The sequence below is a fragment of the Rhinolophus sinicus genome, linkage group LG05 (genome assembly GCF_036562045.2).
Source record: "Rhinolophus sinicus isolate RSC01 linkage group LG05, ASM3656204v1, whole genome shotgun sequence".
NCBI lineage: Eukaryota > Metazoa > Chordata > Mammalia > Chiroptera > Rhinolophidae > Rhinolophus > Rhinolophus sinicus.
This window is the reverse complement of record NC_133755.1, coordinates 139,442,577-139,578,608: the sequence shown is the minus strand read 5'-3', so window position 1 is coordinate 139,578,608 and position 136,032 is coordinate 139,442,577. Positions and strand designations below refer to the sequence as shown.

At 41.0% G+C, this 136,032-nt stretch overlaps 2 protein-coding genes across 8 annotated transcripts; both read left to right on the top strand.

Moving 5' to 3' along the window:
- Positions 1 to 4,579: 4,579 nt before the first annotated feature.
- DDO (D-aspartate oxidase) lies at positions 4,580 to 31,618 on the top strand. The gene is made up of 5 exons (XM_019734929.2): positions 4,580 to 4,737; positions 6,541 to 6,716; positions 10,592 to 10,700; positions 13,915 to 14,091; positions 29,736 to 31,618. The coding sequence occupies exons 2-5, from the start codon at positions 6,545 to 6,547 to the stop codon at positions 30,301 to 30,303; spliced, it is 1,026 nt and encodes a 341-aa protein (XP_019590488.2). The 5' UTR covers positions 4,580 to 4,737; positions 6,541 to 6,544; the 3' UTR covers positions 30,304 to 31,618.
- A 20,023-nt stretch (positions 31,619 to 51,641) lies between these two features.
- METTL24 (methyltransferase like 24) lies at positions 51,642 to 135,804 on the top strand. 7 transcript variants are annotated; one of them, XM_019735078.2, is made up of 5 exons: positions 51,642 to 52,506; positions 82,667 to 82,765; positions 89,447 to 89,586; positions 92,976 to 93,204; positions 133,809 to 135,804. In XM_019735078.2, the coding sequence occupies exons 1-5, from the start codon at positions 52,423 to 52,425 to the stop codon at positions 134,121 to 134,123; spliced, it is 867 nt and encodes a 288-aa protein (XP_019590637.2). In that variant the 5' UTR covers positions 51,642 to 52,422; the 3' UTR covers positions 134,124 to 135,804. The 7 variants fall into 7 exon arrangements, with proteins under 7 accessions (XP_019590637.2, XP_074189532.1, XP_074189535.1 ...); XM_074333431.1 differs by having other exon boundaries at positions 51,648 to 52,506; positions 82,667 to 82,783; XM_019735077.2 differs by lacking the exon at positions 51,642 to 52,506 and adding an exon at positions 52,664 to 53,112.
- The last annotated feature ends 228 nt before the right edge of the window (positions 135,805 to 136,032 follow it).

Here is a 136,032-nt window from a genome sequence, read left to right as displayed (position 1 = left end):
TTTGGTCCAGTTAAGGGACACATATCTGCAAGGGGCCAGGAGTGCGTTTTCTAGTCTGACATTTTTACTTTTCCTAAATTTACCAAATTCTCTCCATAAGTCTCCTTCAAAGCACAGAGAAGCTGTGGCACTTTAGAGCATTGCAAACTTGTAAAGTTTGCGGATCACCCAGGAAATTGATTTTAAGTATTATGAGGATCTTTTGCCAATGCAAAAAGAAATTTAAACATTCTTGCCTTTTAAAGAAAATAATTTACAGGAAGATTTCACTCTTCTTTTTTTAAGTCCTAAATTTTGTTTCCTCAATTTCACTTAAAACCATAATTTGCAAAAATAGTTGAATATTCTGAACATTTCAACTGCAAAATTACAGTATAAATCTTCTCTGTTAGAGGAGTGCATTTCAGATAAATTTCCCATAGGTTTTTCTTTACTATAGTTTCATCAAAAGTTACTTACTTTTTCTTTGCTTTTAAAATTTAGCTGTTGGATATGTCTTATGTCTAATATATCAGAATTGATGAAATGTTAATGTTATCTGCAGAGGTAAGTAAAATAAGGATTAAGACAATTACATACATGCTGTTATTTAAAATCATTGCTAAGGGAAAAAAAGAGGAATTTGACCTGAATTATGTAGACTTTTTATATTAATTAAGTTCTCTGGATAGTTGCTCAGTTCTTCACTTGGTCTTTCCACTAATAAAATAAAATGTAAAACCAAAAACCTTTTCCCTTTTGTAAAACAAAACGAAACAAATAGGATATGAGAAGAGGAAGATATTTGTTTATCCTTCCTCTCGTCTCTGATTTTGTCTTTTTCTTTTTTTCTTCATTCTTAGCCTGTTTTCCTACTGTCATTTAGATTTCCCCTCTTAGTTAATATTTGATGTTTTTGACTTTTAAAACTGTATAATCTTCAGACCCCACGAAAGCTGAATTTGTACCTCTCTTTCCCTGAATCTCTGTTAAGACATATGTTCTTAGGGAAGTTCATATTAAAAATATACTTTGCAGGGCCTGCCCGGTGGCTCAGGCGGTTAGAGCTCCGTGTTCCTAACTCCAAAGGCTGCCGGTTCGATTCCCACATGGGTCAGTGGGCTCTCAACCATAAGGTTGCCAGTTCAATTCCTCGAGTCCCTCAAGGGATGGTGGGCTCTGCCCCCTGCAACTAAGATTGAACACGGCACCTTGAGCTGAGCTGCTGCTGAGCTCCCAGATGGCTCAGTTGGTTGGAGTGCATCCTTTCAACCACAAGGTTGCCAGTTTGACTCCCGCAAGGGATGGTGGGCTGTGCCCCCTGCAACTAGAAAACGGCAACTGGACCTGGAGCTGAGCTGCGCCCTCCACAACTAAGACTGAAATGACAACAACTTGAAGCTGAACGGCACCCTCCACAACTAAGATTGAAAGTTCAACAACTTGACTTGGAAAAAAGGCCTGGAAGTACATACGTCCCCAATAAAGTCCTGTTCCCCTTCGCCAATAAAATCTTTAAAAAAAAAAAAAAAAAAAAAAAAATATATATATATATATATATATATATATATATACTTTGCAAAAGAACAAGACAAACAACTGAAAGAACAAAAATTCATAGACACAGACAATAGTTTAGGGGTTACCAGAGGGTAAGAGGAGAGGGGAGGGCTCTAGAAGAGGGTAAATGGGGTATAATATATGGTGATGGAAAGAGAACTGACTCTGGGTGGTGAACACACAATGTGATATATAGATGACGTAATACAGAATTGTACACCTGAAATCTGTGTAACTTTACTAACAATTGTCACCCCAATAAACTTTAATTTAAAAAGTTCTCATCACAGGAAAAAAGTATTCTGTAATTATGTATAGTGACAGACATTAGCTAGACTTATGATCATTCTACAATATATACAAATATCAAATCATTACGTTGTACACCTGAAACTAATATAATGTTGTACGTCGATTATACTTCAATACAAAAATTAAAAAGAAAAAAATATATATACTTTGAATGTATTCAATCGAATGATCAGTTCTGAGGGGCTTACCTGTCCCCTTGATCTCACCGCTATCAAATATTTGCTGAAAACATACCAAATACAAAGGGTTCATTCTGTAAAACGGCATATGCAAAGGGGTACTTAAATTCTGGTAGGTGGTGAAGAGGACCATTTTCTCGGTTATGATTGTGAAGCTGACTACAGAAGCCAAAGTCTCTGGTAACTGCCTCCAACAGTGTTTGGGAGTTGTGGATAGTCATGTCTTATCCGAATTTACCAGAAGTCAGTAATAGCTGTTTGTTTTATCTCTAAAGTCCACGTGGTACCAGTATTTACTGACAACTGATAGTTCCCTAAGTAAATTCATTTTCCTTGTTCCGTGTCTCTCGGGTCTTACCTACCGTGTCAGAGACCCAGCTTGAGATATTCAGAGGAGAGATGTTCCCATAAGTCTTGAAAGTCCTTTTTTTACAAGGAGGAAAGGGTTCAGTTACAGACTCTGCCCCACTTCTGTGTCCTGACAGGGCTCGCCTATGTATCAGAGATATGAGTGCCCGGAACGCCTTCTCTGCTTCCCTGCGCCAACCTGGAGCTACTCACTGCTGACTGCCTGTCCCCGAGAGCCTGGCTTCTTCAGTAACCTGAAGAATTCAAGTTCCATTGGCTTGAGGCTCCTTATTTACTAGCAGACTAACACACCGGCAAGGTTAACACATCCCGAGCCATTGCCAGCCATGCAGAGCAGAGCAGGAGGGGCTGGGTGGGCAGGGAGCCCCTACCATGCACAGGTGAGGCTGTGGGCACCTCCAGAGCCCAAGGCAAACGTTTCTGAATAATTGTTGGGGAGGAGTATGAGGCTGAGCTCACCTCCAGTCTCAGGGAGACCACTTCAACTCTTTGGACCTCAGCCACTCGTGTAAAATGATAACATAAGGTCTCGCTAGATGGTCCTTGGGGCTCCTTTTAACTCTCACCCTCAATGACACCTGAATCCATTTTCCTCCTCATTCAAGTCATACCACTGCAGTTCTTTGCAGCAGAAAATAACACCTATTAGCTGTATACACACACAACTTTCTTGGTTTCATTTCTAAATGTTTTCCTTCTCATCTTCCTTTTAGACTCACAGGCAGGGAGAAGAAGGAGCCCTCTCAAATGTCTTCCAGGGCTCTCATTACTTTTCAAATACAGTCCTCCATCCTAGCCAGATTTCTGGCACTTTTCACACTCTGCTCTGACACATACCTCTTCATGTCGCCACCCATCATTTCCTCAGCTCTCTTTGAACTTCCTGCCTCTGCGGCTTTGCTCACACCATTCTCCCTCCCAGTATTTCCTCCCCTGCTCTTCATCGTCCATCCAATCTCACTGATTCTTTGGAGCCTTCCTCATTTCCCAGCCTCTCCTCTATTGGCCACTTGGGTCCACCATGCTCCCTCTCTCCTGAGCCCTCTCAGCACCTATGGTTAGAGCTACCTTATTAGAGGACTGTCTTATTCTGCCTTGTTTCCTTTCTCAAGGGAAATAACATCATTTTAGAAATTCTTAAATCTCCTGTAGTCCTTGCAACATGCCCGGGACAGAGTGACTGCTCTGCAAGTGTTTGTTGATTGACTTTATAGTAGGTGCTCAATAAAATATAGATCCCACCTTACGAAGAATTTTACATATCTTAACTCAGCACATGTTCACAACAACTTGTATGAGAAATCTTAGTTTAATCACAATTTTCAAATGGGGAAACTGAAACTTAGAAGTTAGGTGATTTGCTCAAAGTAAAACAGACAGATCTCGTGGCACAAAAGTGTGTACTTTGGTGGAGACCTTCAGCCTTGAAGACTGACATTCAGACTGGGCTTTGCCACTTAAGAAACCTTGGGCCAGTTCTCACTGTCCTGGAGCCTCTATTTACTCATCTATAGAATGGTGATACGAATAGTACCTACTTCATTTAGTGGTTGTGCTATAGTGTGTCATGCATGTGTCTAGTATATGGTTAAGGCGAACTAAATACATATTAGTTACAATGTTATCATCATTATTTTGTGACATCAAATGGCTTCCCTATGAACAAATTTGTGGACTGTAACGTGTCGGCCACACGGTGAACACTCAGCAACTATTTGAATATGTGGGTTAAAGAATCACTTGGTTTTTATCCTAGATTATTTCCTAACTATTTTTTCCAACTGCAAGCAGGTCACCATCTTAGTGATCAACAACATTATTCTGCCCTCCCCACCCCCCACGCCCCCTCCCACCAGCTGACCCAGCAGAGCCAGGCACCAATGGGAGATGGCAGATAATTCTGGGCAGCCAAGTGAAGAAACCAGGGTTGGCTTCTGCTCAGAACTTGCTGGGAGTTGGACAGGTTCACCCGTTATTTACCATGCCTACAAAGCAGCTGGAAAAATCCCAGGCTGGTGGCGAGATGGAGGGTTTGCAAACTAGAAAGCGAAGAGCTGCTAAGAGTGGACCCGCTCCCAGGGCTTGGCAGAGCCCCAACCCCACGGAGCTTACAAGAGGAGGTCAATGTCTCCTTTCTCCAGGAGAATAGTGACAGAGACTCAGGCGTACGGGCCAATGGAGAGTAAGGTTAGAGGCAACGTCCTTAACAACTTCCCCAATGGGAAGCAGTTTTGCTTTCCCTCTGTCTCTCTGGGCACTGGATCAACCACTCACTGGGAAAACAAGTGTTGGTGCCAGAGCCTTCTTTGGGTTCCAGGCTGCGTTTTTCAGAGACCAGGTACTTGAATCCTCTTGCTTGCGGCTCAGGGGTCATTCTACCCATATTTTGGGAGTTTAGGGGAGTGTCTTAATGGGATCTGGTGACAGTGATTCACAGGTCCCTGGGGCGGGACGTACCCACCTTGCTGGCTCACGTTTCTTCACCCGGCAGCTGGTTATTCTCAGCCATGGATTACTTTCCCTCTCAATTTATTAGAGCTATTTTGAGAAAGTTGCTGGGCAGGGAGGCTGGTGTGAAAGAGGAAAGTCAGTAAGGGAGTAGGTGGCTACTTTCTACCTCCAGGGGACACGTGCAAGGCTGTGCTCCTCAAGCTTGTCCCCTGCCTCTTGCCTTGGACCCTTCCCTTCTCTTCCCTCTGCTCTGGCAATCCTGTTCCTTTTTAGCTGCTGGGGAGCAATCAGATTAACTAATGGCTGAGGAAATGCATGTACTACTTAAGAAGTAGAAATAAAACACAGTAAACCTCATTGGAGGACTAAAACATCACAGTGCCAGAGACCTTCAGAGCTGGAAGAGACTGCTGACAGCCGAGCCGTACCAGGTCTGCCCAGCACACAACAGAGGAAACTGCCCACTTCCCCTGAGGAACATGCAGGTGGCCATGATTTGTATCACATGACCTGGCTATTGCTGATGCCACGGGCAGATTTACATGTTGGTGCAGCCCTGATAAGCTGGCCTGGTGCTAGAACTTCGTCTGATAGGGATGGCAATGCTCAACTGGACTAACTGCATTTTCTCTCTGGAGTTTCAACCTGAGACCTACAGACAGAGTTAGACAGAGAGTGGGAACAGAATTGGAAAGACAAGCAAGGAAGCCATGGTGGTCAGAGAAGCTGACTGTAGCCGGGCTCAGGGGTAAGGGGATAGGAGAGTGTGGAGCCCTTATTAACCCTCTAGTTCCCACACTGGGTGCCAGTCTCAGGCTGCCCAGCCCAGGTTCTTGGACGTCTGCCTCTTGCATTTCATACAAATTCTCCAAAAGAGCCGCCTTTATGAGACAACCTCGGTGGGTCTCTCTTATTTACCACCCATAGGCGCTAATGAAGAATTCATCTGGCCTGGTTTACAGATGAGGGAATCGAGGCTAGGAGACCCCAGGTTGCTCCCCAGGGTACAGAATCAGCAGCTGGGTCCACCAAGGAATCCTGTTCCTTACCTGAAAAGCTTGCTCTCAGAGAGTGGGGTTTCAGGCATAGGATAGGGGTGAGCGTGAGAATGTGGGGGTGGGGAAAGCAGTGACAGAGGCGGGGAAGGCGGTGGGCAGAGTTGGTCCCCAGTTAGACAAGGAGCAGGAGAGGAGATGGCAAGGTCAGTCGTTCAAACTTTCTGTCACGTTGTTATAATTACAAACCAGTTTGTAGACAGTAAGGCTGAATTCTAAATTGCCCATGCATCCTGCCCTCTCAGTGACTGTTCCTCAGGAGGTTTTTGCTCCTTGCGTCTACCTTGCTCATCTCACCGACCTTCCCTAGGTTGTGCCCACAGAGAAAGTGGTTTAGGAAAAGGGGCAGAATGAGTAGAAATCTCCCCCTACCTGCAAACCTGCTTACCTGTCATGTGTTCTAGAGGCAGCTCCAGGCTGGTTTTGCCTTGATGTCTAGATCTCCATGGAGACTTTGCTGCCTGTACCCTGACACTTAATGGAAAGAGAGCTTACAGAGACCTCTCTTTATTCTAAGAGAAACGCTGACAGGAAAGGTGTTAGCTTGAGTGGCTGCTGACCGCAGGGCCAGACTTTGCACTGGATAGAATAATCCCTAAAACAAGGCTGACAGCTCGACTCTTCTCTCCTCACAGACCCATGAACACGGTCCGGGTTGCCGTGGTGGGGGCAGGCGTGATGGGGCTCTCCACTGCTCTGTGCATTTCCAAGCTGGTCCCACAATGCTCCATCACCGTCATTTCAGACAAGTTCACTCCTGATACCACGAGTGATGTGGCAGCTGGAATCCTTATTCCCCATGCTAACCCAGGTGAGAGGGATTTTTGCTCCTCTGTCAGACATGCTAGATATTAGGGGAAATGATGTTAGTGGAATTCTGTTGACAAAGACAGCTGGATGTGTGCGTAAGTGTATCGTACACTTTCCACATCTTGGTTTATCTGTCAGGAAAGGCTCAGTTATGCTGTAAGACAAGAATAACCTCCAACCGTAGCAGCTTAAAAGCAAAGGTTTATTTCTTGCTCACCGTATATGTTGATTGATCATTAGGGTTTGCTCCTCACCCAGGGACCTAAGCTGATGAAGCAGCTGCTGTTTTGAATGTCCTTAGCACCTGTGCCTGGGGGGAAAGAGCTGGGGGTGGGGTGGGGTGTATCCCCTCTGCAATTAAAAGATCTGGCCTAGTAGTGACTTTTATCACTTGTGATGACAGCTCATTGGCCAGCAGTCCCAATGCGCCCATCCCTCAGAAAGAGGCGAGGAAGTGCAATTCTGTAAGGGTCCCAGAAGGTGGAGGTGAGCCAGACGTAATTGGTGAACAGCACAAATGACTGCCGCAACTGGTAACTGGAAGTCTTTCTGTTTTCACCAGTAATGACAGTCAAGTCAGAAATTACTTGTACGTAATGGGACTAAAATTATCCTCACTTCTAAGCCAGTATAAAATAATCAATCAATTTGTATTCAGGCCTACAGATGCATTGATTTTTTAAAAACATGTCCATGCATCCTTTCCATTCTGTATTTTCCACCTGAAATTGGAGAACAGAAATAGCATTAAATAGAAACCAAAATCACTTTGCAGCTAATGAGGCCTATGTTCACTATTTTCACCTTCCTTTTTCCCCTTTAAGTTTAGTTTTAATTTTCAGTCAAAGTTATACATGCACCTAGTTTAGACAGTCAAAAGGTTTATTACAAAGAGCAGCAATCTGGACTATGAACATTGCCCTGGGCATTTAATCTGGAAACTCATGTTCTTTAGTTCAGGAAACAGTCTTAAATTACTGTTATTGACTCCTCCCTCCTGATCTCTCTCTCTCTCTCTCTCTCTCTCTCTCTCTCTCTCTCTCTCTCTCTCTCTCTCTCTTTCTGGAATTGCTATTATGCCGGGCCTCCTGGACTGGACCTCCAATTCTTTTAGCTTCCCCACTCCCTCCTATTTCTATTTCTTTCTCTTTCTGTTTTACTTTCGGGGAGATTTTATAAATTTTGTCTTTTACCTTACTGGTGACATTTTGTTTTGACTCTAGCATTTTTAATATTGCAAAGCTCTTGCTTTAATCTCTAAATTTTCCTTTGCGAGAACACCCTATTGGTGTTCTAAGGCTGCAATGTCTTTTCTTATCTTTCTGAAGATACTAATTATAACTTCAAAAGTATCTTCTCCTTGCATAGTTTTTGTTGTCTCCAAGTTGTGTAGTTTTGTTGGATGTTCTCATTTTTCATGTTGCAGGTTTTCCTGGGCCATATGGTCAGTTTTACCTGTCTGCCAACAGTTAAGAGCAGGCTGCTAAATAGCTGATAGCAATTTCTGAGCGCCTGCACAGGGCGTGTTGCCTTGAGTCTCACTGGAGTGCGATGTCAGGGCTGTTTAGTTGGAGAACCTCTGATGTCATTATGTATAAGTCCTTTCTTTCAGGGCAAGTCATGCTTGCCAGAGAAGAGGCTTCCAGTCTCTTGGCTGGGAAGGGTGAAGGCCTGGCTGGCGTCATTCTTGAAGGCAGGGGGAGAAGAGGATTGGAGTCTAAGCATCTGGTTTGCATGTGTTTCCTTAACCCTCACCTTCTCACTATGGCATCCCTGCCTTTGCCTGTACATGGTGTTTCCCAGTCCAGACACCCTCCTGTTTCACCGAACAGAGAATAAACCCATCTTTTGCCAGGATGAGGAGGGAAGTACCTTGGCGTTGCAGGTCCAGGAACGTGGCTTAGTCAGAACCCATAATGCTAGTGTACCTCCCGGGAGCTCCCTGGCAACAAGCACAGGAGGCTGGTGTGTTTGCACAGTGCTGATTTTCCCTGGGTGCCTTTCTTGTGTCCCTCTTTTAGGAGCCCCCTTGCTTGCCCCAGGCCCAGGTGAGTGGCCAGAATTAGCCTGATAGTCATGGAACCATCTTCAAAGGAGGCTCATCTGAGAATTCATCCAGGCCAGTGAGGCCCAAGCTCGTACTCTGGTCAGGTGGCTGGGGCCTGGGTCAGGCTCTTTCTCTCTGGTGCTGCTAGATAAAGACTCTGGTCTGCTCTCCGGGTTTCTTTCAGACCAGCCCCAGTGATAACCGTCTTCAGTGCTCAGGAAGGTCAAGGACCATACTGATCTTATACGGCTGTTGTGAGGATGAAATGAGTTGGTATGTGTAAGGTAATCAGCACCGTGCCTGGGTCACAGAAAGTGCTATGTCACCATCTGCTATTGTAATTACCGTCACTCTGGCTACAATTTTCTTTTACCAGCACTTGGACATGAGTTACGTCACCAGGCTGGCTCTACCCACTATTGAACTGGAATGGTCTGTCCTTTTGGGATGACTTCTTCAGTGTGTGACTCTCCATCACTATTTTGTTTTTAAGGTTTGGGGAGGGAACAGGGGGATGCATTTCAATACAGCCCCATACACTGGCCTAGATGATTGGCGTACAATCCATAGAGGTCTAACTTAGTTTTCTTTGCAGCTCATTCTTTCTTTCTTTTTTATTTCTATACCAGTGGCCCCAGTCTGCAATTTTGGAATACAGTGTTGAGTTCACACAGGCACATGTTTAAAGATGGCAGTACAGATCCACTCCTCCAGAGATATTTGTGGCCTCTTTAAGTTTTAAACACTGCTACTGAAATGCCCTCATTGACCTGGGGGCTTTGTTTGGGGAGCAGGATGACTCTAGGGGCCTGTTCACCTCTATTTTGAGCTCCAGGGAGTCTCTCCAAGCAGAGCTGACGCAGCACCTTCTCTGCCTCAGTTCCCTCGTTTCCTCTGTGGCCGCAGATTACTGTTCCCCAGCCCCTGGCCTGACTCTGGACTCTCCCTCATGACCCTTCCACAGGGATCAGATGACCAAATACTTCACTCACAGTTGGATTCATCTGTGCCTACATTGGACACTCTTTTTGGGGGGCCGGAGCCCTGACTCTTATTTCCTCCCTGACAGATCTGGTACCCTTCTAGAAGCTGTGTCCTGGTCCAATATCTTGAGCTCTGGCAGGGATGCCTGGGAAATAGAGAACACTGGTCCACAGGACTCTGACAGAGAGGTGATACCTGGTGTGGTCCCTGTACGTCTCTGCTGACCCTGGAAATGCTCCTCTATGCTGGTCCATGAGTACATGGAATAGAGTGGGGTGGAGGTAATGGCTGGGGCTGCAAGGAGCCCTTCCCCGGGAGCTAACCTGGGCAATGGAGGCCTTGTTTCCTTGTGTCAGGACGGGGAGTTCCACTCCATGTTCTTCCCACTGATGTGCAGTCTGTTCTCTGCACCCCACAGGTCTCCCCTTGTCACCCACCATGTTTTCAGCCCCCAGGAAAGAGTCCCTGAGTTCTTTCTCCTATTGTTTCTACTGAATGGCCAGCTGGATGCCTCAGCCATAAACTAACTTCTGCTCAGTTTGGTTACGGACACTTCACAGACCCCTAGTCCCTGGAATCTACCTGGGGCACCAAACCACCTGCCAGGGGGCTCGCATATCAGATTTTGCTCTGATTTGTTGGTTTCCCCTCTGTTGATTAACCGTGTGTGTCAACATTCAAAACTTTGGTTGCTGATGTATTGTCGGCCACAGGGTGGTCCATTATCTAAATGTTCCTTCTTGCTTCTTTATTTTTCGCCAGTTTTTAGGAAGGAGCTTATCCAGAGCACAGCCATCACTATCATTTTCCTTTCTGTTCCCCTTTGCTTTTCAACATGGCTGCAGATACACCCATTCACAAACAGAAGCAGTGGTTTAGAGAGACGTTTGACCACCTATTTGCAATCGCCAATTCTGCAGAAGCTGGAGAGACGTGTGTTCACCTGGTATCTGGGTAAGAGAGGAAATCTGAAGTTATTTTAGAATTTAGAATGATCCGAACAGACTGTAGAATTCTACACAAACTATTATTATTTACTATGACCAGAGCTATGACCTAGAGGTGAGAGAATTTAGAAGAACATTTTAGGCTCTACTGCAAAAAACTCAAGAAAGACAAGCTATAGTATTGTATTTTTTTTACCAATAAACAACCATTCCAGTTTCTCATCACAAATACTATTTTGAGTTTCCTCAGGGGTTATGTAGTGATTTGCAAATATGGCTAAAAAAATATGTCAGGTAAGCAAGAGCTTGGGTTATGTGGGGATGATATGGACGATGGGAAGCAAACAGGTGTGACGTTGGAATGGGTGCAGGGATCCAAAATATAGGGACATCTTATATATGTCATGTCCTCGGAGAATTAGATGTTCCAAACCAGTAAATTTTATAGATCACTAAAGTTACCTTTTTAAGTGCCACTTGGGAAAAAATTATTTCTGAAATGGTTGGCACACTTCTATTTGATTCTGATTTCTGATTTCAGGAGCATGTGTAATTAAACAAAATAATTTAAAAATAAATCCTATGTAGCATTTCTCACACAAACTAGCATTTAAATTATGACAATATCTTTCTATATCTTCTTAAACAGAGATCACTAGCCAGTCTCACCTTTACTTTCTGCCTTTTACTTTCTGACATAGCTTGTATGTCGTCTGTGTTATCCTGTGTGAGAACAGTCATGCCTACAGCCTTTTGAAGAGCAGAAAGATGTGTGCCTTTTGTTAAATTCTCAAATCCATTGCATCTTTTGTCTGTTTCTAAAAAAAACAAAGCCAATTGTCCTCTCTCCTCTTTTGAGATCAACAGTCTGTTGACATTTTCTGCTGGTGAACATACCTGCGTCAGGCAGGCTTCTATCCTTTTCCTCTTTTTGCCCTCCCTCACCATCACAAACACACAATGACGGTGACATCATTAATTTCCCAAAGTCCCTGTCCAAAGTAGCAACTTTCACTTCTCTACCTTCTGAAGGTGGATTGATGTTACAACTCTCTCCCAAGTCAGCTGATGAGTCACAGAGAAAAACGGTTTTCACTGATATAGGGCCACACTTTTTTTTTGTCCAAACCCAACATGACCCAGTTTAATTCACAAACCTTGGTTCTAAGTAAGTTTTGGAAACAGCTATGTCCAAAATTCGTATATACTTTCAAGAGTAAAACTTGGCCACCGTTGAGGGTATTATAAAAAATGTACTTTAAGCTATATTCTAAGAGAGAGTTATTTATTTCCTCAGATGAATGACTTTTATCCCACTGGCTTCCAAAAAGGATTTGGACCAGCCAAGCAAAGACAAGGGCCAATGTTGTGTGCATATAGCCTTACTCATCTATCTATTCCCTCAAAACAATTTTTCAACATTCACCAGTATCAAGTACTGTCCTAGGTATTAGGGATATATAAATGAGCAATTTGGTACATACCGCTTGGCATATAGTAGATGCTCACTAAATATGTGTTGAGTGAATTTTCAAGAAAGACACACACGGTTCTGCCCTCACGTAGCTTATGGTCTGTAGGGAATATCCTAAATCTAATGCATTAAAAGTGAGACTTGAGTTACCAAGGGAAGACTACAAGGTGCTAAGGAAGCGTGTATCTGGAGAATAAACTAGCTCTGGGAAGTTGTGAGAAGCCACCAGGAAAAAAAGTCATGTTTCAGCAGAAACCATCTAGATGAGTGTAGGTTAGTCTGGTGATGTTGTAGAGGTGAAGGGGGCAGAGGCAGGGTCCGGAACAGAGGAGGAAGCATTCCAGATAGAGGGACCAGCACATGCATAGACCTGAGTCTAGGGTGACTATGGTGTGTTGAAAAATTCTAGGGTTATGGGAAGCCCCTGAGGGATTTTGCACAGTGAAGTACCTGATCATATTTACATTTTAAAAATATACTGTCTGTAGTGTAGAAGACAGATTTGTAGAAAGAGAGAGGGTGGTGAGATAAATTAGGTGTTGATACCATGGATAGAGTGTAGATGGATTTGAGACGTGTTTAAGAGGAGACGTGATGGGCCTGATAGTTGATGACATGTAAGAGAGGAGAGAGAGTCCAGAATGGTTCTTGGGTTTCTGGAGTTGGCAGCTGGGTGAATGGGGGACCGTTTTTTTAATTGGAAAAGCCTGGGGGAAGGGGTATTGGAAGCATGCGGGGTGGCTAATGTAGGAGACAGGGAGCTAGCCATCCAGTGGGGAGCAGGCAACACGGGTCTGCATCTGGTTTTGGAGCTCAGGAGAGAGGAGCGGGCTGGAGATGTAGGCTTCTGAGTGGCCTATATGTGATGGTGAAGATATGGAAGAGGGCAATCTAGCCCAGGGAGAGTGTGAAGAGTGAGGCAGCAAGAGGGCCCAGAATGAAGTCCTGCAGCAGACAACATTTGTACCTTCCGTGGGGACCACTTTACATGAATTACTCAGAGATACACGTTCTGGCACATTAATGACCATCTCATTAGCAGCCGTGTGCAGCTCTCGAATGATTTTCCTTGCTATTTTAGAGCAGCCGTGATTTACAACATGTACGCCTTTTGATAAAAACATCCCAACACTTCTAAATCCAGATGCCTAGCAGCTATTGGTAGCACTATTACAGCCTTCTTGTTAACGACCAATGTCATTCCATTCTCATCCACCCCCAATTGTGACTTAATTACAGGCTCTTTCTCACAATTCAGCTTCTCCTATCAAGTACTAAACGTGATGACCTACAACTTAACTTACAAGTTGCACCCCTGCCTCCTTCACTCCCACCATTACTATTCCAATTTAGATATTTTGTTCAGAATTGAGGCTGGCCTTTAAACTTTTGATGGTTTGCTTATAATTTATGTAAAGCATTCTGCAAAATAGAAAAATCTTCCCTCAAATATGCATGGTCATAAGTAAATAAAGAGAATCTAGGCAAGAGTTTTTTAGATAAAGAGACTTAAATTGAATCTTTAAAAGACACACTATCTTTTAAATGTCTTATTCCCCAATCATGAACATTTTAAATTTAGCTACTGAGTTATCTGAACCCAAGAGAATGGATGAATAGATCCTTTTCTCTGTATGTGTATAGCAAATGTGATTTTTCAATGCTTTAGAGACTGTCACTTGGGGTTCACTAGAAATGTGTTATTTCACAAAATTTCAGGAATTTTTTTCCACTTAATATGTTTGAGTTGGCAGATATTTGAGAGCATTCCTTCTGAGGAAGTGCCATTCTGGGCTGACGTGGTTCTGGGATTTCGAAAGATGACCGAGGCTGAACTGAAGAAATTCCCTCAACATGTGTTTGGTCAAGCTTTTACGACCCTGAAATGTGAAGGTGCTGCCTACCTCCCATGGTTGGAGAAAAGGTTGGTTGAAATGGCTCTTTGATGTTTCCTTCATCTCTCATAGCCATCAATGACTTCATAGCTATTCATAAAATGTATTCTGGAAATTCTCCGTGGCCCCTCAAAGCTCTTGCATTGAGTCTTGTAGCCCACAAATGGCAAAGACTTTGTAAAACACCGTGAAGATAGTGATTGTGTCACAGGAGGGAGTCAGTCACCATGCTGGCAGTAACACGTCCAGCTCCCACCTCCAGTGCACACCTTGACCCACGATCTGGTCCCCCACCCCACCCTGCAGTGAAACCCACTTATTGAAACAATATCTTTGTTTCCTCACCTGTAAAATGGAGAAGTTTGGAAAATACACTTCCAGCTATAAAATCAGATGGTTTACTCTAGTTCTTTAGATGAGGGAATCTTATGCTTATTATAAATTAGCTTTGAATTTTTTTCTCATTAGTGAAAAGAAAGGAACTTCATTATTTTCTTTTGTTATAAATAAGAACTCTAAAATATGAGGACTTATCTAAATTATGCAATTGCTTTCTCACCCAGGTTAGCCCAAAATACCTTGAACTTGCATTTTGGCTTGGTTTTCAGGACTTCTGTTTCCAGTCCATTAGGAAACACATCAAAAGCATCTTTATTTGAGACACATCAATAAATGTCTCTATAGTTTAGTCTAGAAATTGCAAGCATGCTGGGGGTTGTGATACATTGTCCCTTTCAATATTCAAATCTGCCTATTTGGTAGTTGAATAGGAACAGTGTGAATTATTGTGTAAATATTAGAAAAGCGACTTGAGGTAAGCAGTGACAACAGTGGCCCGGTCCCAGATGTAAGATATAGAATAACTGACTCAGATAATTCATTAATCCCACAATTCTTTGTTGAACACCTACATATACCTGGTACTGTATTAGAAGCTGGTCAAAAAGAAGGATAAACATATGATCATTTTTATAAAGGAATTTATATTATATTGGGGTGATAGTGTGTATGTGTGTATATATGTGTGTGCTTATATTTATACATTAATTAACAATTACAGTAACACATATGGTAAGGGTTAAGGACAGATTTATGAGCATTGAATGGGAGCCTAAGTCCATTAGATACATTTCATGAGCATCATGACATATTTTTATAGCTTTGTAAGTGTTCTTCTCGCTTTTACCTCTCAGCAATTTATATGAGTCCTTTTACTTTTGTAAGTTCCAGTTTCATAAAACACACACGTTTGTGCCTTGTTCACTGGCCCATAAACCCTTGTTTGTAGACTAAATTGGTACCTGAATACACCGGTTGATAAATTAACATTTTGAGCCATCACGTGGTGCAGTTGCCCACCAGCCAACATCTGAGTTTTAGCACCACCTTTCCTGAGTGCCAATCTTGTAGTGTTGCGTTTTGGTCGTTGTAGTATAACAATGACTAGAAAAACTTGGAAGTGCTAATGCGAGGGATGCAAAGTAGAAGCATCATATCTTTATCTTGATTAAATGCAGATAGCGGAAATTATTAAGCATGCCCAAAGTGGCAGAACTTGACTGTCAATGTGGTACATAATATTTTTAATGGTAAAATAACAAAAATGGAAGAACATGTACAAAGCGTTAGGAATAAAAGGTGAGGTGTCATTAGAGAATTTTATAATTTGGGGTATTTTTAGTCCTCTTGGGCTGAAGTTTCATTATTACCTCCAAAGCTATCGTTTGGCTTCCTCATGTTGGATTTCGTCTCAATGTCCTAGAAGGTCTGTAGAAAACCTGGCTGGAGCCCCATGGTCTCTGGCAGATTGGGACGAGGTGGGTGAGGGGAAACCTCACAGAGTGTTTGTTCCCATCACAGAGACTGTCAAGGGCTGGCGAGAGGCTTCTATGTGTGGGGTCAGCCAGGAGGTGATCAGAGATGGTCACGGATGCAGAGCCGAGGGAAGTGGACGAACTCTTGTAAACACTTTATCCACATTCCTTATATTTTGCTTTATCGGCTTCTCTCTCTTTATACATATTTTTTTCACCCGGAAGCATTTAAGGTTAAGTTGCAGACATGATGTCCCATTATTCCTAAATATCGCCATGTGTATTTTCTAGGAACAAGGATTTTCTCTTACATAAACACAGTACTATGATTTAAAAAAACATCAACACAAAACCCAGGTATTTATAATGTGACTATACTATTATCTATGGACCTTACTCATATTTTGCCAATTGTCCCATAAGGAACTTTATACAATAAATATATATATTTCTGCTCCATGATCCAATCCATGAAAACACATCACACATTGCATTTAGTTGTCATGTCTCTGTAGGCTCTGGCCTATCTTTGTCTTTTATGAACTTTACAACTCTGAATAGTACAGACCAGTTGTTCTGTAGAATGTCCCTCAGTGGGATTTCTCTGATGTTTTGTCACGATTAGATTGAAGTTATTGCATTTTTGATGGGACACCATAGAGGTAGGTGTTGAATCCTTGTTGCATCGTATTAGGAGGCGCATGGTGTCAATTTGTCCTCTTCTAGGGACTTCACCTTTGATCACCTGGTCTGCCACCTATCTCCACTGTGAAGTTGCTGCTTTTCCTCTTTGCAAATGATTTGTCAGGATATATTAATACCTTGAGGCTATGTAAATATCCTGTTTTTTTTCACACATTTACCGACTAGTTTTAGCACCTATTGATAATTATTGCCTGAATCATTGCTATGTTTGCCAAGTGATAATTTTCTAATTTCTCCTACATTAATTTGCTTTCTACTATAAGGAAGAGTCTTTTCTTTTCCTGTATTTATTTATTCAAGTATTTATTTGTATCAGTATGGACTCATGGGTTTCTATTTTATTCAATATACTTCAGTCTTTTACTCTCTTTATTTACTTTGATGTTCAAATTGTCCAAGATTTGGCCAGTGGAAACCCCTTCAAGACATGTCTGCCTCTTTTCTGTCTTTCTTTTTTTTTCTTCCCCCCAGTACTGTCTTACTTTTGGGAACAAGATACCATATACCTCAGTTTGGGAAGAAAAACATTTTCTTTTTATAAATATTTTCCTTCATCGTTTCTTTAATGGAAACCTGCAGCAATGCCATTATTTAAAATTATGGACTCAGTGCAGAAATAAACTGCCTTTACTCTTTCTTCCTTCCCTTTCCCTCTGTCCCCTGAAGTTTCCCTCTATCTCACTTTAGGGTAGAGCGAGAGGACACACCCAACACCAGACCCTCCTCTACCTTGTCTGGCCTGGGACAAGAATGAAAACAGTAGCCCACATGCAGATGAATAAATATTTAAAAGTTCTTGGTCAAGCTGACAAACCTTTTAATATGATGTAATTTATCCTTTTACCTTAGCAAATATGCCTTATGACCACCCGAAGGCCAAGTTTACATTTAGAATTCTTGGATTCCCAGGAGGGCTGCACCTTAACATGGCAGCCTTATGTGCTAGGAGGCACCCGAGCCCGTATACCCAAGCTCCATCCATACCCTCCCCCAGAAAAATAGCTCTCCCTTGGCCACCCTTTAGGCTCAGGGGCGCACAGAGTGGCATGGTCTGCCCCTCAGAAGACAATGCAGGCCCTGGAAGTGGGGTGGGAATATGGGGATCCTGGGAATCCCCATGGGGATCCAGCTCATGGACTGGAAGTGAAGGGAAAGGTCTCTGAATTAGCGCATCTCTCGGGCCCACATACTTCTCACTCACAGCTGGAGAAGGGCCAGAACGGGGTCCTCTAGGTGGCCCAGTGGAAGGAAGGTACAGCTCAAATTAGTCAGGGTAAGTTCTGAGTCCTAGGGATAGTAATCAGGGGGTGAGGGTGTGAAGAGTTTCTCCCAATCTTTCACCAAATCATTGGCTATTAAGTTGAGACAGAAAACTTACACAGAATTCTCCCTGGGAGAGAGGGCACATTGCTCTCAGTTTGTTTTAAGGGATGAACAGTAGATAAATCCTTGGAAGATGGGAGTTTTGTTGGGGCAGAGAGGGAGCATGAAGGCCCAGGACCCCTGAAGAGGTGGCAGAAGGGGTGTGTCATGTGGGAGAAGGCAGAGGCAGGGAAGTCAGCGTGAGTCACCCCCACTGTATGTGTCCCTTCTCTTGAGGAGTCCTTGGAAGTCTTCCAGTTTGCCTGGGGCTGCCCTGGGCAGTGACAAGCTTCCCATGGGTGGAGGTGGGTGGGGTTGTCTCCACACTGGACTGTGAGCGAGGGCCAGTCCCCAGCATGGCCACAGTTCCAGCTGTTCTCCCCCTCTGGCTGAGAATGAATGTTTAGGCTCTGGGCCACCCTCAATCATCTTCACACGGAAACAATTACAGCTGACCCATGAACAACACAGATTTGAAGAGTGTGGGGCCACTTATATGCAGATTTATTTTTCAGTAAATATACTCGTATGGTTGGTCCTATATCCTCAGGTTTCGCATCTGTGGATTCAGCCAACCCAGATGCGGAGGGCTGACTGTATGCAGTGTTCTACGACATTTTATATAAGGGACTTGGAGCACCTGTGGATTTTGGTATCTGCTGGGGGTCCTGGAACCAATTCCCCACGTATACCAAGGGACTGTATTTAAGTTTTAGGGAAGTCAACAGTTATGTGGGGATTTACGACTGCGTAGGACTCGACGCCCTGAATCCCCACCTTGTTAAAGGGTCAACTGAATTATCAGGATGATTTGTTCTGCCTGCTTCTAAAGTATCACCTTCTAGAAAACAGGCACCTTATTCCCATAATAGCCTTATTTTCAGGCCTAATCTCTAACTTGGGATAAAGGTCTGGGAAAGATCCTGCTACCCTCTTATTAGTTGGAAACCTGTTGTCAGCATTTTACTTTACTTGAAATAACTCCGAGTGAGTGGTACTTTATGCCAGTGGGAGCCACCTTCTGACTGCCACACCATCAGGCATGATGACCAGCGAGCTGGGGTTTGTGCCTGGAAGCACACTGCTTCCTGTCTGTTTTCAGGTGACAGAGTGAGGGAGAAGAGACCTGAGGGGGGCTGTTCTTGACTCCATAGAGTCCTGGGGGGGCCTTTTCAGTCCATTTGTTTGATGTACATGTCCACCATGACAGTGGGCGGGGACACGAGTGCCTCAGATAGAGAGTACACCCCTGACAGTCTGCTGAAGGGAAGCCACCCCACCCCTTTCCAGCACCCCCTAGGATCCCTGATATCTCATGCTTCCTCCTGCCGCTCAATGTGGGGCCTGCACAAATAGTGCGCAGAGGCCTCCACTCTGAGGTATTAGCTGTCTGCCTTCCCTCAGTGCCTGGCATCTGGCCAGGAGAGAGAGGGTCACACGTCCTCTTTCCTCTTGAGGGAGGTTCCGTAGGGCAAGGACTCCTATAAGACCAAGGCAAGCGTTTCAGGGCAAGGATTTCAGGCCAGAAGGGAGGCAGGGCCACCTCGTGGTGGGGTGTGGGAAGGCCCCAAAACTCACTCTGTGGGCTGCCACCCACTCTCCTGCACCAGAAGCTACACGGGCACTGCTTGTTCCTCACACCCAGGGTCTGTTTTGTTGCCGCCTACACCCCTTCTACCCAATGTGAATGCCAGCACCTAGTCCACCCTTCAAAGCAATTTTAGAACTCTTTCTGGAATGGCCATCAGAGATGTTGTTATATTACCCTTGATGTCCTGAATGTCATCAAAATGTCTTCCTTTCAATATTTCCTTTATCTTTGGATAAAGAAAGAAGTCATTGGGGGCCAGATCAGGTGAGTAGAGAGGGTGTTCCAATACAGTTATTTGTTTACTGGCTAAAACCTCCCTTACAGACAGTGCCGTGTGAACTGGTGCATTGTCGTGATGCAAGAGCCATGAATCGTTGGTGAAAATTTCGGGTCATTTTGTCTAACTTTTTCACTCAGCCTTTTCAGCACTTCCAAATAGTAAACTTGGTTAATTGTTTGTCCAGTTGGTACAAATTCATAATGAATAATCCCTCTGATATCAAAAAAAAGGTTAGCAGCATTGTTGCAACAAGTTCGCAAATTTAATTGTCGGGCCTCATAAAATGCAAGAAATTCCATGTATCATTCACCCAGATTCCTCAAATCTCTTTTATTAAAGATTATTATTAAAAATATAGCTAACATACAATATTATATTAATGTCAGGTGTACACCATAGTTATTCAATATTTATAAACCTAAATAAATGATCACCACGATAATTCCAGCAACCATTTGACACCGTACCACACTATCGCAATGTTATTGACTATTACCTATGCTGTACATTACATCCCCATGACTTATTTGTTTTATACCTGGAAATTTGGACCTCTTATTCCCATTCCCCTTTCCCCCTTTTAAAATTTTTCAATTACAATTGACATTCAATATTAGTTTATATTAATTTCAAGTGTACAGCATAGTGGTTAGACATTTATAAAATTTAAGAAGTGATCCCCCTGACTAGTCTAGTACCCACCTAGCACTATACATAGTTATTACCATATCATTGACTATATTCCCTATGCTTTACTTTATATCCTTATGACTTTTGTAACTACCAATTTGTATTTCTTAATCCCCTCACCTTTTTCACCCTGTCCCTCAACCCCCTCCCATCTATCACCCCAACAAGTGTAATACCCCTTGACACCACACATAGTTATTACAATATTGTTGTCTATATTCCTTATGCTATACTCTACAACCCTATAACTATTTTTTAACAACCAATTTGTTGTTAAATTTAGTGCAAAAGTAGTTGCGGTTTTTGCAATTATTTTTAACTTTTTCAACTGCAATTACTTTTGCACCAACCTAATACTTCTTAATCCCTTCCCCTTTTCACCCACAGCTCCAACTCCCCTCCCATCTAGCAACCTTCAAAATGTTGTCTATATCTATGAGTTTGTTTCTGTTCTTTTTTGTGTATTCTGTTCTTTAGATTTGACATACAAGCGAAATCACATTGCAGCTGTCTTTCTGTCTGCCACTCCACTCAGCACAGTACCTTCCAGGTCCATCCATGCTGTCATAGATGGCAAGAACCCATTCCCTTCCCTGGCCGAGCAATTTTCCATTGTATATATGTACGACCTCCTCTTCCATTGATGGACACCCAGGCTGCCTCCACATCTTGGCCATTGTAAAATGCTGAAATGAACATATGGATGCATAGGTCCTCTCGAAGTAGCATTTTGGGTTTCCTTAGATAAATACCCACAAGTGAGGTTACTGGGTCCATCTTTGTCTCTTGTTATAGTCTTTGTTTTAAAGTGTATTTTGTCTGGTATAAGTATTGTTACCCAAGCTTTTTGTTTGTCTGTTTTTAAATTTTCATTTTCATGAAATAACTTTTTCCATTCCTTTACTTTCCATCTGTGTGTGTCTTTCAATCTGCAGTGAGTCTCTTGATTGCTATTGGTATGCCAGTAGGTGGGATTGACCCTCAGACTGATGGGCTGTGGGTTTGGCCATGTCCACAGCTTACAGGCTGCTGTGGGGGAGCTTACTCCACTTAATGGGATTTGCCCCACCAGGCTCTGGTGCCTGTTGAGACTGCCCTTTGTGTGTGCTGCTTGCAGTGCTAATTGGGTGCTGCTGTGTTGTGGTCTGAAGCCAATCTCCAAGTATGGTGGTTCTGGTGCCTATTGGGAGGGCTCTGGTGCAGGCCCAGGTCATCCACTGTCTGAGACTGGCCAGGAACTACCTGGTAAGAGCTATAAAGCTATCCGCAGTTATTTGCTGCCTGTGCTAAGATTGGAAGCACGGAAGATACCTCGCAAACCAAGGTCAGTTACCATGAGTATCAGGCCTGGGGTAGCTCCACAAAAAGCCAGGACACCTGGAGGCCAGCTGCCACCTACTGGCTACCTCAAGTTTCAGCCCCTGATAAAGGCTCGTGCTGTATTCAAGTTGGGTGAGGTAGGGTCTCAGGGAGTTACTAGAGTGGAAAGAGTTTTGGTTACCAGGTTAATGTAGACTCTGGTTTGGTGCCAGTGCTGAGCCTGGAGAGATTCAGCAAGTCTCAGAGCACACTGAGGTCAGTTGCCACTCACCTGGGGCCCGTTGACTCCGATAGTTTTCCAATAAAGAGTGCAATGTGGGCGGGGTTGGCTGCATGAGAAAGTGTATCCAGCATTGGGGGAGTTGGATAGGGCAGGTTCCCAGTGAGTCAGGAGGATGGAGCTGCAGAGCTCACCAGGCCAATCAGATTCAGATTTCGCCTGTGGGGAAGGGCTCAACACAGCAAAGATGGCACCTGCCTGCCAGCTGCACGAGAGAAGGAACCCACACAGGGAAAATGGTGACTGTCCTCCAGCCCTGCCCTGTAGCCACACACCTCAGTCTGGCCCCCACACACCTCTGAGGCCCCCTGAGCCACCATCCCTCTGCTGGAGCCCAAGGTGAGTGCCTGCGAGTGAGAGAGTCTGTGCGCGGGCTGTTTAAGAGGACATCTGGGTTTCCTGTAGCCTTCCATCCCTCCCAGATGGTCTGAATCCCCAGTTTTTCACAGCCAGATATTGTGGGGGCTCCTCTTTCTTTCACCAGTACTCTGGGGAGGCCGGTGTGGGGCTGGGGCCTCTTGCTGCTCTGGGGGGAACCAATGCGGCTGAGATATCCCTTCGCAGTTCTCAACTGCGGCACGGAGGTTTGGGGTTCACCAGTTCCATGTCTCCACCCCTCCCACCAGTCTTGACGTGGCTTCTTTTTTATATTATAAAACTTTAGCTGGTTCTCCAGGTTGATTGTTCTAAAATTTAGTTGTAATTTTAATGTGTTTACGAAAGGAAGCAGGCAGAGTGTTTATCTACTCCGCCATCTTGGACCTCTCTCCCCAAATCTTAAACTTACCATATTTGCTTTATCCTTTTCCCTCTAAATATACCTCTTTTTTCTGAACCATTTAACTGCAGATATGATGCCACTCTACCCCAAATACTGAATATGGATTTCTTAAACCCAACACATTCCCTTATATAATCAAGGTCAAGTAATCAGGATGAGGGCATTAAATGAACATAGGTACACTTCTGAAATCTACAGACCTTATTCAGATTTTGCCAATTTTCCTGATAACATGCTTTACAACCAAAGAAAATCCAGGATCAAGAGTTGCAATACACATATGTATAATATGTACTGTGTTTTCCTGTGTATAATGTGAACTTTTTTTGTCCAAATTTGTGAGGGAAAAATAAGGATGTGTATTACACGTGGGTAGTGCTAGTCCTGTTTCCCTGAAAGTCTGGGCCAAAAACGTGGGTGCGCATTACACACAGCAAAAATATGATATATTCATTAGGAGCAAGTTACTAGATTTTGCCCATATTCAGAGGGGAATTAGGCTTCAGTGTTGAAGGTCAAAGATTTTGTGGATATATTTTTAAAACACCACCATTCAACCTCTGAGTACAAATCGTTTACATTCCTATCACATGCAAAATGGTATTTATATGTTTAAAATTTTAACTGCCATAAGCTATTTTAGGTAAAGTCACATTAAGTGTCACTATGAAGACACTTTTTTTCTGTGACTCTATATGTGTAGTGCTATTTGCCAACTGAGATTTTAAATTAGTTTTCTTTTTTTCAGACAAATAGACTGAAAATAGTTATTTTCTGATCACTGTTAATAAGGTATCATGTTTCAGGCTTGAAGCAAGGACTAAGTTATTTAATTGGCTACATTTAATAATACATTGATACATAATACCTCAAAGAGCCACCTTTCCTCTCTAGGTCCTTGACCACCATCCTCCCCCAGCTGTCCTTCCATCTTTCCACATCTTTAGCAATGGCTTTCTAGCTCTTCATTGTTTATCTCCTCTCCAAGCTGTCCTTACATAGTGACTCAAAACTCAGGGCTGTTTCCCTCATTCCAACAAACTTGAAGCTATAGATCCTGTGTCAGCACTCACAGGTTCTTTCTGGGTGGGGTTCTATGCAGAGGAAATGTCCTCTGACACCTGGGCTCCTCCACAGCCCTACTCAAGCCCGAGTCTCACCAGTTCTCTTAGAATCGGTCCTCCAGGCTCTGGCCCTCGCCCTCTAATGGAGAAAGTTCTAACCAGTGTGAGGAGCCAGCTGGGGAACAGACACAGCGCCATCCCCTCCTCCCTCCACCCTCCTTGGCCTAGACACAGATTTTCCAAAAGCAATCTGGTCTGCAGAGAAACATCTGGGCCTTCACAGAGATAATCACATCCCTTCTCACCGCAAAGCCCTCTTGAATCCTTAGAAGAGAGTTTATGTTATATCTGCCTAACTTAGAGAACTATTTGGATGATCTTCCCAGAATAAAGGTACAAGCTGTTAAAAGGTTAATAAAGGAGGGCTAAAATGTCTACTTTTGGCAAGACAGAAAGTGCTTAGAAATTTTACATGACAAAAAAGAATTTTTTTCTCTGTTTCTACTCATTAGGTTCCCAAAAGGGTTATGGTCTAAGTTTCAGCCAGCAAATTCCAGGTGTACGTAGGTTCCAGGGTGATATTTTGGTTCTGCTGCACCCCCCCCCATTCTATCCCTGCTGGGCTGCACCCCTTTCCTGCCCTGACCTCTCACTCCAAGGTCTGTGCCTCTTTCCTGCAGCCCCCGCTGCCCAGTGAGGCTGTCATGAGGCCCCATCCTCCGTACCAGAGCTCACCAGGGCCCTGCCTTACCCCTGCACTTCTTCCACTGCAGGTCTCCACGTCAGAATCCCCACCTCCCCATTTAACACTGCCCTGGAGTCCTCTCTTAAAGCTTGGGCAGGGGATGGGAGGTGGGGTGCAGGAATTTCCTCTAGTTCCAAGAGAAGGCAGGGGAAGAGGGGACTCCCCTTTGCTCCTGGGAAGTGGTGTGTATGTAAAGAAGTGCTTAATGGAACTCCTGGTGAGTTAAAGGAAGGGCCCTGAAAAAAACCATCCCCCATGTTTATGGGTCAGGCTGATGTGGTCCAGCAGAGAGTTGGCTTTTAGGCTTGGTGAAAATGGACACTCTTGGGTTTTAGGATAATGACCAGAGGACATTGGGCTGGGGTTATGAGCACAGCTTCTTGAGTCCTCCCGTCCCCCATTTCCTCATGGGTAGTTGGGGCATGGTATTCTCCCTGTCCAGGATGAGGTCTTGCTCAGTTGCAGGAATTCCTAAGGGCAAAGTCACTAAGCTTCTCATACCCCTGACCATGTCACTCAAAACCTCCAGAATAACTACTTTGTATGGTCATAAAAGCAGCCTTGTAGGTTGTTGCCTGGTCATCTAATTGAACATCCAGCTTCTAGGTACAGTTTCCTCCAACACTTTGGTGCCATCCTGATGCATGGCCCATGGGATATACAATAATGACTGGGCATCACCTTGTGGTCACATTACAATAGCACGCGGATGACTGGTCCCAGGGCACATTCAGTAAGTTTCCTCCTGGAGTATGAGGCGTGGGAAAGACCCAGCACAGCAGTCCTGGTGGGGCCTTCCAACAATCCATCTGCTATGATAATCTAAGAAGTTTCCAGGTAAAGCGTGGACTTTCATCACTAGCTCAACCAGCAGGGTACCCTTAAAATGGAAAAGGACATTTACGTTTATTGAATTCTTACATAATCATCATAAAAACGCTGGGCGCTCAGCATTCTTATCCTTAGGTTATAGTTGAGGAAACAAGTTTAGTGAGTTTAAGAAATTTGCTCCAATTCCAAGGATGGTAAATTCCCTTATTTTTCTGAATTAGGAGAAGAATTCTAAGTTCTAATTAGGATGGTAGGAACACAGAACATAATGTTTAAATATTAACACATGGAATCCACAATGTATTATAAAAGCAAAATCAAGATAATGTTCAAATAATGGCCAATTTCAAATGTTTTTTAAAAATTCAAATGTCAGTCTTAGAGGTCATAAAATAAATTGAATGTAAGTGATGTATGGCTTACAATGGCTTTCTAGCTCTTGTGGTGGGCATACTCACATATATGAAACAGCAGGTCTTGCAGTTTACAGTCGCATAACAAACCCCTAACCCCTTTTTTTTCTTATGAAAAACCTCATTGAGCAACTGTACAACGTGTGATGCCCTATAGCAAAGTTTTTGTTGATGTTGTCTCATTTCATTTTCACAGTGAGCCTCTAACGTCAGTATTTTTATGTCCAAATTATGGACGGAGGATTAGTTTAGAGGAGCTGAGTACATTGACCAAGGTGACACGACTGGTAAAGGGCAGAGCCCGCCTCAACTCTTTTTGAAAGTTTTTATTCCCATTCGCAACTTGACAAATGAATGCACTGCAATATGTTGGTCACTACTGCCACAAAATTCCAATTTACTCTTCTTTCTATGAGTGTCCAAACAAGCAAACAACACACACTTTACAGTTATTTCTCTTCTACTAACTTCTATGAACTATTTTACTTCGAAAGCAAACAAGGCAGGAACTCCAGTCTCATTCGCTATCGTTGAATGACCTTTAGCTGCATCAAAAGTAGTCCACTGGCTTTATTGGTTCTCCGTGTGGGTGTTGGCTAGATTCTTTTCTTTGGTTTCCTTGTTTCAGGTAAACCACATACTGTCTTTTGTGATTTTTCAGAATAACAAGCAATGTTAGATAGAGTAAAGGCATCTGCGCTCAGAACTTCTGCTATTTGGAGCACTGCTGCTGGAAGCACCAGCTAGTGTTTAATAGTACGTGCACTACCTACTTGTGTGAACTTAGAGCGAAAGGTAGGCTTTGGGCTTTTGAAGCCTAGCACTGGTTGGCACAGGACAGGCTCCCAGCAAATGTGTGTTGAATAACAAATGCATCTAGTCCAGAGGTATCAAACTGTTCTTGTTTTTTGGAGATACTTCAGAGGCAGAGTGCTGGGGTTGGTGGGGGTGCAGAGACTAAGAAGATGGAGACCTGCTCAGCTCCCCTCACCAGCTTACCCGTCAGCCAGATGAGGGAGAAGTTGGAAAGCCACTGATACAATCCAATGCTGTCATTTTACAGACTAGGAAACTGAGCTGTGGGGTCAGGGTCTGTGATGCCGTAGAGGAGCAAAGGATTGCTTCCATTCTCATCAGCTTGCAGCATTTGCTAGAAATGGGAACCAGAAGACAGCTGACTTTCCGCTGATCCTCATGCAATTTTCAACTAAACTCTAACCAGGGAGCAGGAGGGGAAAATTTGAATCACTTTGAAGAATTCCTCCTTGCTAAGTTAAAATCAACATCAAACCATGCCGTCACTTATTCTCAGACACGTCTTATTTATGCTCTGGAAGTTTCTGCCTTTTCTTATGCTTTCTTTCAGCATTAAACCTCTCTTTATTTTTCCTTAAAGGCAGATGGTGCTCAGAACTGCTGGCATGACTGCTTCCTCTCTCTCTCTCTCTCGGGCAGATAGTGTATAAGCACATTTCTGGTATCAGCCCTTCTCAGATTCTCCTTGGAACAGGCTTGAATTGCAGCAGTTAGAGAGAGAGGATGCTCGTGTGGTGCCATTCTGTGTTTGTCAGGGTTCTCCAGAGAAACAAAACCAATAGGATGTGTATATATCAATATCTCTGTATCTCTATCTCTCTCTATGTATATCTATATATAGAGTATATACTATATATAGACGTATATGAGTAGATATGGTATATAATAAATATATGATATATTTATTATATATGAATATGGATGTAATAAATATGATATATGCTAATATATACACTAATATGTATATTTTAAAATAAGGAATTCACATGATTATGGGTCCTGACAAGTCCCAAGATCTGCAGGGTGAATTAGCAAGGTGGAGACCCGGCAGAGCCAACGGCAGGCTCGTGACCCAGGAAGAACCAGTGTTTCAGTTTGAGTCTAAAGGCAGGAAAAAGTCAGTGTCCTAGTTCAAAGGCAGTCTAGCAGCAGGAGAGTCAATCTTTTTGCTCTATTCAGGCCTTCAGCTATTGGATGCGGCCCACCCACATTTGGGAGAGCGATCTGCTTTACTCAGTCTACCAATTTAAATGCTAATCTCATCCAAACACCCTCACAGAAATAGAATAATATTTGGCCCAAATATCTGGGCACCATGTGGTCCAGTCCAGTCAACACATAAAATTAGCCATCGCACATCCAAACCAGTATTTCATGTTGTCTTCAGTATTGGCTAGGGTTTCCAGGCGGGAATTCCCACCTGTTCTCAGGAATTTTTTCGCTTTCCTGTTCCTGAATCCCAAGAAAAGTTGGTCGGGAAATCGGCTCCTTGAACCCAGGTGGTTGGTAGTATCGGCCGTCACTTTGTGGAAACAATTCATTGTGGAGAACAGAAAACAGTTTTTATCTCGGGATTTGGGAATGGGAAAGTGAAAAAAATTCCTGAGAATGGGTGGGAATTCCCGCCTGGAAATCCTAGTATTAGCCAACACAATGTCAAGTGCACTAGGTATTGGGCAATGAGCTGGGTCATAGAGGTAGTAAGAAGGATAAGACAAAATCTCCCTTGAGAAATTTATGATTTCTTGTTATTAGTCCCCTAGAATGTATTGTGCTTCATATCTTTTGAAGTATATCATGCCCATTATTTTTTTGGAACTTCACAGCCATCCTCTGAGGCAGGCAAGGGAGGTGTCCTCCTCGTGACACCGACGGGGAAACAGGGTCAGAGAAGTGAGGTGAGTTGGCCAATACCTCAAAGCTAACATGAGGCAGAACTGGGACTTCGACCCGTGCTTTCTGATTCTACATTACCTCTCATTTGGGACTGACTTCATTCTGCCAAGTATTTACACTCCCATCTCCCAGATCCTCTGTCAGCCCTAGACGAAGGGCGCCGTGCTTCACACATTTTTGGTCTCTCTTAGCAGTGCCTTGCACCCAGCCATTCGACCTGCACCTGCTGAACAGAGCCGCTGATAGTCTCGTTCTCATAGCACACCTCCTATATTCTCCAAATGACCTATGAGTAAGATTATAGGGCCTGGGAGTAATTGTTTAATGGGTACAGAGGTTCGGTTTTGCCAGATGTAAAAAGTCTGGAGATGGATGGTGGTGTTGCCTGCACAGCAATATGAATGAATTAAATGTAACGGCATTGAACTGCATGCTTTAAAACGGTACATTTTATGTTATGTGTATTTTACTACAATTAGAAAGAAAGATTACAGGACCTGGATAAGCCATCTCTTTTCATTATTGATATACTTTGTCCAAAAAATCCTTACCAATCACAACTGTCATTTAGTCCATCAGCTGCAAATATTTTGTGTCACTCTCATGCTAACTTCCCGTGATAGACAGAAGGGGGAGAAGCACGTGACCCCTGTCCCAACCATCTAGTTGGGAGACCAGACTAATACAAAGGAACATACTAGAGCTAACAAAATGAGGCAAAATTCCAAGGCAGTACATTTATGTGTTAAACAAATGGTGTAAACAAGAAGTGCTTGGAAATTTAAAATACCAGATTAACTTGGTGTTTATTTGGCATCTAAATGACATAGGAACTCTACTAATCATAAAAAGGACAAGGTATATAATTTCCCTTGTTCTGAATTTTTGAAATAGGTTTTTATTTAGGTTCAACTTTAGGAGTCCCCAGTTTCCAAGGATGTGAAGCAGTTGATGGCTAGAATTGGACATGCTTAGGTCCTGGAAGCTCTTAAAGTGTTTGTTTTCATGTTCCTGTCCATCACTTCTTATAAGGGGTTGAACAGGAAGTGGCTAAGGCTCAACTCCCGGTCTCTCATTCTCCTCAGAGTGAAAGAAAGTGGGGGCGTATTACTCACCCGGCGAATAGAAGACCTGTGGGAGCTTCACTCATCGTTCGACATCGTGGTCAACTGTTCAGGCCTTGGAAGCAGGCAACTTGTGGGAGACTTGAAGATTTTCCCCGTGAGGGGCCAACTGCTCAAAGTCCAGGCTCCCTGGGTGAAGCATTTTATCCGAGACGGGAGTGGACTGACATATGTTTACCCTGGTGTATCCAATGTAACCCTGGGTGGAAGTAGGCAAAAAGGAGACTGGAATCTGGTCCCAGATGCAGAAATTAGCAGAGATATTCTTTCCCGATGCTGTGCTCTAGAGCCTTCCCTCTATGGAGCTTGCGACATAAAGGAGATAGTGGGCTTGAGGCCCGTTAGGGCAGGCATTCGGCTGCAAAAGGAGATCCTAGCCCAGGATGGCCGGAGACTGACTGTGGTCCACCACTACGGCCACGGGAGTGGGGGCTTCTCTATGCACTGGGGTACTGCTCTTGAGGCCGCCAGGCTGTTGAGCGAGTGTGTCCAAGACCTGAGGACCCCTATTCCCACGTCAAAGCTATAAGTGACATGACATGACATGACATGACATGACATGACATGACATGACAGCAAATGGCCCTGGAGACTATTGATCGAACTATGATTTCTTTTCAAAATTAGAAATGATCCAAAATGTATTAGTAGACTTAGAACTAGTACTAATCTAATCTAGTACTAACCGGATACTAGGCTTAAGTCTGGTACTAATGACATGGGGCACAAAGCTCTATTGTGGTTAAAAATAAAGATCTCGTTAAGAGAAAAGATTTCTTTTAGATCTGGTATCCAAGGATCTATGCTAATTTACATGGATACTGAAAGCTGTAGGGATTTTGACATTTTGGGCTCATAAATCCACAGGAGGAGGTAATGTATGGAAATCACTGAACTCACTGTCAGTGGCAGAGCTGCCCATGATGCTCGAAGGTTGTGGTCAAGTGAACATTATAATACCTCTGAATAAAATTACGCAGTGATCACACAACACAGGCTTATTCCGTTTAATGGATGATAAAGCATGATTCCTGCTAGGAGAATTCCTGGTAGAAGACTGGGATGAACTTGCCCATTGGATGTGGTATCAACTCAATAGCTGTCTGGAGTCAATCCCCCAAGGGTTGTTCTTTCCATTGCCACAGGTGATTGAGCGCTGGCTTGTGGTACGGCTGACCTTGCCTAAGCGTTTTTGAAGACTGAATAGCGTGTGCAGCCAAAAAGCTAATTTGCTAATTAAGATGGAACAGTCATTCTGAATGAAATACAACCAGAGTTTTATGCAAGTTGTAAAAAAGTACTGGGGAGAAGGGGAATGTGTCTCCTGGTAAAATGAGTTTGGGAATTGCTGAGTTAACTAAATCTAACCTGGTTTCTTGACTTGGGCCTACTCAGAGCCTTGATCCATTCACGTGTCCTGTAAATCCTCTGGGGGGTTTTAGCTTGAGTGCATGGTAAAGGAGGTGCTATTCATTGAGAGGAGGAAGCTCGGGAGAAATAGAAGTCATTTTAATTTTAATTTTTGAGGGAGATGGCTTATGTTTAGTGTTAAGTTCTATTTTGGGTATCCTGGGGGAGATGTGGGATTGGCAATGAGAATGTGGAAAAGAGAAAGCCCCCAGCACAACTTTATTTTTACTGTTTCATTCATTTTGAGCTTTTGAATATGATTTTGTTTGAAGAGAAAATTCTGCTGGGAGGGTGGGGAGAGAGAGAGAGAACATTCAAGTGTGGGTTCTTCTCTATAGATTTCCACCAGGGGGTGGTATTGTATCGAATTCAGATAAATTGGTGAGTTCGAAAATTTAGAAATGACTAGAAATAAAAACTGGATACCAAGTGTACTGAGTGAGTATAAGATTCTTTTGAGGTTTTGGAGTTTATATGCCCCAAATGCCTATTGTTCTGAATTCTGTTTTAAGTACATGAGAAATGCACAAACGTACAAGATAGACTGAAAACACACACATACACACACACACACACACACACTCATCACACGAGTCTGTAAGAAATAATATGTTATAATAAAATAGCATTTTAAAGAGGGAAGTAAATTTCTTAATGGTAAAAAATAAAACTGAAGAACGCTGCTCAGAATAGGTAGGGTTTTAGTCGTTTTTATGGTGGTTTGAAGTGTACTCCTTTGTTGCCCTGGTTTCGATCCTGCAGCATTTTCGTACCATGTTGGCAGGCTCATACTCTATGACCATTGTCTGTTTGCTACTCTAGTTTACTTTCACTCTGCATTTTATATTTCCAGAGCCCAATATTACAAGACAGATTGGAGGCTTCTTGGAAAAGTGGTCATGGCTGCATGCCCTATTTCACTTTCACTAATTGCTAAGTATTTGTTCCCAAAGTCCCTGAAAGGTTTTGGTCAGTATCTGCCAACCCGGGCTGCACATTAGAATTACCTGAGAAATTTTGAAAAAATACTGATGTCCAGCCTGCTGTATTCAATTAGAATCTTTAGGGGTGGGTAGGGCCCTCACATTAGTATTTGTTCAAAATTGCCCACAGGCTTCTAACTGACCGCCCTCTCTCCTCACAGGGCTCCATTATGACCTACCTAGCCTTCCCTTCCCTCCTCACCATCTTAGGGGATCGTCTTGGGATGTACTCACATAAGCAGGTGTTTCTGTAGGCACTTCTGGTCAAGGGGAGCAATAGGAATTAGCTGTCTCCCAAAGGGGCTCTCTAGAAATGCTGAGAATCACCTTGCTGGCTGTAGGTCAGCTGCCTGAAGACAGTGGCCAGACGACATATAAAAATAGAATTCTGACCCAAAGGCTGCAGCAACCTGCTTAGGAAACCAACCCATTTTTATAATAACCAGCCCCGGGAGCCAGCTTTCTATGGGTCATATTTGCAGGAAGCCAGGTTGCTATCTCTAGTAACAATCCAGAAAGCTAAACCATCATTTCTGAAACAATTGGTCCCAAATGGCTAGGACTTGATTAATAACTGACAGCTCCCCTAATTTTTGTCCCATTTCTAACTTAGGACCAACCAGAGAAAGCTAAATATGCCCTGCTAACCAATTACACAGGATGTGGACACCCCACTTCTAGTCAGCCTGCCTACAGCTTTCCCAGGTGGACAGAGTCCTGCACGTACACCTGAAGCCTTCCCTTTTCTCACTGTAAAGCTTCCCACTCCTCTGCTTGTGTTGGAGTGACAGTGGCTGAATCCCTTGCTATAGCAAGCCCTGAATAAACAGCCATTGTGTTTCTTATTTGACTGGTCTTTTTTCTTTTAATTTCCACAAAGATTTCCTGTCAATATAAATTGAGGTCTTTGGTGATCTGTACTAAGGCCTGAGAACCGACTACTTTGCTGTTTGTTTTTCCCCGTTTTCTATTACAGACCATTTACAAGTTTTTTTCTGAACATGGAGAACAATGGATTTCTTTTGAAATCCCTGTGTTTGATACCATGTCTACTGTTTATGGCTGAGCTCAGACCTGCTGCACCCATGACCCAGAGCAATGCAGCAGCTTTGAGGGCACGGTGTTGCAGGCCTGTTGCTTCTTCAGCAGACAGAGGTTATGTACATACTTTTAAGATTTATTCGCTTAGAAAGAAAACAAAAGAACTTAAACAGAAAAGGCCATAGCCCAGGAGGACATGATTAGATAGAAGCTAGGCTATTTTTTAAAATAATATATATTCTTCCTTTTATTGAATAGATGTATTCAAACCAATTGATATTTGAACCAATTTTTCTCAACCCATTGAAAGCTTTTAGAGAAAAGGAGAGAAATGATGGTGGGACCTGTGTCCTCTGGGAGTTGTAGTTCTGGGAAACCTGTTTCAGGACTTTCAAAACATGTCATCTATTTGAAATGAATGTAGCACTTCATTTTTTCTTCATAGCATAGTATTTTTTTCTTGATTCCTCTCATTTTTCTTCTTGGGGGTGTGAACGATGTAGACACCTTCAAAACCTGTTTCCTCTGGGTATCATTCACTCAGGAGAAACCGACAGAGATGTTCACGTGGTGCTTCTTGAAAAATCTTAGCAGTTTGCCACAGGCGCGGGGGCTTTATTATCCTAAGTGACTTTGCTGTCTATAAATCACAGCCCTCAGCAGCCAAAGGAAATGAGTTAACCAGATCCCTGAAAAAATATAACCAATGTTTCTTCAATTATTAGCAGACCAATTGACTTCCATCTGCTCCGGGCACCTGTCCACCTGGTCTGCAGCCACGTTATCTGCAATTCCTCTCCCAGAGTCTGTTTCCCATGAATTGTGATTTTTACACTGGTGCATGTTCTGTGATACCAGCCCACCCCCCCAAATTTCCATGCATTCTGGTATTTCTCCTCCATACAAACCCAAGTGGTCTGGCAGTGGGACTCAGCAAGTGTGCTGAATACTTCAAATAGTTTGCCGACTCTGCAGAGGTGTCCTTTCCTGGGAACTCTGTTCAGACCGGGAGTTTCACTATCTGGTCAGTATTCCTTGTGCCCTGCCTGTCTGTCACAGCTTATTGGATCAGACAAAACTATCAGTTAGGTTTAGGTTCAGTTGCAAATAACAGAAACAGCCCCCAAATAGTTGCTTAAAAAATGGGCCTGTATTTCTCTCACATAAAAGAAGCCTGGATGTAGGTAGTCCAGGGATGATGTGGGGACTTCATCAGTGACCCAGGCTCTTCCTGCTCACATTCTGCTCTCTCAGAGGTGGTGGCTCTCATGCTCCTGGCTCCAAGGTGGCAGTCAGAGCTCCAGCCATCACATCATTACATCCACCCCCAAGGAAACTTCCCAGAAGACTCACACAGCACGTTTGCTTTTATCTCATTGCATAGCATTTAGATTCAGGCTTACACGGACACTCAAGGGAAGCTGGGAATGTAGTCTTTTGGCTTGGTGATGTGGGGGCTCAGGGCAGGCTGCCCCAAGATATTCCATAATGGCATATTGATTATTTTGAACTAAAATCATCTGAGAAGCAGCAAAAGCAGGAAGAGCTCTCTGACTTTCCTTTGTCCCCCTAAAAGCAGGAAATACATCTCCATGATAGGTCCCCTCCCCGCTCCTAAAGGACTGAGGGACAACCTTATCACAAGAGTTATAAAATCCAGAGTCGAAAAAGCCTATATAAACAAACCTTGTAATGCCTTTACTAATTTACTACCCAAGCCCAGACTTTGTTTAGATTCCTCACCAAGGAGTACCCAAACCTGTTTAGATACCTTTCTAACGAGCACTAACTTTCTTTGTGCTGTCAATTTCTCACAAATGTATTGTTTGTCTGAAAAGTATAAAAAGGTACCAAGTTCGATCTCTTTTTTTGAGCCTTGTTTTATGATCTGAGCATGATATTGTGGTTCTCCCGTGTGCACGTATTCAAGTTTTTTTATCCTGCTAATCTAGTCTCCTGTCAATTTTATTATTTTATGACTAGTTCAACCAGAAGAACTAAAAAAGGGTAGAGTGGGGGAATTGTCTCCCACTCCCCAAGAGTGACAATATAAAGGTCAAAGTTTTAGCAGGCTCTGCTAAACGTATCAAATTCTAAATTGGGTTAAGCCAGTCGGATTCTTAAGCATTTATCGTAAGGGATTCTAAGACTGTCTCCTGGTGATGGCAGGCTCTGGAGACATGAACACTTGGGCCACCGGTCTACGTTGTTCAGATTTATACAGAGGAAGCCAGGCAAGAGAGAGGAGGCAGAGAAAAGCAGAGAATCCCAGTCTCACCACCCCCTGAGATTCTGATTTATTAGGCCTGGAATCTGTACATTTGTAAAAGCTCCCCAGGTGATTCGAATGTACAAAATCTAGATCAGTGTGTCTCAATCTTGGATGCACATTAAAATGACCAAGGTAAGAGTAGGGGGAGCTTTTTAAAAATATTGATGCCTGCTATCCCCACCCAAGAGATTCTAACTGACGGTCTGGGATGGGCCCACTTATCAGATTTTTGTTTTGTTTTGTTTTAGTTCTCCAGGTGATTCCCATGCACAGCCAGGGTTGACGACCTCTGGTCCAGATAGTCAAACTTTGTTCAAGAAAGTTAACTCACATTTGAGTGGGTGGGAAAGTAAGGCAAACCATGGAGGACCAGACATATTGAAAGGACTGTCGTTGGGCTAGGTGAACAGCAGCTGCACACAGAGGTCAGTGTGGGAAGGGCCGAGCTGAGATGAGGCGTCAAGCTTACCAGAGGGCTGTCTGACCAGTGCAGTGTCCTGACCCAAAGCAGTTTGCTGACCCTTGGTCTGTGAATAGCTGAAATCTGTTTTCCCATCACAGGGGTCCACTTGTTTTTTGTAAGCTGACTTAAACAAAGGTTTTTGGTTGAAAGGAGACAATATACTTAAATGGGCTCAAGAAGAAAGGAAAATTATGATAAAATATTTCCCAGTGGAATTCAGGGGCAGGAAATCAACTATAAACCTTACTCCTATCACATGTTTTTGCCACATAAATTGGCCAAAACTCAGTTCTATTAATTAAAGAATGGAATCTGTGTTACTAAGGACACCGTTGGTTACAACAAGGTCTTGACTGGGAACTAATGACATATTCAAGAGCTAGCTCTGATTTAAGAAAAAATTGTTGCCTGAGCAACACGATAGCTTTATTTGGGTAGCTTTGACTTTGTTTATCCTAACAATGGGTGATAATGATAAAGGAGATAAGGATATAAGGATATATAAAATGTCCCCTGTTGGTGATAGAAAAAGAAAGAACAAGATTTTACAGTCAAAGCTAGAAGTCATTAAATGTTGAATTTGTTCTGTGATGTTTAGATTATAGCCATAAAAGTATCCTTATTATTGAAATTACTATAGGAAAAATAACTTTTTTGGGGGGTGGGTTGGAAATTCTCCAGCTTCCATCACCTTTCTTTCCTTCATGTAATAATTTTTATTTTTAAAAAAAGTTTTTTAAATTAATTTTTACAAAAATAGTTTAAAAAAAAGTGAGGTTTCTGAGGAATGTAGAATTGACTGTCCAGTCAGACCTCATAAGTGGAACTGGATCAGGGCCTGAGGAATCCACACCATTGGCTCTTAGGCCCATAAATTATGCCGCCAGCCTTACCTTTACTGTCCTATCTCAGGGGTATTTAACTCCCCAGCTTTATGTCACAATTTAGTTTGCAGGGATCTTGATTGCATTTCCCTTCCAGAAGGTATCACGCCGTTCCACTACATTGATGGCACTATGTTGATTAGACCTGGTGATCAAGAAATAGCAAGAACTCTAGATTTATTGGTAAAACATTTGCATGTCAGAGGGTGGGATAAATCTGGCAAAAATCCAGAGGGCTTCTATCTTAGGGAAATTGCTAGGCATCCCGTAGTGCAGAGCATGTTGAGATATCCCTGCTAGCTGAAGGATAAGTGTTGCATCTGGCTCCTCTTATGACCAAAAAAGAGGCACAATACTTGGTGGATCTCTTTGGGTTTTGGAAGCAACGTAGTCCTCGTTTGGGTGCGTTACTCTGGCCTGTTTACTGAGTGATTCAAAAAGCTGCTGGTTATGAGTGGGTCCCAGAACAAGAGAAGGTTCTGCAACAGGTCCAGGCTGCTGTGCAAGCCGCTCTACCACTTGGGCCACATGATCCAGGGGATCCATTGGTACTTGAAGTGGCAGTCACAGATGGGTTGCTGTCTGCAGCCTCTGGCAGGCCCCTATTGGTGAATCATAGTGCAGGCCCTTAGGATTTTGGAATAAAGCCCTGGCATCCTCTGGCATCTGGCGTCTTGTGAAAAACAGTGCATGGCCTACTACTGGGCCTTAGTAAAGACTGAAGGCTTAATCATGGGCCAACTTACCATGCAACCTGAGCTGCTCTACAAGAACTGAGTGTTGTCTGAGCCACCAAGCCACCAAGTGGCGCGTGCACAGCAGCACTCCATCAGCAGAGGGAACTGGGATATAGGTGATCGGGTTCAAGCGGGTCCTGAAGGTACAAGCAAGTTACACGACGTGGCCCAAATGTCTGTGGTTCCCACTCCCACTACACAGCCTTTTCTCTCCCTTGGCCTGCTCCTCCGGCCTCCTGGGATGTTCCCTATGATCAGTGGAAGAGGAGACGTGGGCCTACTTTGCAGATGGTTTTGCATGATATGTAGGCACCACCCAAAAGTGAACAGGTGCGGCCCTACAGCCCCTTCCTGGGACATCCCTGCAGGACAGGGGTGAAGGGAAATCCTGCCAGCGGGCAGAACTTCAAGCAACGTACCCGGTTGTTCTTTTGCCTTGGAAGGAGAATGGCCAGATGGGTGACTAAATACTGGTTCATGGGCTATGGCTAATGGTTTGGCTGGATGGCCAGGGACTTGGAAGGAACATGACTAGGAAATTGGTGACAAAACAATCTTGGGAAGAGGAATATGGATAGAACTCTCTAAATGGACAAAAAAATGTGAAGATATTGTTGTCCCATGTGAATATTCACCACAGGGTGACTTCAGCAGTGGAGGATTCTACTAATCTAGTGGATGTGTTCTGTGGATACCAGTCAGCCTCCTTCCCTAGCCACCCCTGTCATCACCTAATGGGCTCATGAACAAAGTGGCCATGGTGGCAAGGATAGAGGTTATGCATCGGCTCAGCAACATGGACTTTCACTCACCAAGGCTGACCTTGCTTGGACACTGCTGAGAGCCCAATCCACCAGCCGCAGAGACCAACACTGAGTCCCCGATATGGCACCACTGTTGGGGGTGATCCGCCAGCCCACCGGTGGCAGGATGATTACATTGAACCACTTTTATGATGGAAGAGGCACATTTTGGTCTTACTGGAATAGACACTTATTCTGGATATGGATTTACCTTTCCTGCACGTAATGCTTCTGCCAAAACTACCATTTGTGGACTTACAGAATGCTTTATACACTGTCATAGTATTCCGTACAGCATGGCTTCTGATCAAAGAACTCACTTCACAACAAAAGAAGTACGGCAATGGGCCCATGCTCACAGGGCTCACTGTTTTTACCATGTTGTCCTCCCTCCTGAAGCAGTTGGTTGGCTAGGATGGTGGAGTAGCCTTTTGAAGACTCAGTTATACCTTGTAATACCTTGCAGAGCTGGGACAAGGTTCTCTAGAAGTCTCTCTATGCTCTGAGTCAGCATCCATGATATGGCCCTGTTTCTCCAAAAGTCAGGATTCATGGGTCCAGGAAGCAAGGGGTGGAAATGGAAGTGGCACCACTCACATTTGCACCTCATGACCCATTAGCAAAATTTTGAGTCCTATTCCAACAACCTTATTCTTTGCTGGCTTAGAGGTCTTATTTCCAGAAGGAGGAATGCCTCCATTAGGAGACACAACAATGCATCCTTTGAACTGGAAGTAAAGACTGTCACCTGGCCACTTCGGGCTTCTGTTGCCTCTGAATCAACAGGGAATGAAGGGTTCGGGTGTCGGCTGGGGTGATTGATCCTGACTACCAAAGGGAAATTGGACTACTACTCCACGACAGGAGGTAAGAAAGAGTATGTCTGAAATACAGGAGATCTCTTAGGATGTCTCTTACCATTACCGTGTTTTCCCGAAAATAAGACCTAGCTGGAACATCAGCTCTAATGCATCTTTTGGAGCAAAAATTAATATAAGACCCGGTCTTATATTATGTTAGATAAGACCGGGTCTTATATTATAGTAAAATAAGACCAGGTCTTATATTAATTTTTGCTCCAAAGGATGCATTAGAGCTGATGGTCCGGCTAGGTCTTATTTTGGGGGAAACACGGTACAATGCCCTGTGATTAAGGTCCATGAAAAACTACAACAACCCAATCCAGACAAGACTACGAATGACCCAGACCCTTCAGGAATGAAGATTTTGGTCTCTCCACCAGGTATGGACTGGAACCAGCTGAGGTTCTTGCTGAAGGCAAGGGGAATACAGAATGAGTAGTGGAAGGAGGTAGAATATGATGCATATATACTGTGCTTGTGCTGCTATTTGCAGCACAGTAATTAATGTTTATGGTTATGACTTTGGGTCATTGAGAAAAAATAAATTGCATTTAGTCTTCTTTTCTTTTTTTAACAGAGGCTGGGAAAAATGCAAAGCACTTGAAAAAATGTTTCACACAAAATAGTTAAAACAAATATGTTCTGCTGTTTCAAGATTGGTCTTCAGTTTTATCAGAACTTCACACATTAGAACTACAATGTAATGGATTCTGTGACTTGCTCAACACTTATTCTTCCTTATAATGCATCTTTCTGTACTGCAGCATCTTAAAAGAAAAAACTGCATTTCCTAGACTCTCTGACAGCTAGGGTTCCATATGTGATTTAGGTTTCTTTGGACTGATGCATTTGCATGAAACTTGGATTTGGAACTGAGTGTGGAAAGAGGCAGGGCCAGAAACATCCATTCCTGCCGGAGCAGATGGAAAATCAGCCACTTCCTGATTCGTCAGCATCCCATAGCCATGGCAGCTGCTTTCCCAACAATGGTAGAGGGAGTTGGGAGATGTTCTCAGGCAGCACCTATTCCTCTACTTCTCCATTATTTAGGAAGCCACTTAATACTTGGAAATAAGTACTGTTCTGCATCCATTAACTCAGGTGTAGCACCTGCTGTCTGCAACTGAATGCTGCTTTCCCACCATGCCAGGTGCCTGAGAAGCCATCACCACCAGCTCCACCACTCAGTTTCCAGTGCTTGGTACCATGCAGTCCTGTAATCACGGTTAGGTAGCCTGTACATAGACTAGGTAGCACCCAAACTGAGTGACTTCAGGGGATGCCCTGTGTTCCCTGAGTTTGTTACCCTCAGTTCACCTGGAATTCCACTCTTAGAATTTTATTAATTTAAGGCCTTTTTTTCCTCTCCTCCAAAGTGTTCCTATGTGCATTACACCTCTGTTGGACCATCTCTTATTACATATATATATATATATATATATATATATATATATATATATATATAGTGATTACATATATATAGTGATTACATATATATAGTGATTACATATATATAGTGATTACATATATAGTGATTACATATGTATAGTGATTACATATATATAGTGATTACATATATATATAGTGATTACATATATATATGTGTGTGTGTGTGTGTGTATATATATATATATATATATACATACCTACACATATATATATATAAAATGATTTTAACAGTGATTGAATTTCCCCTCTCCTCTGCTCACTGGGGATAGGTTGTGGGGGAGAATATATATGAAAGGTGGGGAGAGAAAGTATATCCGAGTCCGAAGGAGAGGCATGTGAAATAAAAATATTTAGGAAGGCACAGCTTCTTAAGCAGATACTAGTGACCTACAACTTATAGTGAATGTGTTGCAGGTCTCACTTCAAAGTTGATTTTGACAAGGTCGGGTTAGGGGTGGGCAGAGCAGTGTAGTGAGAAATGGAACTCTGTGGGAAATCCACATGTTTTGTGTCTCTGCTGGAGTTCAAACTGTTTGTTGCTGAGGGTTTGGTGGGCAGAGCATAGCGGTATTATGATACGTTTTGCTGAGAGTGGGCTATGCTTTTACTTGTTAGGACTTCAGTGCAAGAATAGAACGTGCTAACGTGTAGAGATGTGTAAACAGTAGCAATGCATTTGCTGCTTCTTGTATTTGGAAAGAGACAAAGGAAAATGTGTTCTGAGAATAGAAAGGGAGGTGGTTATGGGCATATTTCCACTCATAGACAAGGCAGGGCTGCTGAAGTTCTCTTCTGACTAATCCAGGAAGGGTTTGGAGTGGGGTGCAATTCTTTTTTTCTTTTTGTCATTCATTTATGAAATACTTTTGGGCTTGAAGTGAAATGATTTTAAAGAGCTATCTAGAGACGATGGAACTGACTGCTTGGTCAGCAGAATCCTGGGCTTTTAATGGGACAAGGCTATGAGATGGGATCATTATGACTATTTTAAAGTTCCAAAGAACAAGTTTATCCACAAAGCATTTCTCCAGTCTTTCCTAGGAGAATTAGAAACACTTTCACAACTGTCTAATTTTAATCTTTCCAATATCCATGTGAGGTAGGTAAGAAGAAATATTCTTACACTTTTTTTTTTTTTAACAGATCATAACATTTCATGTCAAGTAGTTTCCAAAAAAGCCATGTGGGACGAAAGTGTGAAGGCAGTCGGAACAATCTATCTTCTGAGAGCAAAGCTGTTATTCCTATTGCTGGAGCATTTTGTTTACTGTGTGCTTTCTTCTTTCTCACTTGGTCTTACAGCTATCGATGGCCTTCAGCATAGTAACGCAGGCCTTAGCATTGACCCATAATGATTCAAAGGGTGTTAATTATAAAGGCTCTCCTATGGATCAGAGAGAGGCTGTGCATACAATATGCTTTTTTGCTTCGCACTTAGAGAGGTTTCAGAGTTGAAGAAATTTTCTCTGCTCCATGAAGCTGTTGAACCTTAGAAGCTGCCTTTTGTTCAGCAACTCAAAAAGCCTTTTCTGGAGCAGGCACTGCCAATGAGAGAATTTTTTATTTTATTTTTTTTAGAAAAAGACGTTGCTCATCATTATCTTCCTACCTTCTATTGTCTGAGGAGAGAAATAATTCTATTGATCTGCCCAACTAAGTTTTACCTCTGTCAGTAACACAGACTTAATTTCTAACAATGGCAGATGAATAATAGATGAACAGCCAATTTATCCTGGGAGGTTAAAGCCTGAAAAATAATGGAACTTCTCCCCTTTGTTTAACATGGGATTGGAAACAGGTTACATGCAAGTAGCTGCATTTTATTGAAACGTGGTGGTCAACAAGATAAAAAGCTTTGTGTTAAAGAGTGGTTCTCTGTTTTAAAGAACTCTGATTGTGACAGATTTAGTTTTGATTTTCACTTCTTATCCATGAAACTTTAAGGTATCTCTTTTTCATATTTAATTTCATTGTTTACAAAAGCTTTGGGCTAAAGGAACCTTTTGAAATCAGTACCCTTTTCCTTTTAAACCAGATTTAGTCCAAAGGAAGGATTTGATTGGTTGTACATAGTGCCCAATTTCACCGTTTTCCTCTTATGCTGAAATTGAATGCTGGAATACGATTGTGTGGCTTGCAAACTGTTTTCATTATTGTCCACCGAACTTAGGAAGGCTCTAAACTAATATGCTATACAAAATCAAGATTCCCTTAAGATTTCATCGGTGTAGTTTTTAAAGGTTTCATGATACTTTGGATATATCATAGCAGTGCTATGAGGCTATTCTCAGTGCATTCCCTGAGAGTATTTATTCTGAAACAATTATGGTATACCATTTTCTAATTTTGTGTGAAGAAAATGCATAGATGGGCAATGACCGCCTTATTTTGTTAGATTTCCGTGTTCAAACCTGTAAAATTCCATACATTTCTGGGAGAATGTTCTACAGTAAAGGAAGAGATCCAGTTCAGTCTTGGGTGGTAAGGAGAAGTTGAGAAAGGCCTGGAAAAGGGTATGCTTTTTGCATTCAGAATTTTACATTCAGAAGACGTAGAATCAAGCTTTTTCAATGTCAACATAGCTGATTTTTGTGTTTTACCATATGGTACTGTTTTTACTTTGAAGTATATAAGGTGGGGGTTTGGGAGTGCCATAGTCTGCATTCTTCAGGTCTGTAAAGGTCTTAATCAGACAGAACCTAGAATTTATAGCAGTGTTTTCTGCTCAGAAACGATCAATGGCTCCCCGTTGCCCATTAAATAAAATCCACACTGCTCACCCTGCTCTTTTCAAACCTGCCTAGGACCTTCTCATCTGGAGGACAGGAGATAGTGTTCTTTCAGTCAGGGGAATAGCATGAGCAAAGGTCCAGAGGCAGGAGAGCACAGAGGGTGTCTGGGGTACAGTGATGGGGATGCCTGGCTGGAATGTAGGGTTCCTGAAGGTTGGGCCCATCTATACCAAGTCCAGCATCTCATGGTTCTTGAAATCCTTGGCTGCACACATCTTACTGAGCTCCATGACCTGCCAGAAACTAGTTACCGCAGGGAGGCAAAAATAAATAATCCATCGTTTGTGTCCGCATCCTTGCATGTGCTGTGGGACCTGGGCTGGTCAACAACCACTGCAGAGGCCGTTAAGTATTATGATACCTGATGGGCCTAAGTTATGGCAATAATGGAAATTTGTTTCCTGATTTTTTACATACAATTTCCCCACATTAAAGGCTGAATTAAAAAGCCACAAAGACATTTAAAAAAGAACTGCGGCTATTAAAAACCTATTCCAGTGATCTCATACTTTGCGGTGGAAGCAGCTAATGGCAGCTAAACACCCACAATATTAGCAAGACACCAAAACGCGTCTGTCTCCACTCTTCTCTGTCATCCAGCCTAGAGCAGCTTTTCTCCTGGCTGTCCTTTGTGATGGGGAACTATTTCTCCTGCTTTCTCTCCTAGCAACAGAAACATTCTTTCAAGACAGCACTTGTCTCCCTCTCTGAGCAACCCTCTAAGTCAGAGGAAGGTTGGGGGTAGGGGGGATGGAGAATAGCAGTAGCTCCAGGCCTTTGCCCCGCTCTGGGAGGGTGCTGCTCTCTGGAAAGTCTCATCAGTCTTCTGTACTCGGAACATTCCTGAAGGAAGTGTTGGGGGCAGTGTGTGCTCTGCCATGGGGTTTGTATCTAACACCGATGGTGCAAATTCATAGTCAAGTGATCAGGGCTGTGGCTCTTCTAAGGGGCGAGTGAAAAGGAACCAGAGGTGATGGAGCTGGCACAGTGTGAAGGGCCTGCTGTAAAGAGAAAGTGTCAAAGTGAGCCCAGCAAACAGGATGAGAAAGGTAAAGAGGAGGAAGGTGGTGTGGTTACATGCCTCCCACCCCCCAACTCATAGGAATCAGAACTACAGGGAAGAAAGACATGGTTGAGAATATGTACTGCAGGCCAAAGGGAGAAGGAAAAGACCTGCTGGTTAGTTGGATTGATGTGCTTTCCCCCAAATAATGGAAACCTTAATAAGATGCACCCTGGCATGTGATTGATTCTGAAGGAAAAATGCCATGGGCTTGGCAGTAACACCAAAGGCTGGAATGCCAAACACATTTCCTTTCTTACATCAGTCAAGTGAAGACCCAGTAAGCCCAAGTCCAAGCCCCAAACAAACAATTCAACCTGAAGGTAAGAGGAATATAAAACTAGTACAAAACTAAAACAAATGTCCTTTCTAACAGGAAACAACAATAATAACACGTTACCCATGACAGCACTTATTATGGGCCAGAAAGAACTACACTAAGAACCACACTAAGTTCTTAAAAAACGTTAAATCATTTAATAATCATCACAACAACCCTATGAGACAGTCACTATTATTATCTCTATTTTACAGATGAGGAAACTGAGGCGCAGAGAGGTAAGGGAACTTGAGCAAAGCTACACTGCTAGTGAGTAGTTTAAGAGAAGCCAAGCTTAGACTCAGGTCTTCCGCTGTACCTTATCTTTTGGCTTTGTTTCCTTAATCTGCCTTCCTGAGTCCATGTTTCCTTAACTCTCAGGGGTCCTTCAGTGAGCTGAAGGGCATTGTGTCCCAGCAACGGTGTTATAGAGTTCCAGGTGCTAATGCTTGACTTACAGTAAACAAGGAACAGCTCTGGCCATGTAATATGCCTGTGTGTAACCTCCACTCCTTCCCCTTTTATTCCAGAGCTCTGGGAAGTTCCCAGAGTAAATGAGGAAGGAAAGAAGGACAGAAAGGAGAGAGTGAGGAAGGAAAGAAAGATGAAGAGAGGGAGGCAGGGAGCGAGGGAGGAAGGAAGGAAGGAAGGAAGGAAGGAAGGAAGGAAGGAAGGAAGGAAGCTCTCTTCTTCGTATTCCCTTCCCCTTCTGGTCAGGTGTCATGGGGGAAGAAGAGAATGGGTGCCAAGGGGGCTTCTGAACTTTTGAATATGAGACCCTCTTGCGAATGGCTAAGACTTTGTTAGTAACTGTATTTAGAGGATTGAGGGAGAACATCTGCACCCACGGATACGTGGATACCTTGTGATAACTGCTTCCTACAGTCCATTCCCCACCCCCGACCTCACTGTGGCTGGGGAACCTCTATGCCAAGCCTTAAAAAAGTTGGATCATGGATCACCTGAAATTTATTAAAATAAAGATTTTGGGGACAAACCTCTGACTTAATGCCTGGAGGTGGGACTTCTGGATCTACGTTTACACAACTGCCCAGGTGAATTCTCTTGCATACTTAAGCTTGAGAGCCCCTGCGTTATGATCTGAAAATAATGTAGCTTTTACGCTTTACCTAGGGCTAGAGCAGTGATGTGATGAGAAAGTAAAATGGCTTTTGACCTCAGGATTTTTAATATATTCACAAGCTAAGCTGAAATGACAGCACCCTGAGATTTTGGCCGTCGGGCACGCTGTGCTTCACTTTATCCTGTCAGTTCCCCGGTGATCTTTTCTGACCTTAAAAGGGTTTTTAAGCCCTTGACTTTGGGAAAATCTCAACGAGGAATGTTTTTGACTTCAAAGTGATCTGTAGCTGGGAGATTATTTCTGGCAATGTGTCATAATGGTAAGATGAGCTGAGGCTGAGCAAGGGGAAGTACTCCAGAGGTGGTTCTATGAGATGGGCACTGTTTTGATCATTCTTAACCCAAACTGCTTGATTGTCATAAAATCCAGAAATTTCTCACCATGGGAGTTAATGTCTGAACATAAATATATCTAACAATGCCTCAGATGTGTTTTCAGAATCCAGGAAAGAGTGTGTGTGTGTGTGTGTGTGTGTGTGTGTGTGTGTGATGTGTCTTTTATGAATTCCTGTCCAGGTTTAGGATTTACCTAAGAGGAATTGGCCACCATGGGTTTCACCCTGTCTTTGTACTGCTGTCTCCTTACCCACGTTTTCCACCTTAGTTCTTTTTTCCCAGTGGCTTATGTGAAGCCTTCTCTGATTCTTCCCCGGTTCCGGGAGGGGAAAAAAGGTACCAGGTGGGAGATATTACATGTGAGCCATCTCCTATGGGTCTCAGTGTGATTTTTGGTTAGGATGGATGAACAAGAGGATATACTGGAAGATGTGCTATCTCGGGTCTGATTTCAGCCCAGTTGGGTGGGATGTCTGTTGTTTGTCAATAGTTCCAGAGACATGATTGGGGCCCATTCCATGCAAAGCATTGCAGGGGGTCAGAGGTGAGTAAGACCCCACCCTTTGTTTGAGAAACAGCCTGTGTCGAGGAAGGAGAAAGCAAGTCCACAAATGCTAGAGGGAGATAAACACCAAGAATGGGAGAACACGGTGTTAGGGGATTCAAAAGAGGCAGAAAAGGCTCAAGCTCTCTTTCCCAAGCAAGCCAGGGCATTAAGCCATTGCCCAGGCATTTTCCATGAGACCAGCCCAGAGGCAGCTTTATTAGGTTGTGGACTAGGCAGTGGTGTGATTTTAGGCAGGGCTCCCAGCCGCAAATAGCAGTTCCAGTGTCTGTCATTCTAATACAACTTTGTTCTTCTAGTTCATGAAAGCTTTAATCTTGGTGAGTTCTTCCTTTAACATGGATACTTCTGATGGAGACATAAGTTGAGCTAGTACCGTAATATTCAGCTACATCTTTAGGGTGGAGAGGAGAACTAATTGACAGTTGAGTGAACATAAATCCCATATGGGATGTGGCTTGGGATGGACATTTGAGGTGAGTTCAAATGTGGGTTCAAGTGTAGTGATAGAAGAAGTAGGAGGGAACGAAAAATAAACTGCCTAATTCATCTGTTTGTCAGAGGCTGGCTCAAGCTATCCTTTGAGGTTTCCCACTACTAATAAAGGAATACTTGATGGGCTTTAAATGGAATCAATATAGCTTTTTGGTGGACTGAAAAATTAATAACAGTGCTTCACAGTGAAAGACCTACAATTTTGCTTTAACTTAGCAATTCTACTTTTAGAAATTTAACGCGATGAAATAATTACAAATGCACACAGATTTGATTCATTCTTCACTCTTTAATTCAACAATTATTTATTGAGTACGTTCTGCATGCCAGATACTGTCCTAGGAACTGGAATTACAGCAATCCTCGAAGAAAAGTCCTTGATCTCATAGAATTTATGTTCTAGATGGAAGTGACAGATAATAAACAAGAAATTGTGTTACCAAATCTCAAGGGCAGTTTTCAGCCCACATTTTATTAGACCTCTCAGTCTCGTCCTTCTAGAGATACTTTCTTCACCTGGTCTAAGACACCCCATTTTCTTACTTTACTACTTATCTATCTCAGCACTCTTTGTTGGGTCCTCTGCATCTTCCTGAGTTTAAATTGGTGGACCCAGAGCTAAGTCTTCAAATATTTTTTCCCTCCCTCACTCAACATCAATATGCTGATGATCCAAATTTATACTTCCAGGCTTCACTGCTCCCCTGAATCCCGGTCTTTTAAATTCAACTGCTTACTTGACATCTCCACTGGGATGGGAAGCCAAACTAAAAATGGCCACCAAAATCAAACTCTTGATTTTCCACCCCAACTACTCTTTCCCTTCTCAGTTAATGACAGCTTCATTCTTCCTGTTACTTAGGAAAAACCCTGGAATTATCTTTGACTTCTTTCTGTCTCTCACAGTCTACATCCGAATCCGTCAGGTTTAATTACAGAGATGCCCATCATAGATAGCATTGTTTATAAAATGAAAACTCTAAAATGATCTAATTGTTCAACAATGGAAGACTGGTTAAGTCATACATTAAAAATAATGTTGTAGCAGGCACATGAAAGATGTTCAACATCACTAATTATCAGGGAAACGCAAATCAAAACCATAATGATATATCACCTCACACCTGTTAGAAAGGCTATCATCAAAAAGACAAGAAATAACAAGTGTTGGAGAGGATGCAGAGAAAAGACAACCCTTGTACACTGTTGGTGGGAATGTAAATTGTTGCAGCCTGTATGGAAAACAGTATGGAGATTCCTAAAAAAATTAAGAACAGAACTACCACATGATCCAGTAATTCCACTTCTGGGTATTTATTCAAAGAATATGAAAACGCTAATTTGAAAAGATAGATACACCCACATGTTCATTGCAGTATTAGTTACAGTAGCCAAGATATGGAAACAACCTAAGTGTCCATTAATGAACGGGTAAAGAAGATATGGTATATATATGTACAGTGGAATACTACTCAACCATAAAAAAGATGAAATCTTGCTATTTGCGACAACATGGATCTAGAGGGTATTACGCTAAGTGAAATAAGTCAGACAGAAAAATACAAATACCATAAGATTTCACGTAGAGGGGGGCGGGGTGGATGGAGGGAGGGCAAAATTGGTAAAGAAGGTCAATTGCATTGTAACACATGGAAACTAGACTTCTGGTGGTTAGCATGATGTAGCATACACTGATGTCGAGTTATAAGGTTATACTCCTGAAATTTATGTTATAAATCAATGATACCTCAATAAAACAATAATAATGTTGTAGTTTAAAATTTTCAAATATACTCAATAATAGAGAGCTGTGAACCCAGTCACCAAGCTATAACAATTATAAACTCAGCCGTTCGTTCTTTATTCATATCCTCAGTTATCTTCCACTTCCCCCACTGGGTTGTTTATAAGCAAATTCCAGATATCATATTATTTAATACATAAATTATATAATATGTCACAAATGCAGATTATAAAGAAATATATATATGTATATATACATGATCTCATTTTTATAAACAGTATATATGCACAGAAAAAAGTCTGAGGAGGTAGCTATTTCTGAATTGTGCTTTATGAATGACTGTTGATATCTTTTTTTGCTCATGTATATTTTCCACAATGAACATGTATTACATGGAGAAAACAAGATGGAGGTGTGTGGTGGAGGAAAATGCTGATGCCAGACGTTCTAGTTCTATTCCTTTCTAAATTTGATTACGTCAATTCAGGCTAGGTACTTCACATTGTGAAACAGAAATAGCTACCTCAGGAGGTGAGGATTCTTGACTGTCAGCCTGTTTTCTCTCTGGACAGTCTGTAATTAAAAGTTGCCACATTAAAATCTATGGTGACGGCAGGGTTTCTCATCTTCAGCTCTATTGACATTTTGGGCTGGAGAATTCTTTGTGGAAAGCTTTCTTTTGCATTGGAGGATGTTTTGAAGCATCCCTGTTTTCTACCCATTAGATGCCAGTAGCATCCTCCCCACACTATCTCCTATTGTAATAATCAAAAATGTCTCCAGAAATTTGCCAAATGTCCCCTGACAGGCAAAATTACCTCTGCTTGAGAACTACTGTATTATAGCATGTATACAAATTGAAATACATGGTTTCCAGGAGATTAGCACTGAAAATGTTCTGTTTCACTCATTTTGCTAGTTGAAACCTCAAGGAGGATGTAATTTGTGATCTGATGAAAGTTGCTTTTGTGGTGTACTGACCTGCACGTTTAATTAACCGACGTATGACTCAGTGGTTAATGATTATCTGCATTTTTGAAACATATCCAGAAACGACCCAGACAAGTTCAACTCTGAGAAAAGCAAAGGCCGTGAATGAAAGATTGCTTGTCAGCTACCACAGTAGTCAGAGTTGCCTCTCCAGCCTACCAACTGATCCATTTTACTATTCATTATCATCCATGACATAAGGAAATATTGTGTAGATGTTAAAAATGGTAGATTTCTTCCTAGAAAATTAATGATGCTACATACATATAAACAGTTCCTTTTTATTAGTAGTAAATACATAGAGACAGTTGCAAAAGATAAAGAAAAAGGGCACTTAAATATTGTACTTATTTAGATTCCCCCCCATAATGGAAACATTATTAGAGAACCACAGACATGAGATAAGGGAAAACATGAGGTCATCTTGCCCATTCTCTTCAAGAGCTACTCTGTTCTCTGTGTCGCCCCTCTATATCCCCAGTCCAGAGTCTGATTAAATATCCTCATTTTAATAAGATACTCCTCCTGTTTCCGCTCTGGAGAGTAACTCAACAGATGAGCAGGGGGCATAAGTTAGTGGAATCATAATCTTCAAAAGATTACTTCTTTAGTCAGTGTCACTCTGTTGGCCGCATAGAAAATAAGACTTCTACCCAAGTCTACATCAGACATCAGTGATCCAGGTTTATCAAGCTTAATACAAATTGTGTCTTAAATAGCATTACACAATTATACAACTTAACAGAGTGTACTTGTAGGATCTTGAGTTTTAGTGGTTGTTTCTTGCATTGTCAGTACTCTTAATTCCATAGAAGACTGTATGATATTTACAAATCTCCTTATACCTTCTTTTGTTTATCTACCTTGGAATCAATGCTTAAATTTTGTTTTGCATGATAACATCCAGGATTTTCTTTACTTTAATGGAATATAAATACAATTACTATTAATTGAGTACTTTTTGTGGAACAGGTATTACTGAGGTACTAACCATATAATATTTTATGCAATCTTTGTAATTGTACCAGATATATAGGTCTATTTACACATAAGAAAACTGAAGCACAGAGAGGTTAAGTACTTTGTCCGAAATCTCACAGCTTCTGAGAGGCAGAGTCTTGATTCAACACATAGTTCATGTCTGATACTGCAGCTCATGTTGTTTAAATAGACACAGGATGTGAGGTTTTCTCCTCGAGTTTGTGTCAGAAAAAATGTATTTGCTTGGATTCTTTAAAACAGAGCCCATCTGCCATAGCTGGAGGGCTGCAGCTAAGAAAAAAACAAAACAAAAAAATAAAAATGAAACACTCAGGAGCCTGAGGACCTGGTGTGTCCAGGGAACAGGCTAAATTGGGTTGAGAAGTCTTGTTACACGTAGAGAAATAGCCTAAGTGCTTTGCACAGTGACAGAGAATAAATTGGGTCTTTCTTAAGCCAGGGGGATTTTAGAGAGGAAGGCTCCCTATGGAAAATTCCAGATTTTCAAATAGGGTGTGGGGGAAGGGTTCCATATTTGGTCTCTGATGTCCATTCTGTAGGCTGTTAAGAGGAGAGGATAGGTCAGCAAGGGTAGTCTCACATTGAAACATGAAAAAGGCAAGCGTAAAGCATGAAAAAAGTGTGGCCACATCTAAAGAAAACAAACCCAAATCCAAACCTAAACCTCAAACACAAACGGCAAACGGGTTGCGGAAAAGAATTTTACTAACAATTGAAAATGGAACAGCCAACATTGGAACTTAAGGCTGTGAGCGTTCAGCCTGATTAATTAAGGTCAAGGTGGTGATGAAAATACCAGCTGGGGAGCATTTTGCAGAAAGATAAATTTGTCCCTCTGTATCTTTGCAAGACAGCAGGGAGGGGTATGTGTGGAGCCAAATTAATTTGATTTACATCATGCCATGGTAACTTCTGTTCTCTCTCCCTGCTGTCAGATGTCTTAGCTAGTTTTTCCCCTCTCCTGCTTCACCCCCACACATTTCATAACAAGGAGAGAAGCACGGATTGGCTTCAGGCAGAATTTAGAAATGGAATAACTCTAATTTGATCATTCTGCATTGAGCAAGCGCTTTTCTCTCCTCCCGCAACCCCTCCGTTCTTGAGGGAGAGAAGTTGTAAATGTGAGCATAACCGCGATGTATTTTTATATGGTGCTTAGTGGCACAAACTGCTTGACAATCAGAACTCGTTTCCTGTAGCGAAATCTGGCAGTTCACCTAGCCTCCTCCTGTGTTTTTTCAACAATACTAAGACTAGAAAATGAAGTTACGGCCCAAGATCCCTCCCGTTAGGAATGTGCTTTTTCTGGCCATGTACCTTTCAGCTGCGCCAGGCTCTGGAGGCCGGGGTGAAGGGAGCCTCCTCAGGGACCCCCGAGGTGAGGCTGGGGTCGGGTTCTTGGCCGGCCAAGCCGCATGCACTCCCTGGCCCCCGCCTGGCCCGCCGCCCCTCGCCCCTTCCAGCGGCCGGGCGCTCTCGGCTAGGCAGGATAAGGTTACGCCGAGGTTTCCTTGGACCGGAGGAAGGGAGGCGGGTCCGAGCCCGCGCCCCGGCCCGCGGGGGAGTTCCCATAGTTGGCAGCTCGAGAACGCGGGGCCACATCCTTGCTGCCGGCCGGGCGACGCGTGCGGGCGGCTGAACGCAGCCCCCCGGGTCGGCCCCGGCCATGGCGAGGGAGAGGCCGCCCGGAAGGGGCTGCAGCACCCTGAGCCGGTGTCTGCTTGGCGCTGCGCTGCTGCTCGGCCTGCGGCTCTGCGCGGAGCTGCGGCGCGCTGGGCCTCCGCCCCCAGCCCGCAGCGCCCCGCCGGGCCCGGCCCCCGGGCCTCCCGCACCGCACCTGCCGCCCGCGCCCGGCCCGCAGCGCGGCGCCAGCAGGAGGCAGGTGACCTACGTGCGCAGCGGGCGCCGAGCTCCGCCCGGGGGAGGCGGGAGCGGGACGCCGGAGCCGGGCTGCTGTGCCCCGCGCGGGCGTCCCCGCCAGAAGGTCAGTTGCAAAGGGTGCAGCCTTGGGACGTGGATCCGTATCTCCCATTCTTGCCGCGCTGCGGGGCCCTCCGCTCCCCGTTTAGCCAGCTGCCCCACTAGAACCTTCCAAAAAGTCTTAATGCTGCGCTCTCTTGGGCGACTCCACTGGTGGCATCCTTCAATGCCCACACGTAATGAAGTGGGACTGAGCAGAGTTCATTCAGTATTCAACCACTACTTGCTCAGGGTCCACTGTGTGCCAAGCTCCTGTTCTCACCGGGATTACATTTTAGTGAGGCGAGCGTATGGGTGATGGGCATGGAAAGAAAAAGAAAGAAGTTGTGGTTTTATTTATAGTCTGTGCTTTTCTCAGTTTTTCTCCTCGAGGCCTGGACAAAGCTGGGTGGGTATCCACTGTGGATGGCTTTGCCACCACCCTCATCGCGGTGATGAAGGTCCACTTCCCAGCCGGATTTCCTTTGAGTTCCACCGCAGAGGCAGGGTACCTGGCGCCACTTAATGGGGAGTTAATTGAAACCTGGAAGACTGAAGTAATAACCTGGGTTTGTCTTACAACACTTGACAGTATTGCTCTTCCTACCTCGTTAATTTCTTGGCTCACATCTCACTAAGTAGTCCAGTTTTATCCTCTCATTGTGAAGCCTCTGGCCCTCCAACCATCCTTTCGGAGCTCAGTAATTTACTTGGTACTTGGGAGTGAAAAGATTAAGAACTACAGGTATGAACTTGCCTGGTCCTTACACACCAACCCCAAACACATCCTCTGGGGCAACTTCTTTGTCGCCTGGCTTTTCCTCTTTTTTTTTTTTAAACATCCCTCCCCCCCTTCCCCACCACCCCTCCTCTTGGGGAGAGAGAAGTATGCTTCCTTTGACTCTGCTGCATTCTTTAGCTTCCTAGTGGTAACGTACTTTTCCATATTCCTCTCTCTCCCCCAATTATTTCTTCTACTGCTTTCCTTTCCCCACCTCCTCTTCACACCACTGCTGTCCCCGTCTAGGCCATCAGTGTTGTCTACCTCGATAAACTCAAATACTTTTTTCTATCTCCAGAACCTCACTTCCTATGTAAAGTCTTAATTTGCTCTCATCCAGAAGAACGCAGCCACTTCCTTCTCCGTGCTCCTAATGCACATTCCACGGTACATTGCTATGCATCCAACACACTTTGCCAAGGGCTTACCAGGTCCCAGATGCTGCATCAAGTGCTGGGGGCACAAAATGAGTTCAGAGTCTAATGGGGGAGGCCCTCAGCACAGGTCTCCAGTCATGTGACCAGTGCGATCATTAAGGTCTTGAACGCTGCCCCGGGAGTCAAGAAGGGCTAACGTGAGGGGATATTTGACCTAAGACTTGATATTTCTTAAGAGTTCAGATTTTCTTGTCCCCTTGGATGTCCTCAAATGTCCCATCCTTGATACCCTCAGCCCCATCCTGCACTTTTCCTTTCACCGCTGTTCTCAGCCGCCATTGTTTTTGTTGTCACCTGTCCAAGAATCACTTAGTCGCCATGTCAGACAACAGTGTCTGTCACTAGAGCCTGTCCTGCATATGGAAAAGTTTGGGATGCACAGACTCAGAGGGTCACTGGAGGGCAAGTTCACATCGACCACCTTTGGGAGGTTGCAGTGAATCAGGCTGGAGATGGCGGTAGCTCAGAGCCAGCAGTGGGAGTGGAGTTGTGAGAAGTGGATTCTGAATATATTCTGAAGGTAGATGAGGGCAAGAGTACTTTGTTGTTGTTGTTTTTCAGTTTTTTTGTTTTGGGGGGAATGGATGGAAATCAGAAATTTGGTTTTAAACATGTAGGGTTCAAGATATCCTTTAGACATCCAGGCGAACTTGTCAAAAACAGGCAGTTGGACGTCTGAGCCTGGAATTGCAGGAAATGTCCGGGCTGACGGTGGCGAGGTGGGAGTCATCAGTGTACAGTGGCAATAAAGCCACCAGCTACTAGGGAGTGAGGGTGCCCAGTAGAGACAAGAGGTCTGGGTCTGAGCCCGGGGGCTCAGTTTTATTAAAATTAAATTAGAAAAAACAAAAGGAGATATTTGCATAGAGTCTGGTGTGCTGTAGCTTTAATTTTCACTAATCTGTCCCAAGTCTTTAGCCTCAGCCATTCCCTGATGTAATTTGCTTTAAACTGTTTCCATTGCTTTGGCTTATGCTGATTTTTTCACCTGCAAGGCTCCATCCTCCTTTGATTCATGCTCTTTCCATCCTTGAACATTCAGGTCAAAGATGTTGCCTGGAAACCTTCCCATATCAATCCTACTTCCATGCTGATCTTCCCCCAATTTGTGATGACAACAGAAATGCATTTGGGACTGTGAGTGGCTTGACACATATTGTGACCTGGTAATCCATTTCAAATTGAACGTTTTGTCTCCAGGGTTGTTCTCAATGGAAAGGATTGTGTTTTCCAAAGTGACCCCTAGTCAATGCTTATTCCTGAGACATCAGTATGTAAAAAATAGAAGAATCTAACTATTTCAACCTATTATGTGTAACTAAATGTCTTTGGTTAAAAAAATATAAGAAAGAAGTAAGTGAGTTTACTGCTATTTTTAAAAATATTGTTTAAGTTTTAGCTTCGTAAGGAAAAGTTTCCCCCAGATTTCCTTCTCCCTAGCTATTTAGTTATTTATTTACTTATTTTCAGGATGTACATTCTAACTTGACCAAATTCCTAGATAGTGGGAATCTTGAATTTTTTTCAGTTAAATCAAAATGTTCCTCAAAACTGGAAAGACCAGTTATCTGATCTGTTCTCCCACTTCTGGGAACTGAGCTCAATATCCCTTATCTCCCTGGGGGGGACAAATCTTGTTCCTTTTTAGCCTCCTATCAAGATGTGCTGAAATATAAACTGGATGAACCATTAAATAATTGATATAATTAAAAATTGGAAGTTATGTGTTAAACTCCTTGGATCTTATTTTATTTAACTTTTGTTTGTTGAGAATAATGATAGACAATGTTATTCAGGTTCTTCGTTACCTTGCTATAGGTACCTACCAGATTGGTGTAGGAGCAAAAGTTCCATTCTATTTTGAGGATGGCTTTTTGGATGGATGAAAACCTGCATGAAATAATTGGGTTGCTGTGTGTTTCCTGTCAACATACTTCCTTTGCAGGTGTTAGAGGCACAAAAATTCAGCAATTATATTGCTACTTTAATCATAGCCTATGCTTCTCTTAAAGAAAATAATCTGTTATAAAAAGAGAAGTGAAATTTAGTCCCCATAATTCTTTCCTCTTTCCTCATCCCTTCTTTCACCATATGAGAGCTAGCTCTAAATATCAAATCTTCTTTCACAGTAGGGGTTCTAATCTTAGAGCATTCTGAAATGAGGGCAAATGATACATGATGGACAAATACTACCCCCTTGTATGAAGACTGGCCTGGAACCCATACATATTTGTGTATTACAGAGGCTGTAGGCATTCTGTCAGAGCGCTCAGTCTTCTAATTTTGCATACTGCAGGTGCATCAACATATCACTGTAATTCTTTTCTTCCCTTTCTCTTCTCCCTGTTTTCTGTGTGTGTTACTTTGTTTTTCTATTTCTTAAACAGACATTTACTATGATTACATAGGTCGAGTTCTTTTGGGGGGCATTTACAGTGGACGAAGGTACAGTCTCCATGATTCATTCTCCTTTATGCAGTCTTGGGTAGATGTTTCTCTTACAGGTTGGCAATTCACCTAAAAGACAGCAGCAAAATAGTATATGACTCATTTGCACAGGAGAGGCACTCATGCAGCAGCCCAGCTTCCTGAGGAAATTTCTTCTCTCTTATCGGAGATATTTTCCTTGACATTTAATATGTTGGATAGAAAAGTGACTTCTGAGTCACAGAGCCACAGAACCCAGCAACGTGCTGGCTTGGTTTGTTAGTCACAGATCCTTTGGAACAGTGTGTTAGAAAGAAAAAATAAAAGCTGTTTCCTCTTCTCCTGTAAAACCATATGGCAAAATTTGGTCTTTCTTCATCACTTCTCATCTTCCTCTTAGTTTTCTAATTCTGTGATTATCATCAGGAAGAAAGAGGAAAAATGGCATAGTACGCCCCTTGATACGCATCTATCCAACTGCCTTAAAAGTCCTCATTCTTTGCAAAATACTTGAAGGGAGGTTTGAATTGCTTACAAATAGAGCCCAGCAGTAGTTTATAGTACTTAGGGTTTTGCCATGTACGTGCACTTCTGTCCTTCAGGGGACAACATTAATCAATCCTCTGACACTGTCCTCAGGAGGCAAAGCATTTTCATTTTAAACAAAGTCGTGGAGGGTAATTGAATGCTCTCCAGCAATGTGTGGGTGTGAAATAGCAGTTGCTTAGTTTCACAGAGAAAGGCAGGTTTTGATTAAAACTTTGATGTGCCTTAGATGGGGAACAAGCCTCTGCACTCCTTCCAAAGCCTGCAGTTCCTCAGAGAGCCTTCAGTGGGCCGAGGAACAGCTAATGGAGGCTCCATTGTTTTTCAACAATTGGTGGTGAAGCTTTTAGGTTTTTGAGTGCAATTTGTCCAGTCCATTTTCTCCAAGGAAAAGAAAACCTTATCAGTTTTCTTGAATTGGATTTCCTTTTCAGTCTGTGAAGAGAATCAGAGCCGTGTAGTTAGACTGGAGACTGTCAAGGGTGGTAGGCAGTTGAGTTTTTCCATCTGTGCAATGATACCTTTGGAGTCCTTGTACTTATAAGGAGTTTGGCTCTTAATTCTGTGATTCATAAAAAGTAACAGGAGCCTGCTTCATTCACGAGGCACACACTAAGGCAGGAATCTACCAGCTTTGATAAGCTTTGTTAGCCTAAAAATAAAATCCAAAGTGAGAGGCAACAAGTGTTTACTTGAGATAAAATAAATAGCTATTTGGGAAACAGATTCAGGCAGAAACGCAAACAGTGTTCTGATTATGGGGTGAAGGCAAGGGGTTTTTATGAGAAAAGGAAAGGAAATAATTATAGAAGAAAGGAATTGCTATTGGTATTAGCAAGTTAAGTTACTCTTTAGCTGGTTACTGATTCTAAAGAGTGTCCATAATTATCAGTTCCTGTTAGCTTTACAAACAGTTGTTTGTGAGACAATGTAGGCTCGACCCAGTCGAAAGGTTATTTTGCCCAAGTCAAACATTCCAGAGTTTCAAGGAGCAAGACGTGCAAGGCCTTTCCTCTGGGATGGCGGCTCCAACTCCATTTTAAATGGTTCCATTCATATCAATTTTCTCAGCTTTTTAAAAAGAAGCCCTTGAGTTCTTTAGATACCTAAAATTGGTCTCATAAACAGCCTAAGGAATTTTCTGCTAAAAGAGGATGGGAAAATTTGCTGTCCAAGAAACATTTTTGTCTTGCTCAAATGATAGAAACAAAATTGAGTTTTTATGATCCTTACAGTCGAGGGCCATATGTAATTTAAACTACTAGCAAGCTGGGTTGTTAGTTGATGGCACAGGAGGTAAACTTGGCCTATGAAGAATTTTGTTTGAGCCACACAGTGTTTTAAGTATTTGAACATAAATATCTTCAGCAGGGGCGTATGGTGTCCAGGGGAGCTCAGCTCAGCCCCCTCTCCATTTACATTACGTGTTTGATCTCTGAAGGCATTTGAAGTTGGAACCCCTGAACCAGATGTCAAAATTAGCAATTGTTTTTCCTAAAAAGTGACAAGCAAGGTTAATGCTGCTATGCTCAGTGGCAGCATGACACATAAATACCATATGCATAGAAGCAGAGGGTCCTTTTAAATCATTCCTTGTAAAGAAAGATGAGTTATCTTGGACCTGAGCACCTAGAAAGGGAGTGTAGTTTTTTGTTTTGTTTTTAATAACCCTGGAGCCTAGCCTCTATGCCTCTGTGTGCGTGTGTGTATTGATTGGTTAACTATTTCTCTACCCAGATGTATTCTTATAGATAATCTGCATGGCATTACCAAATGCCCTGGCCGGAAGCCACACACAGCACAACCTGTTCACAATGCCAAGTAGCATTTGGCAATAAGTTGGCGCCTTGTGCATACTTCTGATGTTTTTATTCAGTTGGGTATATGCACACAGGTTTTATGTATATTTTCTTTCTTTCTTTTCTTTCTTTCTTTCTTTCTTTCTTTCTTTCTTTCTTTCTTTCTTTCTTTCTTTCTTTCTTTCTTATTTGCTTAGGAGAAGTTAATTGTGAGTACTTTTTGTAGAGAAAGTAAATATAATCAGTATGCCGCCCATGAGCCCAACTAGAGTTCTCAAACCAAAGTTAGAATCTTACGTGTTTTGATGTTTTCCCCTGTCAATGCAGAGAGTTATTTTGCCCAAAAAGATCTGAAAAATTCTTCAGAGCATCTGAATATTTACAGCCCTGTTTACAGTTGGCTGGTTTGGGATTCTTTAACCTATGGTTACTTCTGTATCAGAACTCACTGGGTTGCAAATGAAAGAACCCAACTGAAACTAGTGAAAACGGATTTTCTGGAAGGGTCCTCGGGTAGAACTGAAGGAAGAGCTATAGCAATGAGGACGGCCCTGGGAACTTGGTTGTGGATAGACATGAGCCTGGACGACCTTCGTTATCTGGAGTGCCCATTACCACAGATGGAGTGGGGATTTATCACACTTTTCGATCACACCTTTGCATTTCCTTCATATGTTTGAGGAATTTTCCACCTTCCTAAGAAAAGCCAAAAACTAATTTTCCAACTTTTTTCTTGCACCTAAAGTTCATTCAATGGAACGTAGGCCTCACTATTCAGAAAAACCTATATGAGCGTTCAGGTTGTACCTTAGAAATTCAAGTGCCGCGCGGATGGTGTGCCTCAGCGCGGTGGCCGAGGTCCTAAGAAGAGGCACTGAGTTGTCCCAGTGGTGACATGAGCTTGGTGTCTGTGCCCAGCGGTCAGGGAGTGCTGTCTACACTGGCGCACTGGGTTCTGTAAACAAATCAATCTTTAATCCATTTATTTTTCTGCTTAAGTAGCCAGAGTGGTGTCTGTTGTTCACAACAAAGAACTTGGACAGATTAATAAGTTAGAACTGACAGTTTGGAAGGTTACCACTGTAACTTTCCCTCCTCAGTTTTGCTTGGTCTATTTAATTCAGATTTTGGAACATGCTGATTGGGAACCGGGTGAACTATGGGCCGAGGGCCCTTTCCCGGACAAGATAATAACATTTAGCACCAGATACTAAATTACACAAATCTGCTAACTTATCACTAGCGACACCAAGTCCCTTTTCATGGCACCATTTGTCTGGGGTATAGGACAGGAGGAGCCAGTTTATGTTGTGATCACAAACAACCCTCAAATCTCAGGACTCATCCTCACAAAGGTTTATTTCTTGCTCATGCTATGTATCCATTGCTCATTGTTGGGGGTGGGGTGCTGCTCTGTGCTGTCGTCCTCCTCTCTCTGGACTCCAGGCTGGTAGTGCAGCCACCATCTGGAATATGCTTGTCACCTTGGCAGGGGCGAGGGCTCTGAGGGATGCTGCATGGCATTACCAAATGCTCTGGCTGGAAGCCACACACAACACTCCTGTTCACAATCCAATGGTGAGAGCTGTTGCTGGGCCTTACCCCATGCAGAACAGAGGTCCTCCATGTGCTCAGAAGTCTGAGAGCTGGGAGTGCTTGGTGAGCAGTACTTACGGACACTGCAGTATCCTTTCATCATCCAGACCTAAATGGCCATCATCTAGGTCATGTTTCATGCCTGCCATTCTGAATGCCTCGCTGAATGTGCATATTCGACAGTATTAAATAAAGCGTAGGAAGCTCTTTGCAGAGGCCTAGATCTAAAATGAAGCAGACATATGACTTGAGCAGAACGGTGAAATAAAACAAGACTCGATTTATATCTTATAAACAGTGCTGTGGCATGACCTGGAGCTTGTTAAATGCAATGATTCTCTCTCGTTGACATTGTTTATGTTAGATTCTTTGCACAGAGCAGTGATGGGATGATGGTGTTTTTTCTTCTCCAGGAGAAAAGTTATTTGAATAAATAAAGCCATGACTGTAAATGAGTTGAAAGCCTCTGGTGAGATGAATCAAACTCCATGTTTAAGTCCATTTTCACGGTGACCATTTACTCATTTTCAGCTGGAGCAAGTTGAAAGACTTCCAGATGTATTTTCTGAATGTGGCCACAAATCAGAGACAACGTTTGTGTTGTGTAGTGTTTGCTATTGTGTACAATATGACAGCAAGTATGTTTAGCTTATTTTTCATCTACTTTGAGTGAAGCACAACAAATCACTTAAAAAGTCTAATTAGTAAAATCCGTGCTCATTGAGTACAGAGTGATTTGATCATATGCAGAAGGAGGCCTCTTCATTCAGTAGTTTTGGGGGTAGAATATGAGAGAAGCCAGGGAAAGTACCATATGAGATCCTTGGAGACCTGTTTACTTGGATTTGCAAATGTCATGAAAATACATCATTTTGATGCAGCGTCAGTTATAAAATGGGCTCATATTTTTACACTTGAGGTCAGAAGTTTAAATTCTGCTTCCCTACTTACGGGGTGTGGATAAGTGAGTGGCATACCCTCTCGGAACTTTAGTTTCCTCCTTTATAAAAAAGTAGTGGCACTTAGCTCACAGGGCTGTTGGGAAGATTAAATGAGAGCATGTAGGTGAAAATACCTGGCCCGTGAGAATAATTTAGTAAATGGGGATCATCTTTGTTCAACCCTGCGTTGCTGGCTGGTACACAGGCTCCTGGGCATCAAAACGTATGGACGTGTGTCTGTGGGGTATAAAGCCCAATATTTATTGGAATTTTTAATATTTCTCTTATTATCTTGAAATTTCTAATATGCTCCACTAGCAGAGGAACTGGAATATATATTTCTAAAAATCTTAAATGAAAGATAGCAGTAACTAGTAAATTTTTGTTAGCGTTTTTATTATGCACTTACTCCCCATGTAACTCATTTGTTATAAAATGGTTGAGGCTTACCTGTTCACATTGGTTTGTGATTTTTTTCCCCTCAAAACTAATTACAAATGTCTTTTACAGCATGCTATTAAATAATTTTGGTCTGTGTCAGGGTTAAGTGTATAAATGTGTTTCTAAGTTTTTGAAATATATCTTTCACTCAAAAGAATATTTACAAATCTCCTATTAACAGTCTACGATTCTGTTACTTCTTTAGTTTAGAGGAGGCCAGTGGAGTAATTGTGGGCTAAGGAGCTAGTTGTGAAACTTTTTCTGGTCCTGTCTTCCCCATTTTAGTCAATTCAGTAGATATTATTATACTTGGTACTTTATATGCATTTTAAAGATAAGCTCAATTTAAGCAACACAATACACAAAATGTAAGTACTGACCCCGCACATGGAATTATGGGGAATATAGAGCTTTCAAGAAGACTGAATGTTAAGAATGAGGTGGGAGGGGGACACTGTGCTAGGGGAGCTGCATATATTCTTTTATTTAATTCTCCCAACAAATCTGTGAGGTAGGAAATTATCTTCATTTTGCAGACAAGGAAGTCAGGGCTCAGAGACATTAATGCATTTGGGCAAGACATAGCTATAAGGAATGGAATGAAGGTTTAAACTCAAAATCCATGATTTTTTCTTTTATAATTTAAGTTTATTGGGGTGACAATTATTAGTAAAGTTACATAGATTTCAGGTGTACAATTCTGTATTACATCATCTATAAATCCCACTGTGTGTTCACCACCCAGAGTCAGTTCTCCTTCCATCACCATATATTTAATCCCCTTTACCCTCATCTCCCAACCCCTACCGCTTACCCTCTGGTAATCACTAAACTAGTGTCTGTGTCTATGAGTTTCTGTTTCTCATTTGTTTGTCTTGTTCGATTTTTTTCAATTTGCCCACCAAGACTGGTAGCTAACAACCAATTCTAACAATTATTTGCCAGCTAAAAGTTAAAATCTTCTTGTAAACTAAAGACACCACAAAATTAAAGTACAAGTCATAGGCTGGGAGAGGATATTTTTTTTTTTTAATTAATTTATTTATTTTTTTATTTTATTAAATTTATTGGGGTGACAATTGTTAGTAAAATTACATAGATTTCAGGTGTACAATTCTGTATTACATCATCTATAAATCCCATTGTGTGTTCATCACCCAGAGTCAGTTCTCCTTCCATCACCATATATTCGATCCCCCTTACCCTCATCTCCACCCCCACCCCTGCCCCCTTACCCTCTGGCAACCACTAAACTATTGTCTGTGTCTATGGGTTTCTGTTTCTCATTTGTTTGTCTTGTTCTTTTGTTGTTTTTGGTTTATATACCACATATCAGTGAAATCACATGGTTCTCTGCTTTTTCTGTCTGACTTGTTTCGCTCAGCATTACTCTCTCAAGATCCATCCATGTTGTCACAAATGTTCCTATATCATCTTTTCTTACTCCCGAATAGTATTCCATTGTGTATATATACCACAACTTCTTTATCCATTCATCTATCGAAGGACATTTTGGTTGTTTCCATGTCTTGGCCACCGTAAACAAAGCTGCAATGAACATTGGAGCACACGTGTCTTTATCTCTAAATGTTTTCAGATTTTTTGGGTAGATACCCAGGAGAGGGATTGCTGGGTCATATGGCAATTCTATTCGTAATTCTTTGAGGAACCTCCACACTGCCTTCCATAACGGCTGCACCAGTCTGCATGGGAGAGGATATTTACAATGCATATCACCAATAAAGGATTAATATCCAAAAATTTAAAAGAACACCAACAAAACAGTAAGAAGAAGACAACCGAACAGAAAATCAAACAGGGAATTAACCAGGAATTAACAGAAGAGGAAACCTGAAGTACTGTCTTTTCCCTTCCTCCCTCCCTCCCTTCCTTCCTTCCTTCCTTCCTTTCTGTTTTTTCTATCTTCTATCTATCCATCATCTATCTATCCATCATCTATCTGTCTATCTATCTATCTATCTATCTATCTATCTATCTATCTATCTATCTATCTATCTATCTATCTATCTATTGCATCTGTCTACTGAAAGAAAGAGCATGAGTTCACAGATGATAAATCCTACAAATAAGCAGAGGAAGCAAATCAAAGCACAGCGGGATTCTATTTCACCCCCCACCCCATCATATTAGAAAAAATACAAAATGTCTGCTAAAACAATGATTAATAAGAATGTTGAGAAGAAAGAACTCCTTACTAAACTACTTCATCCAAAGTAGCTCCCTCTCTAGTTGCTCTATTATCTTCTCTTGTTTTCTCTATGGCATTCCCATTCTGACTTTTTTTATTTCTTTAATTCTTGTTTGCAGTCTCATCCTCTATGAAAGTAGGGAGCTCATCTGTCCTGCTCACCACTATACCCCCAGTGGCTATCACAGGACCGGCATATAGTAGGTGCTTATTAAATATTGGCTGAAAGAATGGTTATTTCAATCAATGCGATACTAGACCGATGTGTTTGAGGTACAGCTGAATCTTTTGAGAGCTATTCCAAAGTCCTCTCCAGGTCTCTAATTTCGGAATCAGGATATTATTACACTACAGACTGTTGGAACAGAGTAGCCAATGTTGTCTTTGCTTCAGACAACAGGGCTACACCACAGAGATCTCAAGCCACATCTGGCCTGTACCTGTTTTTGTGTGGCCCATGATCTGAGAATGGTTTTTACAGATGAACATTTGCAGTTGATTTGATATTAGGAATCACTAACTTTGAACCCCAAGGAAGCAAAATGCTATTAAAAAATTCCATTCTCTTCATTACTAGGTCTATATTACAAAAAATTGTGTGCAATTATTAATGTATTTTGAATTTCATCACTAAACTTGTCTTCTCTCTTATAAAAATACCTACTTAAAATCTTTGATTTTGCCTCTTGGTTTACAAAGTCAAAAATGTTTATTGTGTGGCTTTTGCAGAAAGAGCTAACCCCTGCTCTGGCGTGGCCTCAGGGTCCCCTAACTGTGACTGTTACAGTGGGGTGACCCCTGCCTTGCAGTGGACCAATCAAGTCCATGAGATTCTCATGCTAGAGTTTTCCATCTGCAGCCTGAGAAAGAATGGTCCTAGACTTCCAATGGGGACATGGAGAAAATGTTTTGGTACTTTTTAACCATTCATGGGAATGTCATTATAAAGCTTTCAAGGTCTTTGTGATGAGCCCATTGCCACATAGGGAACATTAACATGGTTTACATGTTGGTGTTTGTTTACTACTGCTGGTTACTCACCGTCTCTAACACAAATGTAGGGTTGTTGGACAGATTATATATGACAGTCAGATGACCCCATCTTTTCCAGCTTCTGGGGTCTCTTTCCTTTAATACTTAAATTAAAATGGCTTGAGCCATGTGCTTTGAAAGATCTAGTACCTTTCTACCCCCTCAATATTCTGATAATTTGGAAGGCTGGTGTTTCTGGTCAGTCTCTGAGTTCCTGCTCCTAGTTCAGCCTCTTAACCTCTGGCCACTGCTTTCTCCTCCCTACTCTGCACGCCCCACTTCTTTCATTCCCCAGCGTGATGCCAACACAGACCTTCCTGAAGATTTCAAGGTAACAGAGGGCAATAGTAACACAGTTCAAAACAGAAATCAACTGAAAATGGATTATTGGAAGTGTTCTTGGCCATTGAGGATTTCTTCTGGCGGTGTTTTTTCCTTACACTCTCGCCCCGTTGAGCTTGCCTTCCCTTATCAACATGCCTATCCCTTTTTTCCACGTTCAAGCCTTCAAACCTCCACAGCCCACGCTACTCTCTTGAGCTTCCAGCAAATAAATTCCACATAACGTGTCATTTTCTTACTCAGGCAATTTAGCATCCTCTGTTTTCTTCTCTCCTTCCAGGCCTGGCTTAGAGAGGAATTATCTCACTTTGGTAGGAAGGTGCAATTAGCTGCAATCAGTGTTTGTTTTCAAAAATCACGTTTCCCCCATCTCTTGGTCGTTAGACCATTCACATACTGTGCCCAGCACAGGATGTAAGAAGCACTCATTACATGTCGATTGTTCTTATTACTAGGAAGCTTGTGCCAGCTTAGGTTCGTGCTAGTCCCCTCATCCCAGCTATGGCTATTGCTGTGTTATGGTACAGGGCAAAGAGATGATTAGTGGCATTTTGGGAGCACCAAAATATTGCTTCATGCGGAACCTTTTTTTTCCTTCATACATGTCTCCTCCTTTGACTTTTGGGGTTCCTGGTGAACTGTATTTCCTTCTGTTTGCCACAGAAGTGAATTCCCACAGAAGGTGCTAACATGAACATTAGGTTCAAGAGTGCCCAGAAATGACCCAGCAATTGTACTTGTAGGTATATACTTAAGAGAATTGAACATATATGTTCACATAAAACTTGTACACAAGTAGTTATAGCAACATTATTCATAATAGCTAGAAATTAGAAGCAACCTCAATGTCTATCAACTGATGAATGGATACACAAAGTATGGTATAACCATATGATGAAATATTATTCAGCCATAAAAAGGAATGAAGTCCTGTACATGCTATAACATGGGTGAACCTTGAAGTTATGCTACATGAAAGAAAACTCGTAAAGCCCACATATTGCATCACTTTCTTTTAATGAAATATTCAGAATAGGTGAATCTATAGAGATAGGAAGCAGATTCGTGGTTGCCAAGGGCTGATGGGAGGGCGGGGATGCGGAATGACTGCTAAAGGGAATGATTTTTTTTTTTTTTTTTGAGATGATGAAAATATTCTGGAAACAGACATCTGTGATAATTGCACAATCTGTGTATGTATTAAAAGCCACTCAGTGGTTTGAAATGGTAAATTTTATGGTATGTGAATTATATCTTGCTTAAAAACATTCTCAGACGTCCATGGAATGAATGGAAGTTGTGAAAATACATGCTTCGCTCTGTTCAGATAGAGACAAATTAACGGTGAGAGAGCCCTGGGCCCCCAGCCTGAGGGTGCTCACTGATGGGCGTGGGCGTGTTGGGCAGAAATGCGGAGGCCACGTGTTTGCTTCTCCCTGAAGCACCTGGCTTGGCCCCTCAGGAATGGTTCACCTGGTGAACTGCATGGTGCTCCCTCTCCCACAGCTTCTCCCCTGGCAGATGCATTGCAGAGTCTGACAGAGGCAGCCATGCATTAGGAACCCAGGAGCCTGGCGTTTGCCAGGTAAGTGAGAACCTTAGGCTGCCATCACGTGAGCTTCCTGGCCTCCTAGTGCATCAGCTTTTTGCAAAATGCACGGGCCCAGAACAGCAGGGGTGTGTCCAAAGAAGTGGCCAAGCACTTGTCATCCGATTGCACCTTTTATATAAGTGAGTTCTTCTGCTTAGGACTTCAGCTGCCTTGGTGTTTCTTTCTTGCCTTCATTCTCACTCACATGACCTTGTCTCCTCATTTGTAAGGACGTGTCCAGGGAGCATCCTGTATATTTTGGAGGGCATTTGTATTAAAACAAACAGTAGTTATACCAATAATTTGCTTTTATACAACTCTTTCCCGCTTACAAAGGCTTGCTCTGTTGTTATCCCAAGTGGGTCTCATAATAGCCTTATGAGTGAGACTGGTGTTTTTTCCATTCCACCCAAAGGGAATCTGTGAAATAACTGGTTCAAAGTAAATAGAGGTTATAACCCGGGTCACCTGAGGTCAGATTTAGTGTTGTTTCTACTCTAGACTCTGGCTGCCTCCATTCTGAAATCTGGATCTCAGCAAAATGTGTTGATTACTCCAAATTTTAGGTTTGATATGAATGCATCTTAGACATTTCCCAAGTCAACTAATATATTTTAAACCTTCATTTTAGCTATTTTGTAAGGTTGGAATTTCAAACATGACTTACACTGCTTAAGCACAAATTTGAACTGATTGTATAATTATGATAGGGAATGTTCTCTTGAATAGTGAATATTCATTTTGTACAGGAATAGTAAAAAAAAAAAGGCTTATTTAACTAATGTGCACTTAGAGGACATTAACCTTGATCAGGAGCAGACAGCTACATCAGTTTTGAAACTGAAGTGCTTGAATTTATTTGGGTACCCTGGATACAGAGACTTGTTTTGGAAAATCGGATTGCCTGAGCCTTACCCCTGGACAAGGCGTGTTGGTATTTATGAAACCAAACCACCAGCACAGATTGGAGCCTGTTTAACACATACAACATTGTATCCTTCGTTATGATGGTGATGTGTTGAGACAAAGAACAGAAAAAAGAAAGTATCTATGCAAAATTTGTTGTTTTAAAAATATAGGCAAGCCAGCATGATGGTATTTAAAATAAAGGCATCTACATTTGGTCAAGTCGTTAACTTAATAGGAAAACCAGATCAAAAGTGCTCTTAAGGGTTTTTCTTTTTACTTTTTCTTTTTTTTTTTTTTTTTAATATTTTAATAACAAAACCATACAGGAATGGGAGAACTGGGGTAAGAGAAATTGGAAATTTAATTTTCAGTGTCTTTTATTCAAGGAGTTCTTCATTATAGTTATTTGGGAACCAAAATTGTTCAATTTAAAAATAGAAGTGAAGAAATAGGAACAGATTGGAGTTTAGGAGGAAAAAAAATTAGAGTGAGAAAGAGAGAAATACAACAGGAAGGCTCTGTACAGGGATTGCTTATGTCCAGCTTCTTCTCAAATTTCCTCTCAGCTGTGTCGACAACCAGGGCAATGAAAACTTGAATTGATTTCAGAACAGTGATTCTTCACACTTTTCATGTCACAAAAATGTGATGAAAACAATTTAATGGAAACCAAGGACAAGCGTTCCAGAACCCTGAACATGTTTGCATATGCATTCATTTGCAGTTGATTTCAGGAAGTTCATGGACCTCATGAAGCCCCAAATTCTTAATCCAAGAGTGGATCAGAATCACTCAGAGGAACTTGCAGAGTGCCGGTGCCTCAGCCTCCCCTATCTCAGGCGTCCTGTGAAGGACCACTCCCTCTCCCAGGGAGGCATGAGTGCGGGGCTAAGACATACCAGTTATGATTGGGATGGTCCATTCCTACATTTGGGGTAGATGCTTCCAACACCAGTGTTCACCTTTCAGGGAGGGCTGCCCCAGTATCATGGGCTTTTCTCTTCTAGAATTACCTTACTGTTAGGCTGGCGGGGCTGAGCCCTCAGGCGGTGGAAACCAAAGTCCTGGCAATGGCTTGTAGAGTCGGGGCCACCCCTGGCCTGGCCCGGTGCTGAGATGTGCAGTTCTGCTGATGGCTGTTTCTGCTCTCCTTGGGCTTCTTACGCTACACCTTCAAGAAGAGCCGTGTTTTGTTTTCAGAATAGAAGCCAATGGTTCCTTCCTGCTGTTGATTTTTATGTTATTTCATTTGTGAAGACGTTCTTTTTCTATGCTATAAAAATGCTGAATGCTAATAATAATAATAATAATAATAAAATAACTTTAAAGGTGGAAAGATTCATAGGTTCTTGAGAAAATAAACATAAAGGAAGTTATGGGTCATCTCTTCCAGCCTTCCCCTTTGGCCACGGTCCTGCTTTATGTTTATATTTCTCCAGCGATGCACTGTCATTAGTCTATCATATAAGCTGATTAATAACGTTGCACTGTCTCTATCTATAAACTTGTGGAATCTTTATAACCACGTAATTAGCAAGTTGAGTAGAAGCATCATATTCAAAGTCACCGATTTACAGTAATTGGTCAGTTATATAAAGGTGGTTAAAGTAGTGAGTCACAAAAAGTATACACACAGTCTTTTTTAACTTAAAATATATACCTGTACATTCATTTCCGAATCTTTTGTTGTGAGTATGGCCCCTGGCTGGAGTTCTGGTCTTTCTAGCAAAAACCCGTCTGAACTGCGTCACCCACCATTTCCAGATTTCGTTCCTTCAAAGTGGAGCAAGAATGTGACACTTGTGAAGCAACACGAGTGCAGAACACCTCTAGATTTTAGCGACTTTGTTATTCTCTTTTACAGTTACTTCATGGATACCTAACACAACAGTATTTAAAAACAGCACCTAGCTTTTAACTGACATGGCTTTTATAGAAAAGAGAACCCGTTTGCTTTCTGTGCACAGATTTCATTGGTTTACCCAAGTTTTAATTAAATTACATAATGTCTATAACTTGTACAACTGATATAAACTGGTTTGGGAACAAACCAAATGACTCCTGGTGAAATACTACTAGTCTTGTAGCAGCAGGAGTGCGCAGGTATAGAAAATGCTGAGGGTCAGTTAATCTGACAATTTGGTTTTATAGAGACAGGTTAAGAGTACTTCTACTGTAATAGATATTGAAGAAAATAAAAATCGTGTACCATGTTTGAAAGTACGTTGGAGTTACTTAATTTTATTCATAAAGTAAATTTCTACAAGGAGGACTGCATCACTTACCTGTAAGAGAATCTGCGCTGTGTTGTACGGATTGGATGACTAGAACTAGATCAGAGCAGTTATGGCCAGAAGGTCTGTGTCTCCAAGACAAGTTGTGGGAGCAACTTCCCTTGGCAAACATAGTTTTCACCTTTACTTGAACAATTAATTTTTCTGCATTTAATAAAATTTATAGTAACAAATATTTATAGTTTCAAAGTTATATGCTAGCAGTCTTTGGAATTATGAAAACAAACTCTCAGTATTACTATAGAAAAGGTCTGTGCTCTTCTTAACAAATGGATTTGAGTAAAGCCTAACTTTACGATTTAGAAGTTGAACAAATTTAGCTTCAATTTTATAACTAGTGTGTAAATATTTATTAACTTTTTAAGCTATCAAATGTTAATTTTTAATGAAATGTGTGAAAGTCTCAATAGTGCTTTCTTACAATTTCTCTCAGGGGTCCTACTAAACTGCTTGTCGTCTCTGGTTTTACATTAAGTTGAACAAAGCTGGGTCAAAGACATTTAGGATGTATAATCATTTATTTCTACCTAAGTAAAGAGTACTTATATTTAGCTAGATTAGGGTATTACCATAAAACCCAGCTAGTGAATTTCTCTCCTTTCTTTCAGGGTAGTAACAAAATTGTCCTCATTCCCAAGAATTATATCATGGTCTTTCCTTCTTGGCATTTAAATCAATGTAAAAATGTCTCTTGGAGTCATTTCTGTGGGGGACTTTAAAAGAAGTAAAGCATATGGTGTCCTTACAAGGCTGACAGTCTGGTTAAAGAACCATGATTGACACATTTGAAACAGATTTTTACCAAACATTTGATTAAGTATAAAATGAGAAATACAAGCAATAATTGCTGAAGCACTTGCTTTGCATAGTTTATTTTGTGCACAGTAGAGGCTTGAGTGATGAGGAAATTTGGGAGACGTACATGGGACTAAAACTGGACTCTTTAACTGACTAGTAAATAAGGGAGAAAATTCTGCATAGGAGGAAAAAGTCCTGGCCAGGTATGTTACGGGCAGGACGCACTTAGGAAGCAGACCTGAGAGTAGGATTTGTTTTGTAATCAGATGTCCTTATGGTCTTTATCTGAGCACTTCCTAACTTCTCTTCTTTTGTCTTGGCAATGAGTTGTCTTTGGTTATACCTCTTTTCTTTTCCTCTCTGAGAATCTCCATAAGACCAATGATTTGTTCTAGCCTGCCATTCAATCTCTGATGGTGTGGCAGGGCGAAGGTTCTGTGGGGATGTGTTCATAATAATGAGAACCATCTTTTCCTCAGTGCCTTTTAGGTGCTTGTATCAGTCAGGAAAAACTAGGTGGCAGTTACAAACATCCTCAAAGTTTCAGTGGATTAAAATAACAGACTTTATTTCTTGCTTATGCTACATGTCCAGTCTGGGTGGGTGTGGGTGAGAGGCAAGATCTCAGCTTCTTGCTGTCATGGGACTCAGGCTGACTCCGCCTCACCTGAGATCTACCATTGCCATTTATCAGACAGGCCTGAATCCTTTCTCTTGACACATTCTAATCCTCCTTCTTTGACTCACTGAGGAGTCATCATCCATGACATTTTCAGAGCCACTCGTGAACTTTTCAGTGTATTCCACCTCTTATATATAAAGACTTTCATAAACGTGTTTGTTACCTGTTACATGGATGCGTGTGTCAATGCAAGACAGCAGTTGTGGTTTTTACCTGGGAATCCCTTTCGAAGTTGCTCTTGGGCATGTAGTGTCTATATTCACAGGAACACTAAGTATGGGGAGGATAAAACTCTGAGCTCTGGGGTGGAGGCGGCCTGAGGTCACAGAGCAAGTGTGGGACCAGCAGCCTACAGCTCAGGGTCTGAGTCACGTCTCTGCCTCCTCCTACCTGTGTGACTTTGGTATGTCATTTCAGCTCTCTGAGCTTCATTTTCTTTCATTATAAAGCAGTCCGTCTAGATTATCCTTGAAGTCTCCTTAAATACAGTGATTCTCTACAACTACCAAACAAGTAACATTTAAAGCTAGAAGTAGTTTGTCTTTTGGATTCTATAACCTGTTTGTTTTTTAAGTTGTTCCACATGGAAGGAAGTTTGTTTTTCTTTAGGGCAAGGAATGTTAGTCCTGCTTTCTCATACAGTTAAGAAATACGGTCAAAATTTTCATCAGCTTAGATCTGCTGTGTTTATTTTCACAATGTATCCCCTTTACTCTTGTTATTTCATGTCGAATATGGGGAAAGGGGACAGGCCACTTGGCCAGCTTCACTTCTAACCTTGGAGACTCTCACTCTCATTGACCAAAACACTCTTGAGTCAAAAGAGTTACACGGCAGCAAACCCAATAATAATTGTCCTTCAAAAAGGTCTGCTTCCTTCAACAATTCTTCATGTTCCTGAAAGGGACCACTTAGTGATAAAGACTGTAGATCTTTCCTTCCATTTAGGTTTGAGGCTTTAAGTGCTTTTGGTTTCAGCCTTGTCCAGCCAGCTCTCTCTGCCTTGTTTCACGCTGCTGGCAGCTTCCCCCAGATGAAAAAGAAACACTTACTGGCTGCTTCTCCTTGTCAGGTACTATAACTTACAGTACATTCAGACAGAAGAGTGTTCTATAAATACAGAATTAGGCGAGGAATGTGCCAGAACCAGTCTTATCTCTAATTGTCAGTAGGATTCAGTCAAACTACCAAATACTCTCACAATCAAAGGGCCCGAGAGTAGCAATATGGATGGTCTGAAACATGAACAATATGAAAATGACAAAAGTTAGTTAATAATGAATGAACGCAAACTTAAAACTAAAACACACACATACACACGTGCGTGCATGCATACATTCTTGTGTGCAAGCGTTTCTGGAACTGAAGTATTTCCCCATAAAACTGCTCCGCAGCACTGAGCTTTACCATGGACACACGTTCTGCTCCACGGAAGCTCTGAGAGACTCTAAGGCTGAGAGCCCCATGCAGGGCCTCTGCATGGATGTGACTGGATCACAGTGAGGGAACCCCTGGGGAGACTTGTGCTGTGGAGACTAATGTGGACTGAGAGCCACCAGAGAGGCCCCGGGTACCTCTTAGGGACAGCCCTGAGGCCCAGGTGAACTTGTGGGGAGGATGTGGATTGCTGTGCAGATATTGGGGAAGCAACCCTCTTTCCTCTCTTCGCCACCCTTTCCCATCTCCATTCCTCTCCCTCCTTCCTGGTGGTTTTTCTGTTCTCCCTGCCCTCTGCTAACTCCAAGACTCCTGTGGCTTTGGCTGCTCTCAGGATCCAAGGATCCTTGAAATGGGTTTCTAGGAGTGCTGCAGACCTTCCATCCTGAGAGGCTAATGTTTTGGGAACTGGGAAATGTTTGAGGGGCTCTTAACTGGCTGGAGTTTTCTGACTGAAGTAAGTGAAGTAAGTCCATGAACTCATAGCAGACAGATGCTGGTTGGGATGATATTAGGATCCTGAGTTGCAGGTAATCTGGGTACTTTATATGAGTCAGGTGTCCAGGTGTGTAGAGGGTGTGTGTGTGTGTGAGAGAGAGAGAGAGAGAGAGAGAGAGAGAGAGAGAGAGAGACCTTAAAAATGTGATGAATGCTGTTTCTAAATTCCTACTTGCTGTCTTAGGCAAACATTCTTACATAATCCTACTTTCGTAAGATGAATGAAACTCCTCCCTCCTTGTCCTGGGTGATGTGTTACCCCAGTGAGATCCCTGATTTGACATTTGAGCCCGTACTATGTACACAGACACTGTATCGTTTCCACATCATGAAAACAAGTGCAAACCTCTGCATTTCACTGGCTCTACTCCAGGAATTGGGATTCTCTTTCTACTGTCTATGATAAAAACCTAAAATACACCATGTTTTATTCTCTTGCACTATTTTGACACACAGAGAAAATAACATGCTGAATTTAAAGATATCAGTTTAAAACAAAACCCAGCTCAAATTTGTTTTGGGCATTTCTTTCCAACTTAACCGGGATAACGTAGAGATAAATCTAGAGCTGAGATAAATCTAGAGCTGAGCGTTTATCCCTCCTTGTCCTTTGTGTTTTTTTCTTTTTTATTCTTTCCCAAAAGTTATCAGGGACTGCTTGACTTATAGTGCATTTTTTCTTGTCAGAGTTGGTTTGATTTCTGGTCCCTTGCCTTCCAGCCTACACTCTAATGATGAAGAGGCGGCAGATTGATGGGGAAAGGAGTCAAAATGCTGCTCTGGATTTGGGTTTCGGTATGCATGCGCTGTCTGCTGCCAGCGACATTTACCAGATGGACTTGGGGATGTGGGACTGGCTCTTACCAGGGAGGGAACTTCGGCGTAAGGGGCCCCCTATGTGATGGGAGGCTCTGTCCTCTCCTGCCTATTCATTTTGACCCTGGTTCACTGTCAGGTCTGTCTCAAGATTAATAGAGACTCAGCTTTTTTGTTGTTGTTGCCTTCAGTTTTCAGCAGTTGGACTGTGATATGGACAGGTGATTTCTTTGAATTTTTGTTTGGGGTTTGCTGAGTTTCTTGAAACTTCAGGTTTATGTCTATTGTCAAATTTGGGAATCTTTCAGCCATTATTTCTTTACGTATTTTTTTTTTTTTTTCTGCACTGAATTCTTTCCCTTCCTCCTCTGGGATTCCAATGCTATGTTAGTTAGACTTCTTGATGTTGTTCCTCAGGTCCCTGAGGCCCTTTTCATTGTTTCTAATAATTTTTTTCTCTCTCTCTGTTGTTCAGATTGGAAACTTTCTATGGATCTCTCATCAAGTTCACTGACTTCTTATGCCATATCCATATTCTGCTATTGAGTCCATCCACTGAGATTTTTATTTTGGTTATTGTATTTTTTTCAGTTCTGAAATTTTCATTTGGCCTTTTGTACCTCCTATGTCTTTGCTGAGGCTTTCTCTCTTTCCCTTGGTTTCAAGAGTATATGCCCTTACTTCTTGGAGTACTTTTCAAATTAGTTGCTTTTAAGTTCTTGTCAAATAATTCCAACATCTCTGTCATACCTGCATTGGCATTTGTTGATTGTATTCTCCCTACACTAATTGGAATTTTCCTGATTCTTCATATGCCAAGTAGTTTTGGATTATATCCTGGACATTTTGAATATTATGAGATTCTGAGTGGTGTTTAAATACTATAGATAATGTTGATGTATTTGTTTTAACAGGAAATTGACCTGGTTGGGTTCAGGCCTCACGTTCTAGCCAGCTTCTGTGGATTGTGATTTCAATATCCATTATGTTTTAAAAGATTTTGCAGTGTTTTTCAAATTTGTCCCACATCCAAGCCACCCAGTGGTTGGTCTGGGACAGGGCAGAGGTCTGTCTGTCAGCTTGGTTCTCAAAGTCTTTGATAACAAGGATCAGATCAATGGGGCGAGCCCAGGGCTTCATAAACCACTTTATGGGGTTGTTTTCCTTCTCCACGACTTCCCAGTATTATCTAGTTCCCTGCATTTGGCCAGAAAGATTGGGCTTTAGTTTCCCCATGCTTTGCTGCATACTCCCCATGACTGTGCCCAAGTCCAAGGCCAACCTTCAGGAGAAGACAGCAAATACTCAGGGGGTTCACCCTGCCCTCTTGGGGCCATAGCCTCAGATTGGAGAGGAAGCTTCCCTTTCCTCAGAGTTTTAGGTGCCTGTGACCCCTGCTGCAGCTTCCATGACCTCAGTGGGAGTTGGAATGCAAGAATTGAGAAAAGGAAAAAGAAAAGGGGGGGAATGGGGCAGTTTTCCCCCTCTCTCAGCATTAGGGGACCACCTCCCTCCTCGAATCTACAAGAGGGCTTCTCCTGGAGCTTTCAGTCAGTGCCAGTGCCTACTCAGTGTGAGTCTGCCTTGCGTGGGGGGGCAGGAGGGGCAATACCAGAAAAAAAAACAAAAAACAATGGTGACCTCATTGCACTTCATTGGTATTTGAATTCTAGTCATTTCCCTCAATCTACCTGCTAGTATTTACTTTTCAGATTCCTCAAATAACTGCTCTATGCATTCCCTCCGTCTAGGTTTTATTGCTGTATTCAGTGGAAGACACGGGGTGGTGGTGATGGTGGTGGTGGTGGGGATGTGCTTACCCATCTTACCCAGAACTGAAACTGAGATTCTTTTAAATAAAATTGATGCATGGGGTACCTGAATGTTAGTCATCACCAAAGTGTGTACTGGTCCCTGGTCTTTTGGAAGCAGGCTGACCCTGAGGAAAAGGCCAACTACATGAGAATGACGAAGGGAAGGCGTGTGAGCGCCCATGCCAGAGACTCTCAGCACCCCAATCACACTCTAGGGAAGGCCTAAAAACCACGATGATCTAAGAGCATTCCGGAAAGGTAGTGGTTAATGATCACAAACTCTCAGCGGTAGCCAGATTCATGTTCTGTTCAGGCACCATTTTGTGCCTCCTCTTGTCCCAACAACTTGCACAATCCCCGTCTTTTTCTAAAAAGGAATAAACAATTCCCTTCAATCACTGTTTCCAGCCCACTAACAGATGCTCTTAATTAGCACAAAATTGCTAAATAAATATATTTTGCTTGTGTGGGGTTTGTTTCTCCCAGAAAGCTTAGCCTTACCCAACATCAACACATCAACACATACTCAGTGTATTGTTTAGTCTGAGTCAAAAACTCACAACCTTTTTCCAGGGGGCACAACCATAATGCAGAATCGATTATTGGCCATTTCTCCCAACAGAAATTGTTGGTTCTCACACCTTTCAGGACCTTACTAGCTGTGGGAATGTGCATTTGGGACTATTGAAACTTCATAAAAATATCCCAAACACTCTACCAATTATCCATCACAGTAAAGAAACTGCTCATTTAAATCATGTATCACACAATTCCATCCCTAAAGAACTGTAGCATTGAAACACAGAGGAATGGACGATTAGAAGCCTCCTTTTAGCTTATTTAATATTTGTTTTATATGCCAAAAAAATGTAAAAAATTACTTATACAAAATTGGCTTGTACAACTGATGGCGGTACTGTTTTTAGTTTGACAATTTTTGTGTGGGTTTCACAAGGTCATTCGAGGGTGTGGGAGAAACTGCTTGTGAAGAGGGAAGTTGTTACTCCAAATTTCAAGACAAAGCAAGCTCTCACACAAGGCAGTATCGATGGCTGGCTCTTTTCTAGGTCATGGGTGGGTCTGCTCTTCTCTATAATTTTTTTTTTTAATGCAACCAGTTTTGTTTGGGGTTTATGGTCTTGAATTAATAAATTTCTATTATGTACATAAGTATAGGCTGATAGGCAAAAGAGTATTTTAAGAGAGTGCTTTATTTTTTGCATTATATTTTAATAGTAAAATCTTGGAATTCAGTGTCTTTGGCTTGAAAGGACCATTTTCTGTTTTTCAAGAAACACATTTAATGGTGAAATCATAAATTATAAAAATATCCGAAAGCCTCGTGGCTGTGCTTGTTGCATTGCTTTTGAGCCAAATCCATTATCTTTGTACACTGGCTTGTACGGTATCAGTGATCACTTTTCACCTAGATGTCTGTAAAATGACCCTTGAACAACATGAATTTGTTATGTAGAGACTCTTGCTGTTCTTAATTTTTGGAAACTTTTTCTATGTAATCAAAACATTTGCTCCTCATTAGAAGAAGCCAGCTCACTTTTCAATGTCCATTTCCTGGAGAAAGTACCAGATAAAGCCTTCACGAACAAAAGGGAGGCTACTTCCTTTCCTCAGAAATCAGGGCTCTGCTTTCCCTGAGATGCTGGGCTGTGCTGGGGGGTGGGGTTGCTTTGTGTGAGTGGCCTGGTGGTTTAGTGGGCAGACCACAGATTGCAAAGGAGTAGAGCCTCCCCCCCCCCCCCCACCCCCAAAGACACCATTCCTGCAGGGGCTTAGGAACACGGCCCCTTCTCTGTGGCAACTCATTGTCTCATTGTGTATACTCCCTTTGACATTTGAGCTCACGCCTGCTGGGCCAGACAAACCAGCCCCAAATGACAGTACCTTCAACCACCTTCTGCTTAAGCTGCTCCTTTACTGCCTGGGGAGGACGTGAGGGCACAGATAGGACTAGGAATCCATGTTTCCACCCCCAGGAGTGAGGGTTAGCATCATTCTGGCCACTTGATATTTGGAGCACATGGATGATAGTGTACCCGGAAGTGAAGGACGTTGTTTGGGATAAAATCATGATAATTTTTTTTTTTTTTAAAGGAAAAGGGTGTTTTGTTTTTTTTGGTTTTTTTTTTTTGCCTTGTTCTATTAAACACCAGCCATTGGTGTTTCAGGGGGCTCAGAGAATTCTGTTTGTGGAATTTTTGGAAGGACAAATATTGATGTATGCACTATAGAATTAAGACAAATGATAATTGAAAGAGATGATAAAAGCTAGTGGCTTCCTTGGGGGAAATGATCACAAATTACTGTCACACTGATTCCAATAAGAAAGAGCACTGCTGTATGTGAAATGTTTTTTAAACAGCTCAACCAAAGCAGTAAGCCAGAACACTTCGGAGGCCATCTCTTTGCGGTATGTTTCTATTATATCCCCACCTGAGCCCCCTCATTTCACATTTTTCACTGTTCCAGGGCAGTGTCATGGTCAACACTCAGTTGGAAATGAGAAATACCAGATTGCAAGAAGGATATACTGTTTGTGGTCCTTGAGACAATCCTATCATTTCACCACATTGATTCACCAGAGGATGCCGTGCAGGAGAACTTCCATTTGCCCCAAGAGAATCACTCCCCGCCCTGCTTCTGCTCTGTGCCCCAGGAGACTGTCCTGTGTAGGCCAACCACACCTCCCTCTTCTCTGCTTCCTGTTGGGGTTGACAGTTAGAGTGGATATGAAATAGGACTGGATGGGACAGGATTGGTTATGTTCCTCTAGTAAAGGCCTTCTGCATGCAGTTTTTCTCTCTGGGTTCCAGAAATTTCTCCCTCTACTTGCTCCTTCAAGCTTACAGTTTATAAGGGCTCTTTGGTGCTACCAGGCACAGGCATTGCATTGTTCCTTATTGGTTTCCTTAAACCCTGCCCACACCTTTGTAAATAGTCTGTTCAGTTCTTCTCAGATTAGCCACTGGGAAGGAGCCCACCATATTCTCCCGGAACCCTGACTGGTATTGCCCAAGTCACCCAGGTGACAAAGTTGGTTATAATGTAGATAGCATAATCTGTCATTTTGCATTATTTTCAGTAAACACTCTCTTCTAGGCTGGTCTACCTTCAATTTAGAATCAAATAGAGCAAAGGTCAGCCAACTATAGCCTTGCAGGCCAAGTTCAGCCAGCTGCCTGTTTTTGTAAATGGAGTTTATTGGAATACGAGTACAGCCATGACCACTTGTTTACTTACTGTCTGTGGCTGCTTTTGAGTTACAACCAGAGGTGAGGAGTTGCAACAGAAACTGTATGGCCTGCAAAGCCTGAAACATTTGCTATTTGACCCATCACATAAAAAGTTTACTGAGCTGTGATTTAGAGGAAAACCATAACAGGTGAACTTTATCATTTTCGTCAAGAGGCCCCTGGCTGGGCCAGATGCTGGGACACTTGTGAGTCGTCCCATAACAATGACAGGAAGCTATGAACACCAGACCTAGACTGGACTGCATGGAGCATCGCATTGCTGTGCTGACAGCAGTGGCAATCTAAGAAAGCACTCGTTGTCATCTGATGCAAAAATAGTGTGACTAAGCAAAACTAGGAGGCATTTGTATTGAAATGCGCTTATCGTTTATGATTTCCTAATTAAATAGTTTCCTGAAAATAAAAGGCTCTCCCTAATGTTTCAGCATTTCCCTAACAAAGTTATTTTGTACATTTTCATCTCCCCCATCAGGCTGAGAGTGCCTCTTGGGAGAGCCCAGGTTTTATCCATATCTGTGTTGGCCAGTGCCTGGCACAGAGTGGCTGGTGCTCCATAAATATTGTTTGGCCAAATGATAATCAATGTCTAATTCAGAGAAGTAAAAAGAAATAGGGGTGTGGAAGACATTAACTGGGAAGATACATAAGCTAATGTCCTCCGATTCTCTTTGACTGTTCAACCTTCATAGAACAAGAAGAGCTATCAGAAAAGGCTGTTTTCCCACAAAAGGTACCCCCCTCAGGGCAGACTGACTACGTAATTTGCAGGGCCCAGTGCAAAATGAAAATGTGAGGCACCTTGTTCAAAATGTATGACGAATTTCAAGACCGTGTCAGCAGAGCATGAAGACAATCACATGCCCTTCTAAGACTGGACTAGTTGCACACTCATGAAACTGGGCCCGCCGGAAGGATTGCTGAGAAAGAGGCAGCCTGTGGAAGATCAGTGAGGGTTCTTTAATATGGAGGGACTGCAGGGCACTCAGCCATGACAAGGAACAGAACTGTCTAGACGCTAATACCAGGGGGACTCTGTGCCGTGAGTTAATAATGCCTACCATGGAACAACTCTGTCACTTACAAAGTGTTTGCATTGATCTCAAATCCTTACTTGGGAGTATATTCTTTTTCCCCAAGCCCACACACCTGGCTTTACACGGACTAACTTGCTTGCTCCCCACCCCACCCCACTCCTCCTTGCTTTCAGTTTAACACCAAGTTACCTAGGCCACTCCATCTAGGAGCAACAAACCACCCTTGTACTAAAGCATCTCAGGGCTAGACTGTTTAGATGTTTCTTTTTTGGGTGACAGTTCCTGCCATAATTCCTGTTTGGGCTGCCATAACAAAATGCCACAGACTGGATGGCTATAAACAACGGACAGACATTTATTGCTCACAGTTCTGGAGGCTGAAAATCCAAGATAAGGGTGCCAGGATGGTAGGGTTCTGGTGAAGGCCCTATGCTGGGTTGTGGATGGCCTACTTTTGGCTGTGTCCTCACTTGGTGGAAGGGGCTAAGGAGCTTTGTGGGGTCTCTTTTATAAGAGGATTAATCCCATTTGTGAGGGATCCCTCATGACCTAAGCACCTCCCAGAGGTCCCACCTCCTAATATCACATTGGGCGTTAGGACTTCAAGACATGAATTTGATTGGACACAATCATTCAGATTGTAATAATACCTACCTGAAGAACAGTGTATACACATGAATGGTCCATTTATTTTGTCCCCAGAACACTGCTCTGTCCCTTTCCTCACCATACAAGGGAGTTTAGGGAACAATCCCAAGCATCCTGCAGAAATCCCTGTGCCACAATACCCAAAGTCTTTCCTGACATTAGACATTTACCCTGCCAGCAGCTGAGCTCTTTCCCACCCTAGGCCATGAGCTGTATTCTCCCCTTAGAATTACATTCAGCCTCCAGGAAGATTCCAGGTGGTAAGAACCATAGGTAGGGAACTCTGGGTTCTAGCAAGAACTTCATGACTACTGCTTCCTTTTGACGGGAAAGGTCCCCATTTTTGTTTCTTCCAGACCACTGCCTTCTCCTAACCCTTCATCCACCCCACCAGGCTTACTTCAAAGGGGCTTTAGGGTTCATTTCTAGCTACTGTGTTCATGGAAGCTCCTCATGCCCTCTGCTGAAAGATAGGGGCTGCCTCACAGTGCTAAAAGGCCACCCTGGCCAGCCCTGATGGTGACAGGGTCCTCGACTACAAGTGCAAAGTCCCAGAAGCCGGGAGATCTGGACCATTGGGTGGTGCCACTGGGCCGCCTTGCTGTCCCACCTGTGTCTGTGCTGGGCAAGGTGCCCATGTGCCCCAAGGATTTTAGGCATTACTGAAACAACAGAACTACCATGTTTCCCCAAAAATAAGCCTGGGTCTTATATTAATTTTTGCTCCAAAACACACATTAGGGGATACCATCCTGAAAAATCATGCTAGGGCTTATTTTCTGGTTAGGTCTTATTTTCAGGGAAACAGCATAGCTCTTAGGGAGGCACATATTTCTGAAGCACGAGGGAAGCTTTGGAAACCACAGTAAATAGGGGAGTATTTCTTCTGAATGGGGAATAGCACTGTGTAATACAAACCTGCAGCTGAGAGAGCCGGATGAGGTCAAGTGGAGTTTGCCTTTGATCAGAAAAGTCAGATGGCCCCTGGGGCCTCTGCAATCTCCTGCTTAACCTGGTAGCTGGGCTTTCTCAGGCCTCGTTTGTCTCTCTGTGACTGATGTGGCATTAATGACAGCCGCTCCAAACCAGCTCCCTGCCTCCTGTGTGCAAATGTGTTTGCTTCGCAGGCAGCTAGAGCAGCTTTGTCGCCTGTCTGATTCTTTATGTGTTTTCCAACCCCCAGCCTCAAACGCCTCATCCCTTACACACCAACCTATGTTTTCTCTGTTGCACAGGGTCGCCGGTGGCACATAGACCTCCAGCCTTGGGCAGGCCCGATGCAGTCCCTGGATGAAGAAGCCTTGAGGTTCCTGAGATATATCAGCACCACCCAGGTTGTGTTCCATGCGCAAGTGGGTTTGGACATAATGTAAAAGATGCTGATTGCCCCTCTTAGAGAAGGGTTCTTCAATGAGGGGGTGGTTCTTAGCAACTGCTGATGGGGACTTGATGAAAACCTGGTTTCTGAGGCGTTGCTGCTTAAATTTATCCACTCACTTAGAGGCAGATAAGATGCCTTCCATTTGCTTCAGCATCCTCTTCATTCCAGGAGTATCGTGATCCTGAAATGTTTTAATGATTCATCCCTATGTGTTTTAAGGATCCACTTTAGAAAATTGCTTTGGAAAGCCATTTGAAGCGACAGATTCATGCCCGTGAGTAGGCAGTCAAGTGTGTCACAAAACAGAACCCTCATCAAGCTCCATTTCGTAGCTGGAGGAATGGGCCTTTTTGCTTTTTCAGCCACGGATGCTTGGCAGATAGGTCTGCACTAGGCTAGAGAGCGGAGGACACTTTGCAGGCAGTCTGAGGAGAAGCTCGTGAATCCAGAGGCTTTCTATTCTTTAGGGCACTTGAAATCATGACTGAGCACTCACCTGTGCTAGGGACTTAACAAACTGTGGCAGCTCCTGCCCAGCTCTGCAGGCTGAGTCAGTGCCCCGAGGAGGCAGAGAGACCATCCATTAAGGAGAGTCTGTGGCTCTTGACACATTAATCAGGAGTTCCATTCTCAAGTAGACTGATCCTGGGGAGAGAGACATAAGAAAAAATCAAGGCCGGAGGGAAACTTCGCCCTGACATGAGAGGTGCCAGTAAATTAGCCACTCAGACTGCCTGTGAGGACCAGACACCCACTCCGGAAAATGCAGTGTGGAGCTGGTGTGGCACTAGGGACCCTTGTTCTTTCGATGTCCCTTCAGGTCACTTGCTCTTGGCATCCCTCTCCTCCTCCCAAACCTTACTGGCTCTTTTTCATCCATGGGAGGGAACATATTTCTAGATCTTTAGTAGGCTAATTTAGAGGTAAAAGAAAGTCCCACTTCTCATGCGATGGAGTCAATCAGGGATTTTAATATTTGTCACCTAGACATGGAAGTAAAACCTTGTTGAATTAATCATGAGTAATGGGATGGTAAATTGGTCTCTGTGCTTTACGTAATTTTTATCTTATTTTGCTGCTGCAAATTAATTTGGTGGACTTCCACAGACTTAATTACGATACTGAAATTGTAATGTTATAGTTTAGTTGTACGTGAAGAATAAGACGCTGGACCTCTTAGCTGTGACTTTAAGAAGCCCCTAAAGGTCTCAGAGAAAAATGAGAGATGTTCAATTTATGAGTTGAATTTGAGAACGACGTGCTCCACCCTCCAAAATAAATTGACCAAATGACAGCATCCAAATTCCATTTTATATGTATTGCGGGTTAGTGTTTTGTAACTTCTAAAACACGTATTTACTTAGAAGAAGCTCCTGAGGCATGAAAGTGTCATTTCAAGCCCCTTTCCCATGAGTTATATGGGTTGAGAGGAGAAACATTATTTAAAAAATAATAAAAATAAATAAATAAGAAATAAGAATAGCATCCTATGATGTGCTCTGACGTTGTGACCCTGGGCAATGTTTATTTTGCCTCTCTGTCTTTCACGGTTCTGATCTTAAAGAGTATTAAATTATTTCCAAGGTCCCTCCCAGTTCTGTGACCTCTTACTGTGCTGAGAGTAGTATAGGATTGTTATTAACCAAGTATTTTTGAGCACCTGCTGTGTTTGAGCACCTACTGAGCACCTGGGGAAATAGTCTGCCCTCAAGAGGCTAATAAACTAGTTGTGAAGGCAGAAAAATGGACATACAATGAGTATTGAGCTTGATGAGTACAATAATAGAGATTTAGTTGATGAAGCTCATTGAGAGGATTTTTGTCCTCCAGAAAGAATGAGATAGAGTTCACGAAGGTTTTTCAATCAGGTGTCATTTTGCCCAGGTTAAGGCCTGTGCTTTTATGTACTTCTGGGTCACTGGAAGGCCAGCAGGTGGGAGCTCATCGGAGATGACACTAACTTGTTCTTAATCAGAATCTTTTACTAACCAGTTCTGCCTCCCTCCTCTATGTAATGCAGAGCTTTTTTTGGCTGCTTTTGGGGCTTATGCTTCATTTAGAACTCATTTTGAAAATGAAGATTTATAAAACTGGCAGAATATTAGAGTCACTGTTACCTAAAATTTTCAGTTAGCAGTAGTGACTCATAATGAGCAAGGAAAAATAAATTAAACCTCTGAAGGTACTAAAGCAAAATCTACCCCTGTCCTCTTATGCTGCTTTTTAAAGTTTATATATATATATATATATATATTTTTTTTTTATATATATTAAAAAATATATGTTTCCCTCAAATCTGTCTTCCAACCTGTACAGCAAGGCCCAGCCTTTGTTCTGTTCATTATTGATTTATTCTTTCCTCGAGTCACCAGGTGCCTGTTCACCTGTTTTGTTGCTGGCACTGTGCTGGACACTGGTTGGGATACCAAACCTGCATGAAATACCCACTCACATGGACACACAGCTAGGGTGCAAGAGCGTTGTGTGTTCTCTAGCAGGGTGGACAGATGGGTGGGGAAGATCCCCCAGGCCAAGGGTGCTCAGGAACAGAAGCACAGAGCATGGGACAGTGTGGCCTTAGGCTGCAATGGGGATGGTGCCCCTGGACTTGTGCACTGTGGTGACCCTGAAGGCATGATTGGGGACCTGCCTTGTTAATGAAACACCCGACAATAAGGGGTTTGGGTAGAGTGTGCAGCAAATCGAGCGCAGTTTAATTAGGTATTGTTTTGTACTGTGAAAGACCCTGATTACATCTCTGAGTCTCGGGGCTGATGATACACTGCTGCTAACTAATGGTTAAATCATAAACACAGTGCTCTGTTCTAAGGGAAGTCTCCAGATCTAGCTTTTTATGGCAACCCCCAAACCATATGCCTCCAGGAAGCGTGCCTTGTGGTGCAAAATTAATCTAAGCAACAGTTGCTGTTTTAAAAAAGAAATTTTAAATATGTTTTAAAATCTATCTATCTATCTATCTATCTATCTATCTATCTATCTATCTATCTATCTAATCATCTACTCATCTGTCTATTTTTGAGAAGAACATAAGAACCTGGGCTTTGGAGATGCAAACTTTAAAACTTTATAATAGTATTTGTTATATTTAATGTTACACACGCACACACACACACAAACTGGGATAAAAGCAGCAAACACAACTCCTTCCTTGAAATTTAACCTTTCAAAATAGTGGTATTATAGAAATATACAGTTGATCATTGAAGTGATTCTTGCCCAGAAGTCCCCAAATTTTAAGGGCTCCCTTTTGCCAGGTTCTATGTATGGGTTGGTAGAAATGCTATTCTGAGATACAAAATGAAATAAAAATAAATTAGATCCCTTTAAGTTAAATAACTAAAAAACATTTTAGAAAGCACTTTTTTCTTGAAGTCTATTTTCCTTTGTCTAGGACTAATTTGCTTTTATATGACTGAAATTACAAGGGGAATTAGAAGAGAGAGACAGAAAAAACAATTACTGGAGTTAAAGCTTAGCTAGGAGTTACTACCCTCACATATTTTGCTTGCAAAAGGGTTTATTGAAGCACTGGCCATAAATCTTAACAAGAAAGTTTGAAAACTCGATATTTAATTAATTTTTAGGAGCTGAATTTTACTGAGTACTCTTAGTTTTGTTTTCAAAAATTAATGTCTATCAACAAGATAGTTAATAAATGGTTAAAATGGAAAACCTGTGTTTTATTTTTGAACTAGAAGAGGAAAGGGGGAATATTAGCAGAAAGATTAAATGGAAAGAATGCCTTTCCAATAAGGATATATCTGTGCAAGATGAAGTCTGTGGAAGAGGAAATGCTTAATGTATCGTTTTTAATAGGATAATACTCTACTCCCCAATGTTGGCAAAGGAGGAGCAACTGAACCTCACAAAGCTCTGAATCTTGACCCTTAATACCTACCTGACTCTTGGAGGCCTCTGGCTAATTATCAGTGCCGCCTCTCTGGCTTTATTAGGTGTGGGGTTGGAGGGGCTGCTGTTTTTAACTTAACGCTCTGTCCCAAAGTAGCCTCTTTCCTTCGTTTGCTAAGGCACAGGGGAGGCCAGGCTGAACATCTCAGTGGAGCTTTACAGGAAGCTCACGGGACCACTGCATAAGAATGGCGTGGGTGAGCTTTTTAAAATGCATGTGCCCAAGTATCAGCTCAAGATTCTGATTTTACAGATCTGGAGTGGGAATCTGCATTTTTAAGTACCTCCCAGGTCCATGAGAATGTAGGTGGACCACACCATGAGAAATATCATGGGAGAGGCCAGAGTTAGGTTTCCATGGTGTTAGGAGGGTATTCTAAATAAGAACCTGTGAACGTCTGGGGGTACAGAGCCAGGAGCGCAGTTTCCAGGCTCTCGGCCTCATGTGGAAAGGTGCTCACTCGGGTAGTAAATGGCCATCAGCTGTGATTGGCTGGCCATCAGCTGTGGCTATTTGGCCGTCAGCTCTAACCAGTGAGCCATTGGGCACTAATATAACTGCTGTGGCTACGCTAGCAGAAAATGGGGGCTGGCAAGAAGATGGTGGCTGCGCTAGCAAGCACAGATTGCAGTTAGCAAGTGGGGTTGGTTGGTTGGCAGAGAAGTAGACAGCAGGTTGCAGATTGTGTAGGTCCTGTTTCCGGTGTCTCCAACGCAGCCGCCAGCGAGAATATAGTGGTATGAACCCCCCATCCATGGCTCTGTTCGTGTTCCTTTTTGGCCTCACCATATTCTGTATTCTTATGCGGGGAGCAGGACCAGAGACTGCACATGACACCCCGCATGACACCTCCCTGTCCTGTTCTGTCATTATGGTGGTTCTTAGGGAGAGGTACACACGAAGAACAATAGCACATGGGTGTCATCATGCCCCTGTAATAAAAATAGCCCAGGAAGCTAGAGCAAATGGCTCCGCTTTGAGCTCCAGGCATGCTTTGGGGGCCCACAGATCTTCCCTGGCCTAAGTGTCTTCAGGAGGCAGGGTATGGAGCCAGCACCAATGCAGGTGCTGGCATTTAGGGCACAGTAACTTGCCCACTTGTAAAAACAGGCCCAAAGAACACACTGAGCACTGACTAATTATATTAGCAGCTTCTCCCTTGGGTGGGTTGATGGGGACTAGGAGGTGGGCAGGCAGAGGTCTAATTTACATTTGTCTGTGGAGAATAATAGGAAAGCATTATACAAATTAATATATTGACACACCTGGTTAATGTATTTTGCACTAGTTGCTTGGGAGAAGATTCAATCCGCTTTATTATTATGATGATTTTTTCCCCCTGTAAACAGTGGTTGTCAGCTGAGTTACTGGGTTGAGAGAAAAGAATATAAATATATAGGGTTTCGCTTTTTAAACTTCCCTCTAAAATGTCCAAATCCTAGCAGAAGACTCTCTCATAGTCACTGATGAGATGCCAGGGTGATTTTGCCGGGCCAGCCCCAGATTACAGCGAGAGGAAGGGAGACGCTGTATTAGTTGAATGGGTGCCACATACATACTCTTTTCAGATTAAAATTTTAGAAAATCAGCACGCTTAGTATTTCTTCTTAAGAAGAAAATTGTTTGCTGTTATGTTTCCAAATGAATTAAAACAATGAACCTCAAAACATGCTTTGCATCTGCAGTGGACTGTTGTCTGTGACGTGACAAGAGCTACTGCATGATTTGCGGAGCATCATGATGCCTATGAGGGTTTTGAGGGATTAGGGGGAAAGACTCTTGCTCAGTAAAGTTAATCCCTCGGCCACAGTCCTGTTTTCTTTGGTTCCAACAGCCTTAGCCGTGCACACTGTGTCAGCCTCAAACACAAGTCAGAAATTCCTTACAAAATAATTTTTGTAATGTGCATTTGAAATTAGAGACTTTCTTCTGCCTGATTTAGGTACACGTTCCCTTTGGCTTTCTTATCTAATTTTGATGGATGAGTTAACAGAAGTGCTTTGGTTAGCTCAGGGAGAGCCTCCTTCCTGGCTGGAGCCCTTTCTCTTCTCCCCCAGGAGGAAGTTCATTGGAGTGCAGTCCTGTTAGCCGGGGAGATGGATTAATTTCACTTGACCCCTGATTGGCTGTTTACCTTGGAGAACACATGCTACCTATCTGGACCACGATGGCCCCACTTTATCTGCCTGAGATAGGGAATCGATAATCTTGCATCCTTTTGAGATCTATGCCCGTGATCATACCTCACAACTTCTAATGGGAAACCTCTGAGTAAACAGACCTCTTTTGGGAGCACTGTTCTCCCTATCTGGAATGCCCTTCTTGGTCTCAGTCTCTTGGTCAACTTCTGTTCATCCTCCAAGGCTAACCCACCTCTGTAAAGCCTTTCCTGACCCCTCCTCCCTGCCATCTTTGTTCCCGACTTGCTCTCCCCTGCGCACTTTGTGTATATGGCTATAGCAGCTCTTAGCTTCCTTTCAAACCTGCCTGTCATCTCCACGAGTTTCCTTATAATCGGTATTTGGAATGCCTCCGAATATTTTATAGCAGGCTTGTGTTTCCCCACGGAGGGACATAGTTAGCAGTGGAGAAGGTCATAACTCTTCTGCTTTGTTTTTCAGAGATGGGGAAGCAGTAAGTCCCCACCTGTCATTTATCATCCAACACTTTAAATTATTCACATCGATTTCCAATCCTTAACAGATCGCATGTGATCACATGAGCACAGATAGCCTCGCTTCTGACTCCAGCCCCTCAAAGAAGCCCTGGTCGGTTTGTCTTGATGACAGGTTTGGTTTAGCTCATCAAATCCGCAACAAGCAGTGTCGTCTCTACTCTTTAGGGTACGTACATTTTACAGCAGAAGAAAATAAAAACGGTTCTGCAGGTGGCCAAGGCCTTTTCAGCAACACAAAGTTATGAATGGGTGCAGTGTATAACTGGTGCTATACTTTGCCTCCTGCCAACATTTCAGACTCATCTGTCTGTCACGTAACGGTCGGTACTTGTGCAGATCACCCTAAGTAGCCAGAGCCACCTTCTCTCCATTCTGCGGGTAGGATGTTGGCAACTTCCATTTTCCACGTGATGATGGTCCTCTTGGTGAAGCCAATGGTTTCCAGCTAGAATTAGAGCATCCTTATCATAGACAGGAGAATATTAAGAATGCACCTAGAAAAAGAAAGAACAGTGAGGATATCAGAAATTTTATACACAGTTATGATGAGGGACCCAAGGCAAATGGATTTTTATGTCTTACGCCAGTGGCAAATCTGTGTATACTTTTACATTAAAGAATGAAAGAAAAGGAAACTCTTATGAAAGCCGTGAGATTTTGTCAAAATGTGGGATAATACTGATATTCAGTTATTCAGCCTGAAAATGACCTAAATGTACAAATGGATTTAAAGAGCTTTTTATAAAAGAGTGAATATGAAGTAATGAAATTATTTCACCAAATACAGCAGTACTCATTAAACAGTCCTGAACTTACAAACGATATATGTCTCAAAAAAGGCAGGAGAGAGTTATTTTTGTTTGGAATATCCTGTTCCATAGACTATTTGTAGCAGCTGTGTGGTTAGGTTCTCAGGCAAGATCCCTGAGGTCCTTTACAAGAGTCCTGGGGACCCCAACAAGTGTTGTATGCTTATCCCTCACCCATAGATTTCATCACCTCTATGATTTACATTCAGGCCCATGAGTGACACCTGCCAACCAGAATCCTACATTAGCGTTAGGGGCAGACAATGGGGTGTTGTGGAGGCTTACCCAAAGGTGCTGATGCATAGAGGGTAACCGTCGCTTGTCACACTTTACCAAACAAGAATTCTTAGCTATAGTCATCATGGATTTTTTTTTTTAAACAACAAAATGTTCAAATAAGGGTTTCAGGATAATGGAAACATTTTTCTATGAAGAGTGATGGTATACGCGTGTATCAGTGGAGCTTGGTAAGCAGTAGGCATTCAGTATACATTTGCTACATAAGGGATTGCTTGAGGTAAGGGGACTAAACTGGTTGTGCTGTGATTTAAATTTAGAGGCTTAGGGATTAGGAAGTAAATTGCTCAGCCAGTTGATTAGAACAGAGCTCTTTTTCTGGGAGCCCACCAGCTAGGCTTTAAGATTGTAGGAAGAATGGAAAGTTGTGACAGTAGAGTTTATTTTATATCATATTAAAAATGGATGAAAGTAGGTCATAAAAATAATTGCATAGTGCCACATACAAATTGGAGATCTCAGCTTGGTCCTATTTTCTTGCTCCAAACTGCCTTCATATTTTGCTTAATATTTTACGCCCTGGAATAATTTCATTTAAAGCATATAACTGAGTAAAGTGAAATGGGGAAAGCTGTTTTTGGAGAAAATTTTTAAATTCCCTTTTGCTTTTCTTATACTTCAGAGCGATTAGATAAGATAGTTCTGCTGTAAGAGTTCAGATTATTACATTCAAAAAGGTAGCTTCTTATTTTCATTTAAATGTTCACTGTTCAAAATTAACATTGTAAAGAGCATATGAGAACAGTTAGATTGCACTGGGAAAAGAAATGAATAGATTATGAGGGCCAACATTTGATTCAAAACATGAAAATGCTTAATTGAAAACTGGAAGCTAAGGAAAATATTTCTTATGCCCTAAAAAAGGATTCTTTGGATTATGGTTGTGTATGTTGATTGATTGCACTGTTACCCAGGACTGAGGGTCCAGACAAGCATCCCCTTTTCTAAGTGAATTGCTTCACTGGGGGGGGCAGGTAAATAGCTGGCTGACAGCATCTCAATTGATACTGAAAGAAGAAAGAAACCCAGGGCAGAAGTGGTGCTCCTGAAATGAGGCACAAGAACAGGAAATGTGGGCCCTGGTTCCTAGCATTTGGGAGTGTTGGGTAGTTGTGAGTTAGGTGGGGAGGCAGGTGGGTCATGTGGCCCCTTCATCCAGGCAGTACGTGCTCCAAACCCCAGGCCTGTGGCAGCAGCAAGACTATGCATACACTGCTGTGCCCGGTCATTTCCATCCTAACCGAGGATGATGGATGCAGCTGCCACGGGCGGTAGCCTTCCTGGAGTGAGAGGAGGGAAGGATCTGAGGACATAAGCATCAGAGGACAAAGGCTGATTGCCCTGCCTTCTGATCTGTTTCTTACCTTCCTTCCACCGCCATGTACTAGAGCAGGTATCACCTTTGCTTTCTCTCTGATGTCTGAAATTTTTTTACTAGGAGTCAAAGCTTTTTATTTCACAGTTAATGTAAAAGACATTTCCCTGGGAAAGTGCATTCTGTGCAAAGTTCAGTTAAAAATTAAAATCAGATACTTTTCAGTTTTGAAATGGGGTAGAATAGACCAATTCAGATAGGAAAGGCACTGAAAAGGAAGGTTATGTTTTGGAGAAAGGGCAAGGGAAGAGAAAGAGGAGGGGCTGTGGATTTAGATGATATTGTTCATAACTTCAGATGGGGCCTGGCCTGCAAGGCTTCTTGTGTGTGTAGTGGAGGGTTGATGGGGAGATAGTGAGGAGGGTGGGGGATGAGGGAGGGAGTTTAAGTGAAGTGGAGAAAAAAATCACTTATTTCATCCTTCATGTGAAAGATTGTGTTTCAGAGGTAGGAGTGAAAGCAGAAGAGAAAACTTGAGAAGGGATAATACATGGGCAAATAGTTTTCATCTCTTAAGTTCTCTGGGGGTGGGGGGGGTTGCACCATTTGGTTTCAAGACATAAATTCTCAGTATAAGACAGAAGAATATTTGATAGTTGACACACGGTTAGGCAATAAGAGCCAACATTTTATACAGAAAATCTGGGACTTCTGGTTGCTGTGAGCATTTCAAGAGGAACGAATAAGCTCCAGATCCAAAAATTGTCATCTAATCGTTTATGTGGCACAGCAGGAGCTCATACTGTACATAAATGAGGAATCAGAAAATCAACAGACCCAAGGACCCTTTGGAGACCGTTTTTTTCCTAATCACCCTGCCTATGAAATTTTAATACCGTAAATATACTGTATGTCTGTTTATATAGCTGTGCTTTATATGTAAAAAGAGTAATTTTTTTTTTCTTTTTGTGAAAGAAGATTTATTGAATGTGTATAGTTAGTTACCCATGTGGTAAAATAGGAGAAGGCTTGATATAACTAAGAAAATTGGCTTTGGAAATGTCATTTTGTCAAGCCAATACTTTTTGCTTTATGCCATGCTTTGTTATTGATTTCCATCCCCCTCCTTTACAGGCTGGGAAGCGATGATACCCATTTTGAGGTTAGCATGGCCAACAATGGGTGTGAAGTGCATCGTTTCGATCCTAGTGTTAAATCGGCTCACATTCTGGAGAGTCAGCGCCTTTGGTATCACCGGTTGTCCATTGACTGGCGGGACCCCCATCCGGCTGTTGCTGCCCAAAAACCACATGGCAACACCAGAAAACTGGGAACCATTTTGAATGAATTTGGGCATCACAAGGTCAGAGTTTTTTCATTTGATTTAATAATTAAATAAAGTGAACAAACTTATGAACTTTTTTTTTTTTTAATGCAAACCAAGGATTGGATAGTTGAAGGTCCAGTTTTAACCTTACTGATCACCCATCGTTAGTTATAGAGTTAGCCCTGTAGACATAAAGTTTTGGCAAGGATAGAGGTATTTAAATGGATGTGAAAATTGTAGTTGCTGTTGAGTGGTGCTAAGTAAGGTTTTGGCTAAGATTGGGCCAGGACACTAAGAAAACTACTTCTGGCATTGACTCCAGAGTACCATTTCCATTTTGCAATTGACTTAAAATTTCCAGACAAAGGAAACTACTTATGTCAGCCTCAAATACCAAAAGTAATCAGGGCCAGGTTCATGTTCGATAATAGATTGCTTGCGTATCATGTTCTTCACTGTTGTAACAACTATTTTGAGTCTCCAGGCTCTTAAAAGTAAAAAAATATTAATATGTGTAATTTTGATTAAAATGTACTTTGTAAAATTGAATGGACATTATGTATGTTGCAACTGGTATAATTATATCAAAGGGCATCAGATCTCTACAAATATTTTATTGTGAATGTGTAGCAAACAAGAAACCGAAACTTTGAACTGTGTTCCTTAAAAACAATTTTTAGTATAGAGCTGTAGGCAGATACTAGAGAAAGTCTCCTGAGTGTAGTTGGCTTATGTTTGATTGCCAGTCCTTCTTGGACTTGGCCTACCCTGGCCTATTATTCCCAGCCAGTGATGGCATGTAATTTAGAACATGCCAGAATGGGTATTTCTAAAAATCAGTATACATGGAACTCAATTTTCAACTTGAGTTTGCTGCTTGATCTTTAATAAAAGGGCTTTTCTTCTGCATTCTTCTTCTTCCTTCTCCTCCGAAAACAAAGCAAAAACAACCCAACTCCCTTTAATTGGACAGCAGGACCTTCTTCAATAACAACTTCAAAGAATTTGCTGTTCTTTTAACATGTGATTATTGATTTGTAGTTTGCTTTGCCACTGAGAGTAACTAGCATTTAATAGTTAGGGACCTTAATGAAAAATATATAGGGTTTTTGGGGTAAAATCTCTGAACAGAGCCCAAAGAAGTAAGATCATTTTCCGTAACTTTGTTTTTGCCTTCATAGACCTGTTTTTTTGCAGCTGAAAATTACAGTCTTGATTCTCTAATATGTCAACTCAAGATTATTCAAAGAGCTAAGTACTGATTCTCTGTGTTCATTTAGATATTTTGCTGCTCCTCCTTAATACTTTTTACATCCTGGCCTTATCACCCTCACTCTTCAAAGAAAAGACTGAATAAAGAGGTGAAACCTAAAGCCATTTTACTTTTTTTGATGATATTTTAGCAAAACATTTGATAAATGTGAGGATAAAATAAGACTTTGAAAAATGATCTGTGAGTGTAATTTATCTAGGCCACGTTGCCTGTGGAAAATGTGTTTTCAGACAACCAGGTTTGTACCTCCGCTGTGCTTGTTCAACTCCATGGAAGCTGAAGTAGGCAAACTTTATGCTGAAGATGAAGCATAAAACTTTTACAAAACTGCTCCTGAGACATAGAAACATTTATTATACTGATACCTAGAAAGGAGAAAGGTTTTAGAAAATGTCTTATATTCCTAAGGCTACTTATGTTTATTAAAAACATTAATAATATCACTTAAAAATAGTTAAGATGATTTTATTTGTATTTTTACCTCAGTAAAGCAATAGGAAAAAAACCCCAGTATTAATGAAAGTGATCTGGCTTAGAACCGCCAGGTAGGTTTTTGCTACCTGGCAAAAAAAATCCCTTGTTGAAGAATTTAAAAGAGACTGATATTCTTTCTTAGAGATTATTTTTGGTGAATGCTTTAAAACAAAACCAAACTAAACCCATCGATGAGTGACTGTTCCCATTAGGAGCATGCTTCTAGGAGCTATGTGGTGCCAAGAAAAGGAAACCTCGTTTCTGGCCTGTGGCAAGCAAGGTCTGTTTTCATTTTTCTGCATGTGCATAGACACTGGTGAATGGTACATGGTTCTGCAGGGAAAGCAAAAAAAAAAAAAAAAAAAAGAAAAAAAAGAAAGAAACCCCTGAAAAATGGCAGGGCTTTTTTGTCTTGCCTTCTTCACTTATTTTTTTCTGAAAGTGACTATAGAAACCAAAGGGGTTTTAGTTGTTTTGTTTTCACTTCATGACTTTAAAACATCTCGCATAGTTTGGTGATGTTTTCCATGGGAAGCTGTTATTTTTCTTCTTATCATTCCTCGATTCCAGCCACTCTGGCAAAAATATAGGCAAAATGGAAGATAGTATTCTGAGATGGTGACAGAAAGAGATGCATATGGCTTTTGTAATGCTTTTAAAACTCTTTGGAATTTTAACTTCAAACTATAAATCAAAAAACCTTTCTAAAGCATCAGGCGAGAGCAGCTGCATCAGCAAAAGCACATGAACCAGAAGCCCAGACTGTCACAGAATAATATCAACTGAATTCAGTGTTATTTGAAATGATTAACTGTTTTTTGCTGAAGTGCTTGTTGCTGTAACTACGTATTAGAATTTTTCTAGAATATGACTAGAAATATTGAATGTGGAATTTCTGCTCATAGTAATCATAATGTGTGCTTTTTTTCTAAGGTCTTTATTACGCAGAGTATCCTAAATGATCCAGGCTGGTTAATGAGAAATTATTGTTCTTTGCAGTCTTAACCATGCTGTTGGTTATCTGAATCACAGGACTGTTTAGAGCTTACCTCTGTAAACTCATTAATCTAGGTTGGAGGCATAGGTCCTCTTGTTCGTTTTTGGCATTGGCAAGCCTTAAATGACTCTGCTCAGTTTGATTGTCAGTGAAATGAGGGCAATGATACTACCTAAGTGGATTGTTTTTGAGAATTAGATCAGTGTTGAAGCCTCCAGCAGAGTGCCTGGCATGAATTAGTCATTCGATTTATTAACAATTTCAGGAAATTTTTACTAAATTTCATAGAAAACCTTTTCTTTCTTTGTTTTCAGGGAAAATATATTAGAGATTTCTCTGGAAATTGCTAACTGTACCTAACTTCAATCAAGACTTGTTAATGAAAGCTTTGTGTGAAACTGAAGGGCAGTGGGTCCTTCAGACATGGTGGTAGAGAACTGTTATTGTTTGCTGCCTCCGGGCACTGAGTAGTGTTGCTGCGATTGTATAGAAAGTAAATACTGTGCTGTATAGAAATTAAATAAGCTGCTGAGAATTACTACAGAGCAGATGTAGATTGAGGAGGGACGACCTGGGTGGAGCCGGACTTTATGCTGCTCCCTGCTTAGCTGCCCCAGGGGCTGAGTGTCCGCGTGGACACTTATAGGAGAGGCGGTTTCTGCTTTGCTGGGTAGAGAGCTTGCCATTGATCAGAAAACATCAGTTCTGTTGTGTGGTCCCTGCTGTGTTTGAGAAAACGTGGGCTTTGAAATTGAGCTACAGAAAGGTTTCTTTTTCTTTTTGTTTACCAAATTGGCAAATATAAACAAGATACGGATACTGCCCTACATTGGAATGCTTTTTGGGACTAATACTCATGCTTTGCTGCTGGAAATGGAAAATGATAGGCTCTTTCAGGGAAAAAATTCCACCATGTGTATATGTGATGTCAGTTTTTATTCCTAGAAATCCTCTTTGCCTAAAATTCTGTTTTGTCTGCTATTAGTTCTGTCATTCCAGCTTGTTTTGTTTTTTTGGATAAGCATTTTTATGACGTGCCATTCTAGATTCCTTTATTTTTATTTTAAAATATAGTTTTAGTTTATGTGTGTAAGAGTGATGTATTCAGTATATGCCTGTATTGTGTTTTTAAATCCAATCTGATAATCTCTGTCTTTAAACAGGCTATGTTCATAATTATTATGAGTACTGGCATATTTGGGCGAATTTTTACTCTTTTTAACTGGGCTTTTTTGGTTTTTCTGTACTTTTTTATTCTCTTCTTGCCAAAGCTTGTTTTTTTTTAATCCTTCATGGCTACCCTTAAATTTTAAATGTATATAATTAACTATAAAATGTTAAAACAACATGTAAAATGATGAGTATTTTTACATTCCTCCTAAATACAATAAGGATCATAGCAAGTTAACTGTCTTTTGAAAATGTGCTCTCACATTGTTATTTTCTGGATTCTTATCTTTTTTTTTTTTTTTTTTAAATTTCAAACACAAAAGTTTCAAGTTGCAAGAATAAGAATAATACAATGAACTCTCTTATATTCCTGACTGAGATTCCCCAGATGTTATTATTTGCCATATTTGTCCTTTCTCTGTTTTATATATCTATATAATTTATGTCTATATATTTATATCTATATATCTGTATCTAGTATATCTATATTCAATTATTGTCTCTGCAAATTAAAAAAAAACTCAATGGAAAGGAATGCATGGGTACTTCCATAATATTTCTATCTATATATGTAAGCTTAATTCATTTGTATCTGTTGTGATTGCTGATATTTTTGGATTAATTGCTTCTTACTTTGGTATATGACAACCCAAGAGCTGGCATCATGATTAATGTAAAAACAATGGAAATACCTTTATTAAACTCAGGGAAAAATAAGGATGTCTGCCATTATTGTTTTAAAAAATTGGATTAGAGCTCTTTTTTAAAATAAACATATTTTATGATAATTATAGATTCACATGCAGTTGTAAGAAATAAGACAGAGATTCCATGTACCCGTTCCCAGCTTCCCCCAACAGCAAACAGTATGACATCACAACCAGCATATTGACATGATACAATTTAGATACAGAACATTTGCAGCACCATAAGGGTCATGTTGTCCTTTTATAGCTATGCCTACTTTCCTCCCCCACCTCTTTCCCTAGCCCCTGGTAATCGCTCATCTGTTTTCCATTTCTATAATTTTGTCATTTCAAGAATGTCATATAAATGGAGTCATGGAGTGTGTAATTACCATTGTTATTTAACACAGTTATCAAGATAATAGCTAACACAATTAGAAAAGAGAAAGAACATTTAGGTAAAATTTAGGAAGAAGGAGGTAAAGCTTTATTATAGGCATATGTATTTTTTTTTATTATTGGAGCACTCATTGGCAGATAATATGATTGCATACTGGAAAACTCAAGAGAATCTAATGAAAACTATCAAGCAATAAGAGAACTTCATGAATTGTCTGAATGTAGTATACACAAATTTAAAACCTGTACTTTATAGATGATGTAATACAGAATTGTACACCTGAAATCTATGTAATTTTACTAACAATTGTCACCCCAATAAATTTAATTAAAAAAAAAATAAAAATAAAACCTGTACTTTTATGAATAACCAGTTCGAATACACAAAGGACGAGAAGGCACCATTTACAAAAGCAACAAAAAGAGATACAAATAAACTTAAGGCATGCAAAATCTACAAGAATAAAATGTTAACTATTCAAGCATTTAAAAGAAGACTGGAACAAATTAAAAAACATAACATGTTCTTGGATAGAAGGACTTATCATCATAATGATTTAATCTTTTTTATGTTACTCTATTCATTTAACATGATCCCAGTAAAATGAGAAGTAGGGCTTTTTTGTTTTTTGTAGAACTAGATAAGCTGATTCTAGAGTTCATATTAAATTAACAAGCAAAAATAGCCAATCAAATTTTGGCAAAGAAGAGTAATTGAGGAAATTGATAGACCTATGAGATATTAACAGTTCTTATAAATCTATAATAATGAAAGAAAATGGGACACTTATGCTAATAGACAAACAGATTAATGGACAGAATAAAAAAATCCAGAAATAGATCCAAATACATGTAGATTTGATATATGATAAAGGCGTCATCTCAAATCAGTGGGAAAGATGGATAGTTCAATAAAAGTTATGTAGACAACTGGGTAGGCATTTGTAAAAATAAAAAATTAATTTTGATTGATTTTTGATGCCTTCTACCAAAAAAAAAATCCAAACCAATCAAATCATAAGTGTTTTTTAAGACTGATGCTATGAAACTATTAGAAAAACTATGAGGAATTAAATAATCCTGGAGTAAGGAAGTCATAAAAGAAGGAATGATTAATTTGATTACATATAAATATAAAATTTCTGCCTAATAAATATACCAAAAGCAAAATTAAAACATGAATGACAAACCGGGAAAATATTTACAACTCATTTCATAAGCAGAGAGCTAATTTCACTGGTATATAAAGGGCTTCAACAAATCAATAAGGGACTGATTAGCAATTTAATAGGAAATTGTATAAAGGTGAAAAAAACAATTCACAGAAAAAGAAATACAGATGGCTCATATAAAAAAGTATTCTAACTTGCACATAGTAAGAGAAATGCAAATGAAACTACACTTAGATACATTTTCACCCTTCAGATTATCAAAGATAAAAAGTGGCATGAATGTAAATTGGTACAATCTTTATGCAAGGCAGTTTGACAATATCTATTACATTGCAAATGAAAATACCCTTTGATCCATCAATTCTACTTCTATGAATTTGGCATATGGCCATAGTCCCATATATGTGAACTGATATGTGAACGAGGTTATTTTTTGCCTCCTTGTTTGTAATAACAAAGGATAAGAAATAATCTACATATTGACCATTGTAAAAGTGTTTAAATACATTATTGTACATCTTTTCATGGATTACTTACAATGTCCCATGTTAAAAAGGAAAAAGCAAATCTTTATATCTGATATGAAACCATTTCGGAGAGATATTTTAAGGAAAGGAACTTATAAAGCAATTGCTAAATAATTTTGAAAAAGAAGAGCAAAGAGGACTTATACTACTTGATTTCAAGACTTAAAATAAGTGATAGCCATCAGGAGAGTGTTGAATTAATATAAATACAGACATATAGCTCAGTGGAACACCAAGAGAATTTGGAAATAGAAACATGTATATGATTAATTGATTTATTTTACAAAGTTGCCAAAATAATTCAAAAGGAGAAATAATAGTCTTTCAACAAATGGTACTGGAGCAACTGGATATATGTATCAAAAAAAATGTATCTTGACTTCTTTCTCACATCATCACGAAAATTAACTTAAAATGCAACTTAGACCTAAACATAAAATCCAAAATTATAAAACTAGAAGAAAACATCAGAGAAAATCTTCAGAAACTTGAGTTAGGCAAAGAGTTCTTAGTTACAAAATCGTAAACCATAAAAATAAAAAGATAAATTGGACTTCAAAATTAAAACTTTCAGTTCATTAAAAGACATTGTTAAGAACATAAAAACTGGGATAAAATATTTACCACAAATGTATCAGACAAAGGACTTGTATCCAGAATGTATAAAGAACTCTTACAACCAAAAACGAGACAAACAATTCAATTAAAAAATGGGCAATAATTTTGAACAAACACTTCACCAAAGAAGATATACAGATGACAAAGCACACATGCAAATATACTCAATATTGTTAATCATTAGGGAAATGAAAATTAAAGCCACAATGCAATACCACTTCACAAATGCCAAAATGGTTAAATTGAAAATATTGATGATACTAAGCAATGAGTATGTGGAGTAACCGGAACTCTCAAACATTTCTGGTGAGAAGGCAATATCTTTGGACAAGAGTTTGGCAACTTCTTAAGTTAAAAGTACATTTACCAAAGATTAATCGAGCAACCTACTCCTAAGTATTTACTGAAGAAATCTAAAAACATATGTCCACATAAAGACTTGTACTTAAATGTTCACAGTGACTTTATTCATAATAGCCCCAAATGAAAACTACCCTAATGTCCAACAACAGGTTAATGGGTAAAGAAGTTATGGTATGAATATACCATATGCAATGTACCATTCCATACATATATGCTAGACTACCACTCAACAATAAAAAGGATACATATGTGAAGGAATCTCACAGACTTTATATTGAATGAAGGAAGCCAGACACAAAAGACTACATAAGAGGTCTGACAATTAAGTTCGCGAACTTGTTGCAATGATGTTGCTAACCTTTTTTGATATCAGAGGGATTATTCATTATGAATTTGTATCAACTGGACAAACAGTTAAACAACTTTACTAGTATTTGGAAATGCTGAAAAGGCCACGTGAAAAAGTTAGACGACCTGAACTTTTCGCCAACAATTCATGGCTCTTGCATCACGACAATGTACCAGCTCACACGGCACTGTCTGTGAGGGAGTTCTTAGCCAGTACACAAATAACTGTGTTGGAACACACTCCCTACTCACCTGATCTGGCCCCCAATTACTTCTTTCTTTGCCCAAAGATAAAGGAAATATTGAAAGGAAGACATTTTCATGACATTCAGGACATCAAGGGTAATACGATGACAGCTCTGATGGCCATTCCAGAAAAAGAGTTCCAAAATTACTTTGAAAGGTGGACTAGGCGTTGGCATGGGTGCCTAGCTTCCCAAGGGGAGTACTTTGAAGGTGACCATAGTGATATTCAGCAATGAGGTATGTAGTACCTTTTCTAGGATGAGTTTGGGAACTTAATTGTCATACCTTGTGTTATATGATTCTCTACTTATGTGAAGAGGTAAAACTATTCTACAATGATAGAAATCAGATCAGTGGGGTTAAAGCATGTGGTGGGGGAATGGAGTAGAAGATTTACTGAAGTGGTCACAAGGGAAATTTTGGGGGTGTTGGTGGTTATATGGGTGTATACATATGTCAAAAGTCATAAACCTGTATACTCAAAATGTATAAAGTTTATTGTACATAAATTATACCTCAATAAAAGTGAATTGCAGAAGAATGTGTTTAGATTTCTACCATTCTACAATTCACATAATTGTTTTTATATGTGTAGAATCTCTCTGAAAGTATCCACAAGAAAATGGTGATACCAGTTGACTATAGGGAGAACTGGATGGCTGTGTCTTTTGAATTTTATACTTTGTTAATATTTTAAAAATTAAAATATTTTCAGTAGCTTCTCTTCCATTGCCTTTATTCTCTACTCCCAGAGTTCATTTCAGATGTATTTTGGAACCACTCACTTTATCTTCCTTGTCTCTTTCTTGCTTTTTCATATTTTAAAATGTCAATCACTGTCCTACTTTTGAGTGAATTCCTCAGTATTAGCTTCTGATTCTTTAATTTCCTTTTTAATTATTTCCAGTCTAGAGTTAATATTTAAAAACATTACAATGATTATATTTTTCACTTCCAAGATTTTGAATTGGTATTTTTTTCTTGTTCATCTGTTGTTCTTTTTCAGTTTTACATATTTTTATTCCAAAATGTATTGCCACTGCTTGCATGTTTGTGAAAGTAGATATTATTCTTATTGATTGCTTTGAGCATCTGAAACATACTTATTTTAAACTAATCTCAGAATGAAGTAATGTTCCAATTATTGCTTTGGTTGGATGTTTCTCATCAGTTGTTTTCTGTGTGTATTTTGGAATTTCTGTTTGCTGGCTCATTTTCAGCGGGGGGTTTTTGGTTTGGTTTTGCTTCTATTTTTCCTTGTTGGTTCACCCTTCCCTGCCTGGTGACTTTACAGTAGCCTTCCGGGCCTTGTCTTACTTATATAAGCATTCAGGGGCTCCTCTTTCCTGTGAGATTTGGAATATTCAGTCACTGAACCATCTGGGGTCTGGCTCATTTGCTATTTGCTAGGGTGGGTCTCTCTCCTCTCATCTTCCTAGGCCATGGCTAGTTTTAAGCCCCCACCCCAGCCAGTGGTTACCTGCCATTTATTTCAGGCTCCTTTCTGACCCAGGGAACTCCACTCCAGTCCTTCCTTGGCTTTAATCAATGAATGTGGCTAGGCTGATCTCTTGTGGGGCTCTTTTAGTTCCTGTTCCCTGAAGGACATACACCCCCCTGCCCCCCGCCCCCAGGACCACTGCCTCCTGCTTTAGGGCAGGAGACCAGCAGGCCCGGGCTTCGGTCCTGTTCACTGCTCTAGGTTCTTGTCCACAGAGATGTTCATCTTGTTTTTGAACCCTGCTTTGCCCTTTTTGTCCTCTCTCTCTTATAGTTCTCTCTCTCTTCTTTGTGTTTGGCATGGGCAGGGGGCACATCTTACCTTCCTACTTTGCTTTAAGTCAACTTTACATTGATGTACCTTTCCTACTTAGAATTATCTGGGGAAATAATATCTGTGGATTCATGAGTCAACTGTCCTAGTTATGCTTTCTAATACATATGAAAAATACCTAACAAATCAAAGACTTTGAAGTGCTTATTTATATTGCCCCAAATCATATTCTACACTAAGATTGCACATATCTGATGTGTTTGTGAACCTCCTGGGGAATCTAATTAAAATGCAGACGTTGATTCAGGAGATCAGGGTAGGGCCTAAAATTCTGCATTTCTAGCCAGCTCCCAGGTGCTGCTGATGGTGCTGGTTGGGGGACCATACATTCAGTAGCAAGACCTGTACCCGTCTGAGAAACATAGGAGCAAAGGATATTTAACAGTACTTGGCAATGCTGGGACTTGAACCTGGGTGGAATTCCCCCAGAGGCCCCACACCGGGTCACTTTGTACTCTGCTGATGTCCTTCCCCCTCAGCCTGAGTCCCTGCCAAGGGTAGTATGAGCCACAGATGCTGTGCTGTGCTCCAGATCATTTTTTCATTCCCATTCCTGTGCCAGCATATTGCACCAGATTTTTGTACTAGATGTGCTGTTTTCCTGGGACAAGATATTTTCTCAGGAGCGAAGCTTCTTTATAAAAAATGTCCCCTGGTTGTCATCCACACGAATTCAAGGCCCAGATATACCTGAGTCCTAGATGATTAATGGTTTAGGCTGGACCCCTGCTTCTCCGATAGTGTGTTCCTAGCTAAGCTTTGTGTGGCTCAAGGCCAGAGACCCTTTATTGTATGGAATCTCATCCCAACTACCTAGTGAAATGCTCAGGAAATATATGTAAGATACTTGTCAGCATGACTTTCTCCCTAGTACCTTCCTAAATAAAATGTGCAGGGTTTCAAAGTTTGAATACTTTATCTTTTATACAACCTCCTTCAGAATTAATAAGCAGCAGCTGGTGCATCCAAAGATCTCAGTCACTGATGTTTCAGAAAAACATTTGGGTGGAAAATTCCATGGAAACAGGACATGCTGTGGTAAAGGTAGAAGTCCAGGTGATTCTTTTAGGTCCCACTGAAATCTTCTATTTAGATTTGTTTTTGTTCCTTTTTTCAAAGAGAGGTGAGTATCTTTCTGTGTATTTGAAGGCAACTTCATCTTGCAGAATTGCTGTTTAATCATGATGATTCTGTGTTTCTGTGAAATACGCCAGTGGCAATTTAGGAGTAATGAGTCATTCACAGTCTTGAATTGCAATTTGAAATGCAGACACATCTTTTGATCTCCATCAATCTGCAGTGGACCCTAAGGACAAGCCATCTTGAGAAAGTAAGTTGAGAACTTCCGCTCTCGCCATTTAGGAAATGAGTTTTGGCTTTGTACCATTTTTACTCTCCTCTAATGGTGAGATTTGCTGTGAAGCAAAATGTCTGGGCTCTTAATGACTTTCAAAACATTCACTTTTTAGCTAGCATGTAGGTACAACAGATTATAAAGCCCACTTGAAGAAGGAACTAGGTAGACTAGGATTTAGTGGCGGTTTGTGTTTTCTTTGATGTGTTCTCCCCTCTATTTTCCTTGGGCAGAAGCCATGACTGGCAAGGTTGTACGTGAACGAATCTGGAATCTGGAAATCCACTCCCACCTGTACAACCGAGTGGCTCTCAGATTTCACTGTTAGAGTTGGGAACATCAGAAAACAAACCAAAAAACAACAGCAACATGCCACAAGCAAAGAGTCCAATCACCTAGGGAACTTGATTAAAGTGTCAAACCTAGGACCAACCTCAGAGATTCTGATTTAGCTGGTCTGGCATGGAACCCAGGAACCTGCATTTGTAACTCACCCCACTCAATTCTAACCCAGGTGATGTGAAGATCACCTTTGAGGAGGCTCCTCCTGTTGATAAGACTTTAGGGGCTCAGCCTTCCATTTGCAAATATCCAATCCCCTGCTGTGCATAAAACGCTTTAAACCAGAAGGTGGTCCAGAGTCTGGCAGTCCACTTCTTCAGCCTCCCTCCCTGTCTCCAGGTCGCTGTTATAAGGTGCATACCAACCCCCTGCCCACCCCCCCACCCCCACCCCCCTCCCCCCTCCCCCCTCCCCCACCCCCAGCCATTTTAAAAGGTTGGGCAGGCAAATAAACTCATGTCTGTGAGGGAAGTGAAGAAATTGTCATGAGACCAGAACTGTGATTTTTATATAAAAGAAAGCATTACCACAAAAATTGCCTCTCTGAGATTTTCAAAGGGGCTCAATATTATTACAAAAGAGGAAGATTTCACATATGGAAGAAATTAGCCTCTAGGGAACTGGCATTTGTTTTTCTTGCCATTTTGACAAAGTTTTAGGAATAATAGCCAAGTGAATCCTGAGGGAGCAGAGGTGCCTGTAAGTTTCCCTTTGTGTGACTTCCTTTCCTAAAGGAGCCTGTGGATCGATAGGGAATGTCGTATTCAGTGCGGTGCAGCTTGGTTCTCAAGGCCACGCGGCTCTGCAAGTTCCTTTATGTGTGTCAAAAAATGCTGAATGCTTTTTGACAGTAAGAGCCCCCAGAACTTGCTGTCATATTAGTGAATCCTCTGAGAGAGGGAGTGTATTCTTGAGCAAATCCTGTGAGGTCACACTGGAGCTGGGCCATTTCTGCCTGGGGAGCTCAATCAGCTGTGCCAGTTCTCTGAGATGCCCAAGCATAACAAACCACCCATGAAACAGTCTCCAGGGGCTTGGGGAAAAGGTGGTCATATTTTCATTTGGAGGTAAAACCTGATTTATTTTCCAGCCAAGGAAAATATCAAGAAAGGAAGGTTTCATTTGCCACTTTCTAGTTAAACACATAAGGACCTTTTAAAAAACACAGATTTCCTAGCATGGAGTAGCATTCAACAGTTTTGCAATTAAAATGATAATGAAACATTTCTTGTAAGAATTTCTCTTTAAAATCAGTGCGATGGGTTCACAGAACACTATTAGAGGGAATTATGTAAAGCAGCCTCTCTGCTCCAAGTTTTATTTTAAGATTTAATTTATTCCAGATTTTGCAGGAAAAAACCATCCATGTGACAAGCCTGCTAACAGATGTCTATATGCCTGCTAACAGGCATATAGAACATGCCTGCACTTAAGAGTCAGAAAATGGAGATTATTCTTTTTGCCTGCTGTTTATCACATGACACAGCTTCCTAATACTACATCCCAGAGGACAGCTGGTTAATAATCTATGAGCAAACAACTTATCACCTGCTTTCGTCTTCTGCAGTGTTGAGTGTAAGCTTTATTTCACATTAGCCTTTTGAATTAAGAGGAGCACAGAATGGGATTTATAGATGATGTAATACAGAATTGTACACCTGAAATCTATGTAATTTTGCTAACAATTGTCACCCCAATAAATTTAAAAAATAAATTATAAAAAAAAAGAGGGGCGCTGGAAGGAGGAAAGGTGACAGAAAGTGGATTTTTCTCTGTTATAGTATCATGTAGGTCAGAAGACAGATTATACTCTAGTGAAGAGAAATAAGAGAAAAAAATAAGAATTATTCACCTAGATAGAACTAAATCTATATCGAAAATTGTTGTGGTGTTTGTGGATAAAACAAAGTAATTCTATATGATAAATATTGTGTCAAAGTCAACCATAACAAAAACTCTTCACTTCTCCATATTCACAGGCTCATTTTTATGTTCACAGGGCATAGTAATTATTGGTTTATGTGTTGCACTTTTGTTCATATCCCCATCTGTTTGTCCGATCCACCCATTCCTCGATCCATTAATCCATCTAAAAAATATTCATTAAGTATCTTCTATATGCAAGGACCTGCGCTTAAATAATAAAAATACAGGGATAAACAAGTCTCTTTTTAATTAAAAAAATTTTTAATTGTGGTGAAATATACATAAAATCTTAACCTTTTTAAGTGTGTAGTTCAGTTGTGCATCTAATCTCTCGAATGGTTCCATCTTGCAAAACTGAAACTCTATGCACATTAAACACTTATTTCTCTCGTCCCCCAGCCCTTGGCAACCTCCATTCTATTTCTGTTTCAGTGAATTTGACTATTGTAGGTACCTCATGTAAGTGGAACCATACAGTATTTATCTTTCAGTGACTGGCTTATTTCACTCAATATTATTTCCTGAAGCTTCATCCAGGTTGTAGCATGTGATAGGATTTCCTTCTTTTTTAAGGCTGAATAATACTCCCTTGTATGTATAGACCACATTTTGTTTATTCATTCATCTGTCAATGGACAATTGGGTTGCTTCCACTTCTTGCCTATTGTGAGTAATGCTGCTGTCAGTATGGGTACACAAATATCTTTTCCAGACCCTGCTTTTAGTTCTTTTGGAGATGGATCCAGAAGTGAAATTGCTGGATCCTATGATAATTCTATTTTTATGATTTTATTTTGAGAAACTGGCATATAATTTTTCATAGTGACTGTACCATTTTACATTCCCATAAACAAGTCTCTTAAGATTTAACATGTCGCTAAAAAAGACAGAAATGTGATCCTGTAATGAGTGCTACAAAGAAGTACCATGTACGATGGGAGTGTTTAGTAGAGAAATTCAACCTAATATGCCATTTATTTTTGTATTCATGATGCCCACTCCATAGTAAGGACTCATAAGTGTTTGGTGGGGCTGGTGGGGGTGAGGGAGCCATTCAGCCCTTGCTGATTAGACCCCTTTCCTTTGTTTCCTTCCTGCTATTCAGCTACCCTTCATTCTCCAGGGAGGGCCCTGAGAGCAGTGAGAGCATTCGTTAATAGATTACTACTTTTTCCTTGGTTGCCTCTATTGATCTCTGGTGAGATTATGGAAAACATTTTTCCAGTAATTTTCTTTTTCTAATTCTGTATATCATCTAATATTTAGGAATGTTGAGCTATTTCCACCAGATACAGCCATGTCTTTTCTTTGGGGGAGGAAAATGAAAGCTGCCTGTGGATGTAAGATGAAAGTGTAGTGATGTTGGGAAGTGGTGGGTATTTGGGGAGAAAAATGTTCTTTCTATTCTTAGAACACTGCCTTTATTCCCTAAAGAATTTTGCTCTATAAAGATAGCGAAAAGGCCTCTTGCTCATTTTCTCATTTGGCTCAAATCAATAACATTTTGTTCAATTCCATACTATTTATAGACATTTTAAATTGAAATTTCATTCTTGAGATTCTTAAAGGGAATTTCAGATATTTAAAATGTATAAGCATTATATTTGGAGACGTAAACTTCTCCTGGTTTTATAAAAAGGAATCTGTTTATCTGATCCCCCAAACCAATGAAAGACATAGTTATTATTCCGTCCAATTTTTTATTTTGCTAGCAATTGAGGCAAAGAAAGAGGCTGGACACAAAACTATTTGGCACAGTTCTTTCCTTAGAAACTTTATTGGTTTTGCTGTTTGCCATGGGATTATTATTCTGATAAACTGGAGAGATGCAGTTATCTGTCTGAAATGAGTCCTGAGGATTTCTCACAGTTGCTCTGATCATGGCATTGGCACAGGAAAATGATGATGACATTTTCAGAATGCTGTTTTGGGGACAGGTGGCAAGTCTTGGGCCATGTTGCCCAGTGGATGAGTCCCTGGCTTTCAGCCAAAATGACCCTGATACCAACTTTATCTCCTGTTAGCTGTGTGAATAGCACAGGTGAATGAAGCCTTCTGAACCACATTTTATTTTTCTGGAAAATGGGGATGATAATACCTTCTGTGCAAGACTGTGGAGATTAAAGACAAAAAAGGTCTTCATGTCTAGCCACTCTTCAATGTCCTTGGAATCAATCTTTCTTCAGTGACAGTCATTAAATTAAATCGGTGTTCATTTCATATAGTGTAACTGCTTCATGGCATTGGTGAAATCTTATAATTCAATCATCTTTGGGGCAAAAGTACTTAAAGTCCCACAATGAGTGTATTATTGTTAAATCATATGAGGGGTGAGCACTGATAATTTTGAAGGTATTTTATGTAGCAATAGTTCTTCAATACTTTTCACATTTCCTCTAGGTTGATGTCTCTTTCTCTCTCTGAAATACTGTTAGATAATTTTACTCCTTTTTTGAGACATATCCAGTACAATACCAACTGTTGGATGAACTAAGTGCTCAGGAATATTCTGGATAACTAAATTTTCTGACGAAAATGAAAGCGGTGCCATTGCCCATCTCTGTCTTTATGTTCCTCTTCTGTGCTACCTGCTGTGTTAAGTATAAACACCTCATCTGATGTGCAAGGTCTCAATTCAGTTTTCTAACCTCTTTCTTTTCTAGTACTTTCCGACAGATATTCTATGCTCTAACCTAACTAGACAGTTTTACTTCCAGCTTGCCTAAACTGTTTCACCCCATGTAGCTTCAGCCACAGTTCCTTTTTTTGCTATTTTCTCTGTATCTGAACAAGTCAAAATTTCAGCCATCTTTCAAGTCCTATTTTAAATACGACTGTCTCATCCACAAAGCTGTTCTTAAAACAATTTATTTTAATTTTTTTTGGCTGTATAAAAGCGATATGTTCACTCTAGAAAATTTAGATAATAGAGAACACAGAAAGTAAACTGATGAAAATGAAAATCGCCTGTAATTCTACTACTAAGATAACTACTATTAATATAGTTTCTCCTTTCAGACTTTTTCTCCCCATGGTAAATATATTTTAACTAAATTAAAATAAGATCATAATGTTTATGTTATTTTATAATCTGCTCTTTCATTATTGACGTTATTATTTTGGAGCAGTTTTAGGTTCATAGCTAAATGGAAGGGAAGATACAGAGATTTCCCATAAATATCCTGCCCCCGACACTTGCATAGGCCCCCCACTACCCACATGCCCTCCCAGATTGGTGCATTTGTTACAATTGATGAACCTACACTGACAAATCATCATCACTGAAAGCCCATGTTAACTTGGTTATATATAATATATGTGCGATCCATAAGCATATGTAAGCAAATAGAGTGTTGATATTATTATCTTGAACAAACTGTTATCTGTTAGATTAATTAAAAATAAGAAAAATGAGATTTTATTTTACCTTCACTTATTTCTTCTTCGATGCTCTTCTTTATTTTATGTAGAGCCAAGTTTCTGACCTATATTATTTTTGTTCTCTCTAAGGAACTTCTTTTAACATTCTTGTAAGGCAGGTGTACTGGCAACAAATTCCCTCAATTTTCATTTGTCTGAAAAAGTTTCATTTCTCCTTCACTGTTGAAGGAAATTTTTGTAGGGTGTAGAATGCAGGTCAGTGGTCATTATTTCTCAACACTAAATATTTCTCTCTACTCTCTTCTTCCTTGTATGGCTTCTAAAGAGAGGTAGGATGCCGTTTTTATGTTTCTTTCTCTATAGTGAAGGTGTTTTTTCCTCTGGCTTCTTCAGGATTTGTTTTCTATAATTTGAAAACGACATGCGTAGGTGTAATGTTATTTATGTATGTATGTATGTATGCATATATGTATTATTTGTCTTGCATGGTGTTCTCTGACTTCCTGTATCTGTAGTTTGGTGTCTAACGCTAATTTGTGGAAAATTCTAAGTCATGATTGTTCCAAATATTTCTTCTGTTCCTTTCTCTTCCTTCTCCTGGTATTCCCATTATGTGTGTGTTATACCTCTTGTGGTTGTTCTACAGTTCTTGGATAGTCGATTCTGTTTTTCTCCCCTAGCCTTTGTTCTCTTTGTTTTTTAGTTTTGGAAGTATCTATTGAAATATCCTCACGTTCAGAAATTCTTTCCCCTAAGGTGTCTAGTCTACTACTGAGCCCATCAAAGGCAGTCTTTGTTTCTGTTTCAGTGGTTTTGATCTCTAGCATTTCTTTTTGGTTCTTTCTTAGGATTTCCATCTCTCTGCTTAAATTGCCCATCTGTTCTTGGATGCTGTTTATACATTAGAGCCCTTAGCATATTAATCATAGTTGTTTTAAATTCCCAACATGATAATTCCAACCTCCCTGCCATTTCTGATTCTGATGCTTGGTCTGTCTCTTCAAATGGTGCTTTTTTACCTTTTGTTTTGCCTTGTGATTTTTCTTAATAGCTGGACATGAAGTACCACGTAAAAGGAACTGCTGTAAAGAGTCCTTTAGTAAAGTGGTGGTGCGGGGGAGGTGTTCTATAGTCCTACGATTGGTTCTCAGTTGTTTAGTGAGTCTGTGCCTCTGGACTGCGAACTCCACAAAAGTTTTTCAGTTTTTTTCTCTCCCCTTAGGTGGAACAGGATGGCTAGCGTGGACTGGAGTTGGCTATTTTCCTTCCCTCAGATCAATTCGGCTCTAAGAACACCCCAGCAGGTTAGGCCCTGGTTAACTCGTTTCTCCCAGAGCAGGCCTTCTTAGGAAAAACAGAGTACTCGGACATATCTCAAAATAGTTCCTTTTCCATTCCCCCTGCTGGAAGTCTGAGGGGATTTTTGCTGATATTTACTATGGGAATGTTTTGAATTCCTAGAGGTAAACCTCACAGTATTGTGGGGAACCACTTATGACTGGTCCCTCTGGAGTTTTTAACTCTCAGACTTGTCCACACTGTCCCTCCCTCAATTTGTCAGTTACAATTCAGGTTTTCTTGCCTCAACACTAGTTTCTGCCGTGGCTTCCACTCCTGACTGAGTCTGTTCCACGAAGACAAGACTCCCTGTGTCCTTCCTCTGCTTCCTGTTTCTCCAATCTTGGGGCTAACAATTTGCCCTCTGTCCTCTCCTCTCTTACAGATCCAAGACAAGTTGTTGATTTTTCAGTCTGTTTAGCTTTTTATTAGTCATTAGGATGGAGTAGCAACTTCTAAGCTCCTTACATGTGGAACTGGAAACCGGATGTTTGTTCATCTGCCCTTTTTAAAATTTAAAATACCTTGAACATTTTTACTTATTATTAAACATTTCATCTAGATATATTGCAGCATTGTTTTTAATGGCAAAATTCAGGAAACAATATTAATTTCCTTTTAATAGGGGACTGAATAAGTGAAAAATATTTAAAGCCCGTACAATTGCATACTCTGTGACTAAAAAGAAGATGCTGTAGATCTGTAGTTTGCTGATAGGGAAAGATCACCAAGATGAATGGTTACAGACCCCAAACAAAGTGCCAACAGTGGATATAGTATGACACCCACTATTTGAATAAAAATAAAAAAGTGTGCATACAAAATATGTTTGTGTGTGTACTTTAAAATGGTGGTATTTTCAGATAAAGGTACTGGGGATTCTGGGATGGGAGAAAGACATTTCATTGTCCTTTTTTTTTTTTTTTTTTTTTACCATGTGTATTTCTTACTTTTCCCATAACATCTTATGAAATACCTATCTGCAATGTAATTTTTAAGAGCTGCATATAGTCTAGTGAATGGATGTATCATAGTTTATTTAACCACTCTTAAAATATTAGATCTGTAATTTTTAACTACCATAAACTGTGCAGTCTTAAATTTTTTCATACACATTGTTAAATTACCCTCAAGAGAGTCTGTATCATTTTACTTTACTGGGATTCTTTCAGTTAATGTGATTGCTTAGTTCTTTGAACTTCCATAAAGGTTTGTTTGCATGTCTTTATGGAATGTAGCTAGTTTCTAGTGTCATAATTACCTGAGTACTTAGTGTTCTTTTTTGTTTTTTTGTTTGTTTGTTTTCTTTTTCTTAAGGAGGGCGCAGCTCACAGTGGCCCATGAGGGAATTGAACCGGCAACCTTGGTGTTATTAGCACCACGCTCTAATCAACTGAGCTAATCGGTCAGTCCCTAGTGTATCTTTGTAATACACTATATATCTCGCTGAAATTCCTGAGATGGTGACTTTATCTATTCAACTTTTCTCCACTGTAGCACACAGCATAGTGCCTGACCCATGTGAAATATGTAAAATAAATATAGGTGTAGTGAAATGAGTTAGTTTCACACTGTTAGTGAACATCTTTCTAAAATGATGGTATTGAACTTTTTTCAGCTGACTGAGCATCGTGGGATCATCGCCCTCTGTATAGATCACTATACTCTTTGTGGAACGCCATGAAGTATCAATATTTGTAATTTAATGATTCAACTCAGGGATACGTTCACCAGGAGAAAACACGACCATTCATGTGTATGCAATATAAAGTCAAAACACAGGTCACGTGTAAGGACTAAGCAGGATTGACTGCTTTAGGTTTCCCCATTAATAATTGGTTGCCACCTTTCATTTATTTTTCTTCTATTGGTGGCAGACAATTAGCAGACCATATGAAGGCTTAAGAAACACTGATGAGTTTTGTCATGTAGGAAATTACCTCGATGCAAGGTAGTCTCCAAATATATACTATCAAGCAAGCTATCCTATGGGTTATGGATCACAAGTTAAGATGCTTGACTTACATGGTTTATTGAATCAATTTAAAACACACAGTGAGAAGTAACAGGAAAGAGATGGAGAAGGTTTCTGTACTTAGGACTGGGTATAAGCAAGGTAGGAGGCCATACTACATGAGCCCTGGTCAGTCTCCGACCCTTCTCCCCTCCTTCCACTGCTTCCTCCCCCATTTCTCCCCCATCCTTCCTGTTTATGGTGTGGTTAAGAGAAAAAGAGTTGAGGTTTGGAGCAAGGAGGCTCAGTTGGAGAGACACAGGGACACATATGTCTGGCCAGAATTGTAAGCTCACCAGTTGGCCTAGGAGCAGCTATGGGTTTTATCTGGCGGAGTATCTGTGTGGCCAGAATGGGTGTAACCAGTGGGTGGCCAATTTAAGACCTCATAAACATTGAGTGACTCGTATTCCTCATGTATACTTAATGTCTAGTGACAATTTTAGTGTTTCCTCCGTGTTGCTATCCCTTTCTATGTTCAGCACATGCGTGTACTTATTTGTGCCTAATGTTTCATAAGTCACTTATTCACACTTAACACCTGTTACAAGTTTCACCGATCTCATTTGATTTCTCATTTCTATAGCAGCACTGACTATTCTCCAATAAAACAAATGCACATTACTAATTTAAAACCTAAAATTAATAAGATTGTGTTGATTAATTTTGTGTTCACCATTAATCCACGTCAGTACTTCAAACACTGCCATCCATGGTTCCATAGGAGCCTAAAACAGTCATTAACAGGCCCTAGTCAATAAAGAGAGTGAGAAAGTGAGGTGTTTGGCAATCCTGTACAGTCACTCTGAGCTTCACTCTTATGGTGCAATAATTAGCTGTACAAGACAGAACTGGGTGTGAACTTATTTGGGGACCTGCCCTGGAAATGTTTCCATTAAAAAAAAAAAAAGATTTCTTACATGAATCTGTTCTCTTATCATTCAACTCCCTTAAAGTTGATCTGCAGAAAAATTATTTTGGCATATTTTTAAGTCCCACGGTGCCCAAGACAGTGCTTTATGACAAGTAGGGATATTTCTCCTATGATTAAATTCTGGTAAATTGAGATTTTGTTATTCAGTGGATGGCTCTCATTACAGGCTATGTGTAGGAGGTGTACAAAGTCTCTGGTCTCAGGCACAGGATAGCCAGGATCTTAAAATTTCATAGAAAATTGAACTCAGCAAATCACATATTACCCCCCTCGTAAGCCATTGGTCTGTTTCTTTTCCTGATCTAGATTTTAACACACGCTGTTTCACAGAAGAAAGTGAAGAGATAAAGTTTAGCCTCGTCTAACTCCCTTGTAAAAAGTGATAATGTGTAGAGAAGCCAAAAGCATTAGCAAGGAACATAAACAGAAGGAATATTCGACCCACTGGAGAGTCAGCTCTCAGAATGCCCTTTATTCATTTAACAACACAAGGGAACCAAAAATGAAAGACTCAGCACACTCACTGCAATAATTACTTTGGCTGGATAGAATTACAGGAAGTATAAAGGATAGGGATTTGGCCAGCAGTGTTGTTTTTATATAAAACAAACATGTGCTAATATCATTGATGGCACTTTCAATAATTCTCCTCATGATGGTTATCCTAGCTTTTCTTCCTCAAGGTTGGGCCTGTAATGGGCAAAAGTGGAAGAAAATTTACCAGGTACAGAAAAGCCAAATATCTTTGTGCTTATACATTCCGTTATCAAGGATATTCTTTTATTAACGCTTAGGTGAAAGTCAGAACAATTTTGCAGGGCTTAATTCACACTAGAGTATTCCTATTTATAGTTTTTGACATACTAAGATAAGTGTGTTTCATGAAGACAAATTCACTCATTTATAAGAAGACTCCACATTCAGTAATCAAAATGAAGAACAATATTATGGATAAGAACATCTGTTCAAGTAGAAGAATGTTAATTGTTGGGACAGCAAGAAGATAAGAAAGGAGCTTTAGCTTTCTATAATTTTCCTGATATTTTTCTATAGCATTTTCCTGACAAAGATCCCAAAACTATAACTTAAACTGCATTTTTGGGGGGCAAAAAGCCCCCCATTTAGAGAATTTAACAATCATAGTTATAACATAGAGTAGCAATTTCCAAAAAAATATTGGATAGCAAAGGATAAAGGAATCCTGTTCCCTAGGCAACCACATGGAGGGGCATAACATCCCTCAAGCTTCTAAAATGAAGTTTAAAATTGCTACTATTTTTGGTTTTGGCTTCCTCTGAAAATGGTTTTTAGCCCTTGAAATTATTATTATTATTTTTGTATGTAATGAAGTTTGAGGCCTTTCCAACTCTTCTCTCTGTAACATTAGTCTTGTATGTAACAGCCTCTCCATCCTTTGATCTCCGCATGTGTGGCTAAAAGAGGAATGGCAGCCCTGGAAATAAGATCAAATTGGGGATGGAAACTAATATCATGAGCAGCGAGGGTAGAGCAGAGACATTTTCAGCTAGTCAGTAAGCTTTCACAATTTTAGGAAGAAAAGTGGGGTTTTCTGACTCACTCAAGCTTTCGTATCTTTTTAAAGCTAATATAAGACACTCAGCTTCTTTAGGGGAAGAGCGTTTTAAATAGAAAAAAAAAATGCCAGGATGGGTGTATTTCTGATTCTTTCAGTTAGATTTTTGTGTGAGTGCCCAGTACCATCTATTTAGGGATTGTATCTCCTTGGTGGTTTCCCCAATATTGACACATCTCTCAAATCTTTTTCTCCTTGCTCTTCTTGCCCCAATTCTCTTTCTTTTTCAGTGATTTCTTTCCCCTAGGCCCTGAGTTATTGTGATCTTCTGAGCACTGCCCCCCTCAGGAAGGCACAATGGGGAATTCCTGCAGATGTACCAGGTGGGGGCGGAATTGCAGAAATGCAGGTCTGGTTGTTGACACCATCTTTTCCATCTTGGGGCTGGTGGTGTATACTGCCCCAGAAAGTTCCAGGGACTACTGGAAGTCCTTCCAATAAAAATACCTCTTCGGTATATCCTGCTGGTTAGATTCATTTGTGTTAATTAGCTAATCTTTTAAAAAGATACGAATTTCTCTCTGGAAGATTGAGGTTATTCTTGCCTGAGCATCAACTGTTTAAGTCATATAATCTTATTTGCTTTTTGAGCAGATGTCTCATGATACTTGGCTATGGGAGGGGAAGTTGGCTGAGGTGGAAAAGGGGACAGTTTTTGTGTACGGCTCAGTATACGTTCTACAGTAAGGAGTCTTGGCCAGCCAGAGGGCACCTGAGAGTGAATGCTGTGGGTGTGCGGTCACAGAGGGTGAGAGAGGAAAGCAGAAGGAAGGTGGGAAGGAGAAACACTTAGGTATAGTTTATCATCTTTGCTATTTGGGCTGTGGAGATGCCCACCCACAGAGTCTCAGGGCATGCTTTCCTTGGATGGGTCGGCCATAGGTTGTTAATGCTTGTTATGCACTAACTACTCTCAAATATTTCATAATCCATGCTATAGATGAAGAAGAGAGACTGGGTTTTTGTAGCTGTTTGCTTTTGCTGTATGCTATTGAATACTCTTTAGGTATTCAGTAAACCCTTTTTGAGGGCCTCCTATAAAACAAGAACTTAACCAAAGACAAGGAAGCAATGATGTGCGTCCTTGCCCTCAAAGACATCACGTGATGGTCTATAGGGGGAAACAGACATTTGTACAAAAGTTACATAGCAATGTACTAAGTGCTACCATAAGAGATACAGAAGAGGAGTAGCTAGGCTTTTCTTGGGGGGGTGGTCGGTCAGGGAGTTGGCACAGAGGAGGTTATATTTCATCTGGCTCTTGGAAGTTGAATGGGAGTTTATCAGAGATAGAAGGGAGAGGAAATAGTAAATGCAAGGGTGTAGATGTAAGAAAAAGAATCGCAAATTCCAAAAGAAAAGGTAAAAAATTCAGTGTGGCTGGCACAGATTTGTGGATATGAGGCAGAAAAGGGAGGTGGGGCCCAAGCTGTGAGGAACCTGGTGAGCTCTGTAAAGGAGTTTGGATGTCATTTCATAGCTGCAGGGAGCCAGCTGAGGTGCTGAAACAAAAGGGATTAACTAATTAGGTTTGGATTAGGTAGATAATACTGGCAGCATTGTGGAAAGTGGGCAATTCAAGGATAAGATCTGTTGAGAGTGGACATAGTTCATTACAAAATATTGGACGAGCAAACGTTAAAAAGATTGATAAGAGCCAGTGTTGGTGAAGGTAACATTAATCAGCCTTGGCATTTTAGCAATAGTTATCATATCTATAAAGCTCTACCAAAATTTAAAAAGTGGGCAGAAATGGGGACTTCTACTTTTTATTGTAGACATTTCTTTCTCAGGTGCATTTTCACAACCAGCTTTTTAATAACACAAATTTATTTTTTTATAAAAGTCAAATCCTGGTAGAATAAAATTAAACCTATAGCAGAAAACATTTTAAAGCTCTATTTAATAATTCATTTTAAAAGGAAATTTTTATTACCAAAACCTTTTAAAGTTCCTCTGAGGCTTGCAATAAACAAATTTGAACTGGGTTTTTGTCTATGAAGAAAACAGAAACATGTCACATTTTCTACAAACAATGAAAGCTGTTTTTGCACTATCAGCAATTTATTACTTTCTTCCAGGGATCTAGTTAATCCAACTTGTAGATAACTCAAAATAAATATTTGATATTTAGCTATGAACTGTGTACTTATGTTTGCTTTTGAATGTAAGTTTGGAAATTATACCACAGATAACTGAGAATTGAGTTTTAAAAAAATATAGACTATATATATATAGATAGATATAGATATATATATATATAGATAGATATAGATATATATAGATAGATATAGAGATATATATAGATTTATAGATGTATATATATCTGTCACCCAGACACACATTTGAACTTGAAAAAATAGTTTACAGGGAAGGATCAACAAAAGAGAGTCCATAGCCCATTTTAAAAAAAGAAAAAATATATATAGATAGATATAGAGATATATATAGCTATACATCTCTATATATAGATATATATCTATACATCTATATAGAGGTATATATAGATATACATCTCTATATATAGATATACATCTCTATATCTATCTGTATATTTTTTTTCTGCTTTTAGCATGAGCATGAATTTGTTAGTTGAACATCCAATTACTAAGGAACTCAACTTAATTTGGCTACTCACTTCAGAACCAAGATGCTGCTACCTTTCCTCCCCTCGTGAGAAATAAGGCAACACATTTGCTCTGTTTACACATTCATGGAAAATGCCAATATGAGGATCATTAGTAACTGATAGAATTTAAACTTGCTAGCAGCATGTCTTTAAGAGATTTGACTTTCCTGGAAGTTCAAATGTTATTACATTATCCAGGGAAGAAACCTGTAGGCTGTGAGATAACAATTCTCATTCTATTTACCATGATTGAAAGCAATCCTTGGTGCCTGAAAAATGTCTGCCCAAAACCACCCACTCCCTGAAATATAGAACATCCATTTTAGGGAAGGTGTTTGTGGCGACAGGTTAACAATGGACTGGCCACCAAGCTCCATAAGTGGTGTATGCATGTTGGGGAAACTGCATCCTACCCTTTGTGTCTGTTGAAAAAAATGCCATCTAGAAAAGTCCTCCAGCTCTGATAAAACTGCATTGCCTCATGGCTGAAGCCTCTCAGGCATCAGCAATTCTTTTAAAGAAGAAAGATGAATAAGAAAATACAGAATGCTGGGAATCTCAATTTAAAAATTATAAAAGCAGCCACCAGTGAAATCAAGCATGATGACGAAATCCCTGGTTGACAACCCATAAAACTTTCATGATTACCTCTACTCTCTCTGTTCTGGGCCAACACACAGGCTTCAGAAAATGTCCATTATACGTGTTGATCTCTTTGATTCAGTTAGAAGTACATGGATTTGGATGATTTTCAAAGATAATCATCTGCCAAATCTCCTACATGTCAATTCGTATCATAAAGTAGTAAAGATATCTTCTCTCTCTAACGTTGGGCAGCCATTCTACTGTTCTTGTTGTTGGACTGAGTAGTAAGAAAGGCTTTAGGGTGGTCGGAGAAGAGAAATCTCAATCAGAAGTCCTCTGCAAGCTGCACACCAAAGAGGACAAGCTGAGTCTCCTCTCCTCCTTCACATCCTCTTCTCTCACCTCCTCCTTGTCGAACGAATGAGGCTATTACACTTTTTTATCTTGGTAAATATTTCAATGATTCCTCCATATGTCCTGTATCCTTTCCTTTCTTCTGGGTTTGCCATCTTTTCTGCTTGTGCAATTCAGAGATTTGCCAGGTATAACTCATGTTGTGAAACATGAAAAAAAAATACAAACTTCTCACTCAATTCATATTAGAAAATACAGTGGCAATTCGTGTGCTTCAGGAAGTTCAGCTCTCGTCTTTTCATGTAGCTGTATGAGGGTAAAGTGAGTGGGTGCATCTTCACTCAATCAAAAGGTGTCAGGACAACCTACTGAATTACACCTAAGAAACACCTGGGCTGTTGGCAACCGTCTTTAGAATGCTCAAGTCAAGATGTTGAACTGATCTTTGCCTGAAAAATAAAGGAGCTGTATATGCACATTAAGCAGATGGACGTTTAATGCAGAAAATAAAAAACTAACAAAAACATCCATTAGAAATAGATTTCAGAATTATACATACTGTTTGATCTCAATTGTTTTCTAAGGTAGGTAAAATACTGCAGGAAATATAACCAAAATGTTAATAGTTGTTTTCTCTTGGGACTGGGATTTTGTATTTTTTTTCTTCTTCTCTCTCTATTTTTTTGTACTTTCCCAATTTTTAACAATTCCATGTCTTATTTTTATAAACAGAAACAAACAGCATCCCAAATAGGGGATGGAGAGGCAGGCTTGTGTGGGGTGGGATGTCAGATGTTTGTTTCTTGGTATGTTAGGTCTCAAATAAGTTTTTCTTTTTGACAAGTTAACAAGTGATATGGTGTTGGCTGCAGACCTGGTTCCTTCCAGTTGTACCTGATCCTGAAATTAGGAATGAAAAGGAATGCATAATTCATTTTTGGTGTGGAGGGGATGGATTAGTGGGAGGAAACCCCTCTTTAGCAGGGGAAGGGGTCTTGGGGCTGTTATTCCAGCCTCCACAGGTGCAAATGGTAGTTTTCTTCTTATTAATGTATTCTTTTTCATTTGTATGAAACTTTATAAAACATGAAGTGGTGAAGAAAATGTCCCCAAATGATGCCTTTGGTCATAAGAAAACTATGAAATGAATATAAATAACAATGTTATTCTAAAAAAAGTACATGGAACAAAGGGAAGAGGGCACTAGTTCTCATGGTGAAAGAGAAGAGTTCTCATGGTACAACTGCTAAAATACAATGTGTGTGCCTTATCTGAAGGCAGACTGGATGGCTGCCTTTCACCCCCAAGAATGGCAGCAAGTGAGCTATGCACATATTAGGAGCTCAACAAAGACTTATTAAATTAATAAATACTCCGTATTTACTTTTCTCCTGTCTGTCATTTTTGCAAAAGGAACTGGAAACCTTCAACAATGTCATATTTTGTGCTTGGATCCCTAAACATTGTCAGAGTATAAGAACATGGTGTTAGGAACTCCTGTTTTGAAGTCACAACTAGTTAGAATCTTGATTCTATCATTTAATAGCTGTGTGACCTGGGTTGGTTGGTTGACTTCTCTGAAGCTCAGGTTTCTATGGAAACTGCTTGGATTTGTTTTTTGCTTCACCTCTCACAGCTGTGTGCCCTACCTAGGCATCAGTTTTTCCTAACAGGGTAATGGAACACTTATTTCCTTTGTTGGGGGGTTAATCGGGGCATCACTTGCAGGTGCTTAGCATGCTGTTTGGCTGGGCGCACAGCAAGTACTTCATTAAAGTGGGTTCTTAGTTCTTTTATTACCAGTACTGTGCTTCCCCGAAAATAAGACCTAGCCAGACAGTCAGCTCTAATGGCTCTTTTGGAGCAAAAATTAATATAAGACCTGATATTATATTATATTATATTATATTATATTATATTATATTATTATATCAGACCCAGTCTTATAGTAAAATAAGACCGGGTCTTATATTAATTTTTGCTCCAAAAGGCGCATTAGAGATGATTGTCCGGCTAGGTCTTATTTTTGGGAAACATGGTAGCTACAAGATTTTTTAAAAAGATATATTTTGTACTGAAGGATGGAGCATCTAAAGCAAATTTTAGGGGATTTTAAGCAATATCCTGTGAGAGCCAATGGATGGTTAGTTCTACAAGTCATTGTCTGAATATATTCCCTAAGATGAGGTTTTTAGATATATGTCTGAATATCTAGCACGTTCCTTAGAGTGATGTGCGGGTGATAGCTATATGTGGTAGTCAGTACTGCTCTTGTTGTGTATAAAGTTTTTTCTCTGCTTATAATTGCTACGTAAATTTAACCAGAGATTGAAAACTGGTACTGCTTATATTTTTTTCTTGCAAGTATTTTTTAAAAAATGCTTTTTATTTATCTTTTCTTATTTTTTTGGCTTTTAGCCATACATCTGTTGATAGTTTGCTTGCAGTTAATCCTTTTCTCTTGGGTTGAGACTTGTGCATATGTCTTGATTATAAGCAGAAATGATTTTACCTCATTTTGTATTTTATAATTTTGTATTCTTCTTCTTAAAGAGGGTCTTTGAATTAAATAAGCTTCAATCTCCACAAAGCCAGGATCTGCCCCAATTACATTACGTTTGTTTTTCAGGTGAAAGACGTGACCCATTCAACTTAAAGTTATTTGAAGTGAATGTTATTATGGGAGCATTATGAGACTAAAGATCTTTATTTTCTTGTTCCACTTGAGGCCTGACTGAATTTTGCTTTGCTTCAAGAAAAAGCATCTGTGCTTTCAATAAAAGTATACAGAAATGTAGAATTCATTGCATGGTACAAATGTCAGTATCTGGTTGCTTAAGTACATACTAGAATTTCAAATGTATAGAATAGACTAAGAAGACCGCTAACAGCTTCATTAACATGAATGTGATTTTGCAGCCGCATTTTGTGAATGCAATGTAAATTTCTGGGCTAAGAGATGAAGGGAGAGTACAGTGTGATGGTCATGAGGATTCTGGCAGGAGAAGAGTTGCCATGGTCTGGAACAAAGGAGGAGGCTGCAAGAAGGAAATATGTAGGGAATCTAGAGGGAGAGTAGCAGTCCTAGAATTAGAGAGTTGCTTACCATTTCAGAAAGTGCTGAATAAGAACCGTAAACTTATAAGTGGGGACTTTAGCTTCCAATAGGCATGCGTTGCTGGTCTGTCGCACTGGCACTAACCCTTCTTCACAGAAGGCTTCAACTCTGAATAGGGAGTCCCCCTTTTTCAATAAGGACACCACACTTTGTACGTAGCTAAAAATACTAGAATATGTCGAATGTATTTAAAATAAGGTTGAATTACATGTGAAAAAAATATGTAGCGGCTTAAACAATAGAGAAATGTTCTTTCTGTCACAGAAGAGGAGCCTAGAGTTATGCAGGTAGTACGAGTCTTGTATATAGACTCCATAGACACCAGGGATCCGAGCTACATGTAGCTCTCCCCTCTCCTATCCCCAGGGTATAATCCTGCTTCTCATGGTCCATTATTGCCGCTCAGCTCCAGCCATCACAAAATAAGTAACCTATTATCTTTCGTACAGCTTGCAGTCCAGCCTGGGGCACAGGGAATATACCTCTCATGCCTCTTGTCAGATGGAAATACAGTAGAAGAAACTCTGTTTTCAATTTCACCTGCCCATGTTCTGTAAAGAGACAGTTCTTGGCTATTATATTTGAAATACTCCTTTTTTTTTTTTTTGTACCAAATTTTAATTGTTCCCCTGAGTCATCACCCAAAACATAGCTGCTGTGGTACAGAGAAGGCACATTTCAATATCAGTGTAAACAAGGTAATCTTATCTGGATGTGTGGGTGGTGTTTGTGGACCTCACTGAGAACTGGTGAAAATAGTAGTCACTGAAAGGCTAAACAACCTGCCCCAGCCCCGTGTGATGAGGCATTCGGCTCCAGAGCCATGGTCTCAGAGACCACAGTGACCATATGTCTTGATTATAAGCAGAAATGATTTTACCTAATTTTGTATTTTATAATTTTGTATGCTTCTTCTTAAAGAGGGTCTTTGAATTAAATAAGCTTCAATCTCCACAAAGCCAGGATCTGCCTCAATTACATTACGTTTGTTTTTCAGGTGAAAGACGTGACCCATTCAACTTAAAGTTATTTGAAGTGAATGTTATTATGGGAGTATTACGAGACTAAAGATCTCGTGGGCAGAAACACACATTTCTGCACAGTTCCAGGGAGTCCAAGCCTCACTGACACCTTGGTGATGTGTTTAGGAAACTCTGACCTAACCGTACGCTCGTTAAGGAAACCGCTGGTGTTAGAAAACCACCATACACCTTCCCAAAGATTACCAGTGTTTAGATACTTGCTGCATCTGCTTAAGAGAAGGGGGGACCCCTGCCATGCTGAGCCCGTGACTCCTGTGCACACACACCATCAAAAGCTCACCCAGTGTCATCAGGCAAGTCCAGAGCGTCTCAAAGTGTGGTCCTGGAACCAGCAGCATCACCATCAGCGGGGCTCCTGGTAGAAATGCAAATATTCAGGTCTCCTCCAGATGTGCTGAATGAGAAGCTGTGTGTTCACACGCCGTCCGGCTGATTCTGATGCCTGTGACACTCTGAGCAGCACTGTCCAGCAGAGCTTTGTGTGGCGATGGAAATGTCTTATAGCTACACTGTCCATTATGGTAGCCACTTGAGCAGTTGAAATGTGACAGAGGACATAAAATTTTAATTTGATATGATTTTAGTTAATTAACATTTAAATGGCCACATGTGGATATCGTATAGGATAGCACAGCTCAGCTCCATATTCCTAAACATTCCTGTGCTTTTACATATGAACTGTTCACTACAATTCGACACTGCAAAACAAAACAAAAAACTGAATGCCATATACAGAATTATATCTTGATGTTACCTGTTTGCTTATTCCAGTGTTGCTATCATTTAACTATGAAACGTTTGGGATGGGAGTCTTGCAGGTTAACTCCAGTGAAAAATTCCGTAAGAGAAAAACAGGTTGTGTACATATTTCCAAGTCTTGTCAGCATTACAGTAAATTGCTCCTTAGATAGTTGTCTCTTCTTTAGATTCTGAGGATAAGGATTTTTGAATAAGCCCAACAATGCAAATTTCTTAAAGAAAATGAAATTCAGCGTGTACTTGAAGGACACTTTTGGTGTTCTGTAGGTGGGTGGAGGGGACAGGTGGTGACCAGCAGAAATTTTTGGTGTCCCACACAGAAGTGACATGAATAAAGGAACAGAGGAGGGAAACTTCATGGCATTTTGAGGAAGAGCAAAGAATTGCATTTGGCTAAAGTGTAGGGTCATGAAGTGTTGACAATCAAGACTCTGACACCATTTGTGCAGAGTGGGATGATGGACAGAGCTGCCCTCATTTCTAACTCCCAACCGATGACTCCTCTCTCCTCTCTTTCAATCAGTGGCGTCTTAAGCAAGATGATCACGGTGCTGAATGTGGAGGGATAGAAAAGAGGGGCTAGGTGTAAGGTATTACAGAGGCAGAACGGACAGGACATGTTATCTGATAGGATATTACACTGACTGCCTGTCAGGAACTCTCGTAGAAACGTGATACCCAAAGAGGAATTAGATTCTGCCCTGAGGGAACTTACAGGCCAAGTAAGGGAAGGGAATCAGATGTGTCAATAAATGAGTAGAAACCACGCTGTATACTGGGGATGCCAAAAAATGTATACAAGTGGACACGTTGGTCCACGTTGCTCAAGCAGTAGTTCACCGTAATCAGAAGTGTCTGGATGCTGATGGTAACCACTTTGAGCACCCCTTGTAACTGCAGAAGTCAAACGTGACTTGTATTCATCTTTTGTTATCAGTATATATTGAGTATTACAATATTAATAGTTTTTTTCTTTGTTAAAATGTGTTTACATTTTTTTTGGCATCCTCTGTATTTCCTTAGAAGTCAATACAGGGTCCAGAAATGAAGGACGTCAAAGTGAGACCCTGAGCACACACCCTGAGACCTCTTATTGTTTCCTCATCTCTCGTTTCTGGCTTCTAACACGTGACTTCACTCACTGCTGATCCTTTCATTAATTTCACCCCCAGAACAGTGTCAATGTTTTCTTCAGATTTCAATATATTAAAAAAATAACTGAATAACCCAATGAGTTTATTTTGTGTTCCCGTAAAATTAGTGTGTGCTTTTTTGCCTTTGGGCCCTGTTTCCTGTAGCCTCGGTCACATGGCTGCTCTCATCATGCTCTGAGATTGACTCAGTCCCATGTCTAAAGCCTCCTGTTGAACCTCAAGAACATGTCTGGCTGAAGAATATTTTCCTGGGGTATTTATTTGTTTGTACATCTGTTCATTTAGAACTAGTTTATACAGATCTATGTTTTATGTCCCATCTCTTTCTGGAAATAGTGGAAAATGCTTGCATAAATACGATTAGGCCAAAAGAATAAATTAACCAGGGGATGTAGCTTTAAGGCCCAGGGTTCTGATCTAAGGTCAGAGACAGGCGTGTTGTTTTCAGCGGCCCAAGGAAGTGGGGTAGAAATAAAGCCGCTGCCTGGCGCTGTCCTTGGTCCTGCCCCTGCCTTCCCGCCTGCCTCTGCCCTTTCAGCCTCCTCAACCCTGCCTGTGCTCTGCTGGGTGCCTTGCTGTGGCATGTCACCAACAACCCTGCTGACTTCTGACTTCTTGATTTGTCACCAGCGCACCCACTACCTATCCCTGACCTGGGTTTCTGAGGTTGCATTTTACCTCACCTCACCCATTCCAGAAGATTCTTGCTCAGCAGCCTCAGGTTGAATTCTTTAGAATAGACTGGAGATCTGGGAAAAAAGTCTTTGTAAATGTTTTCCTTTTAATTCATCTGAGTGTTGCTTCCTGCAGAGGTAATTTCTGTGAGCTGATTACTACATAAAACATATTTTCTTTTATTATTAGTTCAGAATTTGTTCTACATTAGCTTAGAGTGACCCTTAATATTTCTCATAATGTGCGGGACAAGCCTTATCTCCCATTCCCTGGTGGTAGCAGAAATCTTGTAATGTTACATTTCTGCCAACCCACAGTGATAATTGAGCTTGATTTAGTGTGTTTAACGCCTAAGGCTCTTAAAGAGACTTTTAATCCTCTTGTTCATTTAAGATAGATTAACTTCTATTTTTCTACAAAAACATGATCCTCTTTCTAATGCGTTCAGCTTTTAGTTTCATAGTTGCAGCTATATGTATCTTGTTTTAAGTAGACTTGATATATATAAAAGCCTAAATTTACTTTCATCATTCAAAATACCTTTTCATAATTAAACCAAAAAGCAGGAAGAAGTTGTGTTGATACAAATATTTTAAAATTATGATTGAATATTGACCCAAACTGTAATGAATATGGAAAATGAATGTAACTTGATTTGTTGGGGTGGTAGGAAATTGATGATAATCTAATTTTAAAAATGTTCATAAATAACTAGATGAATGGTCAAATAAATAATAATTTCAAAAGTATGAGCCCAATTACAAAATTCAATTTCCACACTCTTTTTCAGGAATTTATCATTTACAAAATGTGAGATGTATTTGTAAATGTCATAAAGTGCATGAGTTGGGCCCCAAAATCCGACAGCTGATACTGAGGCAAGCCAATTGTGGCCTAAATTGGAAGGCCCTTGTTCTGTGTTAGTGGATTGATAAACTGGATGGTTAATATTGACATTCTATTGGTGTTACTTATGTAGCTTTGGTTCTTAGCCAGAGATTTTGATTAATGGTTAATTAGCTTTTTAATTGATGGTAATAGCAAGCTTTAAGCTTTAATACACGTTCCTTGGGTGGAAAAAATCTATATCCTTTTAAAGATTTAATATAGATTAATAGATAAAGCATTTTTTATTAAAACTTTTTAGGTAAAATGTTATATAAAGACAACTTAACATGTAGTTTCAAGTGTACCTTTCTATAATATATCATCTGTATACAGCATTGTGTGTTCACCACCCAAAGTCAGATCTCCTTCAGTCACCAGATATTTGATCCCTATTCCCTTCTTCTATCTTTTCCCTACCCCCATTTAAATAATGACCATGTATTGTTTTTTTTTTATAAGAAAATATTTTGGTTAAATATATGTTAATTTTTAGAAATCACAGCTTTGGAATATATAGTGCTTTACACTTTACAAATAACTTTTAAAAAGATTTGCATAAACAGTATTTGGTCTCTGTTGTAGTTATCTACTGCTACAAAGTAAGTCATTCCCCAAAACTTAAGTTTCTTAAAACAAGAACAATTGATCATTTTATTATCTCTCTCAGTTTCTGGGGTTCAGTGTTTGGAATGGACTTTGCTGGGCAGTTCTGGCTTAGATGCTGTCACGCAGTTGTAGTCAGCTGACGGCTAGAGCAGCTGGGGTTGGCCAGGCATCTCTCTCTCCATATTGATTTAGGGCCTTTTCATGTGTTCTCTCTGCAAAGGCTAGTTTGGACTTTCTCACAGCATGGTGGCTGAAGTTTTCAAGGGAGATTGTACCAATGAACAAAATAGAAGCTGCATCACCTTTTATAGCTCAGGCTTGAGTGTCAAACAGAGTCACTTCTACATACTCTATGAGTCAGTAGTCGCCAGCCCATCAAAACTCAAGGTGAAGGTAACAAGACAGGATACACAATTTGTGGGGCCCAGTGCATGATGCAAATGCAGGGGCCCTTGTTCAAAACTTATGAAGAATTTAGGTCAAGGACACCAGAGCGTTCACCAAGTGTTCTTCTCTGTGTGGGGCCTGGTGTCACTGTGTAGGCTGCACCCCATTAAGCCATCCCTGGGGAGGGAGCACAACCTCGTCTCTGGAAGGGAGGAGGGTCAAGGCCATATTGTACAAAAGCATGTGAAGGGGAAGTGAATGGTGAGACCATCTTTGGAAAATAAAGTCTGCTACGACTCACCTTTAATGAATTAGGTGGCTCACATTTTCACCACCCAGAACTGAAATTAGCCTTTAAGTCCCAGGAGGAACTACTGGCTCTGCAGCAGCCGGGCTGCCCTCACCGCAACAGGGCTGTGTTTTAAAAGTCTCTGTGGAGAGATACATTTTTTGAGAGATTGCCTCTAAATAGAGTATAGCAAATACCTGTTTTGGATCTGATATGGATGGAATTGTGTGCCCCCAATTTCATAGGTTGAAGCACTAACCCCCAGTGTGACTATATTTGGTGACAAGGCTTTCAGGAGGTAATTAAGGTTAATGGAAGCCATCAGAGTGGGGCCCTAGTCCGAGGTGTCCTTATAAGAAGAGGAAGAGATACCAGGAGTGCTCACACATAGGGGAAGGCCACGGAGAGAGACCTCAGGAGAAAACAACCTGCTGACACCTTGACCTTGGACTTCCAGGCTCCAGAACTGTGAGAAAATGAATTTCTGTGGTTAAAGCCTATGGCATTCTGTTATAGCAGCCCTAGGAAGCTAATACCCTATCTAAGACTTATATGTATTTACTTTACTTGTCCTTTTCAGTATTTTGTTTTATTGCTCATCCTTAATCCATTGGATATCCTAGGTTCTCTGTCAACTTGCAAGAAAACCAGACCTAACAACAAATGCCATGTTTTAACTAATGTCCCTTTATTAATATTTGGATGAATAAAGGCTTTATTAGTCATTTTTTCTAGAGTGTTGCTTATGTCCAGTAAAGGTTCATGGCTACTGTAATACTGAAGTTCATTCATGGATTCGTATATAAAGTAATATTACTTTGAATCACTGGGGTCGATTATTGGCGAACATGACTATGAACAATTTGTCTCATCCTGTCTGTATATGCCACTCCTCCCTTCAAGGGCTGGAATTGATTTCACCTCCCCTTGAATCTGGGCTGGCATTGTGATTTGCTTTAACCAACAGAATACAGTGGAAGTGATGCTGGTGAATACCAGCCCTAGGCCTTGAAAGGTGCTGCAGCTTTCCTTTTTGCCCTCTTAAGAGCCAGCCGGCATGTAATGAAATCTCCCTATCCTGCTGGAGAGCCCCCTTGAAGGGGAAAAGGCTGGGGAGTGGGGGAGCTGCAGGCGTGAGGGTGTGGAGTGCCTGAAGGAGTTTCAGAAGGTGGGAGAAGGATGTGGCCAGGGGATGGGAGGGTGCCAAAACAACCTGCACCCACCGGGCCTGGTAGTGTGGCTGAGAAGGAACCAGGGAATGAAGCACAGGGGTTTCATGAGGGTGGTTTTAATTGGCCTTGGAGGCTAATTGACCTGCCCTGGGTTTGACACTTAGTGAGTTTGGAGCTGTCAGTGTTGGCTGATGTAAGCACTGGCAGGACGACGTCCATAATTGCCTCAGATGGTTCTGGCCCTTGGATCTCTGGCACAGGACACTTTCCCTAGGCATTGGCTTGGGAAATTAGCTCCTGAACACATACTGCCTTGCCCAAGATGCTCCATAGTGATAGCTATCTTAGACACTGTGTGGGTTGCATTGTGTCCCGCACCACAATTCATGTGTTGAAGTCCTAACTCCTAGTACCTCAGAATGTGACGTTAATTGAAATAGGATCATTGCCAATGATGATCATTGCCAATGAGGTGTAGGGTGGGCCCCTAATCCAATATGGCTGGTGTTCTTATAAAGGGGAAATTTGAATATAGCACACAGGGATAACACGATGTGAAGATGAAGACAGAGATCCCAGTGACGCAGAAGCCGAGGAACACCAAAGATTGCCAGCAAACCACTAGGAGCTAGGAGAGAGGCACGACCCATGTGGTCCCTTATAGCCCTCAGAACGAACCCACACTGTTGCATACCTGATTTCAGCTGTCTGGTCTCCAGAACTGGGAGACAATACATTTCTGTTGTTGAAGTCACACAGTTTGTTGTTTGTTGTCACAGCAGTCCTAGCAAACTAATTTAAACATTGAGGCCACTTCCCCCCTTTCTTGTCACCGTGGCAGTTCTTGGTGAGTGAACACAGGGATACACTTGTCCCCGTGATGAGGAAGCTGCTCGGTGGCCTCATATCTTAATCCAGCTAAAATTCTCTTCTCCTCAAAATGTTCTATGAAAGGTGACTTATTGTATATTTCAGGCACAAGGAAAAAGAGATAATTTTTGATAGGAGGACCCAACTGAAATTACACCAAACAGGTTGTTGCTTCCACCTTTTTTGAGACCCTTCCACCCAAGAATACATCTTCAGTTATTCCCAAGTTTACCGAGAGTTAACACTTAGTTTTTTTCTAGAAACCCAATTTAACCTAACTGTGTTAGGATTGGCATTTGATGATTCTGATATGACCATTTGCATGATTTTTAGTACCGTAATTGTTGAAAGCTGATATTAGAACCTTAAAGTTGGCATACCTTATTCAGAGATGTTTAGTGCCTTATAATAACAATAATATTGAGTGCATTATGCAGTAACAGTGGAAATTACATTTGCAAAAATAGAACATTCTGAAATGCAAGAATAGAAAAGGCACACTGGAAGAGAAAACCATGTTTTATTCACAGCACTTTGGCTGTTTGTGCTCTCAGGCCAGAAGACAGGGAAGAACTCATATGCCCCTCAGTGCCACACCACACCTGGGCTGCATGAGTTAGATCAACCTATGAATTCTGCGTGGAATGGAGAATTTTCAGTTACTGGAGTCAAAAGACGGTGGGGGTGTTGTCATGTTTGAATTCACTTTTTGCTCTTTAGAATGGGTTAGCGTTTTGTAATTGAAAGTTGGATTTCCAAAGAAAGCACATATTTGTTATGATGTAGCCTAATAATTTGGTTATTTTTCCAGTTGCTCATAACTTCTGATTAACAGCTTATTTAAAAAATACATTTGGAAAAAATATGTATATTCCTCCATACTTCACCATTATAGTTTTTAGGTCAATTTTAGGCTGATTAATATTACCCTGTCCCTTTGATACTTTGATTTATTGATTGTTTTCAACATATGCAAACTCACAGAAAACGATGGGAAAGCAAAATACATCTATAAGGAACGTAGTAATTCTTGACTATGTGGATTGACACGACAAATGTTGATTTTGAGTTTTGGATATTTTCTGTACCAACTAGAAGATTTTGTAGTTTTGATTAAATTTTTCTTTTGGCAGCTTAATTACCCTAATTCAGAAATATTCTGTTTAAAACTTCAAAGATTAAACAAAGCCTAGGAAGTGCCAGGGCAGGAGAGATGAAAAAAGAGTGAATTAATTCTATTGTGTCCAATTCACAAGAATTATTTTAGCCTTGTGTGTGTTCATGTGGAACCTGCCTTTGCTCACTTCCTTTCAGAAAAGATTTTTTTTAAAACTCTTTCTCTTTGACTTTGGAACTGTTGAACCAATAGACATCTAGCCTTTTCTAAGGCCTCTTGGTATTCTTGGGGTTGTTACCATCATCACTCTGGGCCTGCTGGACCAGGAAGTACTATCCACGGCAAGAGAGTGAAAGCATCTCCTGTAGGGTTTCAGGATGCTAGGCAAAAACCATTTGCTTGGAGCAATTATGTCTACATTCTATGCTTCTTCTCCTCCACCCAACTCTGAAATCACACAGGGAATGTTACCGTTGCACTGAGGACCTCATGTCTCAGCCGCACCTGAGAAACTTACAAACAGACCTGCGCTGAGAGAGAAGAGAGGCTGGGGCAGGGTTGGTCTTGGTCCTTGTCCATCGTTCTCAACAGGCAAAGATACGTCACTTTCATGGGCAGGATATTAGTGACTTCAGTTGGCAGCTTCCTGAAGAACTGTTTAGGGTTGTGCTGTCACTTCTTGGGACAATAGCCTTTGCAGTGATTGCAATGATTCTCTCCGTCTTCATTATTCTGGTTTGTGTCTGAGTGCTGTCAGCTTTCCTCTGTGTGGTCTAATTAGCCCCTTCCACATCCCCTCCATTTCTTGGCAGCAGAAGGTCACCTTTACCTAATAAATCCTTGTCTGCCGATAAGGCTGTTTTACTGAGATTATACATGAAGAAAGTAATTCTTTAAGCCAGAAAGTGCTCTGCAAATATAAAATGGTGATGTTGGTAAGAATACTTCTGCTCACTCACCCTTATTCACTCTCCAATAGCATCTTCTTTTCCAAACCGAAAGGCCAGGGACTCTTGAGTTACCGTTTTTTTCCTTTCGTGGTTGATGGGGGGTCAACATCGGGTAAGGGCCAGGTAGACAGACTCAGTTCATATTTCACCATTGCCTCTGCAGCTGTGCGACTGGGGATGGGTTACTCTGAGTCTGGTTTCCTAAACTCTACCTGGGGAAACTAGGAGAATTGTTAAGAGGAGTAAATGGATATTGCAAGTGTCAGGTACATATAAGTACTCTGTAAGTAATTAGCTTTGATTGCTTTCTGGGAAAATTTGAGGTTTTATTATTCTAACGGATTTGTGCAAAGCCAGCAAAAAGGAGCTGATTCTCACAACTTTTACTGCAAAATCTCTCCCATACTGCTCTTCTTCCTATACTCCATCTCACGTGGCATCTGACTTGTATTCATTAAATGAACAAAGAATGGTATTTTGGATTTTTTTTGTTTTAGAATACTGGACTGGCATATACATTTTAAAGAAATCATGGAATAATAATTTTTTTACAAGTGTAATATTCAGATACCTGAGAACTCTTTCCCTGACTTCCAGTCCTGACGGGAGGGAGGTAAGTTTTGTGAGGCAGTCCCTCTGTCCATCTCTCCCTGCAGGCCACCATTCTGTCAGGACATGGCTGGGTTCCTCCGAGCAGCGTATAGGTTTCTGGGAGAGGCTGTGGGCACAGAGCTCCATGATACACACACTCAGCATCTCCTTGGGCATCTGTTCCCCTTGGGCAGAAACTAAGAGTGTCCATTATGATTTCTGACTGGCATTTTATTATTTGTATATTAATATGTGGTGTGGAGTGACGTTAGAAATTCCTAAGTGGCCATTTGAAAAAAGACCTCTCAATCTAAAATTTGAAAAATTAAAAAAAAAAAAAAAAATCGAAAAATTCTGCTTTCTTAGGAGGTAGTTAGTTATACAGTGATACTCTTGATATCAAGATGGCATTTTTAACCATGTTTATTGAATCTGCTCATCTCCTTTCATCATTGTGTTACAGATTGATGTTCTCAAAGCAGATCTGGAGAGCGCAGAATGGAAAGTTTTGGAAAATCTTATTCTGGAAGATGTGCTGGAACAGATTGGACAGCTCATCTTTGAGATCCATCTCCACTGGCCTGGGTTCGAGGTCAGTGGCAGCGACAGCAATGTTGTGCGGTTCTGGTACAGCCTCCTCAAAGAGTTAGAACTAAAGGATTTCAGACTTTTTCACAGTTACAAAGATTTATCTAAACCTCAACTGTTCCTGAAGAAAGACATTTTCAATGCAAGTAGCTGTTATACTCTGAGCTGGGTGAATACAAGATGGAAATAGGTTGCAGGTCCTCATCAAGAACTCAAGGAAATATTTGCAGAAGGGAATATGTCCATGATTCGAATTATGGGTTTCCTTGCCCAGCCTCCCACTAGCCTGTTACCTGCTTGAGGTAGGCATTGTTGTTGTCTTTGTAGTGCGTGTAGCCTGGTGCCTGCACGTGGTAGGGGCACAGTTAACACTTGTGGAGGGGACGGACACAGGAGTGCTACAGGGGTCAGCCTCCGTGTGCCCAGGCCCAGGCTCTTTGCTTCTCAGCCTCTGACAGACTGGGGGTGCTTTTCCTCCTTCACTTTACCTTGGGAGATCATCCTCCACTTACCTCAGTTTTCCCTAAAATTTATTGTGTATCTATAATCCATGAATTCACCAACATGGAAAAGTAATTACATAAATTTTCCATTTTTATTGGGTTGTTGAAATTCTTGTTTTTTGTAGCCTACTGTTTAAAATAGGACCTCTCGTTGGACTTGAACTCACCTCTTGCACAATTTTCCTGTTCCCCTTGTCAATGACGTTCTTTACGTTTTGCAGATTTCAATCATTCCTTCTCAGTCTTTGCTGAGGCCATGCCGTGGTTTTACAAAAATCCCTGATTCTAGTATCTGGGAACTCAGACACACCAAATTCTGTCATTGAATTTAAAGACTAGACTATCAAGAACTGCAGCTAAGTGTGCTTTTCATATGCAGCCTTAAATCTCCTTCTTTTCCTCTGAAACTAAGCACAAAACAGAATTTAGGTGTCTTTACCATTGCCTCTTCTGACTTCCAACTTGATTTCTTAACCACAGACTTGCCGATGTTGTCAAATCTGTTTTTTTAAAACATACATTATCTCAAAGATTAAGTGAGTTTTTCTTTATTGCCAGTTGGCATTTGTTATAAGCCTGTGGCTTGAGGGCCAGAGTTTGTCTCTTTCCTGGGATATAGTTACACGTGTTTCAGTCGTACTCATCCTTCTTACTTTTTAAAAAAATTAAGCAGAAAATGCAGGTTCTCAATAGTTCAAATGATCTCTATCATTTCTATTTATAAGATTAGACATTTACCCCTACAAATGGTTTTCAAATATCCTATTTTAAATAAATTAATTAAATAGTATAACAATAAACCAAATTATTACCTTATTATAAGTTAGATATATTTTCTTATACGTTTTAAATCTTGAGAGAGCAGGAAAACATGCATATAGGTTTGTTCAAGAAATCTGGGGAGGGAATAGAATACTGATTACACTAAGCTTTATTCCTTTTCTCCATTTTTTATCTACTTGTACCCCAGATATTCCCTGGGTTGGCTTTTTGTTTCTTGCAATGCTTTGAAAATACCATTCTTCAAATGAGAAATCAAAATATATTTGAGTTAGATGATCTCACTAACTTGGGTTCAAAAGAAACAAAACATTCTAAATTAGTAGTGATTTTTTAAAATACAAATGAGGTTTTTATTTTAAAACACATTGTACACTAATAAAAGTCATTGAGGTGGGAGGACCAGCTTGACTAAGTGTAATTTGAAATAGCAGTTTGGTTGCTTTTAATGTCCATCGTTATTTCAAAAGGGCCCATAAAACTCTAAAGTGATATTGTTAATTTGTATAGACTTTCATCCAGTTCCTGTTTGGATTGTATCACAGATGCTTTCTCTTTTATTTTTTAATAAACATTTTATACAGTGAAGTATATATAGTAAACCTTTTTATATGTTAAACCTTTTAATTTTAAACCTTCTTACACACTAAAGTATGAAGTGTACTGATTTCAAGTGTCCAGTCTGATCAGGTTTTAGGTATGTACACACCCATATCAAGATTTGTAATTCATGGGATTGAAGATTTGTGGTGTTACTGAAAGCCCTCTTTGCACATGGCAAGTTATCATTTATTCCAGATTGGTGCCACAGAACCC

Bases quoted from the DNA above. Each gene is read 5' to 3' on its own strand.
- DDO (XM_019734929.2), top strand. From the start codon at position 6,545: ATGAACACGGTCCGGGTTGCCGTGGTGGGGGCAGGCGTGATGGGGCTC. The intron at 6,717-10,591 runs GTGAGAGGGATT...ACATGGCTGCAG, and splicing joins TATTCCCCATGCTAACCCAG to ATACACCCATTCACAAACAG. The intron at 14,092-29,735 runs GTTGGTTGAAAT...CATTCTCCTCAG, and splicing joins CTCCCATGGTTGGAGAAAAG to AGTGAAAGAAAGTGGGGGCG.
- METTL24 (XM_074333430.1), top strand. From the start codon at position 52,795: ATGGCGAGGGAGAGGCCGCCCGGAAGGGGCTGCAGCACCCTGAGCCGG. The intron at 82,784-89,446 runs GTGGGTTTGGAC...AATCCTTAACAG, and splicing joins AGGTTGTGTTCCATGCGCAA to ATCGCATGTGATCACATGAG. The intron at 89,587-92,975 runs GTACGTACATTT...CCTCCTTTACAG, and splicing joins TGTCGTCTCTACTCTTTAGG to GCTGGGAAGCGATGATACCC.